General features: G+C 45.2%; 3 protein-coding genes across 3 annotated transcripts in view; all 3 read left to right on the plus strand.

The window, feature by feature from the left end:
- LOC125282374 (THUMP domain-containing protein 1-like) overlaps positions 1–26,457 on the plus strand; it is a 156,061-nt gene extending 129,604 nt beyond the window's left edge. The window contains exons 16-18 of the mRNA XM_057315279.1: positions 20,287–20,418; positions 24,733–24,754; positions 25,380–26,457. Coding sequence (XP_057171262.1) covers positions 20,287–20,418; positions 24,733–24,754; positions 25,380–25,462 — 237 coding nt within the window. The 3' untranslated portion in view covers positions 25,463–26,457. The remainder of the gene's footprint in view (positions 1–20,286; positions 20,419–24,732; positions 24,755–25,379) is intronic.
- A 26-nt stretch (positions 26,458–26,483) lies between these two features.
- Positions 26,484–32,922, plus strand: LOC130544267 (transport and Golgi organization protein 1 homolog). The gene is made up of 11 exons (XM_057315284.1): positions 26,484–26,566; positions 26,800–26,877; positions 27,212–27,322; positions 27,912–27,975; positions 28,143–28,281; positions 30,302–30,403; positions 31,075–31,135; positions 31,240–31,275; positions 31,355–31,422; positions 31,546–31,640; positions 32,579–32,922. The coding sequence occupies exons 2-11, from the start codon at positions 26,830–26,832 to the stop codon at positions 32,707–32,709; spliced, it is 855 nt and encodes a 284-aa protein (XP_057171267.1). The 5' UTR covers positions 26,484–26,566; positions 26,800–26,829; the 3' UTR covers positions 32,710–32,922.
- A 21,617-nt stretch (positions 32,923–54,539) lies between these two features.
- On the plus strand, positions 54,540–120,170 carry LOC125281630 (transport and Golgi organization protein 1 homolog). Its single transcript, XM_057315276.1, has 28 exons — positions 54,540–54,598; positions 56,215–56,368; positions 56,959–57,041; positions 58,651–58,804; positions 59,395–59,477; positions 61,099–61,252; positions 61,843–61,925; positions 63,544–63,697; positions 64,288–64,370; positions 65,979–66,130; positions 66,717–66,799; positions 70,047–70,170; positions 103,469–103,600; positions 107,916–107,937; positions 109,661–109,749; positions 109,983–110,060; positions 110,395–110,505; positions 111,095–111,158; positions 111,326–111,464; positions 113,485–113,586; positions 114,258–114,318; positions 114,423–114,458; positions 114,538–114,605; positions 114,729–114,823; positions 115,762–115,844; positions 117,446–117,599; positions 118,190–118,272; positions 119,864–120,170. Exons 2-28 carry the CDS (start codon positions 56,331–56,333, stop codon positions 119,876–119,878), a joined length of 2,523 nt encoding a protein of 840 aa, XP_057171259.1. The 5' UTR covers positions 54,540–54,598; positions 56,215–56,330; the 3' UTR covers positions 119,879–120,170.
- The last annotated feature ends 1,726 nt before the right edge of the window (positions 120,171–121,896 follow it).

The raw sequence follows: 121,896 nt of genomic DNA on the forward strand, positions 1-121,896 counted from the left end.
GTGTCCTCTTAATCCCCTTCATCTTTTTAACCCATCCCCCCACCCACCTCTCCTCTGTCAACCATCAGTTTGTTCTCTGTATTTAAGAGTCTGTTTGGATTCATCTTTTTTCTTTGTTTATTAAATTCCAGATATGAGTGAAATCACATGGTATTTGTCTCTCTCTGACTTCTTTCGCTTAGCATTATATCTTCTAGATCCATCCATGTTGTTGCAAATGGCAAGATCTCATCTTCTTTTTAATATCTGAGTAATGTTTTATTGAATATATACTACATCTTCTATATCCACTAATGTATGGACGGACACTTGGGTTGCCTCTGTATCTTGGCTGTGGTAATAATGCCTCAGTTAATGTAGGGGTGCATCTCTCTTCTCAAATTAGTGTTTTCATTTACCTTGGGTAAATGCCCACTGTGGAATTACTGGATTGTATGGTATTTAGAAATTTTGTGAGGAACCCACATCTTGTTTTCCGTAGTGGCTGTATCAGTTTGCATTCCCACCAGCAGTGCATGAGGGTACCTTTTCCTCCAATCCTCAACAACACTTGTTATTTCTTGTGTTTTTTCTTCTACCCCTTATGATGTGTGTGAGATGATATCTTATTCTGATTTGAATTTCCCCCATGATTAGTGAAAGTAAGCATCTTTTCAGGTGTCTGTTGACCATCTGTATTTCTTTAGAGAGAAATGTCTATTCATGTCCTCTGCTTATTTTTAATTGGATACTTTGGGGGTTTTTTGGTGTGGCATTGTATAAGTTCTATATGTATTTTGGATATTAACTTCTTATTAGACACATCATTTGCAAACATCTCGCATTCAGTATATTGCCTTTGTGTTTTGTTGGTAGCTTCCTTCACTGAGCAAAAGTTAATATTTTGTTGTAATCCCAGTTAATTAATTTTGCTTTTGTGGCCCTTGCCAGAGGAGACCTAGCTTAGAAAATTGTTCCCATAGCTGATGTCAAAAAAATTACTGCATGTATTCTTTTAGGAATTTTATGGTTTCAGGTCTCACATGTGGGTCTTTAATCCATTTTGAGTCTATTTTTGTGGGTGGTGTAAGGAAGTGGTTGGTTTCATTGTTTTGTGGGTGGGCGTCCAGTTTTTCCAGCACCATTTGTTGAAGAGACAAGTCTTTTCCCCATTGTGTATTCTGGTCTCCTTTGTCATGGATGAATTGACCATATAAAGATGGGGTTATTTCTGGACTGTCCTATTCCATTGATCTGTGTATTCATTTTTGTGCCAGGTCATATTGTTTTGATTATTACAGAGTTATAGTATGTCTTGAAATCTGGAATTGTGATACCTCCAGTTTTGTTCTTTTTCAAGATTGTTTTGGTCATTCAGGGTCTTTGTGTTCTGTACAAATTTTAAGATTCTTTATTCTGGTTGAGTGAAAAACTGCTGTTGGTATTTTGATAGGGATTGCATTAAATCTGTGGGTTCCCTCAGGTGGCAGGGACATTTTAATATTGGTTCTCCCAATTGATGAACATGGAATTTGCTCATGGATTTGCTTCTGTCATCTTCAGTTTCTTTCGCCAGTGTTGGATAGCTTTCAGAGTACAGGCATTTCACCTCCTTGGTTCAGTTGATTGCTAGGTATTTTAAACTTTATGGTGCAACTGTCAACAGGACTGTTTTCTTAATTTTGGTTTCTACAACTTCATTAGGAGCATATACAAATGCAACATATATAAATTTTGTATCCTGAAGCTTTACTGAATTTATTGATTGCTTCTAGGAGTTTTTTTGGTAGAGTCTTTAGGGTTTTCTCTGTATAGTCTCATGTCATAGTCTCATGTCATCTACAGATAGGGAAAATTTTGTTTTTTTCATTACCAATATGAGTGCCTTTTATTTCTTCTTGTCTGATCGCTGTGTCTAGGACTCAGTAATATGTCGAGTAAATGTGGTGAGAGTGGACATGTTTGTCTTGCTCCTGAACCTAGAGTGAAAGCTCTCAGTTTTTCAGCACTGAGGGTGATGTTAGCCATGGGTTTTTCATAGCTGACCTTTATTCTGTTGAGGTATGTTTCCTCTATTGCTACTTCGTTGAGCATTTTAATAATGAATAGATGTTGTCCTCGTTAAATGATTTTTCTTCATCTATTGACATGATCATATAGTTGTTTTTCTGTCTCTTGTTACTATGATCTGTCGCCTTGATTTGTGCATATTGACCCACCCTCGCATCCCTGGAAGAAATCCCACTTGACCGGGGGGAATGGTTTTTGTTTTTTAATGCCCTGTTGGATTCAGTTTGCTAAAATTTTGTTGGGAATTTTTGCATCTAGTTTCATCAGAGATACTGGCCTTTAGTTTCCTTATTTTGTAGTGTGTTTATCTGGTTTGAGCATCAGGGTCATGCTGGCCTCATAGAATGAATTTGGAAGCTTATCCTTCTCTTCTGTATTTTAGAATAGTTTGAGAAGAATAGGTATTAAATGTTCCTTAATTATTTGGTGGAATTCAGTTGTGAAACCATCCAGTCCTCATCTTTTGGATCAGAGGTTTTTGATTACTGATTCAATTTCATTGCTAGTAATTGGTCTGTTCCAATTTTCTGTTCTTCATTCCATTTTAGAAGCTTATATGTTTCTAGCAATTGATCAATTTCTTGTAGGTTGTCTTATTTGTTGGCAGATAAGTGTTCATAATGTTCTCTTATGATCCTATGTGTTCTTGTGATGTTGGTTGTTAATTCACCTCTTACATTTTTGATTTTATTTATTTTTGTCCTCTCCTTTTTTTAAAAACATATATTTAAATTCATTTAATTAACATAGACGGTATCATTGGTTTCAGACTTACAGGTCTGTCATTCATCAGTCTTATATTAACATCCAGTGCTCATTACATCACATGCCCTACTCAATGTCCATGACCCAATTACCCCATCCCTCCACCCCCCCTCCCCTCCAGCAAACCTCAGTCAGCTTCCTATGATTAAGAGTCTCTTATGGTTTGTTGCCCTCTCTAGTTTTGTCTTCTTTTAACCTCTTTCCTCTCTCCCCCTATGATCCTCTCTTTTGTTTCTTAAATTCCAAATACTAGTGAGATCATATGATAATTGTCTTTCTCTGATTGACTTTTTTTGCTCAGCATAATACCCTCTTTCAATCCACATCACTGTAAATGGCAAGATTTCACTTTTGATGGCTGCATAATATTCCATCTTAGCTATCTATCTATCTATGTATCTATCCATCTATATATATCACGTCTTCTTTATCCATTCAATATGTGTCGATGGACATCTGGGCTCCTTTCATAGATAGTCTTTGTGGACATTGCTGGTATAAACACTGGTGCCCCTTCAGATCAGTACATTTGTATCTATGGGGTAAATACCCAGTAGTGCGATGGCTGAGTCATAGGGTAGCTCTATTTTCAATTTTTTGTGGAACCTCGGTACTGTTTTCCAGAGTGGCTGCACCAGCTTGCATTCCCACCAACAGTGGAAGAGAGCTCCCCTTTCTCCACATCCTTGCCAACATCTGTCGTGTCCTGACTTGTTAATTTTAACCATTCTGACTGGTGTAAGGTGGTATCACATTGTGGTTTTGATTTGTATTTCCCTGATGCCAAGTGATGTGGAGCATTTTTTCATGTGTCTGTTGGCCGTTTGGATGTCTTCTTTGGAGAAATGTCTGTTCATGTCTTCTGCCCGTTTCTTGAGTGGATTACTTGTTCTTTGGGTGTTGAGTTTGATAAGTTCTTTACAGATTGTGGATACTAGCCCTTTATCTGATATGTCATTTGCAAATATCTTCTCCTATTCTGTTGGTTGTCTTTTGGTTTTGTCAACTGTTTTGTTTGCTGTGCAAAAGCTTTTTATCTTGATGCAGTCCCAATAGTTCATTTTTGCCTTTGCATCCCTTGCCTTTGGAAATGTGTCTAGCAAGAAGTTGCTGTGGCCGTGGTCACAGAGGTTACTGCCTGTGTCCTCCTCTAGGATTTTGATGGTTTCCTATCTCACATTTAGGTCTTTTATCCAGTTTTAGAATGGTGTAAGGAAATGGTCCACTTTCTTTCTTTTCTGCCTGTGGCTGTCCAATTTTCTCAACACCATTTGCTGAAAAGACTATCTTTTTTCCATTGGATATTCTTTCCTGCTTTGTCAAAGTTTAGTTGACCATATTGCTGAGGGTCCATTTCTGGGCTCTCTATTCTGTTCCATTGATTTATGTGTCTGTTTTTCTGCCAGTACCATACTGTCTCGTTGACTACAGCTTTATAAGACAGCTTGAAGTCCGGAATTGTGATGCCACCAGCTTTGGTTTTCTTTTACAACATTCTTTTGGCTATTTGGGGTCTTTTCTGGTTCCATACAATTTTTAGGATTATTTCTTCTAGCTCTGTGAAAAAAGTTGATGGTATTTGATAGGGATTGCATTGAATGTAGAGATTGCTCTAGGTAGCATAAACATTTTAATAATATATGTTCTTCCAATCCATGATCATGGAACGTTTTCCCTTTGTGTGTGTGTGTGTGTGTGTGTGTGTGTGTGTGTGTGTGTCTTTCTCAATTTCTTTCATGAGTGTTCTGTAGTTTTCGGAGGATAGATCCTTTGCCTCTTCGTTTAAGTTATTCCTAGGTATCTTATGGTTTGGGGTTCAATTGTATATGGCTTCGACTCCTTAATTTCTCTTTCTTCTGTGTCATTGTTAGTGTATAGAAATGCAATTGATTTCTGTGCTTGATTTAAACGTGCCACTTTGCCGAGTTCCAGTATGAGTTCTGGCAATTTGGGGGTGGAGTCTTTTGGGTATCAGCATCATGTCGTTTGTGAAGAGTGAGTTTGACTTTTTCTTTGCCAATGCCTTTTATTTCCTTTTGCTGTATGATTGCTGAGGCTAGGGCTTCTAGCGCTATGTTGAACAGCATTGGTGATAGTGGACGTCCCTGCCATGTTCCTGACCTTAGGGGACAAGCTCTCAGTTTTTACCCATGCAGAATGAATGGGCTTTTCCTAGGTGGCTTTTATGATATTGAGGTATGTTTTGTCTATCCCTACACTGTGAAGAGTTTTAATCAAGAAAGGATGCTGTACCTGTCAAATGCTTTTTCTGTATCTATTGAGAGGGTCATGTGGTTCTTGTCCTTTCTTTTATTAATGTTGTGTACCCCATTGATTGGTTTGTGCTGGTTGAGCCACCCTTGCAGCCCAGGAATAAATCCCACTTGGTCATGGTGAATAATCCTTTTAATGGACTGCTGGATCGTATTGGCTAGTATTTTGGTGAGAATTTTTGCGTCCATGTTCATCAGGGATATTGGTATGTAATTTTCCTTCTTGGTGAGGTCTTTATCCGGTTTTGGGATCAAGCTAATGCTGGCCTCATAGAAAGACCTTGGAAGAAGACTTTAGTTCTTTAAATGTTTGGTAGAATTCCCCTGGGAAGCCATCTGGTCTGTGCTCTTATTTGTTGGGAGATTTGTGATTATTGCTTCAATTTCCTTGCTGGTTATGGGTCTGTTCAGGTTTTCTTTTTCTTCTTAGTTCAGTTTTGGTAGTTCAGACATCTCTAGGGATGCTTCCATTTCTTCCAGATTGCCTAATTTGTTGGCATGTAGTTGCACATAATATGTTCTTATAATTGTTTGTATTTCTTTGGTGTTGATTGTGGCTCTCCTCTTTCATTCATGATTTTCTTTATTTGGGTCCTTTCTCTTTTGGTAAGTCTGGGCAGAGGTTTATCAATCTTACTAATTCTTTCAAAAGAACCGGCTTCTTCTTTCATTGATCTGTTCTACTGTTCTTTTGGTTTCTATTTCCTTGATTTCTGCCTTAATCCTTATTATTTCTCTTCTCCTGCTGGGTTTAGGCTTTATTTGCTGTTCTTTCTTCAGTGCCTTTAGGTGTCAGGGTAGGCTGCATTTTGAGACCTTTCTTGTTCTTTGAGAAAGGCTTGTAGTGCTATATGCTTCCCTCTTAGGACTGCCTTTGCTGCTTCTCAAAGGTCTTCAATAGTTGTATTTTCATTTTCATTTGTTTCCATGAATTTTTAAAATTCTTGTTTAATTTCCTGGTTAACCCATTCATTCTTTAGCACGATGCTCTTTAGCCTCCATGTATTTGAATTCTTTCCAACTTTCCTCTTGTGATTGAGTTCCAGTTTCAAAGCATTGTGGTCCCACAATATGCAGGGAATGATCCCAGTCTTTTGGTACCAGTAGAGAAATGATTTGTGACCCAGTATGTGATCTTTTCTGGAGAATGTTCCATGTGCACATGAGAAGAATGTGTATTCTGTTGCTTTAGTTTGGAATGTTCTGAATATATCTGTGAAGTCCGTCTGGTCCAGTGTGTCATTCAATGTCCTTGTTTCCTTGTTGATCTTCTGCTTAGATGATCTGTACATGGCAGTGAGTGGGGTGTTAAATTCCCCTACTATTATTGTATTATTGTCCATGTGTTTCTTTGATTTTGTTATTAATTGGCTTATATAATCGGCTGCTCCCCTGTTCAGGGCATAAATATTTACAATTGTTAGATCTTGTTGGATGGACCCTTTAATTATGGTATAGTGTCCTTCCTCATCCCTTATCACAGCCTTGATTTGAAATCTATTTGTCTGATATAAGGATTGCCACCCCAGCTTTCTTTTGATGTCCATTAGCATGATAAATGGTTTTCCACCCCCTCACTTTGAATCTGGAGGTGTCTTTGGGTCTGAAATGAGTCTCTTGCAGACAGCATATGGATGGGTCTTGCTTTTTTCTCCAATCTGATACCCTTTGTCTTTTGATTGGGACATTTAGCCCGTTTACATTCAGAGTAATTATTGAACGATATGAATTTAGTGCCATTGTATTATCTGTAAAGTCACTGTTTCTGCCTCATTTATCCTAGCACTTAGAACCTCCATTTTCTATTGCATCTCATTAATAGCCTTTTTGATTTCGAGTTGGTTAGATTTTAGTTCTTTTATTTCTCCAGAAAGGGATTCTGTAGTGTCTTCTATGCTTTTTTCAAGCCCAGCTAGTTATCTCTATTGAACTCTACTTCCAACATCTGACTTACGTCCATACTGATTAGGGACCTGGCAATCAGCACTGCCTCTTGTTCTCTTTTTTGAGGTGAGTTTTTCCATCTTGTCATTTGGTGCAGTGAAGAATAGATGAGTGAGAGAACAAAATACTAAAACGGCAACAACGACCCCAAAGAAATATACACCGAACGATACTCTGGATCCTGTGTGTATTTTGGTCTGTTTGTTAGAAAACTAGATCCCAAAATCGTAAAGAAAGAAAAACTTACATATGTACCAAAATAAAATTGAATACAATGGAAAGATAGAATGTAACCGTACAAATGGAAATTAAAAGACAAAAACCAAAGAGGAAAAAAAAGGGAAAATAAAAGAATATACACTGATAGGTGAACAGAACACTATATCCTGAGTGTATTTTGGTCAGTTTGTTAGAAGAAACTACATCTCAAAATTGTAAAGAAAGAAAAGCATATTTATATATACAAAAATTAAACAGATTGAAAAGATAGAATGTATCTGTAAAGATGAAAATTTAAAGAGACTTTAAGAAAACAAAATGAATAAACAAAAAAAAAGAAGAAGAAGAAGAGGGGGAAAAAAGAGAATATGATCAGACAGGTGAAGAGAACTGAACCATACACTAGATTCTGGTTGTATTTTGGTCTGTTAGAGGAAACTGCATCCCAAAATTGTAAAGAAAAAAACTTGAGTATTTACAAAAACAAAATTAAATACAGTGAAAGGATAGAATGTAACTGTACAAATGAAAATTTAAAAAGGTTTTTAAGAAAGAGTTGATGAAATAAGAAATGGGTTGAAAAATGAAAGAGAAAAAAAATTAAAATTGAAAGACTCGAGATTCCTGGGGAAACAACCATGAATTCTATATACTATATTCCCCTAGTGCTGAAGTTTTGCAGTTCTCAATGATTGGTATACTCGGTCTTGAATGGATATTCTTGGAGATCTTGGGGAGGGGCCTGTTGCCTTGATTCTCAGGTATTTTTGTCAGGGCTGAATTGTAGCGCCCTTGCCAGGGTCCCGGCTAAGTAATCTGGTCTAGTTTGCTCTATGTGGCTTTTGTTCCCTGAAGGGTTTCTGCCCAGCTTTAGCGGATGTGAGAATGAAAATGGGGGCCTCCCAAACTCCAGTCCCGGATCCGGGAACTCGGGGACCCACCCCTGAGTGCTTCCTCAGGGAAAAGCAGTCAATCATTCCTATCTCCCTGGTCTCCGCCCGCTCTCTGTGCTCACCCAGCCTGTGACTGAGCATCTGTATCTCAAGCCTGGATGCCACTGGTGTCTCTAAACCCTGCAGACTCCTGCAGTGCACACCCTGAGCTGTTCCTCCCTGGGGAGGAATGGGGGATTCTGCTGGTTCTGCCATTTGCTGGGCCCCTGCTCAGAGAGCGGTTGCCTGGCCATTCTGCAGTTCATGGTATATGGCATCCCTGAGCTAAGAGCCCACTCCTGGGCTCACTGATTCCAGGTGGCTCCCTGCTCCGATGCCTGCGAGCTCTGCCACACTCAGGCACCCCTGTTATTTCTGTGACCCCGGGGATCCCGAGACCACACTAACCCACCTAGGATTCTGCCCTGTTTTGCCACCTGGGCACCTTTCAGGCAGGGACATCCCTCACTGGAGCAGACTTCTAAAAGCTCTGATTTTGTGCTACATTTCTCTACCACTTTCTTGTAGCCAACTAACAGAGGTTCCCTCCCCCTGCAGTTTATCTTTCCGCATATCACCTCAGATTCACTTCACACCTCCTACGTTGGAGAAGGTGGTCACTTGTTCTATTTGGAGAGTTGCAGCTATTCTTTTATTCCATCTTGTGTTGCGTTCACAGATGTTCCAATGGTTTGATAGCTATCTAGCTGAATTCCAGGAACCGTATGAAATTAAGGTCTTCTGTTCCTCCTCCATCTTGGATTCTCTCCAGGAATACATTTTAAATCGCAACCCAATATGTTTATAGATACATAACAAAGAAGAGTTAATAGAATAATATTTATTCTAGCCTGCAATACGTTATGATGGACTTTATTCTACTTCATTTGTCTTTGATGCCATTTGCAACCTATGAAAATGCCCAACAATAGAGAAATGATTAAATTATTCATGGTATTTAATATTATATAACTTAAAAACATGATGCAGGTAGTTATTTGTAACATGGAAAGAACACAGTATCTTGTTGAGAGGAAAAGGGCTGTGAATGAATGTAAATATTATGCTATTTGTTGAAAAACAAAGTTTGAAAGGATACACGGGCCAAAAATTTAACATGTCCTTCTTTCGTAATAATACGTTCCTGTGCTTTCTGAATGTCTACCTTCGAAACATAAAGGCATGCAGCTAATATTTATTGAACATTTACTATGTGTGCCAGGCACTGGACTCAAAGCTTTACATGTATTACTGTTTCATTTCAGCCCCTCCAAACCTGAGATGGTATAACCGTCTATTTTGCAGAGTGGAAATGGAGGCTCAAAGACTCACAGTAAACTGCCTGAGGTTGGAGTGAAGAAAAGGGCAGATCTGGAGCTCAAAGCCATGTGTATCTGACAACAGAGTTCATGCTTTGCATGTTAGGCTGTGCTGCCTGATAGAGAGTAGACCGGAGGGTGCCTGCCAGTTAGCATGGGCCAGATGTTACTGTGTGTAACTAGTAGCCCTGTGTCTTAGCGGCTTCTAACGAGGGAAGTATCTTTCTTGCTCCTGCCAGACACCCACATGGTCTTCCTGGGACCAGGATAAAAGCAGACCCACCGTAGGTAACTGCCAGGTGCTATATGAGATGGACAGAGGGGATGCCAGACTCAGTTGTCCCAAGTGTTCTGTTTGAGGTGGCACCCCTCACTCCCACTCACATCTCACTGGCCAGAGCACGTCACAGGGATGCATCTAACTTCCAGGGTCAGATGACACCCTGACATGCTTGGTGGAGCCTACTGGGGCCACCACATGGTGCCACCCCTTCTAGGGGACTGTGCAGGGGCAGAGGAGGTGCATGGGGCATTGGTAGGAAATGACAGCTGGACTAAGTCAGGATGAGTTTGCTTTATCCTTGACCAGGTGGAATTTGTCTCAGAACCGCCCAAAACCATCACTGGCAAGATTAAAAGGAGTGACCTTTGGAAAAAGGAGTTCAGTCAGATGTAATCAGCAAAACCCTCAGAAACCACTGTGTCATCTTTGCCAAATCCCTGGCTGCCTCAGTTTCCCCACTATGGAGAGTGTGAGGGGGGGAGTGTTGGACGTTGATTTGTAAGAGCACCACATTTCAGCATTTTTGTTCTTTTAAATTAATGTCAGTTACTCTCCTGCTTCCAAGTCCCCGAGTGAGCGCTCAGAATGTGGCTGGGGTAATAAACGGATATCAGCATCCAAGGGGACTTGTGTTGTGCTTTTATTCTGTGAATGAACCAGTGCTAAATGCTGTCCTTCCATGATTCTCCCCAAGCCCCAGCAGAGAGGACTCTCGGGCCAGATTCTCCTCCTGGTTCCAGGGGCCCTGGGTGACTCCTTTTGTCTATTCAACAACCAGGACACAGAGATCTGGGGAGGGACCCTTCCTTGGCCCCAGGTGTCCACCTCTGCCTGGCTTGCCCATGCCCTGCTAGAGGGTGAGGTCAAGGCCAGAGCTAGTGAGGTGGCTGGGGAAGGGGAAGGGGCCGAGGGCAGCCCAGCCTGGTGAGTCCACTTGGCTGCCAGACCATTCTTCACTGCTCCATCCAGCCTCCCATGGATCTGCTCCCTTTGCTGCCTCTGAATGCTGCTGCTGCTGCTGTTGCTTCCAGATGCCAGCCTTTATCAGCACAGGTGTGGGAGGGATCTGCCCTGTGGGGACCCAGGAATCCTGTAAGACTCCTCCAGTCCTTTCCAGGGGTGCCCAATCCCCCATTCCTTCCAAGGTAAGCCCAGGAGCTGCATTTCTCAGCCCTCCCTAGGGGACCCCACTCACTCACCCTTCCCAGGGCCCAGGAATCCCTCAGCCTCGCCAGGGGCCCATAACTCTGTCCACTCTTCATGACCTCCTCCTGCCATCTGGAGCCTGAGAGATGATGTGTGCAAAGCACACGACTTAGCACAGGCCTGACACAGGAGGGACCTGTGGTTGTCACCAGTGCAACACTGGTGTGACATAACAGCTGACGTGAGGCACCAGATCTGGGAGACACTTGCCCCATGGAGACGATGATACTGATGTCCAAAGGTGCTCAGCATGTGTCTTTCACTTGGCCTCCGCACAGTTACGGACACAGGCGTGGACACTCGCAGTTCACTGAAGGAAACCAGCCCAGGGTCACACAGCTGGTAAGCAGCACAGCTGGATCTCAAACTCTCGGCTCCCGGCCCTGTCTCCAGGGGCCACGAAGGGCTTTGTGGATGGGAGGCTGACACTGGCTTTGGGGACACTTTTCACCTCCATGAGTGATCTCACCTGTTTGATGCCCCCAAACTCTGTTCACTGCTTCTTCTTTCCCTGCTCCCTGTTCCAGTTATAATCAGGTGACCCTGGCCATCCTTCATGGAATTCCCTAGTCCCCCTTATAGCCTGGGCCTCTCTCTGTTCACTTTTGGGCTAGTCTGACTCCACCCCTTCTGTAGCTGGTCTCTCCTTCTATAACCAGGACTGCCCAACTCTGGGGCTCTTGAGGCCTGCAATGGCATCTAAACAGAATTTAATACTAATGTTTTGTGATCCTTCTTTTGTTTTTGTTCGCTTGTTTTTTTATCGTTTCTCTATATTTATGTTAAAGATACTGTTTTCCTAGTTTAGCAGAGCTAGAATGGTTCCTATTTACAAGAAATTTGCAAAATAATGAAGTGGTGGTTTGTAGAGCACTGATTTTCAGCTGCCTTGGGCCTGAATGAGTTGGGGAAACATTGTGTTAGTCCTAGAGAGAAACAGTTTAGGAAGTGCCGCTCAGGACAGGGCCCAGGAGAGATGATCACAGGGGTTCATCGAGTAACCTGGGCCCCTGGATCTCCCAGGAGAGAAGCTGGTGAACGTTTTCTCTTAAAATGCTCTCATTCCTGGAGGTCCCAGGAGATCCCATGAGAGTCAGCTTGGATTGATTCCCTGTGTGGTTCATAACGTAAAGCCCAAGCTAATGGGTAGGAGGGTCATAGAGATAAGTGACAGATCTACCGCTGTTTGCAGTATTAAAATGTCTTGGTCAATTAGGGATGATTTTGAGACCGTACAATCTTCTCACACCAATATTCCAGGAATTTCTGTCCAGAAGACGTATTTGATTATAATTTTATGATGCTCATTTCACTGAGTTCCAACATCGCTCTTTTTCTTTGGGATTTCTTTACTCTTATTTACAGAGTTACTTCTCAAATTCTAAACATACGGGAATTTCTAGTTAGCTTTTTATAGTGATTTCTAGCCCATTTTATTACCAAAATGTACTCTGTGTGATTTCACTCCCTGGAAACATTGAAATTTCCCCTGTGGACAAAATAAATCGGGTGTATTTTTGTAACTGCACCCTGTGTGCCTACAGTTAATGTGTCCTCCACAGTGGTATAAGGATGTGGACAGATATGTGGAGATAGCTGTGGGATTCAGATGGTTTGCTTTCAGGACCTACATCTTATGGATGTTCAATCTGCACTGAGTTGCTGAGAGGGGGCTGAAACCTCCCACCCTGCTTGAGTATTTGATTGTTGTTGCAGTTCTATCCTCCTTTGTTTTTTATGTTGTTCAGCCAATGGCCCTAGGACGGGAGTTGGGAAAGGAAGGAGAGAGCGCCCAGAAGAAGGAAATACATAGCCATCCAAGCCTCACTCAAAAGAATAGAAAAATCTAAAATGCAGTTTTTATATTCTCACCTCCAGAAGCTGGAACAGCAACAGAGGGACGGGCCTAATCCACGCATGAGGAAACAGTTGACCAAGATTAGAGCAGAAATCAATGAATTAGAAACCAGGAGTACAGTGGAGCAGATCAACAGAACTAGAAGCTGGTTCTTTGAGAGAATCAATAAAATTGACAAACCGCTGGCAAGACTTATCCAAAAGAATAGAGAAAGGATCCAAATTAATAAAATTATGAATGAAAAAGGAGAGTTCACAACCAACACCAATGAAATTGGAAGGATTATTAGAAACATTTATCAACAGCTCTATGCCAATAAATTAAGCAATCTGGAAGAGATGGAGGCCTTCCTGGAAACCTATAAACTACCAAGACTGAAACAGGAAGAAATTGATTTTTTAAACAGGCCAATTAATTATGAAGAGATTGAGTCAGTGCTAAACAACCTTCCAAATAACAAAACTCCAGGCCCGGACGGTTTTCCTGGGGAATTCTACCAAACAGTCAAAGAAGGAATAATACCTATTCTCCTAAAGCTATTTCAAAAAATAGAAACAGAAGGAAAGCTACCAGACTCATTCTATGAGGCCAATATTACCTTGATCCCCAAACCAGGCAAAGACCCCATCAAAAAGGAGAATTACAGACCGATTTCCCTAATGAATATGGATGCCAACATCCTCAACAAGATCCTGGCTAATAGAATCCAACAGTACATTAAAAGGATTATCCATGATGACCAGGTGGGATTCCTACCTGGGATGCAAGCGTGGTTCAACATTTGCAAATCGATCAACGTGATATATCATATCAACAAGAAAAGACTCAGGAACCATATGAGCCTCTCAATTGATGCAGAAAAAGCATTTGACAAAATACAGCATCCTTTCCTGATTAAAACCCTTCAGAGTGTAGGGATAGAGGGTACATTCCTCAATCTCATAAAAACCATCTATGAAAAGCCTACAGCAAATATCATTCTCAATGGGGAAAAGCTGGAAGCCTTTCCCTGAAGATGAGGAACACGACAAGGATGCCCACTCTCGCCACTATTATTCAACATAGTACTAGATCCTTGCAACAGCAATCAGACAACAAAAAGGGATAAAAGGTATCCAAATTGGCAAGGAAGAAGTCAAAATGTCTCTCTTCGCAGATGACATGATACTCTATATGGAAAACCCAAAAGAATCCACTCCCAAACTATTAGAAGTTATAGAGCCATTCAGTAATGTGGCGGGATACAAAATCAATGCTCAGAAATCAGTTGCATTTCTATACACAAATACTGAGACTGAAGAAAGAGAAATTAGGGAATCCATCCCATTTACAATAGCACCAAAAACCATACGTTACCTTGGAATTAACTTAACCGGAGACGTAAAGGGCCTATATTCTAGAAACTATAAGTCACTCTTGAAAGACATTGAGGAAGACACAAAAAGATGGAAAATTATTCCATGCTCATGGATCAGAAGAATTAACCTAGTTAAAATGTCCATGCTACCCAGAGCAATCTACACTTTCATTGCTATCCCGATCAAAACACTGATGACATTTTTCAAAGAACTGGAACAAATAGTCCTTAAATTTGTATGGAACCAGAAAAGGCCCCGGATCGCCAAGGAACTGTTGAAAAGGAAAAACAAAGCTGGGGGCATCACAATGCCGGATTTTGAGCTGTTCTACAAAACTATGATCACAAAGACAGCATGGTACTGGCACAAAAACAGACTCATAGACCAATGGAACAGAATAGAGACTCCAGAAATGGACCCTCGACTCTTTGGGCAACTAATCTTTGATATAGCAGGAAAAAACATCCAGTGGAAAAAAGACAGTCTCTTCAATAAATGGTGCTGGGAAAATTGGACAGCTACATGCAAAAGAATGAAACGACCAATCTCTCACACCATACACAAAAATAAACTCCAAATGGATGAAAGACCTTGATGTGAGACAGGAATCCATCAAAATTCTAGAGGAGAACATAGGCAGCAACCTCTACATCGGCCAAAGCAACCTTTTTCATGATACATCTCCAAAGGCAAGAGAAACAAAAGATAAAATGAACTTGTGGGACTTCATCAAGATAAAAAGCTTCGGCACAGCCAAGGAAACAGTCAAAAAAAACTAAGAGGCAGCCCACGGAATGGGAGAAGATATCTGCAAATGATGCTACAGATAAAAGACTGGTATCTAAGATCTACAAAGAACTTCTCAAACTCAATACACGAGAAACAAATAAATAAAAAAATGGGCAGAAGATACGAACAGACACTTTTCCAATGATGACATACAAATGGCTAACAGACGCATGAAAAAATGTTCAAAATCATTATCCACCAGGGAAATTCAAATCAAAACCACACTGAGATACCACCTTATTCCAGTTAGAATGGCAAAAATTGACAAGGCGAGAAACAACAATTGCTGGAGAGGATGTGCAGAAAGGGGATCCCTCCTACATTGTTGGTGGGAATGCAAGTTGGTACAGCCACTCTGGAAAACAGTGTGGAAGTCCCTTAAAAAGTTAAAAATTGAGGGGCGCCTGGGTGGCACAGCGGTTAAGCATCTGCCTTCGGCTCAGGGCGTGATCCCGGCGATCTGGGATCGAGCCCCACATCAGGCTCTTCTGCTATGAGCCTGCTTCTTCCTCTCCCACTTCCCCTGCTTGTGTTCCCTCTCTCGCTGGCTGTCTCTATCTCTGTCAAATAAATAAAAAAATCTTTAAAAAAAAAAAAAGTTAAAAATTGAGGTACCCTATGACCCAGCCATTGCACTACTGGGTATTTACCCCAAAGATGCAGACGTAGTGAAGAGAAGGGCCATATTCACCCCAATGTTCATAGCAGCATTGTCCACAATAGCTAAATCGTGGATGGAACCGAGATGCCCTTCAACAGATGACTGGATTAAGAAGTTGTGGTCCATATATACAATGGAATGTTACTCCACTATCAGAAAGAACGAATTCTCAACACTTGCTGCAACATGGACGGCACTGGAGGAGATAATGCTAAGTGAAATAAGTCAAGCAGAGAAAGACAATTATCATACGATTGCTCTCATCTATGGAACATAAGAACTAGGAAGATCGGTAGGGGAAGAAAGGTATAAAGAATGGGGGGTAATTAGAAGGAATGAAGCATGAGAGACTATGGACTTTGAGAAACAAACTGAGGGCCTCAGAGGGGAGGGGGTGGGGGAATTGCATAGACTGGTGATGGGTAGTAAGGAGGACACGTATAGCGTGGTGCAGTGGGTGTTATACGCAACTAATGAATTATCAAACTTTACATCAGAAACCAGGGATGTACTGTATGGTGACTAACATAATATAATTAAAAAACATTAAAATAAAATAAATAAATAAATAAATAAATAAATAAATAAAATAAATAAATAAATAAATAGATAGAAAAAAAGAGGGAACAGGGACCTGGGTTGGGAGGGAGCAGAAACAAGAAGGTCTGCCAACGTTCCAGAGAAGACCTGTCGTTGGGATGGTGTGTGGTGAGACGACAGTTGGGAAGCGGTTACTTACAAACGAGGTCACACGGGGTGTCCGTTATGATGTACCAGGGGCAAAGGCAGCTGATTGGTCGAGAGAAAGTATACAGTCTCTGCGTTGCTAAGGATACCTTCAGTCAGGTGAAGGCTTGGAAGAAGGTGAATCCTCCTCCAATCGTTTAACCTGCTACTGTATCCTGCTGACCTAGTGATTTACTAACCTGCTGACCTACTAACCTTTCTGAACCCTCCTGCCTCCCCTTGAGTACTTGATCTGACCCTGACACTGTCCGAGACCTCCTCTTGTCCTGACAAACGCCTTCCCCAATCCTACCCTCTATTTCCACCTTACCCCCATCCCTATTTACCACCCTATCCCCTCCCACCACTCCCTACCCCACCCACCCCCACTTCCACACCACCCCCGATCTCCACCTCCTCCCTGGTGCCCCAGCACCCCTTGAAAGCGCCAGGAGATGAAGATGCAGAGGCTGCTCTTCTGGCTTCTCTTGCTCCAATGTCCCAGTTACCCAAACCCAAATGTGAGTTAACATGGCACTTCAGTGGTGTCTTCCTTCTTTTCTTTTTTTTAAGATTTGATTTATTTGAGAGAGAGAAAGGGCACAGGTGCAGAGGGAAGGGCAGAGGGTGAGGGACAGAGAGAATCCCAAGCCAGCTGTGTGGTGAGCCCAGAGCCTAAAGAGGGGCTCAATCTCAGGACCATGAGATCACGACTTGATCCAAACCAAGACTTTGTCACTTAACTGACTGAGCCACCCAGGTGCCCCAAAGCTGCTGGTAGTGTCTTCCTTCCTAGTGGGTTCTTTGACACGGTGGTTAAATAACAGCTTTTTCCTGGGGTTCTTGATGGGAACTTCAGAAGACCTTCACATTTCCCTGAAGACCGAGCACCACAGGGCAGGTTTCTCGGTCAGCCTGAAGGGGTTGTGGCCACAACTGTCCACACCAAGTTCTACATCCTGTCTGCGCTGCTTGGTCCAAAAACCACAGTGCTGGCAGGATGGAAACCTGAAAATACTAGGTTTATGGTGTCAAGAAGGAAGGATTTGTGAAGATACGAAAAGCCATTGAGCTCTTTGTCTTAAAGAGGGGGCTTAGATGATATGTACATTATATCTCATTAAAATTGTCCTTAAAAATGTCAGGAACTCGAATTTAATAGGAACTATGGGTATTAGACTGGCTTCTGGAAGCCCGGTGAAGCTGCTGCTTCAAGCCTTGTAAGTTTAGGGTCCATCTTATGTGTAGTTTGTTTTCCTATCAGCACATTGTTGATATTTGTGGAGTTTGGCAGCCCTGGGAACAAAGATATCTCAAGCATTGGTGTTGGGACTAGAGTGTTAAAAAGTGAAATGTCCTGGGCGCCTGAGTAGCGCAGTCATTAAAGCGTCTGCCTTCGGCTCAGGGCGTGATCCCGGCGTACCGGGATCGAGTCCCACATCGGGCTTCTCCGCTATGAGCCTGCTTCTTCCTCTCCCATTCCCCCTGCTGTGTTCCCTCTCTCACTGGCTGTCTCTCTGTCACTCTGTCACATAAATAAATAAAATCTTAAAAAAAAAAAAAGTGAAATGTCCTTTGTGCTCCATGCTTCCTGGTTTGTTGACTTTTAACAAGTTCTGAGTCAGCCCTTTCCTTCTGGTCTTGGAGGCTGTCCCCAGGGACTCTGTGTCCCACCAGGTCCATGGGAGCCCTGAGACGCCCAGCAGACACTAAGTGACCTTATTCTGCTGAGACATTTGTCATGGGAAAATCACTAGGAGTGGTGGGATCAGGAAGTGAATGAGTTGTCGTCCTTTCTTAGGCCAAGTATGTACAGAGTGTTGATTTCCCCAAAGTAAAAAGGTCCTGAACGTCCTTAGGATTGTCCAAATATAAAGAAATACCTGGTTTCCAGTGTGAATATTTCATTTTGTCATTAAAAAGTAAAACCTGTACCCTCAGGAGAGAAAGAAAGAGACAGACAGGGAACACCCCTAGAAATAAGTAGACTTCTTTAGATCGGCTTGCACCAGATTCTTACAGAGAGATCTGGAAAGTGTCAGTAGTCAGGAAGGATCCTTATATTGAGGCAGAATCATTCCACACAAATACCTCCAGTCAAAATAGACTCTGTTCTGTTTCTTTTGAGTCTTCAAAGGAGGACATTTCTTGGTAGTCTTGATTGGAATTATTCCCCTCTACCCAGTCATCATCTCAACTGCATCAGTTCAGCTTTCTCACCCTGCCTCATTTCTGGGCTCTTGCATGAACTAACTGGTCTTGCATTTCCCACCTCCACCTGCTCATGGCCACTGTCCCTGAAAACCTAGTGTTATTGGCCCCATTGGATGTCATCCAGTTAAGAGTCAGCTGCTGGTCAGCATCCAGACAGCTGCCAGATGTACCGAGTGCCCACGACTGGGGGTGTTTTACATTCATGACAAGATGGCCTCTGTCTTGTGTGCAATTGATCCCCGTGATCAACCATAGTGCTGACAGCTACTGCTCTCTTTCAGACAGTGGCTATTCAAAGACAGTGTATGTTTCCACCAGCACACATTTTCCTGACCTCAGCAGTGAGGGCTGAAGATGGAAATGTTATAGATTTCAGGGGCTACTTTCTAGAGAGTTGTGTTTGCACAAAATTCAAGCTTGGTGTGAGTTAGTACAAATTGCATCGTGAACGTCTTTTCTCCTGAAATACTTATAACTCTAGTTTTTGTAAAATGAGATGTGTTCTTTATTTTGGGGTCCATATCTAGGAATTTAGTATTCTTTTAGAATTCAGGGGCCTCTGGATGGTTCATGCAGTTAAACGTCTACCTTAGGCTTGGGTCATGATCCCAGGGTCCTGGGATTGAGCCCTGTCTGGCTTCCTGTTCAGAGGCAGTCGGCTTCCTCCTTTCCCTCTGCCCCTCCCCCAGCTCATGCTCTCTCTCTTTCAAATAAATAAATGCAATCTTTTATTTTAATGTTTTCTCTCTTTAAAAAGTTAAATTTTATAATTGCTACTGACTGATTTAGTTACAATACTAAGAAATAGGAACATGGATTCCTTTCATTGGCTTTTTGGAGATAGGTGTTCGAGTAACTAAAACCTCACAGATATCCTCAAAATATCACCTGATGATGCAAATCTTTATGTACTTCAGAAATCTGATGTTTTGGACTGTGATTCAGAAACAAAGTGAGCATTGAAAGAAAACATCAATGTTTTCAGAAACCAAACAATAACTATAATTTATTTTTGTTGGAATAACAATCCCATGTTATATTAATGAGTTAATGAGAAACCTCCTGTCTGTCTCACTTATGTCCTTATCTGAACATCTGTCCATATAACATTCTCATTTTTATCTCTAGTACATGTTTTATTCTTGCTTTCTCCTGTTTTTCCATACATGTTGGGTGTATTTTTTGAAATGTTCCAAAGGAGTTTATCCAGGTCCTTCATGGATGTACAATAGAAGTCACTGACTTCTTACCTACTCTAAATTTACATTTACTTGCATTGTCTATTTTATTTTGACTTATAAATTCTTAAGTTCTGTTAGCTATAGAAAAAATATCTGCAATGTGCTTGTAGGGAAAATAAAATCTCTTAAGATTTGCCTATTAGATTTTTCCTACAGCTTCCATGTTGTATGATCACAACATCTTTTTAAAGAATACAGTTTGTTGATATTTGACATAGGTAAGCAGCAATGAAACCATCACCAAGTAAGAGAGCAAACACACTCATCAGTCCCCAAAGTTGGCCCCTGCTCCTTTGTAACCCCTCTGTGCTCCTTCTCCTCCAGGAGGAGGCAGTTGAGAGGTGTGCTTACTTCCTGGAGGCTGGTGGGGAGTCTGTGAAGTTGATTCCTTGTGACATATACATTGTGAATGTCGTTGAGATTCTTCATTATCTCAAATGTTATTTCAGGTTGTCCACGTTGTGCCTGACCGTTTCATTCTCGGCCTTGATGGGGCTGGAGTTCTGTGGAACTTTGCCATTCTTACTGGCTATTTGGGCATTTGTGCCTTTCTCATTTACATCTGGAGAACCGTCCTCGCTGTAAGTATACCAAAGTACCTGATATACTTTTATTCATAAATAAGCAGAAAATTTTATAGTCACTGGACATTTTTATATCCATTCAGTACTAAAAATTTCCCTCTAATAATGTCAATTTTGATTATCACCTAGATTGAAATAGTTTTAAATTTCTTTTTTTTGGAACATTACACAGTATTTTATTTTCTTTAATGTTTTTTTTTTTATTATGTTAGTCACCATGCACATCCCGGGTTTTTGATGTAAAGTTCGATGATTCTTTAGTTGCGTATAACACCCAGTGCACCATGCAAAACATGCCCTCCTTACTACCCATCACCAGCCTATCCCATTCCCCCACCCGTCTCCCCTCTGAAGCCCTCAGTTTGTTTCTCAGAGTCCATAGTCTCCCATGCTTCATTCCCCCTTCCGATTACCCCCCCTTTCTTTATCCCTTTCTTCCCCTAGCGATCATCCTAGTTCTTATGTTCCATAGATGAGAGAAACCATATGATAATTGTCTTTCTCTGCTTGACTTATTTCACTTAGCATTATCTCCTCCAGTGCCGTCCACGTTGCAGCAAGTGTTGAGAATTAGTTCTTTCTGATAGCGGAGTAATATTCCATTGTATATATGGACCACAACTTCTTAATCCAGTCATCTGTTGAAGGGCATCTCGGTTCCTTCCACGATTTGGCTATCGTGGACAATGCTGCTATGAGCATTGGGGTTCATATGGCCCTTCTCTTCACTACGTTTGTATCTTTGGGGTAAATACTCAGTAGTGCAATGGCTGGATCATAGGGTAGCTCAATTTTTAACTTTTTAAGGGACCTCCACACTGTTTTTGGGAGTGGCTGTACCAACTTGCATTCCCACCAACAATGTAGGAGGGATCCCCTTTCTGCACATCCTCTCCAGCAATTGTTGTCTCTTGCCTTGTCAGTTTTTGCCATTGTAACTGGCGTAGGGTGGTATCTTAGTGTGGTTTTGATTTGAGTTTCCCTGATGGCTAATGATTTTGAACATTTTTTCATGTGTCTGTTAGCCATTTGTATGTCCTCACTGGAAAAGTGTCTGTTCATATCTTCGGCCCATTTTATGATTTGTTTACTTGTTTCTCGCCTATTGAGTTTGAGAAGTTCTTTGCAGATCTTGGATACCAGTCTTTTATCTGTAGTATCTTTTGCAAATATATTCTCCCATTCCGTGGGCTGCCTCTTAGTTTTTTTGACTGTTTCCTTGGCTGTGCCGAAGCTTTTTATCTTGATGAAGTCCCACAAGTTCATTTTATCTTTTGTTTCTCTTGCCTTTGGAGATGTGTCATGAAAAAGGTTGCTTTGGCCAAAATAGTTTTAAATTTCTATTGAGGGCCTTCTTGATCCATACGTGTGTTTTTCTTTATGTTCAAGCATAATTAGCAAACGGTGTAATATTAGTTTCAGGTGTACAACATGATTCAACAATCCTATACATTTCTCAGTGCTCATCACAATAAGTGTACTCTCAATCCCTTTCACCTCTTTCACCCTTTCCTCCTCTTACCCTCCAACCCATGTGTTCTTCAGAAGTGTGTTGTTTAATCTCCATTGTTTGGTCATTCTCCAGCTATCTTTATGTTCTTGATGCCTAGTTTGAGTGATTTGTGGTCTGAGAACATACTTCCTGTGGTTTCTATTCCTTTGGTTGTTCAGATGTATCTTATGGCCCCGAGTATGGCCTCTCTCAGTGACTTTTCCATGGGAGATTGTGAAGAATGTCTGTACTTCTGTTGTTGAATGAAGTATTCTGCAGATGTTAATGGCTGCCGTGGATTGGTGATGCTGTTCAGTTCACCTGTGTTCTCATGGAACTTCTGTATCTGCTGGATCTGTCAATGACCGATAAGAGGATTTTGAATTCTCCAGCAGTAGGAATGGATTCATCTATTCCCACCAGCAATATTTTCAGTTTCTGCCTCATGTACTTTGACTCTCTGTTGTTAATGCACGCACATTAGAAATTGTTATGTCTTTTTGGAGAATTGACCCCTTTACCATTGAAGTAATGACTGTCACTACCCCTGACAGTTTTCCTTACCCTGTAGTGTGTTTTGAAGGATCATTTCAATGGCCGGGTTTCTAGTTTGATGTTTCTTTTAACACTGTAAACATTTTGTGCTTCTTGATGGCATGGTTTCTGAGAAGTGTGATGTAGTTCTTATCCTTGTTCCTCTTGGGTAAGGTGTTATTGCTCCCCTCCACCTCCTTCAGACACCTACCCCAACCCCTGCTCCAGATTTCCAGAATAGTTTCTTTGTCTTTAATGATCTGTAGCTGAATAGTCTAGATCAGGCATTGTTAGTGTTTTTTGTTTGTTAGTTGTTTGTGTGTTTGTTTTGGTATTTATCTGGCTTTCGATGTTTTGAGCTTCCTGGATCTGTGATTTGGTGACTATATTAATTTTGGAAAATCCTCAGTCATTGCTTCAAATATCTCTCCCTTCTCTCCTGAAGGAATAGGTATTCCTATTATTTGTGTGTTACATGTTTTGTATTTGTCCCCCTAGTCTTGGATTTTCTGTGCCGTCTTTGTAATTTTTGTCTTTGTGTTCTCTTTTGGAATTTTCTACTGGAATTTCTTTAGGCTCAATGATTCTTTCCTCTGGTATGTTGAGTCTGTTAAGGAACCCATCAAAGGCATTCTTGATTTCTGCTATGGTGGTGTTGTCTAGAATTACATTAAAATCTTAGAGTTTCATCTCTCTGTGTACATTCACCATCTCTTCTTCCTATTGTCCATTTTATTCTGAGATCCAGTATCATACATGGAAGGGACTTGTAATTCCTAGCCTGCTTAATCCCATCATCTCTGCCATGGGAAGTGTGTTTCTAATGCTTGCTGTTGTGGTTTTTACCTGTAGTGTGCCCTGTAAGGTTGTGTTGAAAGGTAGGTATTGTGTCCTAGTAAAGAAACTTAGATAAGTGGACTTTAGGGTGATGTTTTCTACTTAACTGGCTAGGGGTTAGACTGAGTTTACTCCCAGGTGAGACAGGGAGGAGAGAGCACTGGAGTTGAGTATTTGCCCTCAGCTCTATTGCTTAGTCTTTGGGAAACCCCCAATTAGGCTCTGGTGACATATTTCACTTGAGGGCAGACCTTTCTGAGAAGAACAGAAAGCTTTTGAGTTTATTTCTAAATGGGAATTTTCTCCCTGTCCCGGCCAATGGAGAAAGCTTCCCTTCAGAAAGAAAACAAAAATATTAAGTATTTGGTGTGCCCCATCCATCTTTTCACTTTTCCCGCCTGTGGGGCTGGGTGACAAGGGCCACGGAAGCTCAGAGGTTCCTAAGCAGCACGTGAAATTAATGGAATAGCCATGATTTTCTGTTTGCCCTCCACTGATGCACATTCCCCAACAACATTATCATGACTGGCTTGTTGATAGTGTGCTGGTATTCCAATATCCTGGCAAGATTTGGGGGCTGGCCTCAGCCTCTCATCATCCTGTAAAACTTTTGAACGGGGAAATATGCTAATGGTGTCAAAATGGGGTCTTGCCTAGATTTTATTGAGCTATAATTTATCTGGGTGACTCGATTCTGGGGAGCCTGGTTCCCCTTTTTCGAAACATCAGCTGTCATTTCTGTTGTTGCTCATGCTTCATCACTCGCCACGTGCCACTCTTTTTCTCGTCGATGGCTTTCATTTCTTTTTGATGACCCTCCATTTGTAGTAGTCTGGGAAAATTCATAACACCTTGTGTGCTGTAACTGCATGTGAATTCAGCAAATAGCCAAGTCTTTGTAAGATTTCAGAAAGGCTTTCTAGAGAAGGCAAGAAGCATATCTTTCTCAGAGTTTTTGCTTGTTCGCCTTCCTCCCTACCGGCCTGCCTTCCTTTCTTTCTTCCTTCCTTCCATTTTATATCTTTCAGGATTGAACAATAATCCCAGGTTCTAAACTTCAGTGTGGATATTGGTTACAAAACAGTTAGGGAAACGATGAATTAATGATTATTTTTTAAATGTCCACCCGATCCCTTGTCAAAATTGAATAGGGTGAACGTTCATTTAATAGAATGTGAATAGATTTTGAGGTAAAACGTAAGTTATACACCTTTGTGCTCTTTATCAAAAATGAATTGTGAACTATGATGACTCAGAGAAAGTCATAGATGAGTTTCATAGTTAGAAATGCTAATTTTGTCTTCTTTCTAATCCTGTGAATTCATTCTGCTAAGTAAAATGATTACTGTAACTTCTTTCGATTACTATTTCAGTATTTATCTGAACTGTAGATTTTTTCTAGTAATATGTTTTGACATCAAACTTAATTTTGTTTCTTCCACTCTTAGATTGCCCCTCGACAATATGAAGGTAAGATTTCTGGCTTTAGTTTTCTTTGTAATAAATTCTCAGTACCGGTGTTTGATGTGGGTGTAATTTGACTAGGGATAAATGTGGTGACTTCTGATGTCTAATTGACTTGTTAAGTCTTGAAAATCTTTCTCTTCTCCATGTGGAGTCTAAGTGATAATGTGGAGGGTGTTGCCATCTCTTAGGAGACCAGGAGGAGGAACACCTCATGGGAGGAGGGAGAACAAAAAGGGTGTAATTTTGCAGAGAGAAGTTTAGGAGGCAAGTGAGGATAGGAGCCTGAGGTCTGGAGTGGGTACTTTGCCATGACCTGGCTCTTGGTGAAATGTGACGATGAGAAAACACTCTGAGTCTATCAAGCAGGCTACACTTGGAGAAGAAGACAGGTATTGCCAGGCAGAGTGTGTGTCACAAGAGAGGTTTAAAGCATGCTTTTGAGTTTGAAGTGGAGGGAGCCTTTCCTGCCAGGGGAGAAGGAGTGGAAAGGAACGTGTGCCAGGGGTGGTAATGTATTGTGTCCGGGCCTCATGGATTGTGGTGATTCCATGGTGCTGTCTGACGGCCGAGGTGGCTGCCTGGCACTTAGCAAACCCTCGAATGCTGGTGTTTGTCCCTGTGAGTGCAGCAGTGGTGGTGGTGAGAAGAGAGATCTCGGGGCACGAGAGCACTCACATTGGGCCAATAGAAGAGAATCTGCACTTGAGGTAAGATGAGAGACTTATTATTTTTTGAAAGATTTGGTTTATTCACTTGACAGAGAGAGAGCACAAGCAGGCAGAGTGGAAGGCAGAGGGAGAGGGCGAAGCAGGCTCCCAGTTGAGCAGAGAGCTGGATGTGGGACTGGATCCCAGGGCCCCGGGATCATGACCTGAGCTGAAGGCAGTCACTTAACCAACTGAGGCACCCAGGTGCCCCAAGATGAGAGAATTAAGTGCCTGTTAGAGGAGTCTGTGTTCTAGAGCTTACAGGTGTTATCCACTTGTGATAGGGAGCTTCATGAGGGTTGTTTTCCCTTAAGGATGGAGGGTGGCATTCTCAAGTTGGGCTGAGAAAACCTTGTGTTCCAGGGAGTGTGAGTTACCAGGCACTCCAGAGACTCTGTGTAACATGGAGAGTGTACCCAAGTGTGTTTGATTCCAAAGATCTGGTCCTCCAGAGCCCCCAGCCTGGGGTTCCTGAAAGGCAATCTGTGAGCAGCAGGAAGTCATGGAAGGCCTTTGAGTAGCCACTCAGTTGACATTTTGAGCTTTCCTTGTGTGGAATTCCAAGTAGGACCTGGAAGTAGACGTGGCGCTGAGCAGGAGCAAAGGATGGTTTTGTTCATTTTGGGTTGTTTGCAGGGACCTACTTACGTACCTTAATCATTGGAGGAGAGAGATGTTAGTTGAAAGGATGCTTGATTTTTCTGTTACATCTCTGGTGATGACATAAGTATTTGCAGTGATTGAATTTTCCAAGAATGATGCTTACAGATGGGAGAAAAATAGAAGACATTTGATTGTGTTTCTCTATTTCTGAAAACATTTTAAGTAGGAATCTCCCTGAAATAGGTTGTCTTAGGTTTCAAATGCTGCTAAACCTTGCTTTTTCAGGCACAATGGGAATGCTATCAAGTTAGTTACACCCAAGTGTCCAAGAATGTGTCTCTGGGGCTATTACAGTGGGATTATTCGATGTCACTGGTTTTGCTAATTATCTTAGAAATTCTTTTTTCTCCTTTTAGTTACTTTACAACAAATAGCTGAAAAGATCCATCGGCTTAAAAATGAAAACAGGGAACTTGCTAAAGAAATATCCATTTGGGAGGAGAAGGTATCAGTGCCCTTTCAAATATTTTTTGTGATTTCATTTTGGTTACTTCCCCCTCTGGTAGTTCATCCTATTGACCTATTTCACGTGACCCACAAATGATCGCGATTCAAGAGAAGCTTCACAAGTGTAGAGCACTGCCTCTCTATCCGAGAAAGGAGTCACACAGCGTTAGATAGCTTTGTCTAACACTCTGCTATTTTTGAATTCTGATTCCCTTTTCGTATATTTTATAGATCAGGGAAAGAAAGAAACATCGCGCAGAAATGAAGAGAGAACATCAGTTTCTCTCTGACAAAATTCTTAAATTGAAGGTAAGGATCCCTTCTTTGCCTGAATTGTGTTCTAACAACAGAAATAAAAGTAATGAATTATTATTATTATTATTATTATTATTATTATTATTATTATTTTAAAGATTGATTTGCGAGAGAGAAAGAGCGAGTGGAGGGGGGCAGAGGGAGAGAGAGAATCCCAAGCAGACTCCATGCTGAGTGTGTAGGCTGACGCAGGGGTCAGTCCCATGACTCTGAGGTGGGGACTGGAGCCAAAATGAAAGCAGGAGTTGGACCTACTGCGACACCCAGATGCCACCCACGTGCCCTAAGTGATGAATTATTATTACTCATTCAATATGTTTTGTTGAAGGAGAACATCGGAAAGGTTGAACGGGTTAATGCAAATTTAAGTGTCGCCCTTCATTTCAAGCGGACTATGTTGCAAGCTATGAGAGAGAAGAATGTCAAGAATGAGGACATGGTAAGAGTTGGCTGTTGAGATTTACCTTAACGTGGCTCAGGAGGCTTTTGGTCATTGGGTGAGGGGAGGGCAGCGTATTCGCTTGCTGTTTACCACAGTAGAGAGTGGGCATCTGGGAACTGAAACTCCTACCGAACAGTGAGCTGGAATTTCACTTAGGACCATCACAATGAGGTCTGCTATTTCAAGGACTAGGAAGTATGGTTTATTTCACAGCTAGGTAATTATCACATCGTTCAGCCCTGCCCTCCAAGATATGCAGAAAATCCCACAAGATACTTGAGTTATGAAGGGTGATAGCCAGCCAAATTGTATAGTCCCTTCCTCTCAATGCTGAAGAGAGAATTTTCAATGTTAATAGGGGAAGATATGTACATATATAATTTATGTATATAATTAGGTATATGTGTTTGTGTGTGTTTGTGTATATGTGTGTATACAAAAGTGTGGGTCTCCTTACTTTCTCCTTGTTCTATTTATGCCTCAAGGGCTTTCTTTGTTGCACTGCATGATCCCGTTCTGTTAGGTGCACTCACATTGTTCTGTGATCATGATTTCTTGAATGTCTTTCCTCATATCCGTCTTCAAGGCCCAAGATGCATTGGAGGATGAAGAGCAGGGAGACTTGGAGTCCAAAAAACGTGTACTGAAGGGTATGTTATTTTAGGGAAAGAAATCCCCAGATGCTGGCAATGAGTTTGCATTGGGAAGGGAAAGAATGCCTTCCTGCCTTCAAGGTCTTGCCCTTCTCCTTTCCCCAACAAAACCAAGTTCTCAGGTCACGTGCCCACTCATACAAAAGAAAACTCATCCTTTACAGAAAGCAAAAAGGTCCTGGAACAGAAGTGCAACGCCCTGAGTTCTTTGAAAGCAGCTAAGGAAGTGGAATTGAAGCTGCTAAGGAAGAAACTGGGTATCGTGGTGGATTTCTCTGAACGAAGAAAAGTGGCTGCCGAAGAGTAAGCTATTCCTGTGTTAATCGTCACAAACACTGTTGTATGAATTTATGTGGCAGCCAGGCTAGATAGTTGTAGTTCGTTGGGAATTGGATCTAGAGTATTTTTGCCAAATGCATTCTGTAGAAGTACCTGCCCTTCCTACCTTGATCTGTGCAACCTGCATTTTTGTTTCTGTTCCAACTGCTTGTCACACGTTGTGGTGTGATTCATTGGGGCAGAAGAGGGAAGGTACCAGCACTAATCAGCTTGATACCTGGATCCCCTCTGGGTCCATCTACATTGTCCTTTTGGTTTCAGTCTCATCACATGTTCTCATCAGCCCTGAATTCAGTCAGTTTCTTGTTCAGTACCAGACTTGGGTCAAGAATGTGTAGAGAAAAATGGAATTCTCTTGCTGCAGAAACAATGGGAATTTCTTTGTGGAAAGTGGGTTGGGGCTCCAGCAATACTGGATCCCTTCATCCAGTGTACAACCAAAATCGTTCACTGTGGCCCAATCCTAAGAAGGCCAGGGTATTTCCTGTCCACCTGATTTTGTAGGTGTAACTCTCCTGCGTCCCAAGCAAAGCCTGCAGTTTCACTAGGGGCTCACCTTTGCTGGCTGACCCTGAACAGCACTTGTTTCCTTCTAAGGCTGTGCTCATAAAGTCGTTCAGTTTCTTTGCAGTTCACTTGCCTGTTCCAGAACTCATTGATGAGCCCTGGGGAGCTTGGCTCCCACTGCCAGGTTGGCTTTCTCCTGGGCTTCCTTCTTCTGCATCTGGTTCTCCTGTTTCTTCATGCGCTCCTTAGAAGTTGGGTGCATTCACTCATGAGTTTCCACTTTTGTACAGTACTTCCTCTATTTTCCTCAGGAGGAGAAAGTTCTCAGGACCTTAGAGTCCCTCATTCATGCTGAAAAGCAAAACTGTTCCCCCTCTTCCCTGGAGACTCAGCTTTGTGCTAATCCTTCCCACACCGGGGGTGGGGGCCGCTCTGTCTCACTGGCATCTTGGTTCTGTTCATTGGTAAGTTCTTTCTGGGGCAGGTACAGTGTCCTGACCACCTTTCTCTCTTCAACACCTCACAGCTGAACCACTACATTACAGCCACTCCACAGAGCATGTGCTGAAGGATTGCCTGAGAGACCAGAAGCAAATGCATGAGTCCTTCTCTGTCTAGAGCTTTTGTCTCAGTTTCTAAGAGTCTTTTTGCATGTGATTCTTGAGTAAATCAAGAATCACATTGAAACCCTTTAAATCAACACCATGAACAAAAGAGTCTGAGGGCGACACAGGAAACCAGCCTTTCTAAGCATCGCTCTTTGCTGCTTTCACTATCAGTGGACTCTGTTAAAGTAGGTTGACTCCATGCAGTTGATAGTTGTCCATCTGACATCTGTTGCCTGGAGATAACACCCTGACTGTGTGACAGTTCACATCATTTTATACTTCAGGACATACCGTCAGCACTAAGATTGGCCTTTTCCTCCACCAGGATCTTTGAAGGAGGAAGCAGGGGTTGTACTTCTAAACCCTAGAGATGTCTGGGAGTGAGTTGCCATGCTGATGAAGCCGTACTCTGGAAGGCTTCCTTTTGGGCTGTCCGTGTCGGGCACAGCCTTGGTCTGAGGATCGGGGCTCCCCATGGAGGTGTAAGACTAATGATGGTCTCCTGCTTCATCCAAATAGTTTTCAGGCCTAGTTTCTCACTTTGAACTGAAATGAGCCTTCACCATCTCAGAGAAAGAAAGACCTATTCTGAGAGGGCACAAAGTGCAGTGTTATTTGGTGACTTGGTGATGAATGAATTGAAGTAGAGAAGTACAAAGACAGCTCTGATTGCAGGGGACGTGGCAGCAGCCAGAATCTGATTTTTCTTTAGCCCTAAATGGGGCCTTCAGTTCATTTCCCTGATGGTGTTCACAGTCTGTGCATTTATGGAAGCCATTCAAATCTAGGCCGCAAGTGTGCTGGGAGGAAAAACGGCAGAAATTCTGGACCTTGGCTACTGGTCTATGTATATACCTTTCCCATTTTAGGAAGCTGGAAAAGACACTTTATGAACTGGAGGCAACAAAGAATCAGCTGTCAGATGCCGAGGAAAATCTGAAAGTAACCAAAGAAGAAATAGACAAGTACAAGTGAGTTCAGACACCATACTAGCGGCTCCTGAAATCCTTGTTTACTTTGCATTTTTCACCTTTGTACAATGTCTAGACTCAACAAGTAATATAAACAAAAATTCAGGGGACATATCCAGAAAGAATTAACAGACCCAAAGAGATAAGTTTTAGAAAGAGCAAAACAACCATGTTAGTAAACATGTCCTGATAACCAGCGCTGGCCTGACTCTGTGGAAACTTGTTCCACGCCAGAGTCCCTGGTTGTGGTGTCAGTGGTGGTCATCTTGAGGAAAGCAGTTTGTCGTAGGATGAATCCTACCCATAAACACGGTAGTGCCATCTGATGGCGCTGGTCTTTGCAACCCTGGCAAACGTGGCGAGGATAGAAGTTAAAGGAGAATAGAGCTTCATGACGAAAGATACTTGTCATGTGATAAATTAGGGAAAGATTGAAAACGGGTAAGGAAATTATATCAACTCTGAACCCTGCATGTGTGGAGAAATGAGTAAGGAAAGGATGTGACAATAGCTTTGATCCTGCTGTCCACGTATAGTCATGTGGAAGTGTTTCCTGTGTCAGGATCAATTGGATGAGGGGACAGATAACTGGAGGACGGCCACATGGGCCGATGATTTAAAATCACACCCAATATTGGGCTTTATCTGACGAAAGCAATTGTACCTGACAGACAACAGATCGGAAAGATGCAAGACCAGCTGCAGGAGGCAGAGCTCACCTTTGAACGCAAGGTAACCTGAGCTGTGCCCCAACAGGCCCCTTACCGCCTCCTGCAGGGGACGGAAGTGGCCCTTAGATCCCTGAACATGCGCTTTTGGTGTGTTGGCTTTTTCAGATCGCAGTTCATGAAAAGAATGCTGTAGGGAATTGGGTAAGTGTTTTCTTTTCCCTGCTCTCCATTTGGGGCACAGTCTGGCACAACTGAAGATGGGTGGGTTTTTCTCCCGCAGATCAAGGCTCGGGTTTGGGAGCGGAAGATACAGCAGCAGAGAAGGGAGAACGCCTACATGATACACAGGTGTGCGAGTCTGATGTGCCTTTTTACGGGTGTTTTGAGGGGTGACAACTACACTGTTTGGTGTCCAGTAGAGGACGTGGTGATGTAATTCTTATAGACGTCTGCTCTTTCTCTGTATTCAAGACTGCGCATGATGAAAGGACAGATGCTGCCTGAGGGATGCATGAGGCAGGAAGCGATGCTGGGAAGACCTGAGATGTGGAGCCCTCCACGGAGAGGTAGGGAGCGCGCTGTGAAACAGGGCAGCCTGACTTCTGCTGGGAAAGCACACGGTGTCCTTCCCATTCCTGTGGGTGGTTATTGTGTGTCCTGGAGAGAATCACAAGCAGTACCTACGGACAGCAGGTTGTCTGAAGGGGTGACAGGTGGGTGTTTTCCTCAGATTCCCCCAGGCAGCAGGGCACCTGTCCCTGTGACAGGCGGAGCTCACGCCCGTCCCATCACTGCAGAACCTCCCCCGCCCCCCACCACCGCCCAACTGAAGAGATGGGCCTGGAGGAGTCATGAGCCCCAGCTTCCTTCCCACCTTGACTCAGTGGTAAAGAGTTTTTGAGAAAAGAAAAAGACTATTTGAAAAAAAGTCATTTATTTACTCTTTATGGAGGTTCCTTTATTTTGGTTTTCTTTGCAATCTGCTGTACTGCATTTATCAGTGAGATGTGTGCATTTTACTCCTGTAATGTTATCAGTATGATGTCACAGCTTTACTTCTCAATCTCCTATTGTTTCTTTGCTCCCGACTATACGATCAGTCTACTCCATTTCTTCTGTTAAATATTTCCATAATAGTCAGTCACACATGCTAGGCCTCATCTGTAGACTGAAAGATTGAACCATGAGCCTCTGGCTTGAGGAAGAATGCATGCTGTTCATTTTGAGGGTTTATTCATTCGTAGTTGGTTTCCCCGGAGCAGTCTACTGCTGTTTCTTTAGCTATGAAAGCACCTGAAGCAGATGGAGGACGGTGGTCCCTTCCTCGAGGGGGAGGGGCAGGTGTCCCCCTTGTCATCAGGGGTCAGCAGAGACATGAGGGAAATGCTCTGTGTCTAGGAAGGGACCCGAAAGTGGGAGAGGGTGGGACGTGGTGGGGGAGGGTTTGGAGGGTTGGGTTGAATTCTGCACAATTACAGTCTGAATAAACTTCCATGCATTCTAGGGCATTGGTCTGATGCTGAAGCTGATGGGGCACCCATGAGGAACAACGGCACTGAGCCTAATAGACACCCTGGGATGTACAAGGTAACTACCGTGGCCTTTTCCACTTTTTCCAGAAACTTCCGATTTTGAGCAACACCGTGTCCTGGCCTTGTGTCTGTTGGGTGGGTCGTCCAGTTTGTCTGTGGCGTCGTTCACCTCTCAAAACACAATAAGCTCACCCAGGGGCTGACAGGCTTCTCCGTTACAAATCATCATCTTTGGGGGCCTCTCCCAAAGCCACAGGTGGTTACAGGTGAAGGATGGCAGAACACTCACTGTGTGTGTGTGTGTGTGTGTGTGTGTGTGTGTGTGTGTGTGTACCCCTGCTCACCCATAGTGCACAACGGGGAAATAACTCAAGGAACATGACAGCTCACTGCACATTGAAGTCTCTGGGCTGCCTGACTCCCATCGGGGTAGGTTTAGGTGCGATAGGTATTGTGTTCCTATTGGAGTTAGATAATTAACCTGTGACAAGGTCTGTGGTCATCCTCACGACTGGAAACCAGGGGAAGCTCTCCGTCGACTTTTTATTATCTGCTATGCGGTTTGGAATGTGCTTAGATAGGCCATGTTTCGTAAGTCATCCCTGTTTTACTTCTGCTGGTAAACGTGCTATACAGAATCCCTCTCCTTGTACCCTTTCCACAACTATTTTGCCTGATCAAAGCTGTTAGTGTCGTGTCGCAAAACACACTGTGACACACACTTTCTGAAGGGGGGATGTTAGCGATTATCTGCATGACCGGTGCCCCACAAGCCCTTCGGTTGGGCTTCTAGGAGCAGGTCGTTTGGTCCTAAGTCACAGTGAGAGCAGGTTTCTTCTCTCATCACACGTTCTCGAGTTTTCCACCGGAAAGCATATACAGTTTTGTGGATTCTCTAACTTATGCTTCCCATCTTAATTTCCTATTGGACTAAATTACTCTGGAACTCAGTGTGCTGAAATGTCCGAGTGACTGTGTTTTAAGATAAGCACAGCTGCTGAGTTATAGAAGGGTTATTGGTATCACGTTCCTTTTGGAAAACACTTTTCCAATTCCCCTGTCAGATCACAGGCCCCTAATTCCTCAAGTGTGTTTGTGGCCATGGCCAGAAACTGCAGAGAGCAGAAGACCCTTGTGTCAGGAAGTGAGGCAGCGTGGGGACAGTCAGGGGCTTGCAGGCAAAGGATTCACCTCGAGTGGCTCGGATTCCTGAGAAGAAAGGGCAGTTTCATCACATTCTCTCTCTTGTTAACAAACCAAAATATTCTGTGTGGTTGAGGAGGAAAGATGAAGTGTTGTCCAGGATCCCGATGCCTCCGTGTCTGGAGTGTCCTGCCTTCACTAGTTTGCCATGCTCCTTTTTCATCTTTGAAGATGCTACTTCTTGCTAGTGACCATTGGCAGACATGGTTAGTGATGTTTGGTGACAGTAGGTTATTCCTGTAATATCCATTCCCCTCTCCCCCCTTGTTATAGTTGGCAGCAGTGGGGAGGGGTCAAGTTCTCTAGCACGGATGCGGCTCTGCTGGAACGTGGTATTGGAGAAGGAGGCAGATGCTGAGAGCTCTTTCTTTGGGTTTCATCTCTTGGTGTTACAACTTCTGTCTGTCTCACCAAACTATTTTCCTGTCTGTCTGCAGGTGGGTCCAGATGTGAGAGGGTTTCCTCGGCCCACCTGCATGCCCTGCCCTATGGACCAAACTTTACCAGGCTTCATTGGCTGTGGGCCACCTCAGCCTCCTCCACCTTGGTCGACATGCGGGCCTCCCCTGCCCCTCGTTCCGCCACCATGTGGTAAGATGATCTGGATTGCATGATGTGAGTTGTAGCGCGTATTCATCGTGTGACTACATGTGTCGGTGGAGAAGATGTAGAGGAGGTACCACGAGGCTTTGCAATGCAAGGATCAACCTGAGTGAGGACACAGGAACATTCCTCAACTTTCTGTGGACATCCATTTCGTGGACTGTCTCGTTTCACCATACAGAACTGGGCAGCAGGGGTCTGCCATTGAGAAGAAGTGTGACATTGTGCAATAGACAGACATAAAAGCATTGCCCAGGTGCCCTGCACACACATGATGTTTTGGGCTCTGGGCTTAATGGAGCACAGTCTTTACATCACTTGCATGTGTGGAGGCCCCAGTTGTCCAGCGTTATTGATTAGTTCTGAAATCATCTCTACTGTGCGGAGTGGTCATCTCCCCAAGGGTGAGGGACTGGTCTCTCCTTTGTCCACAGAGGTCAGCGGAGACCTGTGAGAAACGCTCTGCATCTGGAAGGGACCTGAGAGTGGGAGAGTAGAACAGGCTGGGGCAGGTGTAGAGCTTTGGCTTGAATCTTGCGTGGCCAACACCCGTCTGAATCCACCTCTGTCTCTTCTAGGGCCTCGGTCCAATTCAGAAACCTGTGGCGCTCAAGGGGACAAAGGTGGCACCGTGCCCAAGAAGGACCCAGAGAAGGACAAGGTAAATACGGTGGCTGTTTCCAGTTGTAACCATTTCTGGAATCCTGTTCCTGTCTGGGCAGCACCGTGTCCTGGCCTTGTGTCTGTTGGGTGGGTCATCCAGTTTGTCTGTGGCGTCGTTCACCTCTCAAATACAAGCAGTTCACGCAGGGGCTGACAGGCTTCTCCGTCACAAATCATCATCTTTGGGGGCCTCTCCCAAAGCCACAGGTGGTTAGCGGTGAAGGATGGCAGAACACTCACTGTGTGTGTGTCTTGTGTGTGTTTGTGTGTGTGTGTGTGTGTGTGTGTGTGTGTGTGTGTACCCCTGCTCACCCATAGCGCACGTGGGGGAAATAACTCAAGGAAGCTGACAGCTCACTGCACACTGAAGTCTCTGGGCTGCCTGATTGCCACTGGGGTATGTACAGGTGCGATACGTATTGTGTTCGTATTGCGGTTAGATGATTAACCTGTGACAAGGTCTGTGGTCATCCTCACGACTGGAAACTAGGGGAAGCTCTCCGTGCATTTTTTATTATCTGCTTTGCGGTTTGGAATGTGCTTAGATAGGCCATGTTTCGTAAGTCATCCCTGTTTTACTTCTGCTGGTAAACGTGCTATACAGAATCCCTCTCCTTGTACCCTTTCCACAACTATTTTGCCTGATCAAAGCTGTTAGTGTCGTGTCGCAAAACACACTGTGACACACACTTTCTGAAGGGGGGATGTTAGCGATTATCTGCATGACCGGTGCCCCACAAGCCCTTCGGTTGGGCTTCTAGGAGCAGGTCGTTTGGTCCTAAGTCACAGTGAGAGCAGGTTTCTTCTCTCATCACACGTTCTCGAGTTTTCCATCGGAAAGCATATACAGTTTTGTGGATTCTCTAACTTATGCTTCCCATCTTAATTTCCTATTGGACAAAATTACTCTGGAACTCAGTGTGCTGAAGTGTCCGAGTGACTGTGTTTTAAGATAAGCACAGCTGCTGAGTTATAGAAGGGTTATTGGTATCACGTTCCTTTTGGAAAACACTTTTCCAATTCCCCTGTCAGATCACAGGCCCCTAATTCCTCAAGTGTGTTTGTGGCCATGGCCAGAAACTGCAGAGAGCAGAAGACCCTTGTGTCAGGAAGTGAGGCAGCGTGGGGACAGTCAGGGGCTTGCAGGCAAAGGATTCACCTCGAGTGGCTCGGATTCCTGAGAAGAAAGGGCAGTTTCATCACATTCTCTCTCTTGTTAACAAACCAAAATATTCTGTGTGGTTGAGGAGGAAAGATGAAGTGTTGTCCAGGATCCCGATGCCTCCGTGTCTGGAGTGTCCTGCCTTCACTAGTTTGCCATGCTCCTTTTTCATCTTTGAAGATGCTACTTCTTGCTAGTGACCATTGGCAGACATGGGTAGTGATGTTTGGTGACAGTAGGTTATTCCTGTAATATCCATTCCCCTCTCCCCCCTTGTTATAGTTGGCAGCAGTGGGGAGGGGTCAAGTTCTCTAGCACGGATGCGGCTCTGCTGGAACGTGGTATTGGAGAAGGAGGCAGATGCTGAGAGCTCTTTCTTTGGGTTTCATCTCTTGGTGTTACAACTTCTGTCTGTCTCACCAAACTATTTTCCTGTCTGTCTGCAGGTGGGTCCAGATGTGAGAGGGTTTCCTCGGCCCACCTGCATGCCCTGCCCTATGGACCAAACTTTACCAGGCTTCATTGGCTGTGGGCCACCTCAGCCTCCTCCACCTTGGTCGACATGCGGGCCTCCCCTGCCCCTCGTTCCGCCACCATGTGGTAAGATGATCTGGATTGCATGATGTGAGTTGTAGCGCGTATTCATCGTGTGACTACATGTGTCGGTGGAGAAGATGTAGAGGAGGTACCACGAGGCTTTGCAATGCAAGGATCAACCTGAGTGAGGACACAGGAACATTCCTCAACTTTCTGTGGACATCCATTTCGTGGACTGTCTCGTTTCACCATACAGAACTGGGCAGCAGGGGTCTGCCATTGAGAAGAAGTGTGACATTGTGCAATAGACAGACATAAAAGCATTGCCCAGGTGCCCTGCACACACATGATGTTTTGGGCTCTGGGCTTAATGGAGCACAGTCTTTACATCACTTGCATGTGTGGAGGCCCCAGTTGTCCAGCGTTATTGATTAGTTCTGAAATCATCTCTACTGTGCGGAGTGGTCATCTCCCCAAGGGTGAGGGACTGGTCTCTCCTTTGTCCACAGAGGTCAGCGGAGACCTGTGAGAAACGCTCTGCATCTGGAAGGGACCTGAGAGTGGGAGAGTAGAACAGGCTGGGGCAGGTGTAGAGCTTTGGCTTGAATCTTGCGTGGCCAACACCCGTCTGAATCCACCTCTGTCTCTTCTAGGGCCTCGGTCCAATTCAGAAACCTGTGGCGCTCAAGGGGACAAAGGTGGCACCGTGCCCAAGAAGGACCCAGAGAAGGACAAGGTAAATACGGTGGCTGTTTCCAGTTGTAACCATTTCTGGAATCCTGTTCCTGTCTGGGCAGCACCGTGTCCTGGCCTTGTGTCTGTTGGGTGGGTCATCCAGTTTGTCTGTGGCGTCGTTCACCTCTCAAATACAAGCAGTTCACGCAGGGGCTGACAGGCTTCTCCGTTACAAATCATCATCTTTGGGGGCCTCTCCCAAAGCCACAGGTGGTTAGCGGTGAAGGATGGCAGAACACTCACTGTGTGTGTGTCTTGTGTGTGTTTGTGTGTGTGTGTGTGTGTGTGTGTGTGTGTGTGTGTGTACCCCTGCTCACCCATAGCGCACGTGGGGGAAATAACTCAAGGAAGCTGACAGCTCACTGCACACTGAAGTCTCTGGGCTGCCTGATTGCCACTGGGGTATGTACAGGTGCGATACGTATTGTGTTCGTATTGCGGTTAGATGATTAACCTGTGACAAGGTCTGTGGTCATCCTCACGACTGGAAACTAGGGGAAGCTCTCCGTGCATTTTTTATTATCTGCTTTGCGGTTTGGAATGTGCTTAGATAGGCCATGTTTCGTAAGTCATCCCTGTTTTACTTCTGCTGGTAAACGTGCTATACAGAATCCCTCTCCTTGTACCCTTTCCACAACTATTTTGCCTGATCAAAGCTGTTAGTGTCGTGTCGCAAAACACACTGTGACACACACTTTCTGAAGGGGGGCTGTTAGCGATTATCTGCATGACCGGTGCCCCACAAGCCCTTCGGTTGGGCTTCTAGGAGCAGGTCATTTGGTCCTAAGTCACAGTGAGAGCAGGTTTCTTCTCTCATCACACGTTCTCGAGTTTTCCACCGCAAAGCATATACAGTTTTGTGGATTCTCTAACTTATGCTTCCCATCTTAATTTCCTATTGGACAAAATTACTCTGGAACTCAGTGTGCTGAAATGTCCGAGTGACTGTGTTTTAAGATAAGCACAGCTGCTGAGTTATAGAAGGGTTATTGGTATCACGTTCCTTTTGGAAAACACTTTTCCAATTCCCCTGTCAGATCACAGGCCCCTAATTCCTCAAGTGTGTTTGTGGCCATGGCCAGAAACTGCAGAGAGCAGAAGACCCTTGTGTCAGGAAGTGAGGCAGCGTGGGGACAGTCAGGGGCTTGCAGGCAAAGGATTCACCTCGAGTGGCTCGGATTCCTGAGAAGAAAGGGCAGTTTCATCACATTCTCTCTCTTGTTAACAAACCAAAATATTCTGTGTGGTTGAGGAGGAAAGATGAAGTGTTGTCCAGGATCCCGATGCCTCCGTGTCTGGAGTGTCCTGCCTTCACTAGTTTGCCATGCTCCTTTTTCATCTTTGAAGATGCTACTTCTTGCTAGTGACCATTGGCAGACATGGGTAGTGATGTTTGGTGACAGTAGGTTATTCCTGTAATATCCATTCCCCTCTCCCCCCTTGTTATAGTTGGCAGCAGTGGGGAGGGGTCAAGTTCTCTAGCACGGATGCGGCTCTGCTGGAACGTGGTATTGGAGAAGGAGGCAGATGCTGAGAGCTCTTTCTTTGGGTTTCATCTCTTGGTGTTACAACTTCTGTCTGTCTCACCAAACTATTTTCCTGTCTGTCTGCAGGTGGGTCCAGATGTGAGAGGGTTTCCTCGGCCCACCTGCATGCCCTGCCCTATGGACCAAACTTTACCAGGCTTCATTGGCTGTGGGCCACCTCAGCCTCCTCCACCTTGGTCGACATGCGGGCCTCCCCTGCCCCTCGTTCCGCCACCATGTGGTAAGATGATCTGGATTGCATGATGTGAGTTGTAGCGCGTATTCATCGTGTGACTACATGTGTCGGTGGAGAAGATGTAGAGGAGGTACCACGAGGCTTTGCAATGCAAGGATCAACCTGAGTGAGGACACAGGAACATTCCTCAACTTTCTGTGGACATCCATTTCGTGGACTGTCTCGTTTCACCATACAGAACTGGGCAGCAGGGGTCTGCCATTGAGAAGAAGTGTGACATTGTGCAATAGACAGACATAAAAGCATTGCCCAGGTGCCCTGCACACACATGATGTTTTGGGCTCTGGGCTTAATGGAGCACAGTCTTTACATCACTTGCATGTGTGGAGGCCCCAGTTGTCCAGCGTTATTGATTAGTTCTGAAATCATCTCTACTGTGCGGAGTGGTCATCTCCCCAAGGGTGAGGGACTGGTCTCTCCTTTGTCCACAGAGGTCAGCGGAGACCTGTGAGAAACGCTCTGCATCTGGAAGGGACCTGAGAGTGGGAGAGTAGAACAGGCTGGGGCAGGTGTAGAGCTTTGGCTTGAATCTTGCGTGGCCAACACCCGTCTGAATCCACCTCTGTCTCTTCTAGGGCCTCGGTCCAATTCAGAAACCTGTGGCGCTCAAGGGGACAAAGGTGGCACCGTGCCCAAGAAGGACCCAGAGAAGGACAAGGTAAATACGGTGGCTGTTTCCAGTTGTAACCATTTCTGGAATCCTGTTCCTGTCTGGGCAGCACCGTGTCCTGGCCTTGTGTCTGTTGGGTGGGTCATCCAGTTTGTCTGTGGCGTCGTTCACCTCTCAAATACAAGCAGTTCACGCAGGGGCTGACAGGCTTCTCCGTTACAAATCATCATCTTTGGGGGCCTCTCCCAAAGCCACAGGTGGTTAGCGGTGAAGGATGGCAGAACACTCACTGTGTGTGTGTCTTGTGTGTGTTTGTGTGTGTGTGTGTGTGTGTGTGTGTGTGTGTGTGTGTGTGTACCCCTGCTCACCCATAGCGCACGTGGGGGAAATAACTCAAGGAAGCTGACAGCTCACTGCACACTGAAGTCTCTGGGCTGCCTGATTGCCACTGGGGTATGTACAGGTGCGATACGTATTGTGTTCGTATTGCGGTTAGATGATTAACCTGTGACAAGGTCTGTGGTCATCCTCACGACTGGAAACTAGGGGAAGCTCTCCGTGCATTTTTTATTATCTGCTTTGCGGTTTGGAATGTGCTTAGATAGGCCATGTTTCGTAAGTCATCCCTGTTTTACTTCTGCTGGTAAACGTGCTATACAGAATCCCTCTCCTTGTACCCTTTCCACAACTATTTTGCCTGATCAAAGCTGTTAGTGTCGTGTCGCAAAACACACTGTGACACACACTTTCTGAAGGGGGGCTGTTAGCGATTATCTGCATGACCGGTGCCCCACAAGCCCTTCGGTTGGGCTTCTAGGAGCAGGTCATTTGGTCCTAAGTCACAGTGAGAGCAGGTTTCTTCTCTCATCACACGTTCTCGAGTTTTCCACCGCAAAGCATATACAGTTTTGTGGATTCTCTAACTTATGCTTCCCATCTTAATTTCCTATTGGACAAAATTACTCTGGAACTCAGTGTGCTGAAATGTCCGAGTGACTGTGTTTTAAGATAAGCACAGCTGCTGAGTTATAGAAGGGTTATTGGTATCACGTTCCTTTTGGAAAACACTTTTCCAATTCCCCTGTCAGATCACAGGCCCCTAATTCCTCAAGTGTGTTTGTGGCCATGGCCAGAAACTGCAGAGAGCAGAAGACCCCTGTGTCAGGAAGTGAGGCAGCGTGGGGACAGTCAGGGGCTTGCAGGCAAAGGATTCACCTCGAGTGGCTCGGATTCCTGAGAAGAAAGGGCAGTTTCATCACATTCTCTCTCTTGTTAACAAACCAAAATATTCTGTGTGGTTGAAGAGGAAAGATGAAGTGTTGTCCAGGATCCCGATGCCTCCGTGTCTGGAGTGTCCTGCCTTCACTAGTTTGCCATGCTCCTTTTTCATCTTTGAAGATGCTACTTCTTGCTAGTGACCATTGGCAGACATGGTTAGTGATGTTTGGTGACAGTAGGTTATTCCTGTAATATCCATTCCCCTCTCCCCCCTTGTTATAGTTGGCAGCAGTGGGGAGGGGTCAAGTTCTCTAGCACGGATGCGGCTCTGCTGGAACGTGGTATTGGAGAAGGAGGCAGATGCTGAGAGCTCTTTCTTTGGGTTTCATCTCTTGGTGTTACAACTTCTGTCTGTCTCACCAAACTATTTTCCTGTCTGTCTGCAGGTGGGTCCAGATGTGAGAGGGTTTCCTCGGCCCACCTGCATGCCCTGCCCTATGGACCAAACTTTACCAGGCTTCATTGGCTGTGGGCCACCTCAGCCTCCTCCACCTTGGTCGACATGCGGGCCTCCCCTGCCCCTCGTTCCGCCACCATGTGGTAAGATGATCTGGATTGCATGATGTGAGTTGTAGCGCGTATTCATCGTGTGACTACATGTGTCGGTGGAGAAGATGTAGAGGAGGTACCACGAGGCTTTGCAATGCAAGGATCAACCTGAGTGAGGACACAGGAACATTCCTCAACTTTCTGTGGACATCCATTTCGTGGACTGTCTCGTTTCACCATACAGAACTGGGCAGCAGGGGTCTGCCATTGAGAAGAAGTGTGACATTGTGCAATAGACAGACATAAAAGCATTGCCCAGGTGCCCTGCACACACATGATGTTTTGGGCTCTGGGCTTAATGGAGCACAGTCTTTACATCACTTGCATGTGTGGAGGCCCCAGTTGTCCAGCGTTATTGATTAGTTCTGAAATCATCTCTACTGTGCGGAGTGGTCATCTCCCCAAGGGTGAGGGACTGGTCTCTCCTTTGTCCACAGAGGTCAGCGGAGACCTGTGAGAAACGCTCTGCATCTGGAAGGGACCTGAGAGTGGGAGAGTAGAACAGGCTGGGGCAGGTGTAGAGCTTTGGCTTGAATCTTGCGTGGCCAACACCCGTCTGAATCCACCTCTGTCTCTTCTAGGGCCTCGGTCCAATTCAGAAACCTGTGGCGCTCAAGGGGACAAAGGTGGCACCGTGCCCAAGAAGGACCCAGAGAAGGACAAGGTAAATACGGTGGCTGTTTCCAGTTGTAACCATTTCTGGAATCCTGTTCCTGTCTGGGCAGCACCGTGTCCTGGCCTTGTGTCTGTTGGGTGGGTCATCCAGTTTGTCTGTGGCGTCGTTCACCTCTCAAATACAAGCAGTTCACGTAGGGGCTGACAGGCTTCTCCGTTACAAATCATCATCTTTGGGGGCCTCTCCCAAAGCCACAGGTGGTTAGCGGTGAAGGATGGCAGAACACTCACTGTGTGTGTGTCTTGTGTGTGTTTGTGTGTGTGTGTGTGTGTGTGTGTGTGTTTGTGTACCCCTGCTCACCCATAGCGCACGTGGGGGAAATAACTCAAGGAAGCTGACAGCTCACTGCACACTGAAGTCTCTGGGCTGCCTGATTCCCACTGGGGTATGTACAGGTCCGATACGTATTGTGTTCGTTATTGCGGTTAGATGATTAACCTGTGACAAGGTCTGTGGTCATCCTCACGACTGGAAACTAGGGGAAGCTCTCTGTGCATTTTTTATTATCTGCTTTGCGGTTTGGAATGTGCTTAGATAGGCCATGTTTCGTAAGTCATCCCTGTTTTACTTCTGCTGGTAAACGTGCTATACAGAATCCCTCTCCTTGTACCCTTTCCACAACTATTTTGCCTGATCAAAGCTGTTAGTGTCGTGTCGCAAAACACACTGTGACACACACTTTCTGAAGGGGGGATGTTAGCGATTATCTGCATGACCGGTGCCCCACAAGCCCTTCGGTTGGGCTTCTAGGAGCAGGTCGTTTGGTCCTAAGTCACAGTGAGAGCAGGTTTCTTCTCTCATCACACGTTCTCGAGTTTTCCACCGGAAAGCATATACAGTTTTGTGGATTCCCTAACTTATGCTTCCCATCTTAATTTCCTATTGGACAAAATTACTCTGGAACTCAGTGTGCTGAAATGTCCGAGTGACTGTGTTTTAAGATAAGCACAGCTGCTGAGTTATAGAAGGGTTATTGGTATCACGTTCCTTTTGGAAAACACTTTTCCAATTCCCCTGTCAGATCACAGGCCCCTAATTCCTCAAGTGTGTTTGTGGCCATGGCCAGAAACTGCAGAGAGCAGAAGACCCTTGTGTCAGGAAGTGAGGCAGCGTGGGGACAGTCAGGGGCTTGCAGGCAAAGGATTCACCTCGAGTGGCTCGGATTCCTGAGAAGAAAGGGCAGTTTCATCACATTCTCTCTCTTGTTAACAAACCAAAATATTCTGTGTGGTTGAGGAGGAAAGATGAAGTGTTGTCCAGGATCCCGATGCCTCCGTGTCTGGAGTGTCCTGCCTTCACTAGTTTGCCATGCTCCTTTTTCATCTTTGAAGATGCTACTTCTTGCTAGTGACCATTGGCAGACATGGTTAGTGATGTTTGGTGACAGTAGGTTATTCCTGTAATATCCATTCCCCTCTCCCCCCTTGTTATAGTTGGCAGCAGTGGGGAGGGGTCAAGTTCTCTAGCACGGATGCGGCTCTGCTGGAACGTGGTATTGGAGAAGGAGGCAGATGCTGAGAGCTCTTTCTTTGGGTTTCATCTCTTGGTGTTACAACTTCTGTCTGTCTCACCAAACTATTTTCCTGTCTGTCTGCAGGTGGGTCCAGATGTGAGAGGGTTTCCTCGGCCCACCTGCATGCCCTGCCCTATGGACCAAACTTTACCAGGCTTCATTGGCTGTGGGCCACCTCAGCCTCCTCCACCTTGGTCGACATGCGGGCCTCCCCTGCCCCTCGTTCCGCCACCATGTGGTAAGATGATCTGGATTGCATGATGTGAGTTGTAGCGCGTATTCATCGTGTGACTACATGTGTCGGTGGAGAAGATGTAGAGGAGGTACCACGAGGCTTTGCAATGCAAGGATCAACCTGAGTGAGGACACAGGAACATTCCTCAACTTTCTGTGGACATCCATTTCGTGGACTGTCTCGTTTCACCATACAGAACTGGGCAGCAGGGGTCTGCCATTGAGAAGAAGTGTGACATTGTGCAATAGACAGACATAAAAGCATTGCCCAGGTGCCCTGCACACACATGATGTTTTGGGCTCTGGGCTTAATGGAGCACAGTCTTTACATCACTTGCATGTGTGGAGGCCCCAGTTGTCCAGCGTTATTGATTAGTTCTGAAATCATCTCTACTGTGCGGAGTGGTCATCTCCCCAAGGGTGAGGGACTGGTCTCTCCTTTGTCCACAGAGGTCAGCGGAGACCTGTGAGAAACGCTCTGCATCTGGAAGGGACCTGAGAGTGGGAGAGTAGAACAGGCTGGGGCAGGTGTAGAGCTTTGGCTTGAATCTTGCGTGGCCAACACCCGTCTGAATCCACCTCTGTCTCTTCTAGGGCCTCGGTCCAATTCAGAAACCTGTGGCGCTCAAGGGGACAAAGGTGGCACCGTGCCCAAGAAGGACCCAGAGAAGGACAAGGTAAATACGGTGGCTGTTTCCAGTTGTAACCATTTCTGGAATCCTGTTCCTGTCTGGGCAGCACCGTGTCCTGGCCTTGTGTCTGTTGGGTGGGTCATCCAGTTTGTCTGTGGCGTCGTTCACCTCTCAAATACAAGCAGTTCACGCAGGGGCTGACAGGCTTCTCCGTTACAAATCATCATCTTTGGGGGCCTCTCCCAAAGCCACAGGTGGTTAGAGGTGAAGGATGGCAGAACACTCACTGTGTGTGTGTCTTGTGTGTGTTTGTGTGTGTGTGTGTGTGTGTGTGTGTGTGTGTGTGTGTGTGTTTGTGTACCCCTGCTCACCCATAGCGCACGTGGGGGAAATAACTCAAGGAAGCTGACAGCTCACTGCACACTGAAGTCTCTGGGCTGCCTGATTCCCACTGGGGTATGTAGAGGTCCGATACGTATTGTGTTCATATTGCGGTTAGATGATTAACCTGTGACAAGGTCTGTGGTCATCCTCACGACTGGAAACTAGGGGAAGCTCTCCGTGCATTTTTTATTATCTGCTTTGCGGTTTGGAATGTGCTTAGATAGGCCATGTTTCGTAAGTCATCCCTGTTTTACTTCTGCTGGTAAACGTGCTATACAGAATCCCTCTCCTTGTACCCTTTCCACAACTATTTTGCCTGATCAAAGCTGTTAGTGTCGTGTCGCAAAACACACTGTGACACACACTTTCTGAAGGGGGGATGTTAGCGATTATCTGCATGACCGGTGCCCCACAAGCCCTTCGGTTGGGCTTCTAGGAGCAGGTCGTTTGGTCCTAAGTCACAGTGAGAGCAGGTTTCTTCTCTCATCACACGTTCTCGAGTTTTCCACCGGAAAGCATATACAGTTTTGTGGATTCCCTAACTTATGCTTCCCATCTTAATTTCCTATTGGACAAAATTACTCTGGAACTCAGTGTGCTGAAATGTCCGAGTGACTGTGTTTTAAGATAAGCACAGCTGCTGAGTTATAGAAGGGTTATTGGTATCACGTTCCTTTTGGAAAACACTTTTCCAATTCCCCTGTCAGATCACAGGCCCCTAATTCCTCAAGTGTGTTTGTGGCCATGGCCAGAAACTGCAGAGAGCAGAAGACCCTTGTGTCAGGAAGTGAGGCAGCGTGGGGACAGTCAGGGGCTTGCAGGCAAAGGATTCACCTCGAGTGGCTCGGATTCCTGAGAAGAAAGGGCAGTTTCATCACATTCTCTCTCTTGTTAACAAACCAAAATATTCTGTGTGGTTGAGGAGGAAAGATGAAGTGTTGTCCAGGATCCCGATGCCTCCGTGTCTGGAGTGTCCTGCCTTCACTAGTTTGCCATGCTCCTTTTTCATCTTTGAAGATGCTACTTCTTGCTAGTGACCATTGGCAGACATGGTTAGTGATGTTTGGTGACAGTAGGTTATTCCTGTAATATCCATTCCCCTCTCCCCCCTTGTTATAGTTGGCAGCAGTGGGGAGGGGTCAAGTTCTCTAGCACAGATGCGGCTCTGCTGGAACGTGGTATTGGAGAAGGAGGCAGATGCTGAGAGCTCTTTCTTTGGGTTTCATCTCTTGGTGTTACAACTTCTGTCTGTCTCACCAAACTATTTTCCTGTCTGTCTGCAGGTGGGTCCAGATGTGAGAGGGTTTCCTCGGCCCACCTGCATGCCCTGCCCTATGGACCAAACTTTACCAGGCTTCATTGGCTGTGGGCCACCTCAGCCTCCTCCACCTTGGTCGACATGCGGGCCTCCCCTGCCCCTCGTTCCGCCACCATGTGGTAAGATGATCTGGATTGCATGATGTGAGTTGTAGCGCGTATTCATCGTGTGACTACATGTGTCGGTGGAGAAGATGTAGAGGAGGTACCACGAGGCTTTACAATGCAAGGATCAACCTGAGTGAGGACACAGGAACATTCCTCAACTTTCTGTGGACATCCATTTCGTGGACTATCTCGTTATACCATACAGAACTGGGCAGCAGGGGTCTGCCATTGAGAAGAAGTGTGACATTGTGCAATAGACAGACATAAAAGCATTGCCCAGGTGCCCTGCACAGACATGATGTTTTGGGCTCTTGGCTTAATGGAGCACAGTCTTTACATCACTTGCATGTGTGGAGGCCCCAGTTGTCCAGCGTTATTGATTAGTTATGAAATCATCTCTACTGTGCAGAGTGGTCATATCCCCAAGGGTGAGGGACTGGTCTCTCCTTTGTCCACAGAGGTCAGCGGAGACCTGTGAGAAACGCTCTGCATCTGGAAGGGACCTGAGAGTGGGAGAGTAGAACAGGCTGGGGCAGGTGTAGAGCTTTGGCTTGAATCTTCCGTGGTCAACACCCGTCTTAATCCACCTCTGTCTCTTCTAGGGCCTCGGTCCAATTCAGAAACCTGTGGCGCTCAAGGGGACAAAGGTGGCACCGTGCCGAAGAAGGACCCAGAGAAGGACAAGGTAAATACGGTGGCTTTTTCCAGTTGTAACCATTTCTGGAATCCTGTTCCTGTCTGGGCAGCACCGTGTCCTGGCCTTGTGTCTGTTGGGTGGGTCATCCAGTTTGTCTGTGGCGTCGTTCACCTCTCAAATACAAGCAGTTCACGCAGGGGCTGACAGGCTTCTCCGTTACAAATCATCATCTTTGGGGGCCTCTCCCAAAGCCACAGGTGGTTAGAGGTGAAGGATGGCAGAACACTCACTGTGTGTGTGTCTTGTGTGTGTGTGTGTGTGTGTGTGTGTGTGTGTGTGTCTGTGTGTGCGTTTTTGTACCCCTGCTCACCCATAGTGCACATGGGGGAAATAACTCAAGGAAGCTGACAGCTCACTGCACACTGAAGTCTCTGGGCTGCCTGATTCCCACTGGGGTATGTACAGGTGCGATACCTATTGTGTTCGTATTGCGGTTAGATGATTAACCTGTGACAAGGTCTGTGGTCATCCTCACGACTGGAAACTAGGGGAAGCTCTCCGTGCATTTTTTATTATCTGCTTTGCGGTTTGGAATGTGCTTAGATAGGCCATGTTTCGTAAGTCATCCCTGTTTTACTTCTGCTGGTAAACGTGCTATACAGAATCCCTCTCCTTGTACCCTTTCCACAACTATTTTGCATGATCAAAGCTGTTAGTGTCGTGTCGCAAAACACACTGTGACACACACTTTCTGAAGGGGGGATGTTAGCGATTATCTGCATGACCGGTGCCCCACAAGCCCTTCGGTTGGGCTTCTAGGAGCAGGTCGTTTGGTCCGAAGTCACAGTGAGAGCAGGTTTCTTCTCTCATCACACGTTCTCGAGTTTTCCATCGGAAAGCATATACAGTTTTGTGGCTTCTCTAACTTATGCTTCCCATCGTAATTTCCTATTGGACAAAATTACTCTGGAACTCAGTGTGCTGAAATGTCCGAGTGACTGTGTTTTAAGATAAGCACAGCTGCTGAGTTATAGAAGGGTTATTGGTATCACGTTCCTTTCGGAAAACACTTTTCTAATTCCCTTGTCAGATCACAGGCCCCTAATTCCTCAAGTGTGTTTGTGGCCATGGACAGAAACTGCAGAGAGCAGAAGACCCTTGTGTCAGGAAGTGAGGCAGCATGGGGACAGTCAGGGGCTTGCAGACAAAGGATTCACCTCGAGTGGCTCGGATTCCTGAGAAGAAAGGGCAGTTTCATCACATTCTCTCTCTTGTTAACAAACCAAAATATTCTGTGTGGTTGAGGAGGAAAGATGAAGTGTTGTCCAGGATCCCGATGCCTCCGTGTCTGGAGTGTCCTGCCTTCACTAGTTTGCCATGCTCCTTTTTCATCTTTGAAGATGCTACTTCTTGCTAGTGACCATTGGCAGACATGGTTAGTGATGTTTGGTGACAGTAGGTTATTCCTGTAATATCCATTCCCCTCTCCCCCCTTGTTTTAGTTGGCAGCAGTGGGGAGGGGTCAAGTTCTCTAGCACGGATGCGGCTCTGCTGGAACGTGGTATTGGAGAAGGAGGCAGATGCTGAGAGCTCTTTCTTTGGGTTTCATCTCTTGGTGTTACAACTTCTGTCTCTCTCACCAAACTATTTTCCTGTCTGTCTGCAGGTGGGTCCAGATGTGAGAGGGTTTCCTCGGCCCAACTGCATGCCCTGCCCTATGGACCAAACTTTACCAGGCTTCATTGGCTGTGGGCCACCTCAGCCTCCTCCACCTTGGTCGACATGCGGGCCTCCCCTGCCCCTCGTTCCGCCACCATGTGGTAAGATGATCTGGATTGCATGATGTGAGTTGTAGCGCGTATTCATCGTGTGACTACATGTGTCGGTGGAGAAGATGTAGAGGAGGTACCACGAGGCTTTGCAATGCAAGGATCAACCTGAGTGAGGACACAGGAACATTCCTCAACTTTCTGTGGACATCCATTTCGTGGACTGTCTCGTTTCACCATACAGAACTGGGCACCAGGGGTCTGCCATTGAGAAGAAGTGTGACATTGTGCAATAGACAGACATAAAAGCATTGCCCAGGTGCCCTGCACAGACATGATGTTTTGGGCTCTTGGCTTAATGGAGCACAGTCTTTACATCACTTGCATGTGTGGAGGCCCCAGTTGTCCAGCGTTATTGATTAGTTATGAAATCATCTCTACTGTGCGGAGTGGTCATATCCCCAAGGGTGAGGGACTGGTCTCTCCTTTGTCCACAGAGGTCAGCGGAGACCTGTGAGAAACGCTCTGCATCTGGAAGGGACCTGAGAGTGGGAGAGTAGAACAGGCTGGGGCAGGTGTAGAGCTTTGGCTTGAATCTTGCGTGGCCAACACCCGTCTGAATCCACCTCTGTCTCTTCTAGGGCCTCGGTCCAATTCAGAAACCTGTGGCGCTCAAGGGGACAAAGGTGGAACCGTGCCCAAGAAGGACCCAGAGAAGGACAAGGTAAATACGGTGGCTGTTTCCAGTTGTAACCATTTCTGGAATCCTGTTCCTGTCTGGGCAGCACCGTGTCCTGGCCTTGTGTCTGTTGGGTGGGTCATCCAGTTTGTCTGTGGCGTCGTTCACCTCTCAAATACAAGCAGTTCACGCAGGGGCTGACAGGCTTCTCCGTCACAAATCATCATCTTTGGGGGCCTCTCCCAAAGCCACAGGTGGTTAGCGGTGAAGGATGGCAGAACACTCACTGTGTGTGTGTCTTGTGTGTGTTTGTGTGTGTGTGTGTGTGTGTGTGTGTGTGTGTGTGTACCCCTGCTCACCCATAGCGCACGTGGGGGAAATAACTCAAGGAAGCTGACAGCTCACTGCACACTGAAGTCTCTGGGCTGCCTGATTGCCACTGGGGTATGTACAGGTGCGATACGTATTGTGTTCGTATTGCGGTTAGATGATTAACCTGTGACAAGGTCTGTGGTCATCCTCACGACTGGAAACTAGGGGAAGCTCTCCGTGCATTTTTTATTATCTGCTTTGCGGTTTGGAATGTGCTTAGATAGGCCATGTTTCGTAAGTCATCCCTGTTTTACTTCTGCTGGTAAACGTGCTATACAGAATCCCTCTCCTTGTACCCTTTCCACAACTATTTTGCCTGATCAAAGCTGTTAGTGTCGTGTCGCAAAACACACTGTGACACACACTTTCTGAAGGGGGGATGTTAGCGATTATCTGCATGACCGGTGCCCCACAAGCCCTTCGGTTGGGCTTCTAGGAGCAGGTCGTTTGGTCCTAAGTCACAGTGAGAGCAGGTTTCTTCTCTCATCACACGTTCTCGAGTTTTCCATCGGAAAGCATATACAGTTTTGTGGATTCTCTAACTTATGCTTCCCATCTTAATTTCCTATTGGACAAAATTACTCTGGAACTCAGTGTGCTGAAGTGTCCGAGTGACTGTGTTTTAAGATAAGCACAGCTGCTGAGTTATAGAAGGGTTATTGGTATCACGTTCCTTTTGGAAAACACTTTTCCAATTCCCCTGTCAGATCACAGGCCCCTAATTCCTCAAGTGTGTTTGTGGCCATGGCCAGAAACTGCAGAGAGCAGAAGACCCTTGTGTCAGGAAGTGAGGCAGCGTGGGGACAGTCAGGGGCTTGCAGGCAAAGGATTCACCTCGAGTGGCTCGGATTCCTGAGAAGAAAGGGCAGTTTCATCACATTCTCTCTCTTGTTAACAAACCAAAATATTCTGTGTGGTTGAGGAGGAAAGATGAAGTGTTGTCCAGGATCCCGATGCCTCCGTGTCTGGAGTGTCCTGCCTTCACTAGTTTGCCATGCTCCTTTTTCATCTTTGAAGATGCTACTTCTTGCTAGTGACCATTGGCAGACATGGGTAGTGATGTTTGGTGACAGTAGGTTATTCCTGTAATATCCATTCCCCTCTCCCCCCTTGTTATAGTTGGCAGCAGTGGGGAGGGGTCAAGTTCTCTAGCACGGATGCGGCTCTGCTGGAACGTGGTATTGGAGAAGGAGGCAGATGCTGAGAGCTCTTTCTTTGGGTTTCATCTCTTGGTGTTACAACTTCTGTCTGTCTCACCAAACTATTTTCCTGTCTGTCTGCAGGTGGGTCCAGATGTGAGAGGGTTTCCTCGGCCCACCTGCATGCCCTGCCCTATGGACCAAACTTTACCAGGCTTCATTGGCTGTGGGCCACCTCAGCCTCCTCCACCTTGGTCGACATGCGGGCCTCCCCTGCCCCTCGTTCCGCCACCATGTGGTAAGATGATCTGGATTGCATGATGTGAGTTGTAGCGCGTATTCATCGTGTGACTACATGTGTCGGTGGAGAAGATGTAGAGGAGGTACCACGAGGCTTTGCAATGCAAGGATCAACCTGAGTGAGGACACAGGAACATTCCTCAACTTTCTGTGGACATCCATTTCGTGGACTGTCTCGTTTCACCATACAGAACTGGGCAGCAGGGGTCTGCCATTGAGAAGAAGTGTGACATTGTGCAATAGACAGACATAAAAGCATTGCCCAGGTGCCCTGCACACACATGATGTTTTGGGCTCTGGGCTTAATGGAGCACAGTCTTTACATCACTTGCATGTGTGGAGGCCCCAGTTGTCCAGCGTTATTGATTAGTTCTGAAATCATCTCTACTGTGCGGAGTGGTCATCTCCCCAAGGGTGAGGGACTGGTCTCTCCTTTGTCCACAGAGGTCAGCGGAGACCTGTGAGAAACGCTCTGCATCTGGAAGGGACCTGAGAGTGGGAGAGTAGAACAGGCTGGGGCAGGTGTAGAGCTTTGGCTTGAATCTTGCGTGGCCAACACCCGTCTGAATCCACCTCTGTCTCTTCTAGGGCCTCGGTCCAATTCAGAAACCTGTGGCGCTCAAGGGGACAAAGGTGGCACCGTGCCCAAGAAGGACCCAGAGAAGGACAAGGTAAATACGGTGGCTGTTTCCAGTTGTAACCATTTCTGGAATCCTGTTCCTGTCTGGGCAGCACCGTGTCCTGGCCTTGTGTCTGTTGGGTGGGTCATCCAGTTTGTCTGTGGCGTCGTTCACCTCTCAAATACAAGCAGTTCACGCAGGGGCTGACAGGCTTCTCCGTTACAAATCATCATCTTTGGGGGCCTCTCCCAAAGCCACAGGTGGTTAGCGGTGAAGGATGGCAGAACACTCACTGTGTGTGTGTCTTGTGTGTGTTTGTGTGTGTGTGTGTGTGTGTGTGTGTGTGTGTGTGTGTACCCCTGCTCACCCATAGCGCACGTGGGGGAAATAACTCAAGGAAGCTGACAGCTCACTGCACACTGAAGTCTCTGGGCTGCCTGATTGCCACTGGGGTATGTACAGGTGCGATACGTATTGTGTTCGTATTGCGGTTAGATGATTAACCTGTGACAAGGTCTGTGGTCATCCTCACGACTGGAAACTAGGGGAAGCTCTCCGTGCATTTTTTATTATCTGCTTTGCGGTTTGGAATGTGCTTAGATAGGCCATGTTTCGTAAGTCATCCCTGTTTTACTTCTGCTGGTAAACGTGCTATACAGAATCCCTCTCCTTGTACCCTTTCCACAACTATTTTGCCTGATCAAAGCTGTTAGTGTCGTGTCGCAAAACACACTGTGACACACACTTTCTGAAGGGGGGCTGTTAGCGATTATCTGCATGACCGGTGCCCCACAAGCCCTTCGGTTGGGCTTCTAGGAGCAGGTCATTTGGTCCTAAGTCACAGTGAGAGCAGGTTTCTTCTCTCATCACACGTTCTCGAGTTTTCCACCGCAAAGCATATACAGTTTTGTGGATTCTCTAACTTATGCTTCCCATCTTAATTTCCTATTGGACAAAATTACTCTGGAACTCAGTGTGCTGAAATGTCCGAGTGACTGTGTTTTAAGATAAGCACAGCTGCTGAGTTATAGAAGGGTTATTGGTATCACGTTCCTTTTGGAAAACACTTTTCCAATTCCCCTGTCAGATCACAGGCCCCTAATTCCTCAAGTGTGTTTGTGGCCATGGCCAGAAACTGCAGAGAGCAGAAGACCCTTGTGTCAGGAAGTGAGGCAGCGTGGGGACAGTCAGGGGCTTGCAGGCAAAGGATTCACCTCGAGTGGCTCGGATTCCTGAGAAGAAAGGGCAGTTTCATCACATTCTCTCTCTTGTTAACAAACCAAAATATTCTGTGTGGTTGAGGAGGAAAGATGAAGTGTTGTCCAGGATCCCGATGCCTCCGTGTCTGGAGTGTCCTGCCTTCACTAGTTTGCCATGCTCCTTTTTCATCTTTGAAGATGCTACTTCTTGCTAGTGACCATTGGCAGACATGGGTAGTGATGTTTGGTGACAGTAGGTTATTCCTGTAATATCCATTCCCCTCTCCCCCCTTGTTATAGTTGGCAGCAGTGGGGAGGGGTCAAGTTCTCTAGCACGGATGCGGCTCTGCTGGAACGTGGTATTGGAGAAGGAGGCAGATGCTGAGAGCTCTTTCTTTGGGTTTCATCTCTTGGTGTTACAACTTCTGTCTGTCTCACCAAACTATTTTCCTGTCTGTCTGCAGGTGGGTCCAGATGTGAGAGGGTTTCCTCGGCCCACCTGCATGCCCTGCCCTATGGACCAAACTTTACCAGGCTTCATTGGCTGTGGGCCACCTCAGCCTCCTCCACCTTGGTCGACATGCGGGCCTCCCCTGCCCCTCGTTCCGCCACCATGTGGTAAGATGATCTGGATTGCATGATGTGAGTTGTAGCGCGTATTCATCGTGTGACTACATGTGTCGGTGGAGAAGATGTAGAGGAGGTACCACGAGGCTTTGCAATGCAAGGATCAACCTGAGTGAGGACACAGGAACATTCCTCAACTTTCTGTGGACATCCATTTCGTGGACTGTCTCGTTTCACCATACAGAACTGGGCAGCAGGGGTCTGCCATTGAGAAGAAGTGTGACATTGTGCAATAGACAGACATAAAAGCATTGCCCAGGTGCCCTGCACACACATGATGTTTTGGGCTCTGGGCTTAATGGAGCACAGTCTTTACATCACTTGCATGTGTGGAGGCCCCAGTTGTCCAGCGTTATTGATTAGTTCTGAAATCATCTCTACTGTGCGGAGTGGTCATCTCCCCAAGGGTGAGGGACTGGTCTCTCCTTTGTCCACAGAGGTCAGCGGAGACCTGTGAGAAACGCTCTGCATCTGGAAGGGACCTGAGAGTGGGAGAGTAGAACAGGCTGGGGCAGGTGTAGAGCTTTGGCTTGAATCTTGCGTGGCCAACACCCGTCTGAATCCACCTCTGTCTCTTCTAGGGCCTCGGTCCAATTCAGAAACCTGTGGCGCTCAAGGGGACAAAGGTGGCACCGTGCCCAAGAAGGACCCAGAGAAGGACAAGGTAAATACGGTGGCTGTTTCCAGTTGTAACCATTTCTGGAATCCTGTTCCTGTCTGGGCAGCACCGTGTCCTGGCCTTGTGTCTGTTGGGTGGGTCATCCAGTTTGTCTGTGGCGTCGTTCACCTCTCAAATACAAGCAGTTCACGCAGGGGCTGACAGGCTTCTCCGTTACAAATCATCATCTTTGGGGGCCTCTCCCAAAGCCACAGGTGGTTAGCGGTGAAGGATGGCAGAACACTCACTGTGTGTGTGTCTTGTGTGTGTTTGTGTGTGTGTGTGTGTGTGTGTGTGTGTGTGTGTGTGTGTGTACCCCTGCTCACCCATAGCGCACGTGGGGGAAATAACTCAAGGAAGCTGACAGCTCACTGCACACTGAAGTCTCTGGGCTGCCTGATTGCCACTGGGGTATGTACAGGTGCGATACGTATTGTGTTCGTATTGCGGTTAGATGATTAACCTGTGACAAGGTCTGTGGTCATCCTCACGACTGGAAACTAGGGGAAGCTCTCCGTGCATTTTTTATTATCTGCTTTGCGGTTTGGAATGTGCTTAGATAGGCCATGTTTCGTAAGTCATCCCTGTTTTACTTCTGCTGGTAAACGTGCTATACAGAATCCCTCTCCTTGTACCCTTTCCACAACTATTTTGCCTGATCAAAGCTGTTAGTGTCGTGTCGCAAAACACACTGTGACACACACTTTCTGAAGGGGGGCTGTTAGCGATTATCTGCATGACCGGTGCCCCACAAGCCCTTCGGTTGGGCTTCTAGGAGCAGGTCATTTGGTCCTAAGTCACAGTGAGAGCAGGTTTCTTCTCTCATCACACGTTCTCGAGTTTTCCACCGCAAAGCATATACAGTTTTGTGGATTCTCTAACTTATGCTTCCCATCTTAATTTCCTATTGGACAAAATTACTCTGGAACTCAGTGTGCTGAAATGTCCGAGTGACTGTGTTTTAAGATAAGCACAGCTGCTGAGTTATAGAAGGGTTATTGGTATCACGTTCCTTTTGGAAAACACTTTTCCAATTCCCCTGTCAGATCACAGGCCCCTAATTCCTCAAGTGTGTTTGTGGCCATGGCCAGAAACTGCAGAGAGCAGAAGACCCCTGTGTCAGGAAGTGAGGCAGCGTGGGGACAGTCAGGGGCTTGCAGGCAAAGGATTCACCTCGAGTGGCTCGGATTCCTGAGAAGAAAGGGCAGTTTCATCACATTCTCTCTCTTGTTAACAAACCAAAATATTCTGTGTGGTTGAAGAGGAAAGATGAAGTGTTGTCCAGGATCCCGATGCCTCCGTGTCTGGAGTGTCCTGCCTTCACTAGTTTGCCATGCTCCTTTTTCATCTTTGAAGATGCTACTTCTTGCTAGTGACCATTGGCAGACATGGTTAGTGATGTTTGGTGACAGTAGGTTATTCCTGTAATATCCATTCCCCTCTCCCCCCTTGTTATAGTTGGCAGCAGTGGGGAGGGGTCAAGTTCTCTAGCACGGATGCGGCTCTGCTGGAACGTGGTATTGGAGAAGGAGGCAGATGCTGAGAGCTCTTTCTTTGGGTTTCATCTCTTGGTGTTACAACTTCTGTCTGTCTCACCAAACTATTTTCCTGTCTGTCTGCAGGTGGGTCCAGATGTGAGAGGGTTTCCTCGGCCCACCTGCATGCCCTGCCCTATGGACCAAACTTTACCAGGCTTCATTGGCTGTGGGCCACCTCAGCCTCCTCCACCTTGGTCGACATGCGGGCCTCCCCTGCCCCTCGTTCCGCCACCATGTGGTAAGATGATCTGGATTGCATGATGTGAGTTGTAGCGCGTATTCATCGTGTGACTACATGTGTCGGTGGAGAAGATGTAGAGGAGGTACCACGAGGCTTTGCAATGCAAGGATCAACCTGAGTGAGGACACAGGAACATTCCTCAACTTTCTGTGGACATCCATTTCGTGGACTGTCTCGTTTCACCATACAGAACTGGGCAGCAGGGGTCTGCCATTGAGAAGAAGTGTGACATTGTGCAATAGACAGACATAAAAGCATTGCCCAGGTGCCCTGCACACACATGATGTTTTGGGCTCTGGGCTTAATGGAGCACAGTCTTTACATCACTTGCATGTGTGGAGGCCCCAGTTGTCCAGCGTTATTGATTAGTTCTGAAATCATCTCTACTGTGCGGAGTGGTCATCTCCCCAAGGGTGAGGGACTGGTCTCTCCTTTGTCCACAGAGGTCAGCGGAGACCTGTGAGAAACGCTCTGCATCTGGAAGGGACCTGAGAGTGGGAGAGTAGAACAGGCTGGGGCAGGTGTAGAGCTTTGGCTTGAATCTTGCGTGGCCAACACCCGTCTGAATCCACCTCTGTCTCTTCTAGGGCCTCGGTCCAATTCAGAAACCTGTGGCGCTCAAGGGGACAAAGGTGGCACCGTGCCCAAGAAGGACCCAGAGAAGGACAAGGTAAATACGGTGGCTGTTTCCAGTTGTAACCATTTCTGGAATCCTGTTCCTGTCTGGGCAGCACCGTGTCCTGGCCTTGTGTCTGTTGGGTGGGTCATCCAGTTTGTCTGTGGCGTCGTTCACCTCTCAAATACAAGCAGTTCACGTAGGGGCTGACAGGCTTCTCCGTTACAAATCATCATCTTTGGGGGCCTCTCCCAAAGCCACAGGTGGTTAGCGGTGAAGGATGGCAGAACACTCACTGTGTGTGTGTCTTGTGTGTGTTTGTGTGTGTGTGTGTGTGTGTGTGTGTGTTTGTGTACCCCTGCTCACCCATAGCGCACGTGGGGGAAATAACTCAAGGAAGCTGACAGCTCACTGCACACTGAAGTCTCTGGGCTGCCTGATTCCCACTGGGGTATGTACAGGTCCGATACGTATTGTGTTCGTTATTGCGGTTAGATGATTAACCTGTGACAAGGTCTGTGGTCATCCTCACGACTGGAAACTAGGGGAAGCTCTCTGTGCATTTTTTATTATCTGCTTTGCGGTTTGGAATGTGCTTAGATAGGCCATGTTTCGTAAGTCATCCCTGTTTTACTTCTGCTGGTAAACGTGCTATACAGAATCCCTCTCCTTGTACCCTTTCCACAACTATTTTGCCTGATCAAAGCTGTTAGTGTCGTGTCGCAAAACACACTGTGACACACACTTTCTGAAGGGGGGATGTTAGCGATTATCTGCATGACCGGTGCCCCACAAGCCCTTCGGTTGGGCTTCTAGGAGCAGGTCGTTTGGTCCTAAGTCACAGTGAGAGCAGGTTTCTTCTCTCATCACACGTTCTCGAGTTTTCCACCGGAAAGCATATACAGTTTTGTGGATTCCCTAACTTATGCTTCCCATCTTAATTTCCTATTGGACAAAATTACTCTGGAACTCAGTGTGCTGAAATGTCCGAGTGACTGTGTTTTAAGATAAGCACAGCTGCTGAGTTATAGAAGGGTTATTGGTATCACGTTCCTTTTGGAAAACACTTTTCCAATTCCCCTGTCAGATCACAGGCCCCTAATTCCTCAAGTGTGTTTGTGGCCATGGCCAGAAACTGCAGAGAGCAGAAGACCCTTGTGTCAGGAAGTGAGGCAGCGTGGGGACAGTCAGGGGCTTGCAGGCAAAGGATTCACCTCGAGTGGCTCGGATTCCTGAGAAGAAAGGGCAGTTTCATCACATTCTCTCTCTTGTTAACAAACCAAAATATTCTGTGTGGTTGAGGAGGAAAGATGAAGTGTTGTCCAGGATCCCGATGCCTCCGTGTCTGGAGTGTCCTGCCTTCACTAGTTTGCCATGCTCCTTTTTCATCTTTGAAGATGCTACTTCTTGCTAGTGACCATTGGCAGACATGGTTAGTGATGTTTGGTGACAGTAGGTTATTCCTGTAATATCCATTCCCCTCTCCCCCCTTGTTATAGTTGGCAGCAGTGGGGAGGGGTCAAGTTCTCTAGCACGGATGCGGCTCTGCTGGAACGTGGTATTGGAGAAGGAGGCAGATGCTGAGAGCTCTTTCTTTGGGTTTCATCTCTTGGTGTTACAACTTCTGTCTGTCTCACCAAACTATTTTCCTGTCTGTCTGCAGGTGGGTCCAGATGTGAGAGGGTTTCCTCGGCCCACCTGCATGCCCTGCCCTATGGACCAAACTTTACCAGGCTTCATTGGCTGTGGGCCACCTCAGCCTCCTCCACCTTGGTCGACATGCGGGCCTCCCCTGCCCCTCGTTCCGCCACCATGTGGTAAGATGATCTGGATTGCATGATGTGAGTTGTAGCGCGTATTCATCGTGTGACTACATGTGTCGGTGGAGAAGATGTAGAGGAGGTACCACGAGGCTTTGCAATGCAAGGATCAACCTGAGTGAGGACACAGGAACATTCCTCAACTTTCTGTGGACATCCATTTCGTGGACTGTCTCGTTTCACCATACAGAACTGGGCAGCAGGGGTCTGCCATTGAGAAGAAGTGTGACATTGTGCAATAGACAGACATAAAAGCATTGCCCAGGTGCCCTGCACACACATGATGTTTTGGGCTCTGGGCTTAATGGAGCACAGTCTTTACATCACTTGCATGTGTGGAGGCCCCAGTTGTCCAGCGTTATTGATTAGTTCTGAAATCATCTCTACTGTGCGGAGTGGTCATCTCCCCAAGGGTGAGGGACTGGTCTCTCCTTTGTCCACAGAGGTCAGCGGAGACCTGTGAGAAACGCTCTGCATCTGGAAGGGACCTGAGAGTGGGAGAGTAGAACAGGCTGGGGCAGGTGTAGAGCTTTGGCTTGAATCTTGCGTGGCCAACACCCGTCTGAATCCACCTCTGTCTCTTCTAGGGCCTCGGTCCAATTCAGAAACCTGTGGCGCTCAAGGGGACAAAGGTGGCACCGTGCCCAAGAAGGACCCAGAGAAGGACAAGGTAAATACGGTGGCTGTTTCCAGTTGTAACCATTTCTGGAATCCTGTTCCTGTCTGGGCAGCACCGTGTCCTGGCCTTGTGTCTGTTGGGTGGGTCATCCAGTTTGTCTGTGGCGTCGTTCACCTCTCAAATACAAGCAGTTCACGCAGGGGCTGACAGGCTTCTCCGTTACAAATCATCATCTTTGGGGGCCTCTCCCAAAGCCACAGGTGGTTAGAGGTGAAGGATGGCAGAACACTCACTGTGTGTGTGTCTTGTGTGTGTTGTGTGTGTGTGTGTGTGTGTGTGTGTGTGTGTGTGTGTGTGTTTGTGTACCCCTGCTCACCCATAGCGCACGTGGGGGAAATAACTCAAGGAAGCTGACAGCTCACTGCACACTGAAGTCTCTGGGCTGCCTGATTCCCACTGGGGTATGTAGAGGTCCGATACGTATTGTGTTCATATTGCGGTTAGATGATTAACCTGTGACAAGGTCTGTGGTCATCCTCACGACTGGAAACTAGGGGAAGCTCTCCGTGCATTTTTTATTATCTGCTTTGCGGTTTGGAATGTGCTTAGATAGGCCATGTTTCGTAAGTCATCCCTGTTTTACTTCTGCTGGTAAACGTGCTATACAGAATCCCTCTCCTTGTACCCTTTCCACAACTATTTTGCCTGATCAAAGCTGTTAGTGTCGTGTCGCAAAACACACTGTGACACACACTTTCTGAAGGGGGGATGTTAGCGATTATCTGCATGACCGGTGCCCCACAAGCCCTTCGGTTGGGCTTCTAGGAGCAGGTCGTTTGGTCCTAAGTCACAGTGAGAGCAGGTTTCTTCTCTCATCACACGTTCTCGAGTTTTCCACCGGAAAGCATATACAGTTTTGTGGATTCCCTAACTTATGCTTCCCATCTTAATTTCCTATTGGACAAAATTACTCTGGAACTCAGTGTGCTGAAATGTCCGAGTGACTGTGTTTTAAGATAAGCACAGCTGCTGAGTTATAGAAGGGTTATTGGTATCACGTTCCTTTTGGAAAACACTTTTCCAATTCCCCTGTCAGATCACAGGCCCCTAATTCCTCAAGTGTGTTTGTGGCCATGGCCAGAAACTGCAGAGAGCAGAAGACCCTTGTGTCAGGAAGTGAGGCAGCGTGGGGACAGTCAGGGGCTTGCAGGCAAAGGATTCACCTCGAGTGGCTCGGATTCCTGAGAAGAAAGGGCAGTTTCATCACATTCTCTCTCTTGTTAACAAACCAAAATATTCTGTGTGGTTGAGGAGGAAAGATGAAGTGTTGTCCAGGATCCCGATGCCTCCGTGTCTGGAGTGTCCTGCCTTCACTAGTTTGCCATGCTCCTTTTTCATCTTTGAAGATGCTACTTCTTGCTAGTGACCATTGGCAGACATGGTTAGTGATGTTTGGTGACAGTAGGTTATTCCTGTAATATCCATTCCCCTCTCCCCCCTTGTTATAGTTGGCAGCAGTGGGGAGGGGTCAAGTTCTCTAGCACAGATGCGGCTCTGCTGGAACGTGGTATTGGAGAAGGAGGCAGATGCTGAGAGCTCTTTCTTTGGGTTTCATCTCTTGGTGTTACAACTTCTGTCTGTCTCACCAAACTATTTTCCTGTCTGTCTGCAGGTGGGTCCAGATGTGAGAGGGTTTCCTCGGCCCACCTGCATGCCCTGCCCTATGGACCAAACTTTACCAGGCTTCATTGGCTGTGGGCCACCTCAGCCTCCTCCACCTTGGTCGACATGCGGGCCTCCCCTGCCCCTCGTTCCGCCACCATGTGGTAAGATGATCTGGATTGCATGATGTGAGTTGTAGCGCGTATTCATCGTGTGACTACATGTGTCGGTGGAGAAGATGTAGAGGAGGTACCACGAGGCTTTACAATGCAAGGATCAACCTGAGTGAGGACACAGGAACATTCCTCAACTTTCTGTGGACATCCATTTCGTGGACTATCTCGTTATACCATACAGAACTGGGCAGCAGGGGTCTGCCATTGAGAAGAAGTGTGACATTGTGCAATAGACAGACATAAAAGCATTGCCCAGGTGCCCTGCACAGACATGATGTTTTGGGCTCTTGGCTTAATGGAGCACAGTCTTTACATCACTTGCATGTGTGGAGGCCCCAGTTGTCCAGCGTTATTGATTAGTTATGAAATCATCTCTACTGTGCAGAGTGGTCATATCCCCAAGGGTGAGGGACTGGTCTCTCCTTTGTCCACAGAGGTCAGCGGAGACCTGTGAGAAACGCTCTGCATCTGGAAGGGACCTGAGAGTGGGAGAGTAGAACAGGCTGGGGCAGGTGTAGAGCTTTGGCTTGAATCTTCCGTGGTCAACACCCGTCTTAATCCACCTCTGTCTCTTCTAGGGCCTCGGTCCAATTCAGAAACCTGTGGCGCTCAAGGGGACAAAGGTGGCACCGTGCCGAAGAAGGACCCAGAGAAGGACAAGGTAAATACGGTGGCTTTTTCCAGTTGTAACCATTTCTGGAATCCTGTTCCTGTCTGGGCAGCACCGTGTCCTGGCCTTGTGTCTGTTGGGTGGGTCATCCAGTTTGTCTGTGGCGTCGTTCACCTCTCAAATACAAGCAGTTCACGCAGGGGCTGACAGGCTTCTCCGTTACAAATCATCATCTTTGGGGGCCTCTCCCAAAGCCACAGGTGGTTAGAGGTGAAGGATGGCAGAACACTCACTGTGTGTGTGTCTTGTGTGTGTGTGTGTGTGTGTGTGTGTGTGTGTGTGTCTGTGTGTGCGTTTTTGTACCCCTGCTCACCCATAGTGCACATGGGGGAAATAACTCAAGGAAGCTGACAGCTCACTGCACACTGAAGTCTCTGGGCTGCCTGATTCCCACTGGGGTATGTACAGGTGCGATACCTATTGTGTTCGTATTGCGGTTAGATGATTAACCTGTGACAAGGTCTGTGGTCATCCTCACGACTGGAAACTAGGGGAAGCTCTCCGTGCATTTTTTATTATCTGCTTTGCGGTTTGGAATGTGCTTAGATAGGCCATGTTTCGTAAGTCATCCCTGTTTTACTTCTGCTGGTAAACGTGCTATACAGAATCCCTCTCCTTGTACCCTTTCCACAACTATTTTGCATGATCAAAGCTGTTAGTGTCGTGTCGCAAAACACACTGTGACACACACTTTCTGAAGGGGGGATGTTAGCGATTATCTGCATGACCGGTGCCCCACAAGCCCTTCGGTTGGGCTTCTAGGAGCAGGTCGTTTGGTCCGAAGTCACAGTGAGAGCAGGTTTCTTCTCTCATCACACGTTCTCGAGTTTTCCATCGGAAAGCATATACAGTTTTGTGGCTTCTCTAACTTATGCTTCCCATCGTAATTTCCTATTGGACAAAATTACTCTGGAACTCAGTGTGCTGAAATGTCCGAGTGACTGTGTTTTAAGATAAGCACAGCTGCTGAGTTATAGAAGGGTTATTGGTATCACGTTCCTTTCGGAAAACACTTTTCTAATTCCCTTGTCAGATCACAGGCCCCTAATTCCTCAAGTGTGTTTGTGGCCATGGACAGAAACTGCAGAGAGCAGAAGACCCTTGTGTCAGGAAGTGAGGCAGCATGGGGACAGTCAGGGGCTTGCAGACAAAGGATTCACCTCGAGTGGCTCGGATTCCTGAGAAGAAAGGGCAGTTTCATCACATTCTCTCTCTTGTTAACAAACCAAAATATTCTGTGTGGTTGAGGAGGAAAGATGAAGTGTTGTCCAGGATCCCGATGCCTCCGTGTCTGGAGTGTCCTGCCTTCACTAGTTTGCCATGCTCCTTTTTCATCTTTGAAGATGCTACTTCTTGCTAGTGACCATTGGCAGACATGGTTAGTGATGTTTGGTGACAGTAGGTTATTCCTGTAATATCCATTCCCCTCTCCCCCCTTGTTTTAGTTGGCAGCAGTGGGGAGGGGTCAAGTTCTCTAGCACGGATGCGGCTCTGCTGGAACGTGGTATTGGAGAAGGAGGCAGATGCTGAGAGCTCTTTCTTTGGGTTTCATCTCTTGGTGTTACAACTTCTGTCTCTCTCACCAAACTATTTTCCTGTCTGTCTGCAGGTGGGTCCAGATGTGAGAGGGTTTCCTCGGCCCAACTGCATGCCCTGCCCTATGGACCAAACTTTACCAGGCTTCATTGGCTGTGGGCCACCTCAGCCTCCTCCACCTTGGTCGACATGCGGGCCTCCCCTGCCCCTCGTTCCGCCACCATGTGGTAAGATGATCTGGATTGCATGATGTGAGTTGTAGCGCGTATTCATCGTGTGACTACATGTGTCGGTGGAGAAGATGTAGAGGAGGTACCACGAGGCTTTGCAATGCAAGGATCAACCTGAGTGAGGACACAGGAACATTCCTCAACTTTCTGTGGACATCCATTTCGTGGACTGTCTCGTTTCACCATACAGAACTGGGCACCAGGGGTCTGCCATTGAGAAGAAGTGTGACATTGTGCAATAGACAGACATAAAAGCATTGCCCAGGTGCCCTGCACAGACATGATGTTTTGGGCTCTTGGCTTAATGGAGCACAGTCTTTACATCACTTGCATGTGTGGAGGCCCCAGTTGTCCAGCGTTATTGATTAGTTATGAAATCATCTCTACTGTGCGGAGTGGTCATATCCCCAAGGGTGAGGGACTGGTCTCTCCTTTGTCCACAGAGGTCAGCGGAGACCTGTGAGAAACGCTCTGCATCTGGAAGGGACCTGAGAGTGGGAGAGTAGAACAGGCTGGGGCAGGTGTAGAGCTTTGGCTTGAATCTTGCGTGGCCAACACCCGTCTGAATCCACCTCTGTCTCTTCTAGGGCCTCGGTCCAATTCAGAAACCTGTGGCGCTCAAGGGGACAAAGGTGGAACCGTGCCCAAGAAGGACCCAGAGAAGGACAAGGTAAATACGGTGGCTGTTTCCAGTTGTAACCATTTCTGGAATCCTGTTCCTGTCTGGGCAGCACCGTGTCCTGGCCTTGTGTCTGTTGGGTGGGTCATCCAGTTTGTCTGTGGCGTCGTTCACCTCTCAAATACAAGCAGTTCACGCAGGGGCTGACAGGCTTCTCCGTTACAAATCATCATCTTTGGGGGCCTCTCCCAAAGCCACAGGTGGTTAGAGGTGAAGGATGGCAGAACACTCACTGTGTGTGTGTCTTGTGTGTGTGTGTGTGTGTGTGTGTGTGTCTGTGTGTGCGTTTTTGTACCCCTGCTCACCCATAGCGCACGTGGGGGAAATAACTCAAGGAAGCTGACAGCTCACTGCACACTGAAGTCTCTGGGCTGCCTGATTCCCACTGGGGTATGTACAGGTGCGATACGTATTGTGTTCGTATTGCGGTTAGATGATTAACCTGTGACAAGGTCTGTGGTCATCCTCACGACTGGAAACTAGGGGAAGCTCTCCGTGCATTTTTTATTATCTGCTTTGCGGTTTGGAATGTGCTTAGATAGGCCATGTTTCGTAAGTCATCCCTGTTTTACTTCTGCTGGTAAACGTGCTATACAGAATCCCTCTCCTTGTACCCTTTCCACAACTATTTTGCATGATCAAAGCTGTTAGTGTCGTGTCGCAAAACACACTGTGACACACACTTTCTGAAGGGGGGATGTTAGCGATTATCTGCATGACCGGTGCCCCACAAGCCCTTCGGTTGGGCTTCTAGGAGCAGGTCGTTTGGTCCGAAGTCACAGTGAGAGCAGGTTTCTTCTCTCATCACACGTTCTCGAGTTTTCCATCGGAAAGCATATACAGTTTTGTGGCTTCTCTAACTTATGCTTCCCATCGTAATTTCCTATTGGACAAAATTACTCTGGAACTCAGTGTGCTGAAATGTCCGAGTGTCTGTGTTTTAAGATAAGCACAGCTGCTGAGTTATAGAAGGGTTATTGGTATCACGTTCCTTTCGGAAAACACTTTTCTAATTCCGTTGTCAGATCACAGGCCCCTAATTCCTCGTGTGTTTGTGGCCATGGACAGAAACTGCAGAGAGCAGAAGACCCTTGTGTCAGGAAGTGAGGCAGCATGGGGACAGTCAGGGGCTTGCAGGCAAAGGATTCACCTCGAGTGGCTCGGATTCCTGAGAAGAAAGGGCAGTTTCATCACATTCTCTCTCTTGTTAACAAACCAAAATATTCTGTGTGGTTGAGGAGGAAAGATGAAGTGTTGTCCAGGATCCCGATGCCTCCGTGTCTGGAGTGTCCTGCCTTCACTAGTTTGCCATGCTCCTTTTTCATCTTTGAAGATGCTACTTCTTGCTAGTGACCATTGGCAGACATGGTTAGTGATGTTTGGTGACAGTAGGTTATTCCTGTAATATCCATTCCCCTCTCCCCCCTTGTTATGGTTGGCAGCAGTGGGGAGGGGTCAAGTTCTCTAGCACGGATGCGGCTCTGCTGGAACGTGGTATTGGAGAAGGAGGCAGATGCTGAGAGCTCTTTCTTTGGGTTTCATCTCTTGGTGTTACAACTTCTGTCTCTCTCACCAAACTATTTTCCTGTCTGTCTGCAGGTGGGTCCAGATGTGAGAAGGTTTCCTTGGCCAACCTGCATGTCCTCCCTTACGGGCCACATTACCAGGCTTCATTGGCTGTGGGCCACCTCACCCTCCTCCACTTTGGTCGTCATGCGGGCCTTGCTCGCCCTTCGTTCCGCCACCATGTGGTAAGATGATCTGGATTGCATGATGTGAGTTGTAGCGCGTATTCATCATGTGACCACTTGTGTCGGTGGAGAAGATATAGAGGAGGTACCACGAGGCTTTGCAATGCAAGGATCAACCTGAGTGAGGACACAGGAACATTCCTCAACTTTCTGTGGACATCCATTTCGTGGACTGTCTCGTTTCTCTATATAGAACTGGGCAGCAGGGGTCTGCCATTGAGAAGTGTGACAATGTGCAATAGACAGACATAAAAGCATTGCCCAGGTGCACTGCACAGACATGATGTTTTGGGCTCTTGGCTTAATGGAGCACAGTCTTCACATCACTTACACGTGTGGAGGCCGCAGTTGTCTAGCGTTATTGATTAGTTATTAAATCATCTCTATTGTGCAGAGTTGTCATCTCATCAAGGGTGAGGGAGTGGTCTCTCCTTTGTCCACAGAGGTCAGGGGAGACCTGTGAGAAACGCTCTGCATGTGGATGGACCTGAGAGTGGGAGTGTAGAACAGGCTGGGGCAGGTGTAGAAGCTTGGCTTGAATCATGCGTGGTCAACACCCTTCTTAATCCACCTCTGTCTCTTCTAGGGCCTCGGTCCCATTCAGAAGCCTGTGGCGCTCAAGGGGACAACAGTGGCACCGCTCCCAAGGAGGTCCCAGAGAAGGACAAGGTAAATGCGGTGGCTGTTTCCCGTTGTAACTATTTCTGGAATCCTGTTCCTGTCTGGGCAGCACCGTGTGTGGCCTTGTATCTGTTGGGTATATCTTGGGATCTGTGTGTGGTGCCGTTTATCTTTCAAATGCCATGTCTTCATGCCAGAGCCTACAGGCTTCTGTGTTTCCAGATCGTCACCTTAGGGATGTTTGGGTGGAACAAAGGCAGACTTGTGCTGAGGTCTTGACATTGCATGGGAAACCCGGCTGGGACACTGTTACATCCTGAAGTTCTCACGTCATACATGCTTTGTGCTTAACTATTTCCATACACTGAGCAGTGGGGCAGGTGCCATTGGTGTGAAGGAAGTGTCTCTATTGCACAATGGCAGACATGTATTTCTTACTGTTGTGCATGTCCAGAGTCCACATTTGTTGTTCCTGGAGGGATGAAACACCTCTCACTTCATGTGCAGTGTGTTGAGTTTGAGCTGACATTTCATTAGTTACGTAAACCACTGAAGCAGGGCTGTGGTCCCTTGATTCATCATTAGGGTTGGGGTCTGCCCCATCCTCTGCAACCTGTGGATACTTGGGGGAAGCCCTCTTGTCGGCTCAGGGAGGTGAGAATGAGAGACAGTGGCAGATGCTGGAGGCAGGTGTGGAGGTTTTGTGGGAATGTGGCTCAGTCACTTCCTATGGGCTCGTCCTCTTTCTTTTCTGTGGCGTGGGTCAGAGATAGACGCTGGTGCGTCCCCCATGAGGAATAGCGGTCCTGCGTGCAGGCGTCTCATGTCGTGGGGGAGTGAATGTTGCTGAGGACGTGATCACTTTCTCCAAGTTGCTCAGGAGATCCATTTGATGGACTTCATCTTTCACTCCTACTGAGGTGGTTGGCAGGTCCCTTTGCGGTGAAGGAGAGCCTCTCTTCTCCTAGAGCTCGGCACAGCAGGTGTGCGCATGGATGTTGTACAGAGACCATATCCTGCGCTCTGGAAGGAATGAGGTCTATTCTTAACGTTAGGAATTTAGGGTGTCTGAGAGAAGGGAGGGACACGTTCATTAAACCACACAGACGTTGTGTTCCTTATAAGGGAAGCACCAGCGATGTATCTGAAGGACAGGAGAGGGAGCCGTGGGTCACACAGAAACAGGAGACTGTGGATGAGAAGCAGGATGGAGGTGCTCAGGGGAGTGGATGGTCTCTCTCAGGTAGAGCGGAGGCCATTCCTGGCAGGCCAGCAGCTTAAGCAGTGAGTGTGAAGGCAGAGTGAGGTCCACACCGAGTTGCTGCGTGTGTCTGTCACACAGTGTGAATAATGCAGTTATTTGCGTGAAAATGTCATTGTTGGCATAAAGCTGTTCATTCATAATCTATAAAGGTTATTGTTTCCCTAAATTTTTGAAAGTTCTGAACTGTGTGAAAGAATGCCGTGGAGATGTGGGAAATTTAACTTGGTTCTTTGGGGATTCTTGTCTGCCTCAGTTTGTGTGCGCCCGTGTGAGAAAGTGAAGACAGTACTGAGATCAGAGAGCTGCTGCCTTGGCTTCAGCCTGAGTGAGGCTCTTAGTGGGGAATTCGGGGTTGACCAGGAGCCGCCCTAGCTCGAGCCCTGTCACCACCCTCTGCATCTGAGTCCTCTCCCTGCCTGTAGCTTTGCATCTCCCAGAACTTCTGCCCCAGTATCCTGCAGATTTGCCTGTGTTGCTGATGTCTCAGCCCGAATGCCAGCTCTCCGTGGGGCCTACTCAGAACCTCAGCTTTGTTTTCTTTGAAACCTGGAGCATATTGGTTTCTGAGGTCATTAGAGGCACAGGAGTTGAAGTACATAAAGAATCTGCAGGGGCCCCTGGGTGGCTCAGGCGGTTAAACATTGGACTCTTGATTTCCGCTGAGGCTGTGATCTCAAGGTTCTGAGATTGAGTCCCAGGTCGGGTTTGACGCTGAGTGTGGAGACCCTTAGGGTTTCTCTCTCTCCCTCTCCTTTTCCGCCTTCCCTGTTCACTCACAAGTTTACCCTTTCTCTGTCTTTGTTTTTTTCTCTCTGTTTCAAAAAAAAAAAAAAAAAAAGAATGTGCCAAATATCTGGGATTTTGGCCACTCACCCTACTCACTGTTTAAAAAAATAGCTCCATGCAGATGATCATCAAAAGGTGTTCATTTAAGACCTTGAAATTTCACTTGGAGTAGAACATCTCAGCCCAGATAGCAGCGATCCTCATTTCAACAACAAAGAAATGACCTCCTTTTTTTCTATTAAATTTCAGGTCCTAGCCAAGAAGGAAATAAAAGATACTTTTGAGAATGGGTACATTCAGACATTGATGTCTGAGATGTGAAGACAATTATTTTCTATTACATATAGACTCACAGAGGCAGCCACACACTCAGGTGTTCATCCAAGGCCTCAGATATACTATAGGAGGCAAATTGCATATGGCAGAACATAAGATCCCATTGAAATAATCCAAAATCTGTTTGACTTACAGGACAGTCAGTTTGAAGTTTGAAGATCTCCCTGAGCGGTAACAACCAGGCTATGCAGAGTATATATGTTGTAAAGGTGTCAGATGAGCCTAATGGTCTGAATGCCTTCCCTGCCCATCCTGTCCCCTGTGCTCTGTCTCTCCTCGTATCCCCCCAATAAACCTTTCATGGTTCTGTGTGTCAGCGTCTGCCTTCACGAGGACCTACAGTCATTCCCCTCCAAGAGCACAGTGTGAATCCTGTACACACAGAAACAAACTGGCAGCAGTGGTGGTGATGGAGGATAGTAGCAAGATTACCCTTTGTGGCATCTTTACTGCAAGGGGCCCAAGCAGTCCTTCTGGGCAGGTGGACACACCCTGTATTTAGATCTGTTGGTGGTTGTATTAACTCTGGTGATAGATACCCTTGAGTACATGGTGTCTGCTTGTTTTGGGGGTGTGTGGTGATCAGCAGGATAGGTGTCTGTCCCCAGGCAGTGGTCTGTTGTGATGGTGAGGAATGTATGAAGGGTCAGTAGTGGCCCCGGGAGACCGGTGAGGAGGCCCTGCATTAATCCAGGTTTTGTGCACTGGTTTCACCTCACCAGCTGCCTCGCAACAGCGGGTGGGCTCTGAGGGTCGCTGATGGTGGCAGTGTTCTTGGTAAGACCCCTGATGCCCCATAATCCTCCACAGTTTCCATGTTGAGGGATGGGCAGGGAAGAGGCCAGTGACAGGAGACCCATTCCTCTCTCACCACGCAGGAGTTGGGTGTATGTGTCTGTTGCTTCTTAGGTCCTTTACTCCAGTCCATTCTGCACCAGAGCTCCTGGATCGTGCAAAGCCCTCCTTCTCTCCAGGTTGTGGAAGAAGACATCCTCCAGCAGCCTTGGGGTCATGGCTGGGCCAAGGTGTCAAGGTCTGTCTGTCCACATTCTGCCCTGGAGAGGCGGGTAACTGCCCTGCTACAGCCAAGGTCAGCCTGAGCAGCCTTTGTAAATGGGATTGTCATGCCCTGTGCGCAGGGCCAGGGCCGAATGATGGCAGGAGAGAGGGGGAGACAGGAGAGGTGGTCCTCTGTGGTGGTCCTGGACAGGGCTGCACAGAGCAGAAGGCCTGAGGGCCTGGGGAGAGATAGAGAAAGAGACTGTCAGGGAGAGGGACACTGAGTGGGTGGTGGGGGGATTGGGCAAATCCTGGAAAGTGAGAGGAACCAAGAGAGGGAGAGGGGGTAGAGAAAAGCAGAGACAAAGAGGAGTTGGAAGGATGAAAAGCAGTTGCTGGTCTAGGTGTGTGGAGGTGGACCATGGACCAGGGGGGAGGAGGTCTAGGTAGCTACTCTGAGCGTTGGGACTGGAGAAGGCGGGAATCCAGGGCGTCAGATTTCCCTGTGCCCAATCCTCCGACCTCTCTGGGGCAGAGCTGTGCAGAGGACGTTTCCCTTGGGAAGATGGGGACCCCTCCTTTTGCATTGTGGGGCCGAACCCTAGGATCTATCATGGAGAGAGATGGCTTGGGTGGAACAGAGCACCCTCTGTCCCTCCATCTGAGGGGTCATGACTTTGAGCATTGCAGGGATTCCCAGGGAGGCCAGCAGAGGGCGCGCGCGCACCTCCAACAGGAAGGGGGCGGTTTCTCTGCGTGCGCAGCCACGGCCAGCAGAGGGCGCGCCGTGGCCTTTTCTGACCCAGGGCGCCTCAGAGCAGGAAGGGCTCTGGAAGGCCCCCAAGGATCCGGCCCCTCTCTGGCTGCAGGGAATAGAGCGCCAAAGCTGCCATTTCAGTAGGTTTGGCCCCCACCCTGGGAAGACCCTGGGGCCTTTGCAGCAACTTGTCGCCTCCCGAGGTAGAGGAAGAAGCTGCCTTGTTGGCTGAGTGCTGAGGGGGCGGCTCTGGGCGGCTTCCCAGGACATGCTGGTAAGTGAGTAGCACAGTCGCTTGCATTTTGAGGGCTGTTCCCCTGGTTCAGTCCTCATTTTCCCTGCGGGTATTTGAACAGACCTGTTTTACTCAGGGATCCGTGGCTTGAGGTGTCCTGCGACACCACATCAGAGATGCTGTGGTTGGCTTGTTACAGATGCAGGCTTGTTTCTGGGGAGAAATCCTGAGCCAAATTCAGAGGAACGGGAGCCGCTTTCAGTGGGGACTTGAATGCACTAACTGCTGACTCTCAGGACTTCCTAAAAGAATGAGCTGGGGTCCCACTTCCCTAATTCTGCTGGAACCTGAGACCCAGGTAGAAACACAAACTGCCCTCCATTTTGTAACCTTAAAGGTAGAAACTCTGAGGGATTTATCAGCCGAAGTTGGTTTTGTTTGGGAAGGAAGAAGAATAGAATGTAGGACAAAGAAGCAGTGACTAACCCTTAGGCACATTGGGGAGCATCAGAGAGGCTCACTGTTTTCAGGCGAAAAGGGGGCAGTTTAGAAGGCTGTTAGGAACCAAAAGTCCATTGGAGGCATCTGGTAGTTCAAATCATTGTGGCTTCTCATGGTTGAGTCCTGTTGGGAGGTGGGGGCTGGGGGGAGGGGATGGAGAGATGAGAATAGAGTTCCTGTAGCTGGAATAGTGGAGTATTCACGTGCGAGGTCAAGTCCATGTCTTCCTGTTGGGTCCCCAGTTTATTCAGAGTGAGAGTGTGTCCGAGCTCCCCCTGCCAAAACCTCCTGACTGTTTTGTGGCATTTCCCGTTACGACTTTTCACATTTCCCCGTTCTGATCAAGATTTGCCTTGAGGAGCAAAATAAGTCCGTCAAAGACAGATACTATATGATTTTAGTCATTTGTGGAATTTATGAAATAAAACAAATGAGCAGCGAGAAGAAAAAAGAGGCAAACCAAGAAAACAGCCTTTTTACTATAGAGAACAACCTGTTGGTAATCAGAGGGGAGATGTTTGGGGGGATGGGTTCAATAGGTGATAGGGATTAAGTCATGCATTTGTGATGAGCACCAGGTGTTGCCTACAAGTGTTGAATCACTAGATTGCACACTTGAAATGAGTATAACTGAGGTCATTGTAATTTAAAAAACTTTAAAAAAGTTTCCATGGAAGAATTTTTTTTAAAGATTTTATTTGTGCGTGTGTGTATGAGAGAGAGAGAGAGAGAGAGAATCAGGCAGAGGGAGAAACAGGCTCCCCGCTGGGCAAGGAGCCCAGTGTGGGACTCAGTCCTAGGATACTGGGATCATGACTCACTGGATCATGAGCCAAAGGCAGATGCTTAACCGACTGAGCCACCCAGGTGTCCCTGGAAGAATTTCTGATCAGCAGTCAAGTTCTTTGTATTTAGTGGTTTTGTGTTTCAGTGCCAGCAAGGTCTTTTTCTGGTGGCGTGTCTCATGTTGGAGGAAATGTGCATCACAGTTGTAAACTACTCAAGTGACACTTGAAGAACTGGGAAGGTTAGAAGGGAGAAACTCTCATGTACTTCCTGTGTGAAGTCTGTATCTGCTCGAGATTGAGACCAGTGAGCCAGCATCACCTCACTGGGGACACTGTTTCTACAAAGGATTGACAGACAGCAAGTACAGAATCAAAAGCAAGATGACAATTCCAAACCATGTGTTGGTTCTAACCCAGGACCCTAGGTTTGAAAGGAGCCAACTGAAAATATTTATTGGCAGTTGTTTACCTGAAGGAAGACAGGTTTCTCCCTATGAAGGCAAACCCGGAGTCACGTGTGCCTCCTGGAAGTGTCTTCCTCAAGTGTCTGGGAGCAAAATAGTGAAATACTGCGAGAATGCACTAAATGAAATCACTGAGTACATCTGGGAATACAGATACACTGGGGAACATGAAGCATTAGAGAACTTGTTGCAAGAATAGGAATACTTCCGGGACATTTCAAAACAGTATTGTTATCTCAAAAGAGCTGTTTAAAACTCCATGTGTTATCAGTAATGGTCTGTTATGTTATAAATTCAGAAACCATGCATTTGGATTAGAATCCGGATGTTCAAACTATGTAATTATATAAGTATAGCACCATTTATTTATTCTGCTTTTGGTGAATAATTGTTTCCAGTTTTTTGTTATTCTGAACAATGCTGCAACGGACATTCTCACACGTTTCCTGGTGTGTAGGTTCAAGATTTTCAATAGGGCATATACATTTTCTAGTATTGGAATTTCTGGTTTGTAAGAATGAACGTGTAGAGTTTTGCAAGATAATGCAGAGTATCTTTCAAAATAGTTGTACCAATTGTACTTGTCCCAGTACTGCATAGAATTCCTATCTTCACCAATAACTGGTCTTGCCAAGCTTAATTTTTTGCCAACCTGATGAATGTAAAAGGGTTACTCTTTGTGGCCTTAAGGTGAATTTTTATGATTATTATTGAGGTTGAACATTTTTCATGTTTTTATTCACCACTAGGATTTTTTTCTTCCATAAAATTCTAGTTTTGCCATTGGGCTATTTGCTTTTCTCTTTTTGTTATGTAGGAATTAGCTTTTCAAATATTCTGGATATTGATCTGTGGTTGGTTGTGCGTGTTATGAATAAAACATTCTTTGTTATCAGTTTTTGAATTCAGATAGCTGAGTTAAAATAATGAAGACTACCTAGATTTCAGAATCTGTTTGGTTCCTGATTTTCATATAAAAGTTAGCTGGAGTTTGAATGATAAAGTATAATTCAAAGATTTCATTCAAATATTCTTGTTTCCTGGGACGCCTGTATCTTTTTCTGGTTTCTAATTTAATTTTTCTCTAAGGTATCTTTTTGTTAGCAAAAGTTCTTTTCCTTTTTTTTTTAAGATTTTATTTATTTATTTGACAGAGAAAGAGAGAGCCCGTGAGAGAGGGAACACAAGCAGACGGAGTGGGAGAGGAAGAGGCAGGCTCCCAGCAGAGCAGGGAGCCTGATGCAGGGCTGGATGTGGGGCTGCATCCCAGGACTCTGGGATCACGCCCTGAGCTGAAGGCAGACGCTCAACGACTGAGACACCCAGGCATCCCAGCAAAAATTCTTAATTTTAACGTTGTCATGCTTACCAATTTTCTTTCTGAAGAATGTTTTTTTGCCTTGGTGAAGAAGTATTTTCTTATCCTGGGATCATAAAGATATCTTTCTATATATTCTTCTGCAAGTTTAACCAGTTTTATCTTTCATTTTGAAGTCGGTAAATCCATTGGAAATTAGATTTTGTGTATGGCAGGAGATAGAGATCTACCATGTGGATGACCAGTTGTCCTGACATCATGTATTTCATACACCATTCCCCAGTGATCTGTAGTGCCCCCTGTGTCATGGATGAAGTTCTCATACATTTGTGATTCTGGTCTGGGTGCACTAGTGGTAGTCATTAGTCTCCCAGCATGAATAACACCCTATCCTAAATCTTATAGCTTCATAATAATTCTTGATATCTGGTGGGGCAGTTCTCCTTTCCTTATTCCTTTTTTTCCCCCCTAAAGATTTTATTTACTTATTTTTGTGCACATGGGAGGGGGTGCAGAGGGAGAAGCAGACTCCCGCCGAGCAGGGAACCCGATGTGGGACTGGATCCCAGGACCTGGGATCATGACCTGAGCCGAAGGCAGATGCTTAACCGAATGAGGCCACCCAGGTGCCCTCCCCTTTCCTTTTTCTTCAGAAGCATCTTGGCTGTCTATGGGTCTTTGCTCTTCCGTATCAAGTTTAGAATTAGCCTGTCATATTTCTTGCAAACTCATATTGGGATATTAATTGCTGCTGCATAAAATATACAAGGCAATTGGAAAAGTATTGACATTTTTTTATGATTTTGAATTTCTCTGTCTATAAACACGGCATGGTTTTTTTTTTTTTCATTTGTCTTTAATGTTTTTAATAAATTAAAAATTCTGTTTCTTTAAAGAAAGCAAACAAAAACAAAACAAAAACAAACAAAAGGAATCAGGGTGCAGTTAATAGTTTAGGTAAAAGAAAGACTTTTGAATTCTGAAACTTCTAAAACTCTAGAAATGCTCACAAGATAAAAATGAGGCTATTTCTGGAAAGGTCATACTCCAAAGAGGTTTCCTCCTTTTGCAAGAGACTGGGAAATGCAGAAAAAGGCATGTTCTTTGCACAAAAGAGGTAGGAGGAGCAACAGTGAGAAAAGGAATGCAGGCCTGGTCCGGACATGTGGGGGAAAGCTGTCTCCCCAGATGTTTTCTCTTTCAATTTGGGAAGTATTTATGTTCTCGTGACCAGATGGTGTCCAGGTCCAGTCAGGGTCTGGTGCCTTCTTTAAATGTGTCCCGTGGACCCAAGAGCCCATTCCCTGGGATTTGGCAGCACAAGGTTTGGTTAGCAGTATCCGATAAGGTCCTCTCAAGGGAGGTTGAAGAGAATCTCTGTGGAAGTGTCTTTCCCAAGAGAAAGAATCCCCAGCTTGCAGGGTGTGATGGTCAAGATAATTATCCCCTGGGAGTGGACACTGAAAAGATTGCTCTGCTACAACAATGTTCATTTTGATAGAAGCAACTAGATCTTTGCATTATTGAAATATATCCCCTTTTCTCAACTCCAGGTCAAAAGGGGGCAGAGGTCAAATGCATGGATGTCCAGTGACTATCTCCAAGGTTGGGAGTCAGAGCTCCAAAGGGGATGGCCTTGAGATTTAGAAGAAGTATTGGCAATGCCTTTGGCCCAGGTCATTGGAAAGTCTCTGCAGATTTTGCCAATTGGGTCCCCAGTGTTGCCATTATGGTGTTGGACCAGTTGTGAGGTTAGGGGATAGTAATGTACAATGAAAGTATTGTAAAACCGGCCAAAGATCACAAACTCAGTGAAATGCCTGCACGGTAGAATGGGTTTTCTGGTCATTGTGCTGTTCAAGAGAGCTTTTCCCGGAGAGAGAATTTTTTCTAACAGGATTTTAGCCACAGAAGAGTCATTGGCCTTTCTACAAGGGAAAGCTTTGGTCCAGTGAGATAACATAGGCACATTGACTAACACAAACTTATTTCCATGAGATGAGAAAGTTGCATGAAATCCACTTGCCATATCTCAAATGGTTCATTGAGCAGTCTAAAATGCCCAGGGGAGGTATGGATTTGTTTTCCAGGATCGTATTTTGGACAAGTGGGACAAGCAAGGTTGGCACCTTCTGCAGTCTTCTTAGCATTTCCCCACCAATACTGGTTCATCAACCCTATCAGTTTGTCAGTAGACCAATGGTTTAATATTTGTACAGTTGTCAGGAGTGGGAATTTTAGAATTTTGGAGATGGCCATATTGTTATTTGATCCAAACCGGAATTCTCTCTTTTTATCAACTAGTCATCAGATTCCCAACATTGTTTCTCCTTGTCTGGGCCCTGTTGTTGGCCATGTCTGCTCAATTTTTCCCAATTGTCAGTTGGTAGGACATCCCTTCAGAACATGACAGAGGTCTGGCTCTCGGTGTCCTTTTGAGCAGCTTTTTTTTGGGCAGAACTATAAGCCAGGTGGTTTCCTTTGGCCTCCAGAAAGTCAAGTGCAGAATATCCCTGGGACCTTAATAATAGCTAGATCTGCAGGCAAAAGCATGGCATCTGATGAATTTTAGACCTAGCAGCCATTTTTAATCTCATCCCCATTGTAAGGAAGGAAACCTCGTTTCTTCCATAATATTCCAAAACCATGAGCTAGCTATCCAAAGCATATACCGAGTATCACCTTACATGTTTGCAGTGCTGCCCTCGGCTACAATAGAAGCTGCCTTAAGGACACAGAACTCATCCTGCTGGGCTGAAGTAGCCAGAGGGAAAGGTGCTGCCTCAGTGTCCTCAAAGGGAGTTGTGGTAGCTTAGCTGGCGAGATATTTATCATTTTCCTCCTCTAAGTAAGAACCATCAGGAAAGCATGAAAAGTGTGCTTTGGTTAGAGCAGTTTGCTGAAAATTGTCACAGGGAGTCAACAGGTGACCTGTCGGTGTGAAGTGGCTGTGGGGGGGTTTCATCTGTGAAGGAGGGGAGAAGGGTGGCTGGGTTGAGGCTTTTGGAACCAGAAAGAGTTATGTGAGGAGTGGTACCAGGGGGATTTCATAGGAGGTGAGGTGACTGTCTGGAAAATGTTGAGTGTGAGGAGAGTTCAGAAGGGCTTCTACTACATGGGGTGCAGGGATGGTTAAAGGGGATGGTGTGATGAATTCTTCAGTGGCCTTATCCCAGAGGGCAGTGGCAGGAATGGCTCTGAGGCAGGCGGGTATCCCCCAGCCATAGCATCTACCTGTTGACTCTTATACCTTGTGGGATGATGGTGGTCCTTGTGTTTTGGGGTGAGCACTGCAAGGACATTCCCTTCCGTATCAGAGAGATGAAAAAGGGAAGTTGGTCATTAGGAGTTCCAAGGGCAGGGGCTAATGGTAGACTTTTGTTTAAAGTTTCAAAGCGGTGTCATCCCCCTCTTTCTGAATAATTGTGTTAGGTTTCTCATGTTTTAGTAAAATGTATAGCAGCTGAGCCTTAAAAGAGAAGTTTGGAATCCACTGTTGACAGTAGCCGGCCAGTCCAGGAAAGCCTGGTCATTGGTGCTTAGTTTTAGGTTGTGGGAAATTGAGGATGCCTTGAGTCTACCTGGATCCAGGTACTGTCCTTGTTCTGAGATCAGGTGACCTAAATACCTAAGCTGAGTTTGAGCAAACTGCAGTTTTTCTTTGGGGACTGCATGACCCTTTTAAGGCCAAAAGTTTTCCCAGGTGGATGCTGTCTTCCTGTGAAGAGGTGTGAGGAGGGGAGCAGAGATGCCAATCATCTACATATTGTAACAAAGGAGACACAGCACACTCACTATCATGTGGTGGGCAAAATGGGTGAAGGGGAGAGGGAGATATAGGCCTCCAGTAATGAAATGAGTAAGTCATGGGAATAAAAAGCAGAGCATAAGGAATACAGTCAATGATGGTTCGTAGTGATGTAATGGGATAGACGGTAGCTATACTCGTAGTGAATATAGCCTAATGTATAAAGTTATAGAATCACTAAGTTGTACACCTGAAACTAATGTAATATTGTGTGTCAACTGTAGTCAAAAAAAAAAAAAAAGTTGGGGGGCGCCTGGGTGGCACAGTGGTTAAGCAACTGCCTTCGGCTCAGGGCGTGATCCTGGTGTTATGGGATCGAGCCCCACATCAGGCTCCTCCGCTATGAGCCTGCTTCTTCCTCTCCCACTCCCCCTGCTTGTGTTCCCTCTCTCGCTGGCTGTCTCTATCTCTGTCAAATAAATAAATAAAACCTTTAAAAAAAAAAGTTGGAAATGTGGGATCTATTTAGATCCTCAGGAGATTTAACTTCAAAGGGGCAGGTTTCAAGAGGTTTAGGAGAGGAGGAAGCAGAGAGAGCTTCAGAGGAAAAGGAAGGTTTGGTAAAAGGAAAAGAGGGAGAGAGGCCTTAGCAAAGTATTAACATCAAGGCAGTTGAGTCCCTAGAGGAATGTCACTCTGCCTGTTTCAAGGACTTGGGCTCTAGGAAGTAAGGAAATTTAACAATTTTTCTTCTGTCTTTGTTTCCCACATCAGATAAGAGTGTGGGAGCAGAGGAGATGAGAGGGTGCAGAGATAACAGAGGGAGATGGTGCTGGAGGTGGGGCCTGAGGTGTGGCCTGAGCACAATGTGGTTGCCTCCCCTCCTTAGACAAAGAAAGTGGGGGAGGAGAAGAAGAGGACTCAGAAGCCCTGTTTTGTCTCTTTAATTGTATGCTTGCATCATTTATTTAATTTTTTAAAATTATTTATTTGACAGAGACAGAGCACAGGCAGGGAGAGTGGCAGGCAGAGGGAGAGGGAGAAGCAGGCTCCCCACTGAGCAGGGAGACTGATGGGGAACTCAGCTCAGGACCCTGGGATGAAGACCTGAGCAGAAGGCAGACTCTCACTTGACTGAGCCACCCCGTCGCCCCCTCATTTAGTTTACAAATTGTATTTGGAGAGATGCAATTTTCGATTCTTGTTAGCATTTGGCAGCTTCCAAATACCTATTGTAATCGGTATCCTGTTTTGTCAATTTTAGAACCATGGCAGTCCATTCAGGTGTGAGAAAATTAAGGTTGGGATGATCAAAAGTTCCTCATCATGGCCATTGAAGTTGTCAATTATTTCAGGTTAGGTCAGTCCATTTATTTAAAAATATGCCTCCAGAGGGACCATAATTTGTTTTTTTTTTTCTCATATTGCCCCCTTATTTTATTTTATTTTGTTTTATTTATTTTTTATTTTTTTTTAATGATGTTTTATTATATTATGTTAGTCACCATAAGTACATCCCCGGTTTCCGATGTAAAGTTCAATGATTCGTTAGTTGCTTATAACCCCCAGTGCAACATGCAATATGTGCCCTCCTTACTACCCATCACCGGTCTATCCCATTCCCCCACCACCCTCCCCTGTGAGGCCCTCAGTTTGTTTCTCATAGTCCATAGTCTCTCATGTTTCATTCCCCCTTGTGATTACCCCCCTTTCTTTATCCCTTTCTTGCCCTAGCGATCATCCTAGTTCTTATGTTCCACAGATGAGAGAAATCATATGATAATTGTCTTTCTCTGCTTGACTTATTTCACTTAGCATTATCTCCTCCAGTGCCGTCCATGTTGCAGCAAATGTTGAGAACTCGTTCTTTCTGATAGCGGAGTAATATTCCATTGTATATATGGACCACAACTTCTTAATCCAGTCATCTGTTGAAGGGCATCTCGGCTCCTTCCACGATTTAGCTATTGTGGACAATGCTGCTATGAACATTGGGGTGCATATGGCCCTTCTCTTCACTACATCTGTATCTTTGTGGTAAACACCCAGTAGTGCAATGGCTGGATCATAGGGTAGCTCAATTTTGAACTTTTTAAGGGACCTCCACACTGTTTTCGGGAGTGGCTGTACCAACTTGCATTCCCACCAACAATGTAGGAGGGATCCCCTTTCTCCACATCCTCTCCAACAATTGTTGTTTCTTGCCTTGTCTATTTTTGCCATTCTAACTGGCGTAAGGTGGTATCTCAGTGTGGTTTTGATTTGAATTTCCCTGATGGCTAAGGATTTTGAACATTTTTTCGTGTGTCTGTTAGCCATTTGTATGTCATCATTGGAAAAGTGTCTGTTCGTATCTTCTGCCCATTTTTTTATTTATTTGTTTCTCGTGTATTGAGTTTGAGAAGTTCTTTGTAGATCTTGGATACCAGTCTTTTATCTGTAGCATCATTTGCAGATATCTTCTCCCATTCCGTGGGCTGCCTCTTAGATTTTTTTGACTGTTTCCTTGGCTGTGCAGAAGCTTTTTATCTTGATGAAGTCCCATAAGTTCATTTTATCTTTTGTTTCTCCTGCCTTTGGAGATGTGTCATGAAAAAGTTTGCTTTGGCCGATGTCATAGAGGCTGCTGCCTATGTTCTCCTCTAGAATTCTGATGGATTCCTGTCTCACATCAAGGTCTTTCATCCACTTGGAGTTTATGTTTGTGTATGGTGTGAGAGATTGGTCAAGTTTCATTCTTTTGTATGTAGCTGTCCAATTTTCCCAGCACCATTTATTGAAGAGACTGTCTTTTTTCCACCGGATGTTTTTTCCTGCTTTATCAAAGATTAGTTGCCCAAAGAGCCGAGGGTCCATTTCTGGGTTCTCTATTCTGTTCCATTGGTCTATGTGTCTGTTTTTGTGCCAGTACCATGCTGTCTTTGAATTCACAGCTTTGTAGTACCGCTCGAAATCCGGTATTGTGATGCCCCCAATTTGTTTTTCCTTTTCAGCAGTTCCTTGGAGATTTGGGGCCTTTTCTGGTTCCATACAAATTTAAAGACTATTTTTAAACATAAAACCATCCAGTGTCCCCATGGGTGAAATGCCCTAAAGCATTTTGATGACTGGGATCCCATTTCTTATAAAAGAATTTCAAGGCCATCCTGTTTCCAGAAGGAATCATACCAAAGGCCAGCCCAGTTTCAGAGAGAACAGTTCAGTCCCAAACAGACCAGAGACTGAAGGCTAGTGCAGTTCCAACAGGCACAGTCCCAAAGGGAAGAGTGCAGTTGCAAAGGGGAATAGGACCAAAGCCTACACAATTGCAACTGACAGAGTTCCCACTGGAAGGGTCTGCTTTTAAAAGGACTCAGATTGAGGGCTAGCCCAGTTCCATTAGGAGCAGTCCCATTCCCAACAGGAATTAGACTAAAGACTGCACAGATCCTTCAGGAAGAATCTGAATCAGACCTGAAGGCCAAACAAGTACACTCAGGGGTGATTAAAAAAAAAAAAAAAAAAAAAAAAGACCATCAATAGATCCCAGGTAAAGCTTGGAGAGCTCAGACACAGGGCATGAAGCTTGAAATCTAGGAGAAAACTTGGCCTCAAAACCCCAGGTCAGAGGCACCTGGGTGTCAGTGAGTTAAGTGTCTGACTTGATTTCAGCTCAGGTCTTGATCTTAGGGTCCTGGGATTGAGCCCTGGGTTGGGCTCCCCCACTCAGCATGGAATCTGCAGGTGCGCGCTCTCTCTCTCTCTCTCTCTGTCTCTCTCTCCTCCCCCTCCTTCTACCTGTCCACTGGCTTTTGCTTTCTGTCTCAAAGAAAATAAATCTTAAAAAAAAAATTATCAGGAACACTTCTAAATATGGAGAAGATTGTACTAAGCAGAGTTTTTGAATCTGTTTTGGAAGAAAAAACATGTTATTTTTTTAATTTTTAATTTTTATTTTATTATTTTATTATACTATTTTTTTAAAAGATTTTATTTATTCATTTGACAGAGAGAGAGACAGCCAGCGAGAGAGGGAACACAAGCAGGGCGAGTGGGAGAGGAAGAAGCAGGCTCATAGCGGAGGAGCCTGATGTGGGGCTCGATCCCATAACGCTGGGATCATGCCCTGAGCCGAAGGCAGATGCGCAATGACTGAGCCACCCTGGCGCCCCTATGATAATATTTTTTTATTATGTTAGTCACCATACAGTACATCCCTGGTTTTTAGATGTAAAGCTCGATGATTCATTAGTTGCATATAACACCCAAAAATGGTGCTTGCATCCACCAATTCATACATTTCCAATTTATTCACTTTTCTCTTTTGTTTATTTTCTAATTCACATATATTCATATATCTTCCTGTTTGTTTTTTTTTTAAGATTTCGTTTATTCCTTAGGGAGAGAGAGTGTGAGCAGGAGGGAGAGGCAGAGGGAGAAACAGAGTCCCCATTGAGCTGGGAGCCCAATGCAGGACTCCATCCAGGACCCTGAGAGCATGAACGGAGCCAAAAGCAGATGCTTAACTGACTGAGCCACCCAGGCACCCCTGTATCTTCCTAAGTTGTACATTCATAACACATACTGTCATGCCTCCTTCCTGTGACTTGTAAGACAAGAAGATAGGCCTTCTAAGGAGAATGCAGCTTTGTATAACTTCAGGATTTGTTGTTGTAGGTTATTACTAACTTTTTCCACACAGGTGAAAATATCTTCCCACATTGACTAGTCATATAAAAAAGGAATGTATCTGTATCAGTGTGATGTCATTTCATCATAGTGTATTTCATTTGATATTTTAACTATGTAGTAAATATAGGTATATTTTAGACATAAGACTCCCCCCCATTTCATTTAATTTGAAAAGAGGTATATATCCTATGTGTGCAATTTTAAGGTTTGCACATTTGAAATCATAAATGGAGACCTTTTGCGTATGAAATTAAGGTAATTTGCTGAATAAGATGCAAGGGGGCATAATCATTTGGGGGGAAGAAATAATGGCTTATACTGCACAGACCTGCTATAGTTACTCAATTATATATCTGGATAGGGGCAATAATAGGACAATACCCCCATTTTTTTTTCCAATTTATGAATGATTTCAGAAACTAAATGTGTCACATTTTCATTCCAAGATAAAGAAATCAACAAATCTGTTGTGCCATTATTCTTTAAATTTTTTTTATTCATGTATAAGTAAGTGTTATATTAGTGTCAGGTGTGCAATATGATTCTACCACTGTATACATGACTCTGTGCTCATCACCATCAGTGTCCTCTTAATCCCCTTCATCTTTTTCACCCATCCCCCCACCCACCTCTCCTCTGTCAACCATCAGTTTGTTCTCTGTATTTAAAAGTCTGTTTGGATTCATCTTTTTTCTTTGTTTATTAAATTCCAGATATGAGTGAAATCACATGGTATTTGTCTTTTTCTGACTTCTTTCGCTTAGCATTATATCTTCTAGATCCATCCATGTTGTTGCAAATGGCAAGATCTCAACTTCTTTTTAATATCTGAGTAATGTTTTATTGAATATATACTACATCTTCTATATCCACTAATGTATGGACGGACACTTGGGTTGCCTCCGTATCTTGGCTGTGGTAATAATGCCTCAGTTAATGTAGGGGTGCATCTCTCTTCTCAAATTAGTGTTTTCATTTACCTTGGGTAAATGCCCACTGTGGAATTACTGGATTGTGTGGTATTTAGAAATTTTGTGAGGAACCCACATCTTGTTTTCCGTAGTGGCTGTATCAGTTTGCATTCCCACCAGCAGTGCATGAGGGTACCTTTTCCTCCAATCCTCAACAACACTTGTTATTTCTTGTGTTTTTTCTTCTACCCCTTATGATGTGTGTGAGATGATATCTTATTCTGATTTGAATTTCCCCCATGATTAGTGAAAGTAAGCATCTTTTCAGGTGTCTGTTGACCATCTGTATTTCTTTAGAGAGAAATGTCTATTCATGTCCTCTGCTTATTTTTAATTGGATACTTTGGGGTTTTTTTGGTGTGGCATTGTATAAGTTCTATATGTATTTTGGATATTAACTTCTTATTAGACACATCATTTGCAAACATCTCGCATTCAGTATATTGCCTTTGTGTTTTGTTGGTAGCTTCCTTCACTGAGCAAAAGTTAATATTTTGTTGTAATCCCAGTTAATTAATTTTGCTTTTGTGGCCCTTGCCAGAGGAGACCTAGCTTAGAAAATTGTTCCCATAGCTGATGTCAAAAAAATTACTGCATGTATTCTTTTAGGAATTTTATGGTTTCAGGTCTCACATGTGGGTCTTTAATCCATTTTGAGTCTATTTTTGTGGGTGGTGTAAGGAAGTGGTTGGTTTCATTGTTTTGTGGGTGGGCGTCCAGTTTTTCCAGCACCATTTGTTGAAGAGACAAGTCTTTTCCCCATTGTGTATTCTGGTCTCCTTTGTCATGGATGAATTGACCATATAAAGATGGGGTTATTTCTGGACTGTCCTATTCCATTGGTCTGTGTATTCATTTTTGTGCCAGGTCATATTGTTTTGATTATTACAGAGTTATAGTATGTCTTGAAATCTGGAATTGTGATACCTCCAGTTTTGTTCTTTTTCAAGATTGTTTTGGTCATTCAGGGTCTTTGTGTTCTGTACAAATTTTAAGATTCTTTATTCTGGTTGAGTGAAAAACTGCTGTTGGTATTTTGATAGGGATTGCATTAAATCTGTGGGTTCCCTCAGGTGGCAGGGACATTTTAATATTGGTTCTCCCAATTGATGAACATGGAATTTGCTCATGGATTTGCTTCTGTCATCTTCAGTTTCTTTCGCCAGTGTTGGATAGCTTTCAGAGTACAGGCATTTCACCTCCTTGGTTCAGTTGATTGCTAGGTATTTTAAACTTTATGGTGCAACTGTCAACAGGACTGTTTTCTTAATTTTGGTTTCTACAACTTCATTAGGAGCATATACAAATGCAACATATATAAATTTTGTATCCTGAAGCTTTACTGAATTTATTGATTGCTTCTAGGAGTTTTTTTGGTAGAGTCTTTAGGGTTTTCTCTGTATAGTCTCATGTCATAGTCTCATGTCATCTACAGATAGGGAAAATTTTGTTTTTTTCATTACCAATATGAGTGCCTTTTATTTCTTCTTGTCTGATCGCTGTGTCTAGGACTCAGTAATATGTCGAGTAAATGTGGTGAGAGTGGACATGTTTGTCTTGCTCCTGAACCTAGAGTGAAAGCTCTCAGTTTTTCAGCACTGAGGGTGATGTTAGCCATGGGTTTTTCATAGCTGACCTTTATTCTGTTGAGGTATGTTTCCTCTATTGCTACTTCGTTGAGCATTTTAATAATGAATAGATGTTGTCCTCGTTAAATGATTTTTCTTCATCTATTGACATGATCATATAGTTGTTTTTCTGTCTCTTGTTACTATGATCTGTCGCCTTGATTTGTGCATATTGACCCACCCTCGCATCCCTGGAAGAAATCCCACTTGACCGGGGGGAATGGTTTTTGTTTTTTAATGCCCTGTTGGATTCAGTTTGCTAAAATTTTGTTGGGAATTTTTGCATCTAGTTTCATCAGAGATACTGGCCTTTAGTTTCCTTATTTTGTAGTGTGTTTATCTGGTTTGAGCATCAGGGTCATGCTGGCCTCATAGAATGAATTTGGAAGCTTATCCTTCTCTTCTGTATTTTAGAATAGTTTGAGAAGAATAGGTATTAAATGTTCCTTAATTATTTGGTGGAATTCAGTTGTGAAACCATCCAGTCCTCATCTTTTGGATCAGAGGTTTTTGATTACTGATTCAATTTCATTGCTAGTAATTGGTCTGTTCCAATTTTCTGTTCTTCATTCCATTTTAGAAGTTTATATGTTTCTAGCAATTGATCAATTTCTTGTAGGTTGTCTTATTTGTTGGCAGATAAGTGTTCATAATGTTCTCTTATGATCCTATGTGTTCTTGTGATGTTGGTTGTTAATTCACCTCTTACATTTTTGATTTTATTTATTTTTGTCCTCTCCTTTTTTTAAAAACATATATTTAAATTCATTTAATTAACATAGACGGTATCATTGGTTTCAGACTTACAGGTCTGTCATTCATCAGTCTTATATTAACATCCAGTGCTCATTACATCACATGCCCTACTCAATGTCCATGACCCAATTACCCCATCCCTCCACCCCCCCTCCCCTCCAGCAAACCTCAGTCAGCTTCCTATGATTAAGAGTCTCTTATGGTTTGTTGCCCTCTCTAGTTTTGTCTTCTTTTAACCTCTTTCCTCTCTCCCCCTATGATCCTCTCTTTTGTTTCTTAAATTCCAAATACTAGTGAGATCATATGATAATTGTCTTTCTCTGATTGACTTTTTTTGCTCAGCATAATACCCTCTTTCAATCCACATCACTGTAAATGGCAAGATTTCACTTTTGATGGCTGCATAATATTCCATCTTAGCTATCTATCTATCTATGTATCTATCCATCTATATATATCACGTCTTCTTTATCCATTCAATATGTGTCGATGGACATCTGGGCTCCTTTCATAGATAGTCTTTGTGGACATTGCTGGTATAAACACTGGTGCCCCTTCAGATCAGTACATTTGTATCTATGGGGTAAATACCCAGTAGTGCGATGGCTGAGTCATAGGGTAGCTCTATTTTCAATTTTTTGTGGAACCTCGGTACTGTTTTCCAGAGTGGCTGCACCAGCTTGCATTCCCACCAACAGTGGAAGAGAGCTCCCCTTTCTCCACATCCTTGCCAACATCTGTGGTGTCCTGACTTGTTAATTTTAACCATTCTGACTGGTGTAAGGTGGTATCACATTGTGGTTTTGATTTGTATTTCCCTGATGCCAAGTGATGTGGAGCATTTTTTCATGTGTCTGTTGGCCGTTTGGATGTCTTCTTTGGAGAAATGTCTGTTCATGTCTTCTGCCCGTTTCTTGAGTGGATTACTTGTTCTTTGGGTGTTGAGTTTGATAAGTTCTTTACAGATTGTGGATACTAGCCTTTTATCTGATATGTCATTTGCAAATATCTTCTCCTATTCTGTTGGTTGTCTTTTGGTTTTGTCAACTGTTTTGTTTGCTGTGCAAAAGCTTTTTATCTTGATGCAGTCCCAATAGTTCATTTTTGCCTTTGCATCCCTTGCCTTTGGAAATGTGTCTAGCAAGAAGTTGCTGTGGCCGTGGTCACAGAGGTTACTGCCTGTGTCCTCCTCTAGGATTTTGATGGTTTCCTATCTCACATTTAGGTCTTTTATCCAGTTTTAGAATGGTGTAAGGAAATGGTCCACTTTCTTTCTTTTCTGCCTGTGGCTGTCCAATTTTCTCAACACCATTTGCTGAAAAGACTATCTTTTTTCCATTGGATATTCTTTCCTGCTTTGTCAAAGTTTAGTTGACCATATTGCTGAGGGTCCATTTCTGGGCTCTCTATTCTGTTCCATTGATTTATGTGTCTGTTTTTCTGCCAGTACCATACTGTCTCGTTGACTACAGCTTTATAAGACAGCTTGAAGTCCGGAATTGTGATGCCACCAGCTTTGGTTTTCTTTTACAACATTCTTTTGGCTATTTGGGGTCTTTTCTGGTTCCATACAATTTTTAGGATTATTTCTTCTAGCTCTGTGAAAAAAGTTGATGGTATTTGATAGGGATTGCATTGAATGTAGAGATTGCTCTAGGTAGCATAAACATTTTAATAATATATGTTCTTCCAATCCATGATCATGGAACGTTTTCCTGTGTGTGTGTGTGTGTGTGTGTCTTTCTCAATTTCTTTCATGAGTGTTCTGTAGTTTTCGGAGGATAGATCCTTTGCCTCTTCGTTTAAGTTATTCCTAGGTATCTTATGGTTTGGGGTTCAATTGTATATGGCTTCGACTCCTTAATTTCTCTTTCTTCTGTGTCATTGTTAGTGTATAGAAATGCAATTGATTTCTGTGCTTGATTTAAACGTGCCACTTTGCCGAGTTCCAGTATGAGTTCTGGCAATTTGGGGGTGGAGTCTTTTGGGTATCAGCATCATGTCGTTTGTGAAGAGTGAGTTTGACTTTTTCTTTGCCAATGCCTTTTATTTCCTTTTGCTGTATGATTGCTGAGGCTAGGGCTTCTAGCGCTATGTTGAACAGCATTGGTGATAGTGGACGTCCCTGCCATGTTCCTGACCTTAGGGGACAAGCTCTCAGTTTTTACCCATGCAGAATGAATGGGCTTTTCCTAGGTGGCTTTTATGATATTGAGGTATGTTTTGTCTATCCCTACACTGTGAAGAGTTTTAATCAAGAAAGGATGCTGTACCTGTCAAATGCTTTTTCTGTATCTATTGAGAGGGTCATGTGGTTCTTGTCCTTTCTTTTATTAATGTTGTGTACCCCATTGATTGGTTTGTGCTGGTTGAGCCACCCTTGCAGCCCAGGAATAAATCCCACTTGGTCATGGTGAATAATCCTTTTAATGGACTGCTGGATCGTATTGGCTAGTATTTTGGTGAGAATTTTTGCGTCCATGTTCATCAGGGATATTGGTATGTAATTTTCCTTCTTGGTGAGGTCTTTATCCGGTTTTGGGATCAAGCTAATGCTGGCCTCATAGAAAGACCTTGGAAGAAGACTTTAGTTCTTTAAATATTTGGTAGAATTCCCCTGGGAAGCCATCTGGTCTGTGCTCTTATTTGTTGGGAGATTTGTGATTATTGCTTCAATTTCCTTGCTGGTTATGGGTCTGTTCAGGTTTTCTTTTTCTTCTTAGTTCAGTTTTGGTAGTTCAGACATCTCTAGGGATGCTTCCATTTCTTCCAGATTGCCTAATTTGTTGGCATGTAGTTGCACATAATATGTTCTTATAATTGTTTGTATTTCTTTGGTGTTGATTGTGGCTCTCCTCTTTCATTCATGATTTTCTTTATTTGGGTCCTTTCTCTTTTGGTAAGTCTGGGCAGAGGTTTATCAATCTTACTAATTCTTTCAAAAGAACCGGCTTCTTCTTTCATTGATCTGTTCTACTGTTCTTTTGGTTTCTATTTCCTTGATTTCTGCCTTAATCCTTATTATTTCTCTTCTCCTGCTGGGTTTAGGCTTTATTTGCTGTTCTTTCTTCAGTGCCTTTAGGTGTCAGGGTAGGCTGCATTTTGAGACCTTTCTTGTTCTTTGAGAAAGGCTTGTAGTGCTATATGCTTCCCTCTTAGGACTGCCTTTGCTGCTTCTCAAAGGTCTTCAATAGTTGTATTTTCATTTTCATTTGTTTCCATGAATTTTTAAAATTCTTGTTTAATTTCCTGGTTAACCCATTCATTCTTTAGCACGATGCTCTTTAGCCTCCATGTATTTGAATTCTTTCCAACTTTCCTCTTGTGATTGAGTTCCAGTTTCAAAGCATTGTGGTCCCACAATATGCAGGGAATGATCCCAGTCTTTTGGTACCAGTAGAGAAATGATTTGTGACCCAGTATGTGATCTTTTCTGGAGAATGTTCCATGTGCACATGAGAAGAATGTGTATTCTGTTGCTTTAGTTTGGAATGTTCTGAATATATCTGTGAAGTCCGTCTGGTCCAGTGTGTCATTCAATGTCCTTGTTTCCTTGTTGATCTTCTGCTTAGATGATCTGTACATGGCAGTGAGTGGGGTGTTAAATTCCCCTACTATTATTGTATTATTGTCCATGTGTTTCTTTGATTTTGTTATTAATTGGCTTATATAATCGGCTGCTCCCCTGTTCAGGGCATAAATATTTACAATTGTTAGATCTTGTTGGATGGACCCTTTAATTATGGTATAGTGTCCTTCCTCATCCCTTATCACAGCCTTGATTTGAAATCTATTTGTCTGATATAAGGATTGCCACCCCAGCTTTCTTTTGATGTCCATTAGCATGATAAATGGTTTTCCACCCCCTCACTTTGAATCTGGAGGTGTCTTTGGGTCTGAAATGAGTCTCTTGCAGACAGCATATGGATGGGTCTTGCTTTTTTCTCCAATCTGATACCCTTTGTCTTTTGATTGGGACATTTAGCCCGTTTACATTCAGAGTAATTATTGAACGATATGAATTTAGTGCCATTGTATTATCTGTAAAGTCACTGTTTCTGCCTCATTTATCCTAGCACTTAGAACCTCCATTTTCTATTGCATCTCATTAATAGCCTTTTTGATTTCGAGTTGGTTAGATTTTAGTTCTTTTATTTCTCCAGAAAGGGATTCTGTAGTGTCTTCTATGCTTTTTTCAAGCCCAGCTAGTTATCTCTATTGAACTCTACTTCCAACATCTGACTTACGTCCATACTGATTAGGGACCTGGCAATCAGCACTGCCTCTTGTTCTCTTTTTTGAGGTGAGTTTTTCCATCTTGTCATTTGGTGCAGTGAAGAATAGATGAGTGAGAGAACAAAATACTAAAACGGCAACAACGACCCCAAAGAAATATACACCGAACGATACTCTGGATCCTGTGTGTATTTTGGTCTGTTTGTTAGAAAACTAGATCCCAAAATCGTAAAGAAAGAAAAACTTACATATGTACCAAAATAAAATTGAATACAATGGAAAGATAGAATGTAACCGTACAAATGGAAATTAAAAGACAAAAACCAAAGAGGAAAAAAAAGGGAAAATAAAAGAATATACACTGATAGGTGAACAGAACACTATATCCTGAGTGTATTTTGGTCAGTTTGTTAGAAGAAACTACATCTCAAAATTGTAAAGAAAGAAAAGCATATTTATATATACAAAAATTAAACAGATTGAAAAGATAGAATGTATCTGTAAAGATGAAAATTTAAAGAGACTTTAAGAAAACAAAATGAATAAACAAAAAAAAAGAAGAAGAAGAAGAGGGGGAAAAAAGAGAATATGATCAGACAGGTGAAGAGAACTGAACCATACACTAGATTCTGGTTGTATTTTGGTCTGTTAGAGGAAACTGCATCCCAAAATTGTAAAGAAAAAAACTTGAGTATTTACAAAAACAAAATTAAATACAGTGAAAGGATAGAATGTAACTGTACAAATGAAAATTTAAAAAGGTTTTTAAGAAAGAGTTGATGAAATAAGAAATGGGTTGAAAAATGAAAGAGAAAAAAAATTAAAATTGAAAGACTCGAGATTCCTGGGGAAACAACCATGAATTCTATATACTATATTCCCCTAGTGCTGAAGTTTTGCAGTTCTCAATGATTGGTATACTCGGTCTTGAATGGATATTCTTGGAGATCTTGGGGAGGGGCCTGTTGCCTTGATTCTCAGGTATTTTTGTCAGGGCTGAATTGTAGCGCCCTTGCCAGGGTCCCGGCTAAGTAATCTGGTCTAGTTTGCTCTATGTGGCTTTTGTTCCCTGAAGGGTTTCTGCCCAGCTTTAGCGGATGTGAGAATGAAAATGGGGGCCTCCCAAACTCCAGTCCCGGATCCGGGAACTCGGGGACCCACCCCTGAGTGCTTCCTCAGGGAAAAGCAGTCAATCATTCCTATCTCCCTGGTCTCCGCCCGCTCTCTGTGCTCACCCAGCCTGTGACTGAGCATCTGTATCTCAAGCCTGGATGCCACTGGTGTCTCTAAACCCTGCAGACTCCTGCAGTGCACACCCTGAGCTGTTCCTCCCTGGGGAGGAATGGGGGATTCTGCTGGTTCTGCCATTTGCTGGGCCCCTGCTCAGAGAGCGGTTGCCTGGCCATTCTGCAGTTCATGGTATATGGCATCCCTGAGCTAAGAGCCCACTCCTGGGCTCACTGATTCCAGGTGGCTCCCTGCTCCGATGCCTGCGAGCTCTGCCACACTCAGGCACCCCTGTTATTTCTGTGACCCCGGGGATCCCGAGACCACACTAACCCACCTAGGATTCTGCCCTGTTTTGCCACCTGGGCACCTTTCAGGCAGGGACATCCCTCACTGGAGCAGACTTCTAAAAGCTCTGATTTTGTGCTACATTTCTCTACCACTTTCTTGTAGCCAACTAACAGAGGTTCCCTCCCCCTGCAGTTTATCTTTCCGCATATCACCTCAGATTCACTTCACACCTCCTACGTTGGAGAAGGTGGTCACTTGTTCTATTTGGAGAGTTGCAGCTATTCTTTTATTCCATCTTGTGTTGCGTTCACAGATGTTCCAATGGTTTGATAGCTATCTAGCTGAATTCCAGGAACCGTATGAAATTAAGGTCTTCTGTTCCTCCTCCATCTTGGATTCTCTCCAGGAATACATTTTAAATCGCAACCCAATATGTTTATAGATACATAACAAAGAAGAGTTAATAGAATAATATTTATTCTAGCCTGCAATACGTTATGATGGACTTTATTCTACTTCATTTGTCTTTGATGCCATTTGCAACCTATGAAAATGCCCAACAATAGAGAAATGATTAAATTATTCATGGTATTTAATATTATATAACTTAAAAACATGATGCAGGTAGTTATTTGTAACATGGAAAGAACACAGTATCTTGTTGAGAGGAAAAGGGCTGTGAATGAATGTAAATATTATGCTATTTGTTGAAAAACAAAGTTTGAAAGGATACACGGGCCAAAAATTTAACATGTCCTTCTTTCGTAATAATACGTTCCTGTGCTTTCTGAATGTCTACCTTCGAAACATAAAGGCATGCAGCTAATATTTATTGAACATTTACTATGTGTGCCAGGCACTGGACTCAAAGCTTTACATGTATTACTGTTTCATTTCAGCCCCTCCAAACCTGAGATGGTATAACCGTCTATTTTGCAGAGTGGAAATGGAGGCTCAAAGACTCACAGTAAACTGCCTGAGGTTGGAGTGAAGAAAAGGGCAGATCTGGAGCTCAAAGCCATGTGTATCTGACAACAGAGTTCATGCTTTGCATGTTAGGCTGTGCTGCCTGATAGAGAGTAGACCGGAGGGTGCCTGCCAGTTAGCATGGGCCAGATGTTACTGTGTGTAACTAGTAGCCCTGTGTCTTAGCGGCTTCTAACGAGGGAAGTATCTTTCTTGCTCCTGCCAGACACCCACATGGTCTTCCTGGGACCAGGATAAAAGCAGACCCACCGTAGGTAACTGCCAGGTGCTATATGAGATGGACAGAGGGGATGCCAGACTCAGTTGTCCCAAGTGTTCTGTTTGAGGTGGCACCCCTCACTCCCACTCACATCTCACTGGCCAGAGCACGTCACAGGGATGCATCTAACTTCCAGGGTCAGATGACACCCTGACATGCTTGGTGGAGCCTACTGGGGCCACCACATGGTGCCACCCCTTCTAGGGGACTGTGCAGGGGCAGAGGAGGTGCATGGGGCATTGGTAGGAAATGACAGCTGGACTAAGTCAGGATGAGTTTGCTTTATCCTTGACCAGGTGGAATTTGTCTCAGAACCGCCCAAAACCATCACTGGCAAGATTAAAAGGAGTGACCTTTGGAAAAAGGAGTTCAGTCAGATGTAATCAGCAAAACCCTCAGAAACCACTGTGTCATCTTTGCCAAATCCCTGGCTGCCTCAGTTTCCCCACTATGGAGAGTGTGAGGGGGGGAGTGTTGGACGTTGATTTGTAAGAGCACCACATTTCAGCATTTTTGTTCTTTTAAATTAATGTCAGTTACTCTCCTGCTTCCAAGTCCCCGAGTGAGCGCTCAGAATGTGGCTGGGGTAATAAACGGATATCAGCATCCAAGGGGACTTGTGTTGTGCTTTTATTCTGTGAATGAACCAGTGCTAAATGCTGTCCTTCCATGATTCTCCCCAAGCCCCAGCAGAGAGGACTCTCGGGCCAGATTCTCCTCCTGGTTCCAGGGGCCCTGGGTGACTCCTTTTGTCTATTCAACAACCAGGACACAGAGATCTGGGGAGGGACCCTTCCTTGGCCCCAGGTGTCCACCTCTGCCTGGCTTGCCCATGCCCTGCTAGAGGGTGAGGTCAAGGCCAGAGCTAGTGAGGTGGCTGGGGAAGGGGAAGGGGCCGAGGGCAGCCCAGCCTGGTGAGTCCACTTGGCTGCCAGACCATTCTTCACTGCTCCATCCAGCCTCCCATGGATCTGCTCCCTTTGCTGCCTCTGAATGCTGCTGCTGCTGCTGTTGCTTCCAGATGCCAGCCTTTATCAGCACAGGTGTGGGAGGGATCTGCCCTGTGGGGACCCAGGAATCCTGTAAGACTCCTCCAGTCCTTTCCAGGGGTGCCCAATCCCCCATTCCTTCCAAGGTAAGCCCAGGAGCTGCATTTCTCAGCCCTCCCTAGGGGACCCCACTCACTCACCCTTCCCAGGGCCCAGGAATCCCTCAGCCTCGCCAGGGGCCCATAACTCTGTCCACTCTTCATGACCTCCTCCTGCCATCTGGAGCCTGAGAGATGATGTGTGCAAAGCACACGACTTAGCACAGGCCTGACACAGGAGGGACCTGTGGTTGTCACCAGTGCAACACTGGTGTGACATAACAGCTGACGTGAGGCACCAGATCTGGGAGACACTTGCCCCATGGAGACGATGATACTGATGTCCAAAGGTGCTCAGCATGTGTCTTTCACTTGGCCTCCGCACAGTTACGGACACAGGCGTGGACACTCGCAGTTCACTGAAGGAAACCAGCCCAGGGTCACACAGCTGGTAAGCAGCACAGCTGGATCTCAAACTCTCGGCTCCCGGCCCTGTCTCCAGGGGCCACGAAGGGCTTTGTGGATGGGAGGCTGACACTGGCTTTGGGGACACTTTTCACCTCCATGAGTGATCTCACCTGTTTGATGCCCCCAAACTCTGTTCACTGCTTCTTCTTTCCCTGCTCCCTGTTCCAGTTATAATCAGGTGACCCTGGCCATCCTTCATGGAATTCCCTAGTCCCCCTTATAGCCTGGGCCTCTCTCTGTTCACTTTTGGGCTAGTCTGACTCCACCCCTTCTGTAGCTGGTCTCTCCTTCTATAACCAGGACTGCCCAACTCTGGGGCTCTTGAGGCCTGCAATGGCATCTAAACAGAATTTAATACTAATGTTTTGTGATCCTTCTTTTGTTTTTGTTCGCTTGTTTTTTTATCGTTTCTCTATATTTATGTTAAAGATACTGTTTTCCTAGTTTAGCAGAGCTAGAATGGTTCCTATTTACAAGAAATTTGCAAAATAATGAAGTGGTGGTTTGTAGAGCACTGATTTTCAGCTGCCTTGGGCCTGAATGAGTTGGGGAAACATTGTGTTAGTCCTAGAGAGAAACAGTTTAGGAAGTGCCGCTCAGGACAGGGCCCAGGAGAGATGATCACAGGGGTTCATCGAGTAACCTGGGCCCCTGGATCTCCCAGGAGAGAAGCTGGTGAACGTTTTCTCTTAAAATGCTCTCATTCCTGGAGGTCCCAGGAGATCCCATGAGAGTCAGCTTGGATTGATTCCCTGTGTGGTTCATAACGTAAAGCCCAAGCTAATGGGTAGGAGGGTCATAGAGATAAGTGACAGATCTACCGCTGTTTGCAGTATTAAAATGTCTTGGTCAATTAGGGATGATTTTGAGACCGTACAATCTTCTCACACCAATATTCCAGGAATTTCTGTCCAGAAGACGTATTTGATTATAATTTTATGATGCTCATTTCACTGAGTTCCAACATCGCTCTTTTTCTTTGGGATTTCTTTACTCTTATTTACAGAGTTACTTCTCAAATTCTAAACATACGGGAATTTCTAGTTAGCTTTTTATAGTGATTTCTAGCCCATTTTATTACCAAAATGTACTCTGTGTGATTTCACTCCCTGGAAACATTGAAATTTCCCCTGTGGACAAAATAAATCGGGTGTATTTTTGTAACTGCACCCTGTGTGCCTACAGTTAATGTGTCCTCCACAGTGGTATAAGGATGTGGACAGATATGTGGAGATAGCTGTGGGATTCAGATGGTTTGCTTTCAGGACCTACATCTTATGGATGTTCAATCTGCACTGAGTTGCTGAGAGGGGGCTGAAACCTCCCACCCTGCTTGAGTATTTGATTGTTGTTGCAGTTCTATCCTCCTTTGTTTTTTATGTTGTTCAGCCAATGGCCCTAGGACGGGAGTTGGGAAAGGAAGGAGAGAGCGCCCAGAAGAAGGAAATACATAGCCATCCAAGCCTCACTCAAAAGAATAGAAAAATCTAAAATGCAGTTTTTATATTCTCACCTCCAGAAGCTGGAACAGCAACAGAGGGACGGGCCTAATCCACGCATGAGGAAACAGTTGACCAAGATTAGAGCAGAAATCAATGAATTAGAAACCAGGAGTACAGTGGAGCAGATCAACAGAACTAGAAGCTGGTTCTTTGAGAGAATCAATAAAATTGACAAACCGCTGGCAAGACTTATCCAAAAGAATAGAGAAAGGATCCAAATTAATAAAATTATGAATGAAAAAGGAGAGTTCACAACCAACACCAATGAAATTGGAAGGATTATTAGAAACATTTATCAACAGCTCTATGCCAATAAATTAAGCAATCTGGAAGAGATGGAGGCCTTCCTGGAAACCTATAAACTACCAAGACTGAAACAGGAAGAAATTGATTTTTTAAACAGGCCAATTAATTATGAAGAGATTGAGTCAGTGCTAAACAACCTTCCAAATAACAAAACTCCAGGCCCGGACGGTTTTCCTGGGGAATTCTACCAAACAGTCAAAGAAGGAATAATACCTATTCTCCTAAAGCTATTTCAAAAAATAGAAACAGAAGGAAAGCTACCAGACTCATTCTATGAGGCCAATATTACCTTGATCCCCAAACCAGGCAAAGACCCCATCAAAAAGGAGAATTACAGACCGATTTCCCTAATGAATATGGATGCCAACATCCTCAACAAGATCCTGGCTAATAGAATCCAACAGTACATTAAAAGGATTATCCATGATGACCAGGTGGGATTCCTACCTGGGATGCAAGCGTGGTTCAACATTTGCAAATCGATCAACGTGATATATCATATCAACAAGAAAAGACTCAGGAACCATATGAGCCTCTCAATTGATGCAGAAAAAGCATTTGACAAAATACAGCATCCTTTCCTGATTAAAACCCTTCAGAGTGTAGGGATAGAGGGTACATTCCTCAATCTCATAAAAACCATCTATGAAAAGCCTACAGCAAATATCATTCTCAATGGGGAAAAGCTGGAAGCCTTTCCCTGAAGATGAGGAACACGACAAGGATGCCCACTCTCGCCACTATTATTCAACATAGTACTAGATCCTTGCAACAGCAATCAGACAACAAAAAGGGATAAAAGGTATCCAAATTGGCAAGGAAGAAGTCAAAATGTCTCTCTTCGCAGATGACATGATACTCTATATGGAAAACCCAAAAGAATCCACTCCCAAACTATTAGAAGTTATAGAGCCATTCAGTAATGTGGCGGGATACAAAATCAATGCTCAGAAATCAGTTGCATTTCTATACACAAATACTGAGACTGAAGAAAGAGAAATTAGGGAATCCATCCCATTTACAATAGCACCAAAAACCATACGTTACCTTGGAATTAACTTAACCGGAGACGTAAAGGGCCTATATTCTAGAAACTATAAGTCACTCTTGAAAGACATTGAGGAAGACACAAAAAGATGGAAAATTATTCCATGCTCATGGATCAGAAGAATTAACCTAGTTAAAATGTCCATGCTACCCAGAGCAATCTACACTTTCATTGCTATCCCGATCAAAACACTGATGACATTTTTCAAAGAACTGGAACAAATAGTCCTTAAATTTGTATGGAACCAGAAAAGGCCCCGGATCGCCAAGGAACTGTTGAAAAGGAAAAACAAAGCTGGGGGCATCACAATGCCGGATTTTGAGCTGTTCTACAAAACTATGATCACAAAGACAGCATGGTACTGGCACAAAAACAGACTCATAGACCAATGGAACAGAATAGAGACTCCAGAAATGGACCCTCGACTCTTTGGGCAACTAATCTTTGATATAGCAGGAAAAAACATCCAGTGGAAAAAAGACAGTCTCTTCAATAAATGGTGCTGGGAAAATTGGACAGCTACATGCAAAAGAATGAAACGACCAATCTCTCACACCATACACAAAAATAAACTCCAAATGGATGAAAGACCTTGATGTGAGACAGGAATCCATCAAAATTCTAGAGGAGAACATAGGCAGCAACCTCTACATCGGCCAAAGCAACCTTTTTCATGATACATCTCCAAAGGCAAGAGAAACAAAAGATAAAATGAACTTGTGGGACTTCATCAAGATAAAAAGCTTCGGCACAGCCAAGGAAACAGTCAAAAAAAACTAAGAGGCAGCCCACGGAATGGGAGAAGATATCTGCAAATGATGCTACAGATAAAAGACTGGTATCTAAGATCTACAAAGAACTTCTCAAACTCAATACACGAGAAACAAATAAATAAAAAAATGGGCAGAAGATACGAACAGACACTTTTCCAATGATGACATACAAATGGCTAACAGACGCATGAAAAAATGTTCAAAATCATTATCCACCAGGGAAATTCAAATCAAAACCACACTGAGATACCACCTTATTCCAGTTAGAATGGCAAAAATTGACAAGGCGAGAAACAACAATTGCTGGAGAGGATGTGCAGAAAGGGGATCCCTCCTACATTGTTGGTGGGAATGCAAGTTGGTACAGCCACTCTGGAAAACAGTGTGGAAGTCCCTTAAAAAGTTAAAAATTGAGGGGCGCCTGGGTGGCACAGCGGTTAAGCATCTGCCTTCGGCTCAGGGCGTGATCCCGGCGATCTGGGATCGAGCCCCACATCAGGCTCTTCTGCTATGAGCCTGCTTCTTCCTCTCCCACTTCCCCTGCTTGTGTTCCCTCTCTCGCTGGCTGTCTCTATCTCTGTCAAATAAATAAAAAAATCTTTAAAAAAAAAAAAAGTTAAAAATTGAGGTACCCTATGACCCAGCCATTGCACTACTGGGTATTTACCCCAAAGATGCAGACGTAGTGAAGAGAAGGGCCATATTCACCCCAATGTTCATAGCAGCATTGTCCACAATAGCTAAATCGTGGATGGAACCGAGATGCCCTTCAACAGATGACTGGATTAAGAAGTTGTGGTCCATATATACAATGGAATGTTACTCCACTATCAGAAAGAACGAATTCTCAACACTTGCTGCAACATGGACGGCACTGGAGGAGATAATGCTAAGTGAAATAAGTCAAGCAGAGAAAGACAATTATCATACGATTGCTCTCATCTATGGAACATAAGAACTAGGAAGATCGGTAGGGGAAGAAAGGTATAAAGAATGGGGGGTAATTAGAAGGAATGAAGCATGAGAGACTATGGACTTTGAGAAACAAACTGAGGGCCTCAGAGGGGAGGGGGTGGGGGAATTGCATAGACTGGTGATGGGTAGTAAGGAGGACACGTATAGCGTGGTGCAGTGGGTGTTATACGCAACTAATGAATTATCAAACTTTACATCAGAAACCAGGGATGTACTGTATGGTGACTAACATAATATAATTAAAAAACATTAAAATAAAATAAAAATAAATAAATAAATAAATAAATAAATAAATAAATAAATAAATAAATAAAAGATAGAAAAAAAGAGGGAACAGGGACCTGGGTTGGGAGGGAGCAGAAACAAGAAGGTCTGCCAACGTTCCAGAGAAGACCTGTCGTTGGGATGGTGTGTGGTGAGACGACAGTTGGGAAGCGGTTACTTACAAACGAGGTCACACGGGGTGTCCGTTATGATGTACCAGGGGCAAAGGCAGCTGATTGGTCGAGAGAAAGTATACAGTCTCTGCGTTGCTAAGGATACCTTCAGTCAGGTGAAGGCTTGGAAGAAGGTGAATCCTCCTCCAATCGTTTAACCTGCTACTGTATCCTGCTGACCTAGTGATTTACTAACCTGCTGACCTACTAACCTTTCTGAACCCTCCTGCCTCCCCTTGAGTACTTGATCTGACCCTGACACTGTCCGAGACCTCCTCTTGTCCTGACAAACGCCTTCCCCAATCCTACCCTCTATTTCCACCTTACCCCCATCCCTATTTACCACCCTATCCCCTCCCACCACTCCCTACCCCACCCACCCCCACTTCCACACCACCCCCGATCTCCACCTCCTCCCTGGTGCCCCAGCACCCCTTGAAAGCGCCAGGAGATGAAGATGCAGAGGCTGCTCTTCTGGCTTCTCTTGCTCCAATGTCCCAGTTACCCAAACCCAAATGTGAGTTAACATGGCACTTCAGTGGTGTCTTCCTTCTTTTCTTTTTTTTAAGATTTGATTTATTTGAGAGAGAGAAAGGGCACAGGTGCAGAGGGAAGGGCAGAGGGTGAGGGACAGAGAGAATCCCAAGCCAGCTGTGTGGTGAGCCCAGAGCCTAAAGAGGGGCTCAATCTCAGGACCATGAGATCACGACTTGATCCAAACCAAGACTTTGTCACTTAACTGACTGAGCCACCCAGGTGCCCCAAAGCTGCTGGTAGTGTCTTCCTTCCTAGTGGGTTCTTTGACACGGTGGTTAAATAACAGCTTTTTCCTGGGGTTCTTGATGGGAACTTCAGAAGACCTTCACATTTCCCTGAAGACCGAGCACCACAGGGCAGGTTTCTCGGTCAGCCTGAAGGGGTTGTGGCCACAACTGTCCACACCAAGTTCTACATCCTGTCTGCGCTGCTTGGTCCAAAAACCACAGTGCTGGCAGGATGGAAACCTGAAAATACTAGGTTTATGGTGTCAAGAAGGAAGGATTTGTGAAGATACGAAAAGCCATTGAGCTCTTTGTCTTAAAGAGGGGGCTTAGATGATATGTACATTATATCTCATTAAAATTGTCCTTAAAAATGTCAGGAACTCGAATTTAATAGGAACTATGGGTATTAGACTGGCTTCTGGAAGCCCGGTGAAGCTGCTGCTTCAAGCCTTGTAAGTTTAGGGTCCATCTTATGTGTAGTTTGTTTTCCTATCAGCACATTGTTGATATTTGTGGAGTTTGGCAGCCCTGGGAACAAAGATATCTCAAGCATTGGTGTTGGGACTAGAGTGTTAAAAAGTGAAATGTCCTGGGCGCCTGAGTAGCGCAGTCATTAAAGCGTCTGCCTTCGGCTCAGGGCGTGATCCCGGCGTACCGGGATCGAGTCCCACATCGGGCTTCTCCGCTATGAGCCTGCTTCTTCCTCTCCCATTCCCCCTGCTGTGTTCCCTCTCTCACTGGCTGTCTCTCTGTCACTCTGTCACATAAATAAATAAAATCTTAAAAAAAAAAAAGTGAAATGTCCTTTGTGCTCCATGCTTCCTGGTTTGTTGACTTTTAACAAGTTCTGAGTCAGCCCTTTCCTTCTGGTCTTGGAGGCTGTCCCCAGGGACTCTGTGTCCCACCAGGTCCATGGGAGCCCTGAGACGCCCAGCAGACACTAAGTGACCTTATTCTGCTGAGACATTTGTCATGGGAAAATCACTAGGAGTGGTGGGATCAGGAAGTGAATGAGTTGTCGTCCTTTCTTAGGCCAAGTATGTACAGAGTGTTGATTTCCCCAAAGTAAAAAGGTCCTGAACGTCCTTAGGATTGTCCAAATATAAAGAAATACCTGGTTTCCAGTGTGAATATTTCATTTTGTCATTAAAAAGTAAAACCTGTACCCTCAGGAGAGAAAGAAAGAGACAGACAGGGAACACCCCTAGAAATAAGTAGACTTCTTTAGATTGGCTTGCACCAGATTCTTACAGAGAGATCTGGAAAGTGTCAGTAGTCAGGAAGGATCCTTATATTGAGGCAGAATCATTCCACACAAATACCTCCAGTCAAAATAGACTCTGTTCTGTTTCTTTTGAGTCTTCAAAGGAGGACATTTCTTGGTAGTCTTGATTGGAATTATTCCCCTCTACCCAGTCATCATCTCAACTGCATCAGTTCAGCTTTCTCACCCTGCCTCATTTCTGGGCTCTTGCATGAACTAACTGGTCTTGCATTTCCCACCTCCACCTGCTCATGGCCACTGTCCCTGAAAACCTAGTGTTATTGGCCCCATTGGATGTCATCCAGTTAAGAGTCAGCTGCTGGTCAGCATCCAGACAGCTGCCAGATGTACCGAGTGCCCACGACTGGGGGTGTTTTACATTCATGACAAGATGGCCTCTGTCTTGTGTGCAATTGATCCCCGTGATCAACCATAGTGCTGACAGCTACTGCTCTCTTTCAGACAGTGGCTATTCAAAGACAGTGTATGTTTCCACCAGCACACATTTTCCTGACCTCAGCAGTGAGGGCTGAAGATGGAAATGTTATAGATTTCAGGGGCTACTTTCTAGAGAGTTGTGTTTGCACAAAATTCAAGCTTGGTGTGAGTTAGTACAAATTGCATCGTGAACGTCTTTTCTCCTGAAATACTTATAACTCTAGTTTTTGTAAAATGAGATGTGTTCTTTATTTTGGGGTCCATATCTAGGAATTTAGTATTCTTTTAGAATTCAGGGGCCTCTGGATGGTTCATGCAGTTAAACGTCTACCTTAGGCTTGGGTCATGATCCCAGGGTCCTGGGATTGAGCCCTGTCTGGCTTCCTGTTCAGAGGCAGTCGGCTTCCTCCTTTCCCTCTGCCCCTCCCCCAGCTCATGCTCTCTCTCTTTCAAATAAATAAATGCAATCTTTTATTTTAATGTTTTCTCTCTTTAAAAAGTTAAATTTTATAATTGCTACTGACTGATTTAGTTACAATACTAAGAAATAGGAACATGGATTCCTTTCATTGGCTTTTTGGAGATAGGTGTTCGAGTAACTAAAACCTCACAGATATCCTCAAAATATCACCTGATGATGCAAATCTTTATGTACTTCAGAAATCTGATGTTTTGGACTGTGATTCAGAAACAAAGTGAGCATTGAAAGAAAACATCAATGTTTTCAGAAACCAAACAATAACTATAATTTATTTTTGTTGGAATAACAATCCCATGTTATATTAATGAGTTAATGAGAAACCTCCTGTCTGTCTCACTTATGTCCTTATCTGAACATCTGTCCATATAACATTCTCATTTTTATCTCTAGTACATGTTTTATTCTTGCTTTCTCCTGTTTTTCCATACATGTTGGGTGTATTTTTTGAAATGTTCCAAAGGAGTTTATCCAGGTCCTTCATGGATGTACAATAGAAGTCACTGACTTCTTACCTACTCTAAATTTACATTTACTTGCATTGTCTATTTTATTTTGACTTATAAATTCTTAAGTTCTGTTAGCTATAGAAAAAATATCTGCAATGTGCTTGTAGGGAAAATAAAATCTCTTAAGATTTGCCTATTAGATTTTTCCTACAGCTTCCATGTTGTATGATCACAACATCTTTTTAAAGAATACAGTTTGTTGATATTTGACATAGGTAAGCAGCAATGAAACCATCACCAAGTAAGAGAGCAAACACACTCATCAGTCCCCAAAGTTGGCCCCTGCTCCTTTGTAACCCCTCTGTGCTCCTTCTCCTCCAGGAGGAGGCAGTTGAGAGGTGTGCTTACTTCCTGGAGGCTGGTGGGGAGTCTGTGAAGTTGATTCCTTGTGACATATACATTGTGAATGTCGTTGAGATTCTTCATTATCTCAAATGTTATTTCAGGTTGTCCACGTTGTGCCTGACCGTTTCATTCTCGGCCTTGATGGGGCTGGAGTTCTGTGGAACTTTGCCATTCTTACTGGCTATTTGGGCATTTGTGCCTTTCTCATTTACATCTGGAGAACCGTCCTCGCTGTAAGTATACCAAAGTACCTGATATACTTTTATTCATAAATAAGCAGAAAATTTTATAGTCACTGGACATTTTTATATCCATTCAGTACTAAAAATTTCCCTCTAATAATGTCAATTTTGATTATCACCTAGATTGAAATAGTTTTAAATTTCTTTTTTTTGGAACATTACACAGTATTTTATTTTCTTTAATGTTTTTTTTTTTATTATGTTAGTCACCATGCACATCCCGGGTTTTTGATGTAAAGTTCGATGATTCTTTAGTTGCGTATAACACCCAGTGCACCATGGAAAACATGCCCTCCTTACTACCCATCACCAGCCTATCCCATTCCCCCACCCGTCTCCCCTCTGAAGCCCTCAGTTTGTTTCTCAGAGTCCATAGTCTCCCATGCTTCATTCCCCCTTCCGATTACCCCCCCTTTCTTTATCCCTTTCTTCCCCTAGCGATCATCCTAGTTCTTATGTTCCATAGATGAGAGAAACCATATGATAATTGTCTTTCTCTGCTTGACTTATTTCACTTAGCATTATCTCCTCCAGTGCCGTCCACGTTGCAGCAAGTGTTGAGAATTAGTTCTTTCTGATAGCGGAGTAATATTCCATTGTATATATGGACCACAACTTCTTAATCCAGTCATCTGTTGAAGGGCATCTCGGTTCCTTCCACGATTTGGCTATCGTGGACAATGCTGCTATGAGCATTGGGGTTCATATGGCCCTTCTCTTCACTACGTTTGTATCTTTGGGGTAAATACTCAGTAGTGCAATGGCTGGATCATAGGGTAGCTCAATTTTTAACTTTTTAAGGGACCTCCACACTGTTTTTGGGAGTGGCTGTACCAACTTGCATTCCCACCAACAATGTAGGAGGGATCCCCTTTCTGCACATCCTCTCCAGCAATTGTTGTCTCTTGCCTTGTCAGTTTTTGCCATTGTAACTGGCGTAGGGTGGTATCTTAGTGTGGTTTTGATTTGAGTTTCCCTGATGGCTAATGATTTTGAACATTTTTTCATGTGTCTGTTAGCCATTTGTATGTCCTCACTGGAAAAGTGTCTGTTCATATCTTCGGCCCATTTTATGATTTGTTTACTTGTTTCTCGCCTATTGAGTTTGAGAAGTTCTTTGCAGATCTTGGATACCAGTCTTTTATCTGTAGTATCTTTTGCAAATATATTCTCCCATTCCGTGGGCTGCCTCTTAGTTTTTTTGACTGTTTCCTTGGCTGTGCCGAAGCTTTTTATCTTGATGAAGTCCCACAAGTTCATTTTATCTTTTGTTTCTCTTGCCTTTGGAGATGTGTCATGAAAAAGGTTGCTTTGGCCAAAATAGTTTTAAATTTCTATTGAGGTGCCTTCTTGATCCATACGTGTGTTTTTCTTTATGTTCAAGCATAATTAGCAAACGGTGTAATATTAGTTTCAGGTGTACAACATGATTCAACAATCCTATACATTTCTCAGTGCTCATCACAATAAGTGTACTCTCAATCCCTTTCACCTCTTTCACCCTTTCCTCCTCTTACCCTCCAACCCATGTGTTCTTCAGAAGTGTGTTGTTTAATCTCCATTGTTTGGTCATTCTCCAGCTATCTTTATGTTCTTGATGCCTAGTTTGAGTGATTTGTGGTCTGAGAACATACTTCCTGTGGTTTCTATTCCTTTGGTTGTTCAGATGTATCTTATGGCCCCGAGTATGGCCTCTCTCAGTGACTTTTCCATGGGAGATTGTGAAGAATGTCTGTACTTCTGTTGTTGAATGAAGTATTCTGCAGATGTTAATGGCTGCCGTGGATTGGTGATGCTGTTCAGTTCACCTGTGTTCTCATGGAACTTCTGTATCTGCTGGATCTGTCAATGACCGATAAGAGGATTTTGAATTCTCCAGCAGTAGGAATGGATTCATCTATTCCCACCAGCAATATTTTCAGTTTCTGCCTCATGTACTTTGACTCTCTGTTGTTAATGCACGCACATTAGAAATTGTTATGTCTTTTTGGAGAATTGACCCCTTTACCATTGAAGTAATGACTGTCACTACCCCTGACAGTTTTCCTTACCCTGTAGTGTGTTTTGAAGGATCATTTCAATGGCCGGGTTTCTAGTTTGATGTTTCTTTTAACACTGTAAACATTTTGTGCTTCTTGATGGCATGGTTTCTGAGAAGTGTGATGTAGTTCTTATCCTTGTTCCTCTTGGGTAAGGTGTTATTGCTCCCCTCCACCTCCTTCAGACACCTACCCCAACCCCTGCTCCAGATTTCCAGAATAGTTTCTTTGTCTTTAATGATCTGTAGCTGAATAGTCTAGATCAGGCATTGTTAGTGTTTTTTGTTTGTTAGTTGTTTGTGTGTTTGTTTTGGTATTTATCTGGCTTTCGATGTTTTGAGCTTCCTGGATCTGTGATTTGGTGACTATATTAATTTTGGAAAATCCTCAGTCATTGCTTCAAATATCTCTCCCTTCTCTCCTGAAGGAATAGGTATTCCTATTATTTGTGTGTTACATGTTTTGTATTTGTCCCACTAGTCTTGGATTTTCTGTGCCGTCTTTGTAATTTTTGTCTTTGTGTTCTCTTTTGGAATTTTCTACTGGAATTTCTTTAGGCTCAATGATTCTTTCCTCTGGTATGTTGAGTCTGTTAAGGAACCCATCAAAGGCATTCTTGATTTCTGCTATGGTGGTGTTGTCTAGAATTACATTAAAATCTTAGAGTTTCATCTCTCTGTGTACATTCACCATCTCTTCTTCCTATTGTCCATTTTATTCTGAGATCCAGTATCATACATGGAAGGGACTTGTAATTCCTAGCCTGCTTAATCCCATCATCTCTGCCATGGGAAGTGTGTTTCTAATGCTTGCTGTTGTGGTTTTTACCTGTAGTGTGCCCTGTAAGGTTGTGTTGAAAGGTAGGTATTGTGTCCTAGTAAAGAAACTTAGATAAGTGGACTTTAGGGTGATGTTTTCTACTTAACTGGCTAGGGGTTAGACTGAGTTTACTCCCAGGTGAGACAGGGAGGAGAGAGCACTGGAGTTGAGTATTTGCCCTCAGCTCTATTGCTTAGTCTTTGGGAAACCCCCAATTAGGCTCTGGTGACATATTTCACTTGAGGGCAGACCTTTCTGAGAAGAACAGAAAGCTTTTGAGTTTATTTCTAAATGGGAATTTTCTCCCTGTCCCGGCCAATGGAGAAAGCTTCCCTTCAGAAAGAAAACAAAAATATTAAGTATTTGGTGTGCCCCATCCATCTTTTCACTTTTCCCGCCTGTGGGGCTGGGTGACAAGGGCCACGGAAGCTCAGAGGTTCCTAAGCAGCACGTGAAATTAATGGAATAGCCATGATTTTCTGTTTGCCCTCCACTGATGCACATTCCCCAACAACATTATCATGACTGGCTTGTTGATAGTGTGCTGGTATTCCAATATCCTGGCAAGATTTGGGGGCTGGCCTCAGCCTCTCATCATCCTGTAAAACTTTTGAACGGGGAAATATGCTAATGGTGTCAAAATGGGGTCTTGCCTAGATTTTATTGAGCTATAATTTATCTGGGTGACTCGATTCTGGGGAGCCTGGTTCCCCTTTTTCGAAACATCAGCTGTCATTTCTGTTGTTGCTCATGCTTCATCACTCGCCACGTGCCACTCTTTTTCTCGTCGATGGCTTTCATTTCTTTTTGATGACCCTCCATTTGTAGTAGTCTGGGAAAATTCATAACACCTTGTGTGCTGTAACTGCATGTGAATTCAGCAAATAGCCAAGTCTTTGTAAGATTTCAGAAAGGCTTTCTAGAGAAGGCAAGAAGCATATCTTTCTCAGAGTTTTTGCTTGTTCGCCTTCCTCCCTACCGGCCTGCCTTCCTTTCTTTCTTCCTTCCTTCCATTTTATATCTTTCAGGATTGAACAATAATCCCAGGTTCTAAACTTCAGTGTGGATATTGGTTACAAAACAGTTAGGGAAACGATGAATTAATGATTATTTTTTAAATGTCCACCCGATCCCTTGTCAAAATTGAATAGGGTGAACGTTCATTTAATAGAATGTGAATAGATTTTGAGGTAAAACGTAAGTTATACACCTTTGTGCTCTTTATCAAAAATGAATTGTGAACTATGATGACTCAGAGAAAGTCATAGATGAGTTTCATAGTTAGAAATGCTAATTTTGTCTTCTTTCTAATCCTGTGAATTCATTCTGCTAAGTAAAATGATTACTGTAACTTCTTTGGATTACTATTTCAGTATTTATCTGAACTGTAGATTTTTTCTAGTAATATGTTTTGACATCAAACTTAATTTTGTTTCTTCCACTCTTAGATTGCCCCTCGACAATATGAAGGTAAGATTTCTGGCTTTAGTTTTCTTTGTAATAAATTCTCAGTACCGGTGTTTGATGTGGGTGTAATTTGACTAGGGATAAATGTGGTGACTTCTGATGTCTAATTGACTTGTTAAGTCTTGAAAATCTTTCTCTTCTCCATGTGGAGTCTAAGTGATAATGTGGAGGGTGTTGCCATCTCTTAGGAGACCAGGAGGAGGAACACCTCATGGGAGGAGGGAGAACAAAAAGGGTGTAATTTTGCAGAGAGAAGTTTAGGAGGCAAGTGAGGATAGGAGCCTGAGGTCTGGAGTGGGTACTTTGCCATGACCTGGCTCTTGGTGAAATGTGACGATGAGAAAACACTCTGAGTCTATCAAGCAGGCTACACTTGGAGAAGAAGACAGGTATTGCCAGGCAGAGTGTGTGTCACAAGAGAGGTTTAAAGCATGCTTTTGAGTTTGAAGTGGAGGGAGCCTTTCCTGCCAGGGGAGAAGGAGTGGAAAGGAACGTGTGCCAGGGGTGGTAATGTATTGTGTCCGGGCCTCATGGATTGTGGTGATTCCATGGTGCTGTCTGACGGCCGAGGTGGCTGCCTGGCACTTAGCAAACCCTCGAATGCTGGTGTTTGTCCCTGTGAGTGCAGCAGTGGTGGTGGTGAGAAGAGAGATCTCGGGGCACGAGAGCACTCACATTGGGCCAATAGAAGAGAATCTGCACTTGAGGTAAGATGAGAGACTTATTATTTTTTGAAAGATTTGGTTTATTCACTTGACAGAGAGAGAGCACAAGCAGGCAGAGTGGAAGGCAGAGGGAGAGGGCGAAGCAGGCTCCCAGTTGAGCAGAGAGCTGGATGTGGGACTGGATCCCAGGGCCCCGGGATCATGACCTGAGCTGAAGGCAGTCACTTAACCAACTGAGGCACCCAGGTGCCCCAAGATGAGAGAATTAAGTGCCTGTTAGAGGAGTCTGTGTTCTAGAGCTTACAGGTGTTATCCACTTGTGATAGGGAGCTTCATGAGGGTTGTTTTCCCTTAAGGATGGAGGGTGGCATTCTCAAGTTGGGCTGAGAAAACCTTGTGTTCCAGGGAGTGTGAGTTACCAGGCACTCCAGAGACTCTGTGTAACATGGAGAGTGTACCCAAGTGTGTTTGATTCCAAAGATCTGGTCCTCCAGAGCCCCCAGCCTGGGGTTCCTGAAAGGCAATCTGTGAGCAGCAGGAAGTCATGGAAGGCCTTTGAGTAGCCACTCAGTTGACATTTTGAGCTTTCCTTGTGTGGAATTCCAAGTAGGACCTGGAAGTAGACGTGGCGCTGAGCAGGAGCAAAGGATGGTTTTGTTCATTTTGGGTTGTTTGCAGGGACCTACTTACGTACCTTAATCATTGGAGGAGAGAGATGTTAGTTGAAAGGATGCTTGATTTTTCTGTTACATCTCTGGTGATGACATAAGTATTTGCAGTGATTGAATTTTCCAAGAATGATGCTTACAGATGGGAGAAAAATAGAAGACATTTGATTGTGTTTCTCTATTTCTGAAAACATTTTAAGTAGGAATCTCCCTGAAATAGGTTGTCTTAGGTTTCAAATGCTGCTAAACCTTGCTTTTTCAGGCACAATGGGAATGCTATCAAGTTAGTTACACCCAAGTGTCCAAGAATGTGTCTCTGGGGCTATTACAGTGGGATTATTCGATGTCACTGGTTTTGCTAATTATCTTAGAAATTCTTTTTTCTCCTTTTAGTTACTTTACAACAAATAGCTGAAAAGATCCATCGGCTTAAAAATGAAAACAGGGAACTTGCTAAAGAAATATCCATTTGGGAGGAGAAGGTATCAGTGCCCTTTCAAATATTTTTTGTGATTTCATTTTGGTTACTTCCCCCTCTGGTAGTTCATCCTATTGACCTATTTCACGTGACCCACAAATGATCGCGATTCAAGAGAAGCTTCACAAGTGTAGAGCACTGCCTCTCTATCCGAGAAAGGAGTCACACAGCGTTAGATAGCTTTGTCTAACACTCTGCTATTTTTGAATTCTGATTCCCTTTTCGTATATTTTATAGATCAGGGAAAGAAAGAAACATCGCGCAGAAATGAAGAGAGAACATCAGTTTCTCTCTGACAAAATTCTTAAATTGAAGGTAAGGATCCCTTCTTTGCCTGAATTGTGTTCTAACAACAGAAATAAAAGTAATGAATTATTATTATTATTATTATTATTATTATTATTATTATTATTTTAAAGATTGATTTGCGAGAGAGAAAGAGCGAGTGGAGGGGGGCAGAGGGAGAGAGAGAATCCCAAGCAGACTCCATGCTGAGTGTGTAGGCTGACGCAGGGGTCAGTCCCATGACTCTGAGGTGGGGACTGGAGCCAAAATGAAAGCAGGAGTTGGACCTACTGCGACACCCAGATGCCACCCACGTGCCCTAAGTGATGAATTATTATTACTCATTCAATATGTTTTGTTGAAGGAGAACATCGGAAAGGTTGAACGGGTTAATGCAAATTTAAGTGTCGCCCTTCATTTCAAGCGGACTATGTTGCAAGCTATGAGAGAGAAGAATGTCAAGAATGAGGACATGGTAAGAGTTGGCTGTTGAGATTTACCTTAACGTGGCTCAGGAGGCTTTTGGTCATTGGGTGAGGGGAGGGCAGCGTATTCGCTTGCTGTTTACCACAGTAGAGAGTGGGCATCTGGGAACTGAAACTCCTACCGAACAGTGAGCTGGAATTTCACTTAGGACCATCACAATGAGGTCTGCTATTTCAAGGACTAGGAAGTATGGTTTATTTCACAGCTAGGTAATTATCACATCGTTCAGCCCTGCCCTCCAAGATATGCAGAAAATCCCACAAGATACTTGAGTTATGAAGGGTGATAGCCAGCCAAATTGTATAGTCCCTTCCTCTCAATGCTGAAGAGAGAATTTTCAATGTTAATAGGGGAAGATATGTACATATATAATTTATGTATATAATTAGGTATATGTGTTTGTGTGTGTTTGTGTATATGTGTGTATACAAAAGTGTGGGTCTCCTTACTTTCTCCTTGTTCTATTTATGCCTCAAGGGCTTTCTTTGTTGCACTGCATGATCCCGTTCTGTTAGGTGCACTCACATTGTTCTGTGATCATGATTTCTTGAATGTCTTTCCTCATATCCGTCTTCAAGGCCCAAGATGCATTGGAGGATGAAGAGCAGGGAGACTTGGAGTCCAAAAAACGTGTACTGAAGGGTATGTTATTTTAGGGAAAGAAATCCCCAGATGCTGGCAATGAGTTTGCATTGGGAAGGGAAAGAATGCCTTCCTGCCTTCAAGGTCTTGCCCTTCTCCTTTCCCCAACAAAACCAAGTTCTCAGGTCACGTGCCCACTCATACAAAAGAAAACTCATCCTTTACAGAAAGCAAAAAGGTCCTGGAACAGAAGTGCAACGCCCTGAGTTCTTTGAAAGCAGCTAAGGAAGTGGAATTGAAGCTGCTAAGGAAGAAACTGGGTATCGTGGTGGATTTCTCTGAACGAAGAAAAGTGGCTGCCGAAGAGTAAGCTATTCCTGTGTTAATCGTCACAAACACTGTTGTATGAATTTATGTGGCAGCCAGGCTAGATAGTTGTAGTTCGTTGGGAATTGGATCTAGAGTATTTTTGCCAAATGCATTCTGTAGAAGTACCTGCCCTTCCTACCTTGATCTGTGCAACCTGCATTTTTGTTTCTGTTCCAACTGCTTGTCACACGTTGTGGTGTGATTCATTGGGGCAGAAGAGGGAAGGTACCAGCACTAATCAGCTTGATACCTGGATCCCCTCTGGGTCCATCTACATTGTCCTTTTGGTTTCAGTCTCATCACATGTTCTCATCAGCCCTGAATTCAGTCAGTTTCTTGTTCAGTACCAGACTTGGGTCAAGAATGTGTAGAGAAAAATGGAATTCTCTTGCTGCAGAAACAATGGGAATTTCTTTGTGGAAAGTGGGTTGGGGCTCCAGCAATACTGGATCCCTTCATCCAGTGTACAACCAAAATCGTTCACTGTGGCCCAATCCTAAGAAGGCCAGGGTATTTCCTGTCCACCTGATTTTGTAGGTGTAACTCTCCTGCGTCCCAAGCAAAGCCTGCAGTTTCACTAGGGGCTCACCTTTGCTGGCTGACCCTGAACAGCACTTGTTTCCTTCTAAGGCTGTGCTCATAAAGTCGTTCAGTTTCTTTGCAGTTCACTTGCCTGTTCCAGAACTCATTGATGAGCCCTGGGGAGCTTGGCTCCCACTGCCAGGTTGGCTTTCTCCTGGGCTTCCTTCTTCTGCATCTGGTTCTCCTGTTTCTTCATGCGCTCCTTAGAAGTTGGGTGCATTCACTCATGAGTTTCCACTTTTGTACAGTACTTCCTCTATTTTCCTCAGGAGGAGAAAGTTCTCAGGACCTTAGAGTCCCTCATTCATGCTGAAAAGCAAAACTGTTCCCCCTCTTCCCTGGAGACTCAGCTTTGTGCTAATCCTTCCCACACCGGGGGTGGGGGCCGCTCTGTCTCACTGGCATCTTGGTTCTGTTCATTGGTAAGTTCTTTCTGGGGCAGGTACAGTGTCCTGACCACCTTTCTCTCTTCAACACCTCACAGCTGAACCACTACATTACAGCCACTCCACAGAGCATGTGCTGAAGGATTGCCTGAGAGACCAGAAGCAAATGCATGAGTCCTTCTCTGTCTAGAGCTTTTGTCTCAGTTTCTAAGAGTCTTTTTGCATGTGATTCTTGAGTAAATCAAGAATCACATTGAAACCCTTTAAATCAACACCATGAACAAAAGAGTCTGAGGGCGACACAGGAAACCAGCCTTTCTAAGCATCGCTCTTTGCTGCTTTCACTATCAGTGGACTCTGTTAAAGTAGGTTGACTCCATGCAGTTGATAGTTGTCCATCTGACATCTGTTGCCTGGAGATAACACCCTGACTGTGTGACAGTTCACATCATTTTATACTTCAGGACATACCGTCAGCACTAAGATTGGCCTTTTCCTCCACCAGGATCTTTGAAGGAGGAAGCAGGGGTTGTACTTCTAAACCCTAGAGATGTCTGGGAGTGAGTTGCCATGCTGATGAAGCCGTACTCTGGAAGGCTTCCTTTTGGGCTGTCCGTGTCGGGCACAGCCTTGGTCTGAGGATCGGGGCTCCCCATGGAGGTGTAAGACTAATGATGGTCTCCTGCTTCATCCAAATAGTTTTCAGGCCTAGTTTCTCACTTTGAACTGAAATGAGCCTTCACCATCTCAGAGAAAGAAAGACCTATTCTGAGAGGGCACAAAGTGCAGTGTTATTTGGTGACTTGGTGATGAATGAATTGAAGTAGAGAAGTACAAAGACAGCTCTGATTGCAGGGGACGTGGCAGCAGCCAGAATCTGATTTTTCTTTAGCCCTAAATGGGGCCTTCAGTTCATTTCCCTGATGGTGTTCACAGTCTGTGCATTTATGGAAGCCATTCAAATCTAGGCCGCAAGTGTGCTGGGAGGAAAAACGGCAGAAATTCTGGACCTTGGCTACTGGTCTATGTATATACCTTTCCCATTTTAGGAAGCTGGAAAAGACACTTTATGAACTGGAGGCAACAAAGAATCAGCTGTCAGATGCCGAGGAAAATCTGAAAGTAACCAAAGAAGAAATAGACAAGTACAAGTGAGTTCAGACACCATACTAGCGGCTCCTGAAATCCTTGTTTACTTTGCATTTTTCACCTTTGTACAATGTCTAGACTCAACAAGTAATATAAACAAAAATTCAGGGGACATATCCAGAAAGAATTAACAGACCCAAAGAGATAAGTTTTAGAAAGAGCAAAACAACCATGTTAGTAAACATGTCCTGATAACCAGCGCTGGCCTGACTCTGTGGAAACTTGTTCCACGCCAGAGTCCCTGGTTGTGGTGTCAGTGGTGGTCATCTTGAGGAAAGCAGTTTGTCGTAGGATGAATCCTACCCATAAACACGGTAGTGCCATCTGATGGCGCTGGTCTTTGCAACCCTGGCAAACGTGGCGAGGATAGAAGTTAAAGGAGAATAGAGCTTCATGACGAAAGATACTTGTCATGTGATAAATTAGGGAAAGATTGAAAACGGGTAAGGAAATTATATCAACTCTGAACCCTGCATGTGTGGAGAAATGAGTAAGGAAAGGATGTGACAATAGCTTTGATCCTGCTGTCCACGTATAGTCATGTGGAAGTGTTTCCTGTGTCAGGATCAATTGGATGAGGGGACAGATAACTGGAGGACGGCCACATGGGCCGATGATTTAAAATCACACCCAATATTGGGCTTTATCTGACGAAAGCAATTGTACCTGACAGACAACAGATCGGAAAGATGCAAGACCAGCTGCAGGAGGCAGAGCTCACCTTTGAACGCAAGGTAACCTGAGCTGTGCCCCAACAGGCCCCTTACCGCCTCCTGCAGGGGACGGAAGTGGCCCTTAGATCCCTGAACATGCGCTTTTGGTGTGTTGGCTTTTTCAGATCGCAGTTCATGAAAAGAATGCTGTAGGGAATTGGGTAAGTGTTTTCTTTTCCCTGCTCTCCATTTGGGGCACAGTCTGGCACAACTGAAGATGGGTGGGTTTTTCTCCCGCAGATCAAGGCTCGGGTTTGGGAGCGGAAGATACAGCAGCAGAGAAGGGAGAACGCCTACATGATACACAGGTGTGCGAGTCTGATGTGCCTTTTTACGGGTGTTTTGAGGGGTGACAACTACACTGTTTGGTGTCCAGTAGAGGACGTGGTGATGTAATTCTTATAGACGTCTGCTCTTTCTCTGTATTCAAGACTGCGCATGATGAAAGGACAGATGCTGCCTGAGGGATGCATGAGGCAGGAAGCGATGCTGGGAAGACCTGAGATGTGGAGCCCTCCACGGAGAGGTAGGGAGCGCGCTGTGAAACAGGGCAGCCTGACTTCTGCTGGGAAAGCACACGGTGTCCTTCCCATTCCTGTGGGTGGTTATTGTGTGTCCTGGAGAGAATCACAAGCAGTACCTACGGACAGCAGGTTGTCTGAAGGGGTGACAGGTGGGTGTTTTCCTCAGATTCCCCCAGGCAGCAGGGCACCTGTCCCTGTGACAGGCGGAGCTCACGCCCGTCCCATCACTGCAGAACCTCCCCCGCCCCCCACCACCGCCCAACTGAAGAGATGGGCCTGGAGGAGTCATGAGCCCCAGCTTCCTTCCCACCTTGACTCAGTGGTAAAGAGTTTTTGAGAAAAGAAAAAGACTATTTGAAAAAAAGTCATTTATTTACTCTTTATGGAGGTTCCTTTATTTTGGTTTTCTTTGCAATCTGCTGTACTGCATTTATCAGTGAGATGTGTGCATTTTACTCCTGTAATGTTATCAGTATGATGTCACAGCTTTACTTCTCAATCTCCTATTGTTTCTTTGCTCCCGACTATACGATCAGTCTACTCCATTTCTTCTGTTAAATATTTCCATAATAGTCAGTCACACATGCTAGGCCTCATCTGTAGACTGAAAGATTGAACCATGAGCCTCTGGCTTGAGGAAGAATGCATGCTGTTCATTTTGAGGGTTTATTCATTCGTAGTTGGTTTCCCCGGAGCAGTCTACTGCTGTTTCTTTAGCTATGAAAGCACCTGAAGCAGATGGAGGACGGTGGTCCCTTCCTCGAGGGGGAGGGGCAGGTGTCCCCCTTGTCATCAGGGGTCAGCAGAGACATGAGGGAAATGCTCTGTGTCTAGGAAGGGACCCGAAAGTGGGAGAGGGTGGGACGTGGTGGGGGAGGGTTTGGAGGGTTGGGTTGAATTCTGCACAATGACAGTCTGAATACACTTCCATGCATTCTAGCGCATTGGTCTGATGCTGAAGCTGGTGGGGCACCCATGAGGAACAACGGCACTGAGCCTAATAGACACCCTGGGATGTACAAGGTAACTACCGTGGCCTTTTCCACTTTTTCCAGAAACTTCCGATTTTGAGCAACACCGTGTCCTGGCCTTGTGTCTGTTGGGTGGGTGGTCCAGTTTGTCTGTGGCGTCGTTCACCTCTCAAAATACAAGCAGCTCACCCAGGGGCTGACAGGCTTCTCCGTTACAAATCATCATCTTTGGGGGCCTCTCCCAAAGCCACAGGTGGTTACAGGTGAAGGATGGCAGAACACTCACTGTGTGTGTGTCTCTGTGTGTGTGTGTGTGTGTGTGTGTGTGTGTGTGTGTGTGCGTGTGTACCCCTGCTCACCCATAGCGCACAACGGGGAAATAACTCAAGGAAGATGACAGCTCACTGCACACTGAAGTCTCTGGGCTGCCTGACTCCCATCGGGGTAGGTTTAGGTGCGATAGGTATTGTGATCGTATTGCAGTTAGATAATTAACCTGTGACAAGGTCTGTGGTCATCCTCACGACTGGAAACCAGGGGAAGCTCTCCGTCCACTTTTTATTATCTGCTATGCGGTTTGGAATGTGCTTAGATAGGCCATGTTTCGTAAGTCATCCCTGTTTTACTTCTGCTGGTAAACGTGCTATACAGAATCCCTCTCCTTGTACCCTTTCCACAACTATTTTGAAAGATCAAACCTGTTAGTGTCGTGTCACAAAACACACTCTGACACACACTTTCTGAAGGGGAGACGTCAGCGATTATCCGCATGACCGGTGCCCCACAGGCCCTTCAGTTGGGCTTCTAGGAGCAGGTCATTTGGTCCTAAGTCACAGTGAGAGCAGGTTTCTTCTCTCATCACACGTTCTCGAGTTGTCCATCGGAAAGCGTATACAGTTTTGTGGATTCTCTAACTTATGCTTCCCATCTTAATTTCCTATTGGACTAAATTACTCTGGAACTCAGTGTGCTGAAATGTCCGAGTGACTGTTTTTTAAGATAAGCACAGCTGCTGAGTTACAGAAGGGTTATTGGTATCACGTTCCTTTTGGAAAACACTTTTCCAATTCCCCTGTCAGATCACAGGCCCCTAATTCCTCAAGTGTGTTTGTGGCCATGGCCAGAAACTGCAGAGAGCAGAAGACCCTTGTGTCAGGAAGTGAGGCAGCGTGGGGACAGTCAGGGGCTTGCAGGCAAAGGATTCACCTCGAGTGGCTCGGATTCCTGAGAAGAAAGGGCAGTTTCATCACATTCTCTCTCTTGTTAACAAACCAAAATATTCTGTGTGGTTGAGGAGGAAAGATGAAGTGTTGCCCGGATCCCGATGCCTCCGTGTCTGGAGTGTCCTGCCTCACTAGTTTGCCATGCTCCTTTTTCATCTTTGAAGATGCTACTTCTTGCTAGTGAACATTGGAAGACATGGTTAGTGATGTTTGGAGACAGTAGGTTATTCCTGTAATATCCATTCCCCTCTCCCCCCTTGTTATAGTTGGCAGCAGTGGGGAGGGGTCAAGTTCTCTAGCACGGATGCGGCTCTGCTGGAACGTGGTATTGGAGAAGGATGCAGATGCTGATAGCTCTTTCCTTGGGTTTCATATCTTGGTGTTACAACTTCTGTCTGTCTTACCAAACTATTTTCCTGTCTGTCTGCAGGTGGGTCCAGATGTGAGAGGCTTTCCTCGGCCCACCTGCAAGCCCTCCCATATGGACCAAACTTTACAAGGCTTCATTGGCTGTGGGCCACCTCAGCCTCCTCCACCTTGGTCGACATACGGGCCTCCCCCACCCCTCGTTCACCCACCATGTGGTAAGATGATCTGGATTCCATGATGTGAGTTGTAGCGCGTATTCATCATGTAACTTCTGGTGTCGGTGGAGAAGATGTTTAGGAGGTACCACGAGGCTTTTCAATGCAAGGATCAACCTGAGTGAGGACACAGGAACATTCCTCAACTTTCTGTGGACATCCATTTCGTGGACTGTCTCGTTTCACCATACAGAACTGGGCAGCAGGGGTCTGCCATTGAGAAGGAGTGTGACATTGTGCAATAGACAGACATAAAAGCATTGCCCAGGTGCCCTGCACAGACATGATGTTTTGGGCTCTGGGCTTAATGGAGCACAGTCTTCACATCACCTGCACCTGTGGATGCCCCAGTTGTCCAGCGTTATTGATTAGTTCTGAAATCATCTCTACTGTGCGGAGTGGTCATATCCCCAAGGGTGAGGGACTGGTCTCTCCTTTGTCCACAGAGGTCAGCGGAGACCTGTGAGAAATGCTCTGCATCTGGAAGGGACCTGAGAGTGGGAGAGTAGAACAGGCTGGGGCAGGTGTAGAGCTTTGGCTTGAATCTTGCGTGGCCAACACCCGTCTGAATCCACCTCTGTCTCTTCTAGGGCCTCGGTCCAATTCAGAAGCCTGTGGCGCTCAAGGGGACAACAGTGGCACCGCGCCGAAGAAGGACCCAGAGAAGGACAAGGTAAATACGTGGCTGTTTCCAGTTGTAACCATTTCTGGAATCCTGTTCCTGTTTCGGCAGCACAGTGTCCTGGCTTTGTGTCTGTTGGGTGGATCATCCAGTTTGTCTGTGGCGTCGTTCACCTCTCAAATACAAGCAGTTCACGCAGGGGCTGACAGGCTTCTCCGTTACAAATCATCATCTTTGGGGGCCTATAAGCCACAGGTGGTTACAGGTGAAGGATGACAGAACACCCACTGTCTGTGTGTTTTGTGTGTGTGTGTGTGTGTGTGTGTGTTTGTGTACCCCTGCTCACCCATAGCGCATGTGGGGGAAATAACTCAAGGAAGCTGACAGCTCACTGCACACTGAAGTCTCTGGGCTGCCTGATTCCCACTGGGGTATGTACAGGTGCGATACCTATTGTGTTCGTATTGCGGTTAGATGATTAACCTGTGACAAGGTCTGTGGTCATCCTCACGACTGGAAACTAGGGGAAGCTCTCCGTGCATTTTTTATTATCTGCTTTGCGGTTTGGAATGTGCTTAGATAGGCCATGTTTCGTAAGTCATCCCTGTTTTACTTCTGCTGGTAAACGTGCTATACAGAATCCCTCTCCTTGTACCCTTTCCACAACTATTTTGCATGATCAAAGCTGTTAGTGTCGTGTCGCAAAACACACTGTGACACACACTTTCTGAAGGGGGGATGTTAGCGATTATCTGCAGGACCGGTGCCCCACAAGCCCTTCGGTTGGGCTTCTAGGAGCAGGTCGTTTGGTCCGAAGTCACAGTGAGAGCAGGTTTCTTCTCTCATCACACGTTCTCGAGTTTTCCATCGGAAAGCATATACAGTTTTGTGGATTCTCTAACTTATGCTTCCCATCTTAATTTCCTATTGGACTAAATTACTCTGGAACTCAGTGTGCTGAAATGTCCGAGTGACTGTGTTTTAAGATAAGCACAGCTGCTGAGTTATAGAAGGGTTATTGGTATCACGTTCCTTTTGGAAAACACTTTTCCAATTCCCCTGTCAGATCACAGGCCCCTAATTCCTCAAGTGTGTTTGTGGCCATGGCCAGAAACTGCAGAGAGCAGAAGACCCTTGTGTCAGGAAGTGAGGCAGCGTGGGGACAGTCAGGGGCTTGCAGGCAAAGGATTCACCTCGAGTGGCTCGGATTCCTGAGAAGAAAGGGCAGTTTCATCACATTCTCTCTCTTGTTAACAAACCAAAATATTCTGTGTGGTTGAGGAGGAAAGATGAAGTGTTGTCCAGGATCCCGATGCCTCCGTGTCTGGAGTGTCCTGCCTTCACTAGTTTGCCATGCTCCTTTTTCATCTTTGAAGATGCTACTTCTTGCTAGTGACCATTGGCAGACATGGTTAGTGATGTTTGGTGACAGTAGGTTATTCCTGTAATATCCATTCCCCTCTCCCCCCTTGTTATAGTTGGCAGCAGTGGGGAGGGGTCAAGTGCTCTAGCACGGATGCGGCTCTGCTGGAACGTGGTATTGGAGAAGGAGGCAGATGCTGAGAGCTCTTTCTTTGGGTTTCATCTCTTGGTGTTACAACTTCTGTCTGTCTCACCAAACTATTTTCCTGTCTGTCTGCAGGTGGGTAAGATGTGAGAGGGTTTCCTCGGCCCACCTGCATGCCCTGCCCTATGGACCAAACTTTACCAGGCTTCATTGGCTGTGGGCCACCTCAGCCTCCTCCACCTTGGTCGACATGCGGGCCTCCCCTGCCCCTCGTTCCGCCACCATGTGGTAAGATGATCTGGATTGCATGATGTGAGTTGTAGCGCGAATTCATCGTGTGACTACATGTGTCGGTGGAGAAGATGTAGAGGAGGTACCACGAGGCTTTGCAATGCAAGGATCAACCTGAGTGAGGACACAGGAACATTCCTCAACTTTCTGTGGACATCCATTTCGTGGACTGTCTCGTTTCACCATACAGAACTGGGCAGCAGGGGTCTGCCATTGAGAAGAAGTGTGACATTGTGCAATAGACAGACATAAAAGCATTGCCCAGGTGCCCTGCACAGACAGGATGTTTTGGGCTCTGGGCTTAATGGAGCACAGTCTTTACATCACTTGCATGTGTGGAGGCCCCAGTTGTCCAGCGTTATTGATTAGTTCTGAAATCATCTCTACTGTGTGGAGTGGTCATATCCCCAAGGGTGAGGGACTGGTCTCTCCTTTGTCCACAGAGGTCAGCGGAGACCTGTGAGAAACGCTCTGCATCTGGAAGGGACCTGAGAGTGGGAGAGTAGAACAGGCTGGGGCAGGTGTAGAGCTTTGGCTTGAATCTTGCGTGGCCAACACCCGTCTGAATCCACCTCTGTCTCTTCTAGGGCCTCGGTCCAATTCAGAAACCTGTGGCGCTCAAGGGGACAAAGGTGGCACCGTGCCCAAGAAGGACCCAGAGAAGGACAAGGTAAATACGGTGGCTGTTTCCAGTTGTAACCATTTCTGGAATCCTGTTCCTGTCTGGGCAGCACCGTGTCCTGGCCTTGTGTCTGTTGGGTGGGTCATCCAGTTTGTCTGTGGCGTCGTTCACCTCTCAAATACAAGCAGTTCACGCAGGGGCTGACAGGCTTCTCCGTTACAAATCATCATCTTTGGGGGCCTCTCCCAAAGCCACAGGTGGTTAGCGGTGAAGGATGGCAGAACACTCACTGTGTGTGTGTCTTGTGTGTGTTTGTGTGTGTGTGTGTGTGTGTGTGTGTGTTTGTGTACCCCTGCTCACCCATAGCGCACGTGGGGGAAATAACTCAAGGAAGCTGACAGCTCACTGCACACTGAAGTCTCTGGGCTGCCTGATTCCCACTGGGGTATGTACAGGTGCGATACGTATTGTGTTCGTATTGCGGTTAGATGATTAACCTGTGACAAGGTCTGTGGTCATCCTCACGACTGGAAACTAGGGGAAGCTCTCCGTGCATTTTTTATTATCTGCTTTGCGGTTTGGAATGTGCTTAGATAGGCCATGTTTCGTAAGTCATCCCTGTTTTACTTCTGCTGGTAAACGTGCTATACAGAATCCCTCTCCTTGTACCCTTTCCACAACTATTTTGCATGATCAAAGCTGTTAGTGTCGTGTCGCAAAACACACTGTGACACACACTTTCTGAAGGGGGGATGTTAGCGATTATCTGCAGGACCGGTGCCCCACAAGCCCTTCGGTTGGGCTTCTAGGAGCAGGTCGTTTGGTCCGAAGTCACAGTGAGAGCAGGTTTCTTCTCTCATCACACGTTTTCGAGTTTTCCATCGGAAAGCATATACAGTTTTGTGGCTTCTCTAACTTATGCTTCCCATCTTAATTTCCTATTGGACAAAATTACTCTGGAACTCAGTGTGCTGAAATGTCCGAGTGACTGTGTTTTAAGATAAGCACAGCTGCTGAGTTATAGAAGGGTTATTGGTATCACGTTCCTTTTGGAAAACACTTTTCCAATTCCCCTGTCAGATCACAGGCCCCTAATTCCTCAAGTGTGTTTGTGGCCATGGCCAGAAACTGCAGAGAGCAGAAGACCCTTGTGTCAGGAAGTGAGGCAGCGTGGGGACAGTCAGGGGCTTGCAGGCAAAGGATTCACCTCGAGTGGCTCGGATTCCTGAGAAGAAAGGGCAGTTTCATCACATTC

Source organism: Ursus arctos, unplaced genomic scaffold (assembly GCF_023065955.2).
Source record: "Ursus arctos isolate Adak ecotype North America unplaced genomic scaffold, UrsArc2.0 scaffold_2, whole genome shotgun sequence".
Taxonomy (NCBI): domain Eukaryota; kingdom Metazoa; phylum Chordata; class Mammalia; order Carnivora; family Ursidae; genus Ursus; species Ursus arctos.

What these genes read in the sequence shown, in the direction of transcription:
- LOC130544267 (XM_057315284.1), top strand. Translation starts at nt 26,830, where the DNA reads ATGAAGAGAGAACATCAGTTTCTCTCTGACAAAATTCTTAAATTGAAG. An exon ending in ACAAAATTCTTAAATTGAAG is followed by an intron (nt 26,878 to 27,211) that starts GTAAGGATCCCT and finishes GTTTTGTTGAAG; the next exon opens with GAGAACATCGGAAAGGTTGA. An exon ending in AGAAAAGTGGCTGCCGAAGA is followed by an intron (nt 28,282 to 30,301) that starts GTAAGCTATTCC and finishes TTCCCATTTTAG; the next exon opens with GAAGCTGGAAAAGACACTTT.
- LOC125281630 (XM_057315276.1), top strand. Translation starts at nt 56,331, where the DNA reads ATGCGGGCCTCCCCTGCCCCTCGTTCCGCCACCATGTG. An exon ending in AGGACCCAGAGAAGGACAAG is followed by an intron (nt 57,042 to 58,650) that starts GTAAATACGGTG and finishes GTCTGTCTGCAG; the next exon opens with GTGGGTCCAGATGTGAGAGG. An exon ending in AACGCCTACATGATACACAG is followed by an intron (nt 114,606 to 114,728) that starts GTGTGCGAGTCT and finishes TCTGTATTCAAG; the next exon opens with ACTGCGCATGATGAAAGGAC.